Source organism: Castanea sativa, chromosome 2, assembly GCF_040712315.1.
Source record: "Castanea sativa cultivar Marrone di Chiusa Pesio chromosome 2, ASM4071231v1".
In the NCBI taxonomy this organism is placed as follows: domain Eukaryota; kingdom Viridiplantae; phylum Streptophyta; class Magnoliopsida; order Fagales; family Fagaceae; genus Castanea; species Castanea sativa.
This window is the reverse complement of record NC_134014.1, coordinates 29,962,683-30,079,513: the sequence shown is the minus strand read 5'-3', so window position 1 is coordinate 30,079,513 and position 116,831 is coordinate 29,962,683. Positions and strand designations below refer to the sequence as shown.

Genomic DNA, 116,831 nt, shown 5'->3' with positions numbered 1-116,831 from the left:
AATTGTGCGCTTAAAAAAGATCTGGGAGCAGAGAGACACTCTTTGTGACCTGTCTTCAACGTTCAGCGTCGTGTTGTAGGCGAGCTCGTTGGCTTATCAGAACATTCTATTAATTTTATTTTATATTTCATATCCTACAATAAATTAAACTTGGGGTTGATATTTGGTATATAGCATTTGGGTTTTCTTTCATTATTTACTAAAATTATTATAGAAGTGAAGTTTGGATGATAGACTTAATATATTTTTAAGATAAGACATATAAAAATAAAAATCATATCTTCTGCTTCTTATATTAATTACTTTTTTTTTTAATTTTAGAAACACACACACCTATATATATATATATATATATATATATATATATATAGAGAGAGAGAGAGAGAGAGAGAGAGAGAGAGAGAGAGAGAGAGAGAGAGAGAGGAGAAGATGGATGAGATAAGGGAATACACTCACACGCCATCATCAAAATTGCATGCGGCAGTTAGTATCGCGGAGCAAGTGATAAACTCTTTTTCAATATCACACCTTAATTATTTTTTTTTATTTTTTTATATAATGAAAAAAAAATATTTTACATAAAAAGTTGTGATTGTTAGACCATAAAATGAGACGCAAAGTTGAAATGCTAACCCATAGAATGGGACAACATGTGAGTGTGTGGGTTGAGGAGCTACATACATTTCTTTATTTCACATTTTTTAGTAGATGAGAGAAAATTTGAATCGAGATTTTATATATATATATATATATATATATATATATATATTAATCTCACTTGTGTTTCTCATTTCAATAGTAAAACAAAGGTCATAAATAAATGTTTTTACTATTTCATTAACAAAAATCTCAAAATTAATAATACGTGTATGTTATCATAGTTATAAATACAACAATTTTTTTTTTTTTTTGGTATAAAAAAGTCAGCTATAAATCTTCAATATGATTAGTTTTTGCATGTCACATGTATTATTTTCTTCCATTATATTATACCCAAATTCATTGACTTTATTACTTTCTAAATTGACATGCCCTTTTTAATTATTTCTACAAATTTTATTTTTCTTTTTTCTTTTAGCTTCCTTTACCAATTTTTTTTTGGTTCCCTCAACTTGAACCATTTCACTTTCTCTTACTGGTGTATTAATTACTCTCCACTACTTATGATTATACCATTTCAAGTGACTTGCACTCGTCTTTTCAGCAATAGGGGTCACCTTATCTTTACGCGGATTTTCTCATTTTAAATGCCATCTTTCTGTGTATTTCTATTTATCTATCTTAATATTTTCATTTTAACTGCACTATTTTAAAATATATTGCTTCTTAACAACCCAATATTCAATAGCATAGAGCACAACTAGTCTTATAGTAATCTTATAAATTTTTCCTACTTAATAGGTATTTTATAATTACGTGATACTTCTGATGCGCTTCTTCAGTTCATCCACCCTACTCATATCCTATGATTTGCATCATCTTTGATTTCCCCATCTTTATGGATTATGGATCTAAGTTTTTTTTTTTTTAAATTTGAGAAACATAGATTTAAGATATTGAAAACTCTTGCTCTTTTGTATCTATTAACCATCAAGTCTTGCCTTCCCTCCATCTCCATTTATACTTTTACCAAACTTACATTCCATTTACTCTATCTAAGTCCTACTTAATCTAAAGCCTTTGGATTCAAAAACGTCTCGCCAAATTTCTAAAACTATATCATTTTCAAAAGGCATAACCTAATATGTATATAAAACTCTTGCTCTTTTGTATCTATTAACCATCAAATCTTGCCTCCCCTCCATCTCCATTTATACTTTTACCAAACTTACATTCCATTTACTCTATCTAAGTCCTAATTAATCTAAAGCCTTTGGATTCAAAAACGTCTCGCCAAATTTCTAAAACTATATCATTTTCAAAAGGCATAACCTAATATGTATATAAAACAACAATATTTACATCAAGTTATTCTCTATATAACTTAACCTTTTTTTTCATCCCGTTAGTTCTATTAATTCTATTTTAACAAATATTGATCATAATTAATATTCTTTAAAAAATTTAGATCGATATTTTTATCATATAAAAATATAAAATATTAAACATTGTAAAATATTACACATTTATAATATAAAAATATTTCTATAAACATTGTAAAAAAAAGTTCTAAAAGTTTTAAAACATATAATTTAAGCAATTTAAAATAATTTAATGTCATTTTACACAGTACACATACATGTCAATATAATAAAGATATATAAAAACCACCGCTCCCCCTTGGTGCGGTGGTCACTTTACAAGCATAAATGCTTGTGGGGTGTGAGGGGGCCAAGGACCGGAGTTCAAGTCTCTAGGAGGGAGTTTCGCACATATATACACTTAAATTAGGTTAGAGTAGAAATTCTATCTTGTATTTAAAAAAATAAAGATATATAAAAAAAAAAGTTTAAAGGCTCAATATAAAAATAATAAAAGCTAAAGAAAAACATTATTGTTCATATATAGATGACAAATGCAAAATGAATCTTTTACTCTTAAGTCTTAACAAAAAATCCACAATAAAAATTTAATCATAGTGTTCATATAGCTAATTCTCGAAATACAAAATTTTGTTACAAAAGTAAATAAATTTAGTTATCTATTTTTATGAACATATCTTGAATATTCTTTGAATTAATAAGATAGGTATGATATTAGAATAAAAAAATAATACGTAAATTATTTAAATTAATTTATGTATTATTAGGAATATATATATATATATATATATATATATATATATATATATATATATATATTTTGAAGACATTTTGATTTAACGAGATATGAATGGTATACGAGTAATAACGAAATATGAATGAAGGTATTAGAGTAATAGGCAGAAATTTTTTTTTTTGATACATTAATGTACATAAATCACTATTATTAGTGATTTATATTGACGACATAAATGTAGTGCATTCTTGTTTTTGTTTTTAAAATTAATTAATTACCCAAAAAAGAAAAAAACAGAGATAGCTTTTAGTTTGGGTGAATATTTTTTGATGGAGTTGAGGTTATGAATTATGTTCTTGGGAGTCCAAAAAATGTAAGGTCACATTTGATAACTATTTTCGTTTTCTATTTTTAAAAATTTATTTTTAGGAATAATATAAATAAATAAAAAATTTATGTTCTCAAAAACAGAATATTTGTTTGATAATTATGTTTGTATATTCTAAAAAAAAAACTTAACACTGAAGAAGAAGAAGAAGAGAAGATATTTACCGCTATTTGCAAATTCACTTCACAGCCACAACTCCATCAATGGGGAACACGAAAGTCTGACTAAAGTAAAAAAAAAAAAAGCAAACAAATCAACAATGACAGGTTGGCCTCATCGTTGAGAGAGACAGAAAGCTATGGGTCTCACCGTCTCAGAACTCAGAAGAAGAAGAGGCATTGGGTCGGTGAATTTGTCTTTCCCTCATGTGCTAGAGATCAAAAAAACACAAAACAAAAACTGACTGTGCTTTGTTTGAATTGGGTTGAAATTCATGTGTTGGTTAATTAATCGTGGATTTTTTTTTTTACGTTGAACAATAAAATAAAAGACAAAATGAAATTTTATATATATATATGAATTTTGCTAATGTGTGTCTAAGGACATACAATAATTAATTATTTTTAAAAATATTTTATTAAGAATTGAAAAATTATTGATATTTTTTTCAATTTCCGAAAAAATATTTTCAATATATATATATATATATATATATATATATATATATATATATATAGTAATAAACGTTGGTACTTACTTCTTCATCGACTACAGATCTCTTATTCAAGGTGGTGGCCTCAGTGGTAACGGCAGATTGATCATCGCTTCCGCTTGATTCACCAACGTTTCTTTTTCCCAAAGTTGTCGAATGAGACTGCTCTATGGAAATGAAATGCTCCATTCCCCCCACAATATATGACACACTTTTCAACCAGACTATTGTTATGTATGATCACAGTATTGTTCAACTATATATGCTCAACTTTAATCATAGAAACTCAATCTTGAAGATCGTAGATTCTTAATTCAACTTTATTCATATATCAAGATTGGAATCAATCATACGCAGACACTACTTTTGGAAAGTCGAAATTTGTCTTGTGAACTTGATCAGTTTGATAAAGCTGTGTATGGGTACGAACCAATTACTGTTTTTCTTTTCCAATTAATTAATATTGTTGGTTCGTTATACTTATGCCTTTCTTCCTACATTAATTGGTTTTTTTTTTTTTTTACAGACTTGATTCAAATTCCAAAATATAAAGCACCACGTAAAGAATTATACTAATTTTTAAGCAAATTGTGAGAGTAAAAAAAAGTAATGAGAAAATAGTCATAGTCTATCATGTATGGTGAACTTAATCAGTAATGAGAAATTAATTTAGAAAAGTTTTGATACTATTTTTATGGAAAATATAAAAGTTGTTTAAAAAATTAATTATATTTTTATTTCACATAAAAATTTTCTAAAAATATTTGATAAACCAATGTCCTTAGAGTGTTTGTTAATTTTTCCCCTCTCATATATATATATATATATGTGTGTGTGTGTGTGTGTGTGTGTGTGTGTGTTTATGCGGAAGTTCAACATAGAGAAAAGTAAAGGAGTTGGAGAATTAAATATAAGGTAATGATTGCAAACACCCTATTATACACCCATTTTTTGAACTAAAATTGTGAGTTGAAAACATGATTTCAAAACTGAAATTATGTCTTCAACGAATCGACTCACTATTTCAGTTCAAAAAATATGTATTACAATTTTTATCCATTAATTTAATATAATTGGGTTCAAAATCTTAATTGAATTAAGTATTATTCTCATATTTTATATAATATATATATATATATATATGATATTAAATTTTCAATTGGAATCTTCCAAGATGTTATCTCTCCTAACAACTTATAGTTCGATGTCACGAACGAAGGCTTAATTATCTTCAGAATAAACGAGGCCATGGCCTCCTTCCTATTTTATTTTATTTTATTTATTTAAAATTCTATAGATAGATATTTAATGGTTTGAGTTCTCAATATTTATATTTGGCCCCTCCCAAGTTAGGGGGCAAAAAAAATCCTAAGAAATTGAATATCACACTGTGTTACAGAGTTTTTGGATTGGCTTGTTAGAGCTAATCCACAACGGAGCACAGATCTTGAGATCCTCGAGTGGTGGTACCAATTGCAAGGAGAGCAACTCCTGTAAGGATTCTCAGTTCTTGATCCGTTCCTTCCATAGGCCACGACTACACCACCACTACACTCCAATTCCATCTCTCTTTTTCTCTTAAAATTAATTTCTAATTTGATTAATTGTGGTTGCAATTTGTGTTTGGAACCCAAACTCCATGACTATAGGACCAAATTATATCTTCTTGAAATCGTAGATTTTTTTTTTAAATTTATCTATTTGGTAATACTAATTTGTTTTTATTTAAAGCATATTGAAAACTACAGTTGGATTTTTGTGTGGGCATGCAGGCCTTTTGTGAAGAGTTTCGTCAAAGTTTCGTTCTCCCATGTATGCCGTCAAGACAACAAGCTTGCTCATCTTTTAGACTTTTAGCTAAACATGCGGGCATAGTTGATTTTTTTGCTTAATGGAAGAGAACCCTTATTTCTTAGAACCAAAAAAAAAAAAAAAAAAAAACCTCTTTTTTACGATGTAATTTCTTTTGAACGTGCTTCATAAAATTTTTGCATTTCCCATAAAAAAAAAGTGTTTGGATATACCTTTTTCTGAAGTTTATTTGCTTATTTTGTAAATGTAGATTAAAAAATAAGAGTAATACTATATATCTATGTCAAATAAATAAAAAGGCAAGACCCCGAGAGTGTTTTTATTAACAAGGCAAGTTTAGTATAAATTCTTTTGCAATACCACTATGTTTAGGTTCTATATCTTTTATCTCTTAAAAAAAAGGTTCCTTATATTTTGATTCTCAAAAAGAAAAAAAAAAAAAAGTTATTTTTCTTTGCATCAAGACAGGTATCAAGCATAAGTGAAACCCTGTGTCATATTTTTTTTTTTTGTTTTGTACTAATATTTATTACAGTTCTTCTCCAAAAAAGAATAGTCGCACTATTGGGGCTGATTCTAGGACCAGGCAACTTAAGTTATTGCCCAAAACCCCAAACTTGTGAAATAATAATTGATTTTTAAGAAGATATGATTGAGAGCCCGTTGATTAAAAATGGGGAAATAAGCCAAATTAATTAATTAACCAATTATGTGATTGGTTCAAATTCTGCCCATCATTCACAACAACAAATCACACATAAGATTAAGAGTATGTTTGGTTGTAAACGACTATATTAGTAATATAACAAAATAAATTAGTAAAATTGTATTTTTTTTTAATGAATATAGCTATGGTTATACTTTTTCATTTGTCAAATAAATGATAAAATCATATTATATATTAAATAATAAAAGTTAGGTCTTGTAAGTTAGAAGCTGTGGTTATTTTCTCTTTACGGCAAATGCCTACTCTCTCATTAATTATTAAATTTTATTTAAATTAAATTCTATTACCAAAATATCAGGTTACTTATAAATTTTTATGATGGTTTACCCTAGTTAAAAATTTTATCACTAAATTTTCAAATATTTTAAAATTTTACTTCAAATAAAGTTCTTCTAGCAAAAGTTTAGAATAATTTAAAATAACACTTTTTGGAACTCGAGTTTGTTAAACTCAAATTCTAAGTGAAATTTGAGTTTATCAAATTTGAGTTCTAAGAATTATATTTGATTAAATTGCCATAATTCTTGGAAATTTAAGTTTGGTAAACTCAAGTTTCACTTGGAACTCAAGTATGACAAACTCAAGTTCGAAAAAAGTGTTGCATAACTAAATAAGTTTGGTTGGGTGCTTTTTTTCTAAATTTTTCCTAAAATTTTTCTATATAGCAAAAAAAGGCAATTGAATTGATAGAACTGATAGTCCAGTAATAATGATATTATTTGTAGCAATTCATTTAAGTTATTTAAACAACTAGTGAGGAGATGACTTTAGTAAGGGAGGGGGGATTAAAAGATTTAGAAAAAAAATTAATAGAAAAGTATAATCAACATTAACAAAAATAAATAAAGAATTATATAACAATTAATTGTCATACAAAATGTAATATTAAAGTAAAATAGAATTCATATATCACACACTAGATTTATTTACTTATTTGCCCTTGATGATTTTTCATATTATTATAATAAAAACTAAAAATAATCAATTCAAGAGATTAAAATTAGTACATAAAGTTTAATCATGTAATTTGCTTGCTCAAAATAAATTGAGAAAATTGAGAAAAAAAAATTAATATAAAAAAATTAAAAGTATAGCAATATTCTTGGAAAGTTATTTTGCATAACTGTCTGAAGTGCTTTTAAAAATTATGTAGAAATCAGCCCTTTTTTTTTTTTTTTTAATATTTAAGTTTGTAGCAAAAACCAATGGTTTGAATATGATGCTAACACATAATATTTCTTTTCTTCTTTCTTCTTTCTTCTTTCTTCACACAATATTTAGAGCGCATTTTGCAAGCCAACAGGGGTGTCTACTACCCACACTTTTACATTCAAAGCTTTGGAGAGCTTGGATGCCAACTTAAATCCCCGTCACGTGGCTTTAAAACCGAAGGTTTGTTTGGTTTGCGCGTCCGCGTTTTGGACCTCCGCGTTTTAGGCCCTTTTTTTTATAAAAAAAAAAAAACAGCGCCTATTGCACTGTTCATAGGACATGAACAGATGCCTATTATAGGTACGTGAACAGTAATTTTAAAAGTAAACAATAACTGAAAAATGATTTTTTTTATTAATTGTTTTCAGTTTTTAGCAAAATAAGCAGTATCCAAACGCACACCGAAGGTGTTTCCTAGCAATATTAAGATCTTAGAAGCTTTGTGAACTTTTGCACTCTTGCTTCCTATGGTGTTCTAAAGGTTTAAAAGGATGAGGAAGAGTGATATATGAGTTTGATATTAATGAAGGATAATAATATGTTCATTTTAGTGGAAGTATATCATGTCACTCTCCAATGTCTCCATCGACCAACTCCTATGGGTTTTTAAATAATGTGTACAGTGCAAAACTCGAGGTATAAAGGCTTTGACTTTATTTTTATATGGGCTTCACATATGGGCCTGCCCAAATACCAACAAACAACCATCAACATAACAGAGAATTATTTATTTATTATTTTTGTGCTTTCTTGGAATTTTATTAATAATAAAGAGATTAAGATTATGCTTAAATGAAAATGATATGGATACGCGAGTCTAAATTTCAATTTGTTGACAATGCTAAGGCATAGGATTTTTAGTTTTATCTTTAGAGAGGCGGAAGGGGAAATGAGGGAGGAAATATGAGATATGAGATATGAGATAAGAGATAGGAGAGAGATGACAAAATACTGAAATTGATATACGAAGTCTACTAAAAAGGTCATGAGAATCACACACACACGGCTTAAGGACAAAGTTTCTTTTCAAACTAGTTTCAGAGAAAAACCCTTCAATCTCTCACTAAAAAGAATTAATAAGATTATATATTTTGAAAATCTAACGATTGCCAAACTAATAATACGTGTTCTATTTTAGGAAGTGTCACACTGCCACGGTGCCACCTGGTAGTATGGAGGAAAGCTTAGACAAAATTATTAAACCTTCTTAAAATTCGGGGACAGCAGGGACTCCCTACATGCCTTGCCCCAAAACACTAATGATTTCATGCGGAAGGAAGGGATTTTTATTTGGAATCAGGTAATGTCTCTGTCCGAAGGTCAAATTTATAACCTATCCCATATAAATTCAGGCAAAGATCCTGACTGTTCGGCCACCACTCCAATGCTACAAAACAAAAGCATTTTCATTTTTTATCGGGTAAGTTTGAGTTTGATTTGGCTACTACAACATCGAATATGATGACTACTTCACTAGGAATGCAACTGTGTTCAGATTGGTTTGGTTTTAGGAATTTTAAGAATCGAATCACCTAAAGCCTGTATTCTGATGCAAGTCTATTGTCTACTCTTCCAAGAAAAAAAAAAAAGGCATGATAAATTTTGGTTGAAAAAGGAAGCAAGCAACTTGAATCTTTTACTTCATTTTTCTTGACCTTAATTTGTCTGGGATCTAAATCATATACAAAGGAAATCACTTTTGGCAATCTTCTCACTAGTACACCTGTTATCTAGGTCGTCATTTAAAAAAAATAAAAAAGGACAAAAACACTTTTAAGTAGTGGGAGATTACAATAATGGTAATCCTTATCTACTTTATGATAGCACTAGATCCATACTAAGTGGGAATTTTTCTAGAGAGATTTCTCAATAAACTTTAGATTAATTTATAGGCTTTATTTCAAAAGCCTAAACAGTTAGGCATCATGCAGATTGTAAAGTGGAAACAATTGACATATACAAGGGGAAGAAAAAAAGTACATAACACAAAGATTACAAGGGAAAGAGTAAGCAGTATATAGTTAATGCAATCACCACTCAAGAAGATCAATAATTTCCAAAACTACATAACATATATGCTTCAAACCATCCTCTCTACGTGCAAGCTCATAAGCCAATCCCGGATACCTTTTGAAGGCATTGTGGCAAGCATTTGGATAATCTGCAGCTGCAGTTATGTGCATGTAAGCATAGTCATAGGACTCGGCAACCAAATTCTGAACAGAAGCTTGTAGTGCATCACCAGCATAGGTATATTTGTCAGCACACTCCTTGAGGACTTTCTTCATGTTTGTGTCATTAGTTGTGCCAAGCAACTGAGAGGCCAAGTATGAGGAAGTGGCAGTGGCATTAGCCATTCCAATCCCAACCATGATGACTGCCAATCCCTTAGTGTTAGCATTAGGGCTGTTGGGATTAGATTTGAGACATGATAGACAAAGGTCATAGTATTTGGTGCTTTTGCAAGTCTTTTGGATAAGATTATCATCTGCAGTCACAAAAGTATATGGTTGGTGAAAAATGTAAAGGGAGAGAAGAAAGAGCAAGAAAATTGTAGAACCCATTTGGGAGAATGAAGAACTTTGATTCAAGTTTCTTATGGAGAGAGAGAGGGAGTGAAAGAGAAATAGAATGAATTTGTTAAGATGGGAATGTCAAGGAAGCAAAGACTTTGTGATAATAGTCCCTTTCTTTTCCAATATCTCCTATTTATTTTAGATCTAGGTCTTTTGACTTATGTTGTCAAGGTCACTAATTTAATTGTGAAAATGAGTTGTTTTACATTATTGACGTGAAGCGGAAGCCTCGTTTGGCAGGTTGCGTGTAATAGGCCTTGTTTGGCACTTAGCCAGCAGCCAAAACTAGTTCACGGGTCACAACCAGCAATGGTGTGGAGAACTGTAGATCCTCAATCCAATGTATTGTTTTACTTTTACTATAGGAAGGAAGCCATAATAGCTGGACAATGTGGTCAGCATACGTAGTTTCTTGAACCACCAATTATTAGATTCTGTCAAACTTTCTAAACATATAAAATCACTGTGCCAATTTTCTATTGATGTATGGACCGTTTTTGTTTCTACATTTATAATATCTAGTGTGAATTGAAATGATATCAAAGGTTTATATATGTCATCTGTTCATATGAAAACATTAGCAGCCAATATTGAAGTGGGCAACATTTGAATTAGTATGTGGTAGAATGTGACTTGTCGTTGACAAGTACTAATCCTGATGTTCAAAACTGTTCCGTAAAAAATTAATTTCAATTGAAATCCAAACATAAACTATTCCGTATAAAAAGAATATTGCTTAGCGCTGATATAGCATGTTCCATTTCTTGGTTGTAATCGTTCAAAAACGGTGTAGTGAGTTTAATTTATTGGATCTCTTAAAGTTAGCGCTGGAAAAATAACAGAAAAGAAGCGGTGTAGTCACGTGGTGTTGTAAGAAAAGGGAATAAGCACATATGTGCACAAACATTTCACAAGTATTCAAAAGTATTCAAGGCTAGTTTAGTAGTTCCTAAGACCTCACAAGATTCCTAACATTTTATGTTCAAAACTCCTAATCAAGATCTTGAGGTCAGCCCCAAGGGAATCTTCCCTCTAATTACCTAGTGTGCACAGAACACAGAATTACACACGCTCGGAGGAATAGTCAGGCTCTCAAAGAGCTCTAGACCGCCACATTAGCATATAAAAATAAATAAAAAGAAAACATTTTGCAAGTAGATTTTACAAAAAAAAGGAACCTACAGCTACAGGGACTCAAATCTCATTTGACAAGTTATTATTTTCAAACTTGATTTTCTTGGTTCTTTGGAAGCACTAGATAAAAATTAAAATGATGCATGTTCTACTTTCACAGCAATTGATATCACTACGGTTCAAGAGAATATGTGAGAGGTTAAATAGGTAAGTGACAATAAAGCTATAAATTTGCTTGCCTAATGCTTCTATGAGATTTTGTAATGGAAAGAAAAAAGAGAAGTGCATATTCAATTGGTAAACACAACTAGCTGAAGCATATTCACAGCATATTTGCTGAGGTAGCCCCTGTAATTCTAGGAACAAGAGGGTTTGGTATTGCCTGTTCTTTGCAAGCAGGCATAGCACTACTAGCTAGAATTTCTTACTGCACAAGTCTTGTACTCTCCTGCATAGTACACTTTATGAGAATGCCCAAGAATCATCCCAAAGCCAAAAGCATCAAAATTGTAAACTGAAGTATTACATAATCTCATTCTTTCTCATGTTAAAGGCCGGCTCTAAATTTTTTATAATGTACTAGTAAAAATTTGTTAGGTCCCAAATAATATTATCACAAATATTAGCTATTCAAAATAACAATCACACATAAGAACACAAAATTTATGTGAAAAACCCTTTCACAGGACAAACTTTGAATAATTTCACTATTATCAAATCAATCACATACAATAACAATCTCACACAAGAATTCTTGTTTTTCTTTGTTCTCACACGCACACACTAATTATTTTTTTCAAAAGCAGCCACACTTTGCTCTCTCCTTTTTATTTTATTCTCCACGCACAAGTCACTCTTGGCTGTCTTTTTTTTTTATCTAAGCGGCTCCCTCTTGGCTGCTCTCTCTTCTTTTTCTTTCTTATGCGGCTTCCTCTTTCTTTGCTCTTGCACATACTCTCTTTGTGTCTTCTCAAAGGCGGCAGTACCTTACTCTCTCCTTCCTCTTGCGTTCCTCCCAAGCGAAAATCCATTTTCTCTCTCTTGATTTTACGCTCTATTTTCCCTATCTCCATAGGGAGGACCCTTGGGCCAAAGCCATCAAATTCTTTGTAGCATTGTCTATTTATAAGACTCTTTTGCTATTCCCTCTTGGATTTAGAATACATTACCTCTTTAATAAGGAAGCTATTCCCTCTTAGACTAAGAATACATTACATTTTTAACAAGGAATAGACTTCCTTCCACACCAAGGGATAGCCTTTCCTTCTACAACAAGGAAACCCAAATTAATTTTTCCTTCTTCAACTAGGAAACCTAATTGACTTTCCAAGTCACAATTGAAATTTGAGGCAATTTCCCAACAAAATTTGCTTTTGGCAAACCAGTATATAAGAATTCATAAATGAGGGATATGGATCAACCATGTTATTAGCTATGAACTAGTCCTTTAGGATGTAGTCAAAGTTAACCATAACAATGTTTTTTTCTGGGAATGTACATTGTCCGGGTTCTACTGAAGTGTACAAACTAAATTTGTACTTAGGCCAAATACTAATATGATTTTGCAATGTGGATAATTCACAGCAACATGAAAAGGGACAAAAGAAATGAAATCAATAATAGTATGTTTGAAACAGAGAGATGGAAGGAAAGGAGAGGGGAAGGCAACTGTAATATACTAAAATTTAGTACATTCTAGTCATCTTCCATTCTCCTCTCCTTCACTCTCCTCTCATCTCCCTCAATCCAAATATCGGTAAAAATTATAACTAAACACCAAGTATTCTAATTATTAAACAGGATAAGAGGCATTAATTTTTTTATCACTTAGAATGCAAGGAAATTGCATTGTAAAGAAAAAGTACTTTGTTCACCAGTTAAAGTCTAATCATACTCACCACACCTTTTTTTTAAGCTCACATTGAAAGTGGAATCTCATTCTATGCATCCATGCAGATGATACTCGAGAAGCTAGCTCCTTTAAGCATCTATTCAAGAGGCCTATTGATCTTCGAGAATGGGAACCCGTGGGTTATGAACTTCTCCGGCTAAAGCTCCTAAACACCAACAAGAAGGATGACAATTTATATAATAAGTGATCAAAATCAAACAAATGGTTCTAATCGAAATTATATAACACTTTTAAGATCAAAGCGGCATTACTTAAGGTATTAAATTATTCATGATCTGATAAAATATGTTTCTTTTCAACTTTTAGGATTTAAAGTTTTTGTTATTTTGTTCTTGGTGATGATGCAGAGTCGAAGTATTTTATTTAAGGACCGTGATTGTTTTATGCTTTTGGCACACATACTCCATACACATCACGTGTAAAAATGGAAACCAAGTATCCACATTTTTCAAGAATGTCCACATTTTACACATATTCTGTACAAAGTGTGTATACCAAAAGTGTGAAACAATGATTTTCCTTTATTGAAATGGCAGCCCGATAATAGAAGAATTAGGAACCTAGTAGATGCAACTTGAAGGCCAATATACTGGTCACTAATCACTATAATGTGTTCTATATTAAGAATTAAGATTCCTACAAGTGATGTGGGTATAGACCAAATTCACTTTGCCTATATGGCTATAACTAAGTCCTAGACTGAAAGTCATCTGCCAATTGAAGAGTTACCCCATTATGCACATCCTAGATCACAATTATCAAGGATTCAACTTAATTACCCTATCATGTATTTTTTTCATAACAAAGGGAAGATATGAACGTGGTTTATAGTTGCCAAAGAAGGTGCCCTTGAGAGTCCTTTCACTCAAGAAACTCATTGGATGGGTTTTGAAAGTATCACCTTTGTTTGGAACGCCAACATATACAATAACACCCCATCCCCGCACAAAGAACTTCATTTTTTTTAAATGGACTTAATTTAACATCTTAATATAATATTTGAAAACTAGAAATTCATAGAAAGTTACATCATGAATTCAAATGCAGAAAATGTATTGATGATTCTTGTACACTCCACATTTCAATCAATGCCTCTGCCAGTCGTTTCAGCAATAACCTAAAGAGAATAAAGCAAAATTAATACACAGTTGAAGGTTTATAAATGCAAGTTCAGCCACCAAAAGATAATCTTTTATAGAACTTAAAGAAACAAACCTCTTGGAAAGGCTTGACACGATCTTTTGAGTTTACAAACTCTGCAACTCCAAATTTCTTTGCTGTTAACAAAAATTAGAAACTGAACCAACAGAGAGCAATCCAAATATTGGTAGACAAATTTTTTATAGATATAGGGCCTGGAGAGAAAAGGGGGTGGTGGCTAAGATATTGTCCAATATAAAGAACCAAAAAACTGACTTATTTAATTCCTATTTGGCTAATTGTTCTTGTCAAAGAACTTTAAGTCTCATTGAGATAACTACACTTACTTATCGTTCCATCTATGAGGATTACCATTATGTAACAAAGCAAACATGATGAATACAATCCTAATAACAAAGCAAACATAATCACCAGGTTTGAGATCTGTCACTGATGGAGGAAAAATGGTGAAAAGGAAAACAACTAGCTTTAAAAATGAACTGCATCAGTCACACCCTCACCAACTCTCTACACAATCCTAATAACCCACACACACACACTCAAAAAACACAATAATAAAATTTAGTATTAAACTTTATAAATAAGAAAAAGAGAAATTTTCTAAAGCAAGAAGAAAAAAAAATTATTTCAAACCCTCCTGCTTCATGACCACATGTGCTAGGAAACAATGGTGCTTGTCCCCGCAAATTTATCATTCAAACAGGTTTTGGTATATGATATATAAAGTAACAGCACTGATTACTTTGTGAAACCCAAAATGTAGCTGCTACATATATAGAACAATTACATAATCAAATTGTGGTTACCTTGGCTTGTTTATCCCCATAAGTAATTATTAGAGAGACAAAGAGAGGTAAAGAGGATTTTTAATATTGTCAACTTAAGTCCCATACTTACGAAACCATTTCAATTTGAAGCCTTTGTCCAACTCTATTATTTATTTTCATTATTCTAGGCGGTAACAGATCAAATAAAAACACGATACTGTTGACATAACTTTGTATTTCACATAGATTACCAGCTCCGATTTCTGGCATAGAGGATTCATTTTCGCTTTCTCATTCTAAGGGAATATTTCTGTCTCTACAATTTATGTTCAATGGATTCCAAATTGATTTATGAACAAACCTTAGGTGAAAGGCAGAGTTTTATCAATAATTTCTTTGTTTTCTATGCTCTCTTTCTATTTAAGAAAGATAGACTGATAGTTCATATTGAATAGATTTCATAAATTTGGGACTTTAATTGACAAAACTAAAAACCCATGACCTAAAATGAAATTTGCTGTAGACTCTAGGCCTTGTTATTTAATTTCTCCTAAGGATTTTGTTTCCTTCTCAAAGAATGTGTTACATGACATAACCATAGGCTACTATAACTGAATGAATGTAAATAAAAGTGTGTGAATCATTATGAAGAATCTACTTTCTTCCATAAATAAGGTCACACAGGATCTTTTCATCCTGTGGGCCAAAATTGGATACTAATAAATATACATTTGGGTTTGGGAAACCATGTTCTATACTACAGTAATTTTGAGAGGGTCGCCATAAAAATTTCAAAAATTAACCTATTGACAAAGGCCAAATGCCAATTTTTTGCATTTCTTTTGAAGCATGATCTAGTTGTGTCATTGAGTAAATAGACTGAGGAAGCTCTATAAGAGATTGGAGGTTGTGAAGTTGAGACTTAAGGATTGGCATAGGAAAGTGTTTGGGAATCTGTTGCAGTAAGTTGAGAATGCGGGAGAAAAGCTAAGGCTGTTTAAAAAAAGGTCCTGAGTTTCAATTTTTATCTGGCATGACAGCAAATGCTGCTAAGGGTGAAGTTTTCTACTTTGGGGTGGATCAACAAACAAAAAAACAGATTCAAGATCATTTCAAGTTCAAAGAAGGTAGCCAGCTGTCTTATAAAAATCATGAGCCTTTGATTGAGAAAATCCCAACTCATATAAACTCATGGACTACCAAGCATCTCTCTATTGTTGGGAGACTCCGACATATTCAATCTATTCTGTTCAGAGTTCAGTCTATTCTGTTCAGAGTTCAAGTGTATTGGCCTCAGGTTTTGCATTCTCCTTAAGAGAGTATTAAGAGCTTGTAGAGTAAGTTTAACAGTTTCTTAGGAAGGAAAAGGACGAGGCAGCTGCAGGTGCAAAGTTGCTTGGAGTTTGGTCTGCATTCCAAAGAAAGAAGGGGGCTTGAGGTTAAAAAACTTGAGGATTGGAATAAAGTTGTCATAATGAAGCTTATTTGAAATCTTTTTGCCCTTTCCGGATGAATTTGGGTGGCTTGTGTTAATGAAAATCTATTGAAGGATAAAAGCTTTTGGGTTATTGAAACTCAAAGCTCCTGAAAATTGGTCTTGGGGTTGGAGGAAGATTTCAAAGCAAAGGGAAGTGATATAAGGCTGTTCATAAAGCATAAGGTTAGGCATGACTATAGTTTTATTTTTTTGGTTAGATAATTGGCACCTAGACGGTGTTTTGTATTCTAAGTATGATTTATGGGGTAATATATGATTCAGCAAGTACTTCAAATGCAAGGGCAACTTGAATTCTCTCATAATGGTTGGTGCTGTCCTAGATCCAAGGATCTAGTTGGTGTTCAATACAAGTGCTTCCAAGTGGATTGAAGGAAGTAAGCTACTGTGGTGTGATTTTCTTCAAATTCTTGTGTGTTCTCTTGTAAATCTACTTGGGAGGCTATTAGAATGAAATTACCTAAGGTGGACTGGTGGAGATTGGCTTGGAAGCATTCCAAAACACAACTTTATTTGTTGGCTTGCCTAAGGAAATAGACTGCCTACAAGGAATAGGTTGATTCGATGGGGTTATCAAGGGGATACTTTTGAGTGTTTTCTGCAAAAGGAAGCATGAGATCAGGGACTACATTTTCTTTGATTGCCTCATATCTAGAAGGATTTTGCATCAAGTCAAAGTCTAGAGTTTGATGGAGGACTCTGGTTATGACTGGGGTGAGGTACTTTAATGGAGTAACAGCACTTGAAGAATAAAAGCTTTAAAGTGCTCTGTCAGCAGCTGCTGCAGTGTACCACGTCTGGTTACCGAGAAACACCCCACACATTTTTCAGGAGCAACATTAAATCTAGAGTTAGGTTCGGCATGAAAGTGAAGAATTCTATGATCAGCAGGGTGATTTGTTGCAATTGGAGTGTTAGCTTCTCTGTGTTTAATAGAAGATGGAAGCAGGAATGCTGCTTCTAGTTTCTAGTTTCATTGTTGTAGTCTAGCTGTTGTTTAGCATAGGTTTTTTTTTTTTTTTGGCTTGTTAATTAACCTTGGCTTCTTTGTGTAGTATTTGCACTAGGCCTTCTTTTTTTGTGCAGTTCTTTTGGGATGCTGGAGCTGTAGAATTTCTGTACTTTTTTTTTTTTTTTTTCAAAATCTATCTCATTCATCTAAAACTGAGAATTTGAGGTTGCTTGAAAGATTGATGAGAATACCGAATGTGAGAGGGTGATAAGATTTTATTTTTATTTTTATTTTTATTTTTTGTGGACAACTGTTTTAGTGAGTATCCACCATAGGCACTGCACTGCTTTGGGATATATAATCTTCAGCCAGCCAGGAAACTTAAAAATCAACAATTTCAAATATTTTGTAACTATAAATTAACCTATAAAGCCCTAAGTGTATCAATTTATTTGATGAAAAAAAAAGCGCCTAAAAGTTCAATATAAACTCACCAAGTCTTTTGATTTAAACGATCTGGAAAATAGATATTTCAATTCTTTTACAGCACTCTAAAGAGAGACACAAGACTTCGCTCCAAACTATCCTACCAGAAGCTAATTTCTCTTGTGGAAAAAAGTTTATTTTCTTCAATTAAACCCATAAATACTCATCATTTCAATCCTGCTCTATGCATCCATGCGGATGATGCATCGAAGGCCGTCACCTCTAAGCATGTACTCAAAGGCCTTGTTGATTTCCGAGAAAGAGACTTCATGGGTGATGAATTTCTCTAGCTCAAGCTCCTGCCACATTATAGAACAATTAGACTGACACAATTTTTTTTTTTTTAAAAAGGTGAAGACGAATAAATGACTTGGATTTCTAAATAGTAAATACAAGCCAAGTAAGCGTATTTCTTGATAAATAATGAAAGAGAAGACCTTGAAAGCAAGAACCATTAGACAAGAAGGAAGAATTAAAGGGAAAAAAAAGATAGCCTTATTCCCTTTGGAGTTTAAGCATAATTTCTTTGGACTTTTAGATTTATATTTGTAGCTTTTGTTTATTCCTCAACTCTCGTCGGATCTTGAGGCAGGATTAAAGCATTCAAACGAGTACTTAATTAAGGTATTCCATGGAGGCCACTAGAGTCTTCAAGTGGCCATTAGACCATTTTCTTGATTAAAATTGCTGTCAGTCACGTGTACAGAAACTAGCATTCTAAGTAAAAGAAGTAATCCTATATGCAGATTGCAAAGTAATCTAATCTGTACATTCTATTTTTCAATAAGTAATTCAGCTTACCTTATTCATGTACTTTTCAACCACCGAAGGCAAGTCAGACCGTGGTTTGTAGTTGCCAAAGAAGGTACCCTTGATAGTCCTCTCGTTCAAGAAATTCATTGGGTGGGTTTTAAATGCATCATCTTTGTTTGGGACACCAACAAGTACAGCAACACCCCATCCCTGCAAGAAAACATACCATATGACAGATTTTAGAAGAATGGATTCGTGATAAAATCTATGAATTACTTGAACAGGAGCTCATGGGAAATTACATCATGAACACATTCAAATGCAGAAATCATGGCATTGATACTTCCAGTGCACTCGATACTTCGATCAACTCCACCATCGGTCATTTCAGCAAGCACCTAAAGAAGTCAAAGAAAGTTAGAAAAGCAGTGAAAATTGATTGCTCCTTCACCGTGGAAATTTTTTTCTAGCATTTTAAAGTAAGCCAACCTCTTGAACAGGCTTGTCATGGTCTTTTGGGTTCACAAATTCGGTGACACCAAATTTCTTGGCTGTTGACAAGAACAAGGAAAATGAATGAAAACTCATCAACATACTATATCATCAGATTTTGACAGCACCAAGTATCACAATACCTTCGTCAAATCTCTTTGCATTCAGATCAATACCAATAATCCTTGAAGCACCAGAAATTCTAGCCCCTTCAGCAGCCTAATCACATAAAACCATAAAATCATATGTATATCTTCACTAGAAACAGTAACGCTGCAGTAGTATCTGCATTAGAAGATAGGAGAGACTCACAGCTAGTCCAACAGCACCCAGTCCAAAAACAGCTACCGTTGATCCCTTTTTGGGTTTTGCAACGTTCAAGGTAGCACCAAGGCCTACAGAACTCAATTCTCAACAACAAGAGAAACGAACAATTAACTATCATGCAAATAAATTCAAACGATTTTTTTAACCGACCTGTTGAGATTCCACAGCTGAGAACACAAACTTTGTCCAGAGGAGCAGCAGGATTAATTTTGGCAACACAACCAACGTGAACCACAGTGTATTCACTAAAGGTGGAAGTCCCAACAAAATGGTAAATGGGTTGTCCATTGATAGAAAATCTGGACTTGCCATCATTGAGCATGACGCCTCGGTCAGTGTTTATCCTCAAGAGGTCACACATGTTGCTCTCCTCCGACTTGCAGTGCCGACACTCTTTGCACTCCCCGGTGAAGACAGGAAGCACATGGTCACCAGGTTTGAGGTCTGTCACACCCTCACCAACGCTCTCAACAATCCTAAGTACAACACAACTACATAGTCAGATAAATGTATATCGATTAAAACTAATTGATTGTAGCTAATATGTTCTAATTCTTTATTTCTTTTCTTGAAATGTCCATACCCGCCAGCTTCGTGACCAAATATGCGAGGAAACAATGGGGTCTGTCCCTGCATATTCAAAAATCAATCGTTTGTTTAAGATTATCTAGCACATAAAATAAGTAATCACTAGAATAATGCATTTCTATACACACGCATAAATCATATGTATATATATGTGATCAGAATGTGATTACGTACCTTGGCTTCCCAGAAGTAAACATCGGTGTGGCAGAGGGAGGTGAAGAGGATCTTGAGACGAACCTCTAGGGCCTGTGGTGGTGCCACTTCCACTTCTTCCATCACAAGTGGCTTTCCAGCTTCCCATGCCACAGCAGCTGCAATTAATGCACATCCATCCAATACTTATTAATTTTCGAATATATATATATAAATAATATACACACAAATGTGTCATCCTAAAGAAGAACAAAATGAAAAATGGTCAAATACAGTAAATTAGCCCCGTTCCTAATTAAAACACGCAATTTCTATGGGACAATCAAAAGCAAAACATTTCTTTGTATTAATTAACATTATTTTGTTGGTACACAAATAATACTATCCCACTTCCAAAAATTATAGTAGTATTTATCTTGGGGGACGGACAAAAAGCAACAAAGCAGTTGTCCTGTCTCCTAGAAAGTAGAAACCACACATAGCGCATAAATTAGAAACAACTAGGGAACGAGTTGATATAATCAAAACAGCAAAGAAATGGAAAGAAAAGAAACCTATTAAACAACCATATGACTAAAAACTCTTAACCAACAACAAAGAATGTCAGAAAAATGAAAAAGAACATAGATAAAAAAAGTGGTATAATGTATTGTGTACCTTTGCAACGTATGACTTGACCAGCAGTGCTTGATGAAGACATGTTTTTAACTTTTGTTTTTGTTTTGTTCACTCACTGTTTCTTGACTTTGATGTTTGAATTTGTCGTGGAGAGATGGGTATGCTCTGTGACTGTGAGGGTATATATAGTGACAGTGTTTAGAAGACAGAGGGTTGGCTTCCAAATCCGGGAGGCAAAACCGTGATCTGGTATCGCTGGTTTTCAAAAAAAAAAAAAAAAAAAGCTGATACCGACAACACCTCCGTATGTTTTGTAATTCCAAGCATCTGGTTTTCTCAACAACCTTCTTTATATTTCCTTTCCTTTTTATATTTGTTGCTGACTAATAAGTAATTAGTACAACCAAGACAAAATAATACTAATAATAATTAATAACTACCCTCATTATACGTGTTCCGCACTCATGACTAGGAGTTTTTTTTTTTTTTTAATTTAATGTAATTTTTTAATTTAAAATCTAATGTTAGTGAGCTTACAGGAATTTTTAATAAACTAAAATTTAATTTAAATTTAAGATCTAAAATTATTGGGTTTAGTGTGTGCTAGTTTTTTGGAAAAAAAAATATTAAACATTTATAAGATATGTCTATACTATTATTTAAGGAGTTTCTCCTGTTTAAGATCTTCATTTTTTTTATTCAAAACTAAAGGATAATCCAATAAAAATAGAACTCTAAATTCCACTAAAATATTGCCTAAAAAATAAGGTCACTCTCCACTCTCCTGTAAATTTTCAAATTACTTTATCCACTTATAAATTCTAAATGCGTAATATTAATGAGAAAATGTGTAAACTTTAAATTGGAATAAAAAAAAACTTTATCACACGCTTCCATGTTCATGTGCCAATCATCAACACTCCACGCACCAGTCATTAGCACTCCATGCACTAGGCATTAGCACCCCACGCATCAATAGCACCCAATACACTAGAGCAATCCTATCAGTATTATTCTGGAAGGAAAATGAAAACCTTGATAAATGTCTGGTGTGTGAGAAGTCTAGGTATAAGGATACACGAGCCCAAGATAAGAAGATTCCTCATAAGGTATTGCATTACTTCCCGTTGACACCGAGATTGAGGAGATTTTACATGTCAAGCCAAAGAGCTAAGGACATGAGATGGTAAATAGAAAAACATATGGACGATGGGATAATGAGGCATCCAGCTGATAATGAGGAGTGGAAGGAGTTTGATTTGCAACATCTTGATTTCACCCTCGAATCTTGCAACTACTTTTAATGCATTATTTGAAACTAATTGCATTACATTACACTTGAAAATGTATATTTCTTTCTACAACTTATATGTTAGGAGTTGTGATTTTAATTCATTTGTGCGACTACTCTTAATGCATTGCTAGAAATGTTTCTTATAATATAGTTAATGTTTTTACTTTGCGATTTTAATGTAGTATTGTTTTTATATTTGTGTTGATTTCGTATCGATGGCTTTTAGGGCATTTTCTTTTGGCACTACTTGAAGACATTTGAGGATATCTTTTGGCCCTAATTATATTATGCTAAAGTTTTTGAATTGTTATAAAGCATCTTGTGTTATTGTATATGTTGCAAACAATTTGTATGGATGGATTGAATTGAATACTTGTTTTATTTTTACTTTTGGAATGTATGGATCATTTTCTTATAAATGTGTTGTTAAAATAAATGTGTTATTCAAAAGTGAGGTTTTAGTAATATAATGACAGGTTATAAGTTAATATAAAAGATAGAAAACAAATGAAAATAGAAAATTAGTTTTGGCTACGAATTTTTCCGTCATCAAATATAGCAAAAAAAAAAATTTGTTTTGGCGACGAAAATTTTCATCACTAAATGTAGCCAATTTTTTTGAGAAATAGTTTTGGCGACGCAATTTTTCGTTGCAATATGTACCCGAATTTTTTTTAAAAAAAAATTTAGCAATAAAATTTTTTGTCGCTAAAAACGATTTAATAAAATAAAGTCCATCTGATGACTGTACGGTGAGTGGATCCACTAGCTCATTGCCTGATGGCCCACATGCCGTGGATCGCATGAGGGTCGTACCATTGGCCCAATCCAAACTATTCGGCTCAAGATATCCCGTGAACTATTACAACCTCGGGGTCTAGTGTTGCTCGGAGCTTGTCTCTAATGTATCTTGGGAATGCCTTAGGGGAGATCGCCTACCGAGCACTATCCAACGTTAGTCGCAAGTTCCAAAACTGATGTACCCATTTCTATAGTGGGACACCTTTTTATTAGGAATAATCACAAAGGGGACCCACTTGCACAAAAAGGCACTTTACGCAATCATAACAATCCCACTAAGCAAGCCCATAATAGAGGGGAAGAGGAAGGAAAAGGGGTTGGACATTTTGGAAGTCAGATATCAAAAAGAAAGAGAGAGAAAACTAAGAGAAAGAGAGAGCTTACTCAAGAATCATAGGAGAGTTGTTAGCAACGTAAAAGAATTACGTTTGTTGTAGGATATTCATAACCCACACAACAACAAATAGATCGTAAGCACAGCCTGGTCAATAGCCCATTAACCGAGCTATACACGCCACAGCAACAAAATAGTTTCATCACTAAATAGTGTATTTAGTGAGGAAAACATTTTGTGATGAAATATTTTCGTCGCCAAAATTTTTTTCTTTAAACTAATCAGACCTTTGGCAACAAAATTTTTCATTGCCAATACTTTCAGCAACAAGGTATAAGTGACGAAATGAATTTCGTCGCTAAAAAGTAGATTTTGTCACCATAATTGGACTTTTAGTGACGAAAATTTTCGTCGCTGAAAATACTTTTTGTTGTAGTGTAATCTTGTCTTGGGTTGATATAATCTGTTAGTACTTTTGTGGCTTTATTTAATTTTTATGTTATATTAAAATGTTCATTGTTCTGATGTTAGTTTGATTATTCACAGGTGTTTTGTTTTATTTATATTATATTTATTTGATGCATGTTAATCTAACCATGAAATAGTTGATCATATTTATTTTTAGGGTTCTTATGTTTCTTTGGTTTCGTATTTGGTTTATTCAATAAAAATTTAACTTTTTGGATCTATGTTAAAGGATGCTTACACATTGTCAAGTATGCGTGCACATGGTTTTGACCATGCGTACGCATAGTTGAGTATGCGTATGTACCTCGAACACAGATTTTGAAAAATTCTTGTTTTTATTTAATTTACTTATTTTCACATGTCATTTGATTTTCTTTTTTACTCTATTTAGGTCAATTATTCACATTTATTTTCTTTCCATATTTTATTTGGTCAATTTACCATGTTTGGTTTATTTGATATATTTTCCTTGTGTGTTTATTTTATTTGTCCTTACCATGTTTAATATAATTTGTTTAATTGTGTTTTTTTTTCCTTTTATATTGTGATGTGATATTTAACATGAGTGTGTTATTTCATTTAAGTGCATTATGTATGTTTAAGTTAAGAATTAGGGCTCTTTTAATAGTTAATTTATTTAAATATGGCCTAGCAACATATAAGGAGGCCGGCCGCAAATCGGGTGGTCTTGAGTGCCTAACATCCTTCCAAACCGTACCCAAACTCCAGACTTATAATTTGGTATGCAGACCCATGCATGTAAGTGAGTGGTGCAGAATGCTCAATTTGATTCATAGACCTAATCTAGGTGGTGACTCCATTTTTACATTCTGCCTAATCCACTCCAAGGCCAAGGCGTACTTTTCACGAGGACACCCACCGTGGGCGCTTGCGCTCACATAATCAAATAACGATTTCAAAATATGAAAACTTCTAGAAGGAAATTGAACTTCACGTATTTGCTTCTCTTTTTTTGTTGATAACTCGATCTATTTAAATTCTCTTATTATTAATTTTTGTTCAATTTAAATTCTCAATGACTCCCTAAAAAAATTCATGGAAACTGCCACTATTAATTGCTTTGAATAGCGTCTTTTTTTTTTTTGTTCAATAATATAATTCATGTTTGGTCCAATAATATTAATTCATGCTTTCTTCAAAAAAATTGTGCATCTTGTTTTCATTTTTAAATTTATGTATTCATTTTCTAAATATGAATATAAGATAAAGAACCCATTTTAACATTTATCTTTGTTTGTTACATATTTTGAATACATGATTTGTGAACAAAATACACACTTATACACCTTTGGCACTTGTTCCCTATTTTTAAAAGCAATTTTTTCACTTACTTGAGTGACTTGAGTGAAACAAGTCATAGAGGTGGGGCTGAACATTTTCAATTTTATAAAGAAAATGGCATTATATTCATTTTGGCCGAAAATGAAAAAATTAAATGAAAATATGTATTCATTTTCTATTTTCATAACTTTTTTTTTAGTATTAAAAACGAAAATGAAAAATGAAAAAGAAATTAAATTTGTTTTAACTAATGAGTCCCACATAAAATAGGAAATGAAAACAAAATACATCATGAATAAAGCTAAACGCCTAAACCAAACCGCTTACTAATAGCAAGGATACCGCTTACTACTCAAGTTAATGTGGGTGAGAACACCTAGACTGATTACACCTCATGCCTTTACTTTTAAGCAATTCATAATCAACTTCAGTATGAATCTGGCATCATATTAGCCTCATTTTTCTTTTTTAATTTTCAAGGTCAAAAGACAAACAACCCAAGTTAATATAGGAAAGGGAAAAAGTTCAAATACTATGTCTTTTTGAAAACCATTAAAATAAAAATTGTCCTTCTGCAGACCTACCAGCTGGTCTTTTTGCACGCAAAGTCTTACCATTTCAAAGTGGTCCAGATTTTCGTCGCCAACTATATAACATTTTATAGGTGCCGTCGATATATATAAGCAAACTCATACTTTTCTCTTCTTCTTACTCAAATATTTCATCCATCAAATTTTTTTTTCTTTTATTTATCTTCTTGAAACATGAAAATAGAACCGATGGAGCACGGATGCGTTTCCGAATTCGGGTGTGGGTGCAAGACTCAGCAATTTTAAAAAAAGTAAAGTGTGGGTGCGGCGATTAAAAAATTTCTAAAAATATTTATATTTATTTTTAATATATTGCTAAGCATACTTTTTCACATTATATAAACATATACCAAATTTATAATAACTATTAACTTAATAACTATTATATAAACATAATTTTTCACAATATATAATAATTATTAACTAAATAAAAAATCAAACCCAAGTCACAACATTACAGTTTATATAAAAAATTAAAAAAATCAGATTAGAGATTCACAATGAGCAATAGAGCATGTGACTATGTGAGAGTATAATGAGCTTAAGATTGAAAAACTGAGATTGAAATCTTTGATTAGTTTGATACCTGAGTTGAGAGAGTGGGTCGGTGAGGTGAGGTGAGCTTGAGACTTGAGGTGAGCTAGAGACTGAGAGTCATGCAAAGAATAGACGGAGAGTGAGATTGTGTCTTAGGGAGTGATTGAGTGCGTCTGTGAGAGAGGGGAGGCGGAGAGCAAAGAGCCGAGAGGGGGGGGGGGGGGGGGACTAGGGTGACAGAGCAGCTATGAAGCACAAAGAGTGAGAGAGCTAAAGATTGAAGAATAAATTAGAGAGCAAAGCGAATAGGATTTTGTTCTTAAGTTCAAACGGTGTGTATTGCATTTTTTTTTTTTTTTTTAATTTCGGTCTGAATTGGCCGGTTCGGTGCCGGTACGGACTGTTTCGGTGGTTTTAGCCAATTCGGTGCGAATCAGCCTGAGTCGACACCGAATCAGCTGCGCGTATCAGGAAAAAAAAAAAACTGGACCCAGCTCCAACGCGAGGGCAGCAGTGTCGCCTGCCGCACCCTATGTCGGACGCGACGATGCTTTAGAGAATGGAACTCGAGAAGCCCATATTAAGAGAAACTCCTAGTGCTCATCAAAAAAGCAAGCAAAAGAATGGCAAAGCTGGTACTAAGAGCATCAACAACTCCCATGGAACAAGTAGTTCTCAACTTTCTGATGATCTTTGCCATCGTTCTGAATCCTTTAGAAAACTAGAAGTGGGTGTTCCAAGGACCAACTCGACCGAGAAAAAACTATCTTGGCTGCGCTCTTAAATCATTGGCGGTGATGCAGAAATAGATTCTCTCTTTGGAAAAAGAAAACTCACCTATGCTGATCACACAGCCTCTGGTCGGTCTCTTCAATATATCGAAGCTTTCATCATTGACAATGTTCTTCCTTTTTATGGTAAGAATTTCTTCCTTTCTATTTTATATGTATATATATACACACACGTTCTTTAGAATCTTAACTTATTGATGATGAATAAGTAAGCTTTATCGTAAAGAAAATTTCAAAAACATTACACATGGATAGATTCATAGAAGCACCTCTGTTATCGCAAACTATAAAGAGCTAGCCCCTCAAGCCTTAACAATTATTACTATACCGCCGGGAAAAATAATTGAAACTGAATGAGCTACCGACAACATGGCTATGATTACATATTACAATCTAGCCCTTCAATCAAACTATACACCTAAGCAACCACAACAGGCTATGATTGTAAATTACAATCTTACCCTTCAATCAACCAAACAATACACTATGACGCGACCTGTCTTACCACGATTCTCGTCTCATGTATCCGGGTTTTGATTTTCCGCATTATAATATGCTGTACGCTTCCAAACACTTAGGCTGCGTTTGGTTGGGTGTAAAATATTTTTCGAGTATAAAATAATTTTAGGTAAAAATATTTTCAGAAAAGGAAAATATTTTTAGGTGTTTGGTGGCATTTTAAAAAATACTTTGGAAAATATTTTCAGGTGTTTGGCAACATTTTGAAAATGTAAATTTTCTACTGATTTCTCACATTTTCTCAACCATTTCTCACATTCCAAACAAATTTTATAATAGAAAATTATAATCTATCAACTTCTAAACAAACAAAAATCAAAACAACACCATGGGCAAATCATTCCGTCAAACTGAGAGAGGGAGGTGAGACAAGGAGGAGGAAGAAAGAGATCGGTGGGTCACCGATCTCGCCGGCGCAATCACACGCGTTGATCTCGCCCACCAATGTTTGCATTCTTTTTTAAGTTCCAGAGATCATATATTCCCTCAATCTTAACTTATTTTTATTTAACTCAAGAAAGAAATAATACAGTAAGTCTTTTTGCTTCTAATTTTTTTTTTTGAGGTCCATTTGAGTTTTAATGAATCTAAACTCTTACTGATCTTTGACTAGAATTCTCATCGATTTATAGGTGACCAAGACCAAGACAATTGGTGAGTTTTTACTTTGAAGCTTTCAAGAAATAGCAAATTTTTTAAGGGGGTAATCACACAGTTACACTTTCCTTCCTTAAGATTTAATACTTCACTCTAAATTTAAAAGTAAAAAACACTTTTCTCCATTAACATGACCAAAATTTGTTAACTTGATGTTAAAAATGTTGTGCACTAATTTGCCATTTGTACTTAGTGACAGGCTTCTAATATTATTATTCATTTCAAAATTTATTTTTTAAAATTTTTAAATAAAGAGTATTTTAAAATACCTATTCAAAATGACTTTTGCTTTTTTTTTTTCTTTTTTCAATGGGCTGAGAAGAGATTTATTACAAGTTTTTTTAGTGCTTGATAAAGTTTTCATTTTAATTATCAATTTATTAGTTATGTTTTTACTAATCATTATTAAACTTTGTTAAAAAAAATCTTATAAAAATTTAGAATATTCTATTATTAAAATAAGCACAAGAGGGGAATGTTATTTTCTTCAAACCAAGAGAGGTGGGTGATTTTTTTTCTTCAAATATAAGGTGAAGTGTCATTTTTTCAAATTTCAAGTAAGAAAGTGTAATTTTTTTTTTTTTCGTTTGACTTTTGAGTACCCAATTTGCCTGCAGGGAACAAGATTGAAAAATGTGGCAAAGAGCTAGAATGGTGGGACCGAAACTACTTTGGGAATATTAGAAGAGAAATGGAAAAGAAAAAATCGTTGCTTAGCAAAGCTGAGTTTGAGGCACAACAAAGTGGATGCAATCATAAAGTAAGAGAATTACAAGCCGAAATTGGAATCCTAATGGAGAGGGAAGCACGTATGTGGAGGCAAAGGTCACGAGTACTATGGGCTAGCAAAGGTGATTGCAACTCCAAATTTTTTCACAGCCAAGCAACCAAAAGATTTAGAAAAAACACAATAAGGGGAATTAAAGATGAGGCGGACCAGTGGCGTGAGGATCCAAGTGTCATTGCATCAATCTTGAATAAATATTACAAAGACTTGTTTTCAACATCAAGGCCGAACCATGCAGAAGAGGTACTTTCCTACGTATTGCCATGCATCACCGATGACATGAGCCATGAGTTAGTTGCTGATTTTCAAGAATGGGAAGTGGCTGTTGCACTCAATGAAATGTCCCCTCTAAAAGCACCAGGACCTGACGGTATGCCACCATTGTTCTACCAACACTTTTGGAATGTTGTGGATAATGATGTTACACAAGATGTCCTTTTGTGGTTAAATACAGGTATTCTCCCTGAACCTGTTAATCATACTTTCCTTACCCTCATTCCCAAAAAATCAAACCCTGAATATGTCCATGAATTTCGGCCAATAAGTCTATGTAATGTTATATACAAAAAATTTTCTAAAGTTCTAGCCAATAGGTTGAAAAAAGTATTACCAAATATTATTTCTGAACACCAATCAGCTTTTGTTAAGGATCGCTTGATATCAGATAATATTTTGGTTGCTTTTGAAACTTTGCATTGTCTGAAGAATCATAAATCAGGAAAAACAGGATACATGGCGCTCAAATTGGATATGAGCAAGGTATATGACAGGGTGGAGTGGTCCTTTTTGGAAGATCTGATGCGAAAGATGGGGTTTGCAAAAAGGTGGATCAACCTAGTCATGATGTGTGTTACAACGGTCACTTACTCAATATTGGTGAATGGCGAACCAAAGGGGGTGATTCATCCTAGCAGAGGCATCAGACAAGGAGATCCTTTATCCCCCTTCCTTTTCCTTTTATGCATAGAGGGCCTACATGGGCTCATCAGGAGGGATGCAAGGGAAGGGAAATTAAGAGGCTTCTCGTTGTGCAGAAGAGGACCAAAACTAACACACTTATTTTTTGCAGATGATAGTCTCCTGTTTTGTAGAGCAACCCCCAATGAATGCAGTGTGATCTTAGACCTATTGGGATCCTATGAAAGTGTTTCAGGTCAAAAAATAAATAGAAGCAAGACAACACTCTTCTTTAGTAAATCCACTCCAGATGAAACTAAAGAAATTATTAGAGGCTTATTGGGGGTGCAAGAAATTCAGCATTATGAGAAATATTTAGGTCTTCCTTCATTGGTAGGGAAAGGCAAAAAAGCTAACTTCAATTACATTAAGGAAAAGGTGTGGAGGAAATTGCAAGGGTGGGAAGGAAGATTACTATCACAAGCAGGAAGGGAGGTGTTGATAAAATCGGTTATTCAAGCAATCCCTTCATTTGCTATAGGGTGCTTCAAAATATCGATAGGACTATGTAATGATATTGAAGTGATGATTAGAAAATTTTGGTGTGGCGAAAGGGGAAATAGGCAAAAGATTCATTGGCTCAAATGGGATGAAATTGCAAAATCAAAAATGGTGGGTGGAATGGGGTTTTGAGATGGCGGGCGATGTACGATGACTCACTATTGGCAAAACAAGCATGGAGACTTTTGACAGATAAAGACTCTTTGTTCTACAGAATTTTCAAACCAATATTTTTCCCTCATTGTACCATCATGGAAGCGAAGGATTCAAGATCAAGCTCTTATGCTTGGAAGAGTATCCTCCATGGAAGAGATGTAATTCTAAGGGGGGCAAAATGGCGCATTGGGAATGGGAAAACAATCCAAATTTACAAACACAGGTGGCTGCCTCAAAAGAACCATGATATGATCATGTCTCCAACAGTGGAATCAATGGAGGAGGCAACGGTAGATGTCTTAGTGGACCCAGAAACAAGGCAATGGAACAATACCATGGTGGACGGTCTCTTCACCCCTCAGGAAGCTGAAATTATCAAAAACATCCCCCTAGCCCGTAATGAAACAGAAGACAGCCTCTACTAGCCCTTAGCACACGATGGGAAGTACACTTGCAAATCAGGATACCGCTTTCTAAAGGAAGAAGCAGAACCAGTTTAGCAAGGGACACCTTCTGCTCTTGAAACCCAGCTATGGAAAAAACTATGGATGCTGAATGTTCCTAATAAGGTCAAGAACCACATATGGAGAGCTTGTCATGACTCATTGCCCACGAAACAAAATCTAATGAAGCGCACTATCATCTTAATAGCACTATGTGATCGGTGCAAACAACTTCCAGAAACTACACTAAATGCAGTGTGGACGTGCCCCAAATTGGACGAAGTCTGGACAGACTCGGGTCAATGGAGTTTTCGCCGAAACATGAGTTTTATGGATTTCAAAGAGCTGCTCTCGTGGGTGATACAAGAACAGAAGAATGCATAGCTATTTGCAATGATGGTGTGGACGGTCTGGACTCAGAGGAACCAAGCTCACCTTAATAAACCACACTGCACTTTATCTTAAATTGCATCCTCGGCAAAGACAAGACTGGACGAGTATATTGCAGCACAACCAGCGGCAAGCACGCCCCAATGACGCCCACGTGTCTCTTGGCAGCCCCCTCCCTGTGATTTGTTTAAAATCAACTATGACGGCGCCATTTTCGAACATGAGGGAAAGTTTGGTGTAGGTGTTATTATCCGAGACTCATCGGGAGCGGCCATTGCATCTCTGTCACAGCTTCTTCCCTGTGCTTACCAGGTAGCAGACATGGAGGCAATTGCAGCAACCAGGGCGCTGGAATTTGCAAGAGAGATTGGGATTACTGATGCTATCTTGGAAGGAGACTCTTGGCTAGTCCATCATGCATTAACAAGTGGTGAAAAATCTTTGTCTCCGTTAAGTTTGTTGGTGGAGGATGTTAAATTTTGTTCAACTAGATTTCACACATTACTTTACTCTCATGTAAAGAGAGAAGGTAACAAGGTAGCTCATGGATTAGCTAGACACGTTGTTCATGTTTCAGATTGTGTTGTGTGGATGGAGTCTATTCCTCCACGCTCTTATGCTGTATTTCAGGCTGATTTAGCCAATATTATTCAATAAAATGCCTCACAGGCTGGCTTCTCAAAAAAAAAAATTTTTGATAACTTATTTTGGATTTTAAACTTGGAACTTGGAAAACATTTCCATATGTGTTGATAAATATTTTGGTATTTGGTTGCTAATTAAATATTTATTGAATTTTTCAAATACATTAAGTCAAAACTTAAACATATTTGTTTCGTTAGTATAGACATAATGATGTATGACATGCAAATTACATCATATGATGCAAATCTTTTTTTTATGGATAAAATCACAATTTATTGATTATTCAAAATACAAAGTCATTATCAATATGTTTTTTTCTTTAAATATGAAAATCAGTAGGATCTTACAATCCACAATCCAATCCTATAATTCACGATTCCACCTACCTTTCACGATCTTACGTAGGATCCCGATTTTGACAACTTTGAATATAACACTATATTGTACCATTTGATAACTTCAGGTTTTTATAAAAAAAAAATTTATGTTATAGGTTTAATAAAGAGTTATATTCTTCTCAAAAATATAAGGAGTTACATGTTTTTAACTAGAGGTTAATGGAGTTGGTTTCTAATTAACTCTCTAAGTTGGGTGGGTAAGTGGAGGTTAAATAAACAAGGAAATGATCCTTTCTCTTCCCAGTGGCGACTCCAGGAAATTTTTTCAGGGTGTTCCTCAACAAGCATAAATTACACAATCTAATAAAAAGAAAATTTTATATATTGACAACAACAACGATAAAAAAACACGCAAATACATAAAATTTACAATTGCCTTCTACGAGTTTTCATATTTTGAAATTGTTGCATGATAGTCTCATTATCAATGCTACAAGCTACATCTTTTTCAATATACACAACCAAGCAATCATTCATCCATTGATCTCCCATTCGATTGCGCGGTTCATTCTTTATATATTTCATTACTGAAAAACTTATTTCTATTGTTGCAGTAGCAACTGGAAGGGTCAAAGCTAACTTCACAAGCAAATAGACTAACGGATATATCTTATGTTTCCTTGTGCTCACTAACTTTTCAGCAAGTTCCCTAACTCCTTGAAGCTCTAAAAAGAAGTCATTGCTACGCATATCAAAAATGTAATTCTGAAGTTGAGAGTCAAGTGCCAAAATATATGTCCCAAGAAAATCAGAGGGATAGAACTTAGCTAGACGTATCAACTTTTCCTTATCGAAAGCTACAAATGAATTACTTGGATTCAAGCAAGCCATACAAAGTAGCAAATCGGTATTCACCTCAGAAAGACAGTTATTAAGCTCTTGAAGTTGCATATCTAAGACTGTGTAGAATAGCTTAATACGATAATGATATAAATTTGTATTTTGTTGAGTGTTGCGTCGCAGCCTCCCACTAACTACAAATATTTCATCCATGTTCAAGATAGAAAGATCATGTGTGGTACAAAATGAAGACACTTCAGTCAATAAAGATTTCTATTCATCATCTCTCATCACTTGCAATCGTTGCTTAGACACTGTAACAAGATCCATAACATTTACTACATCCTGATTTTTTTTTGCAATGCTATTGACAACTCATTTGTGATCCCTAAAATGTTTTTCATCAAGTGTAAAGCAAAGACAAATTCAAAAGATAGAATTGACCTCATAATAGATCGAGCTTCAACTTTTTGGACGGAGAGACCATTTTCTTCAATAATCTCAAGTACATCAACAACAACAGTGAACATCAAAATCAAGTTGAGAATAGTCTCATAATATGATCCCAACGTGTATCACCAAGGTGTTTAAGATTTGTCTCTTGATTCAAACCTTGCCTACTTCTGCGTACACCATTCTCTAAATCTTCTTTAATTTTGGCAAATTGTGCATCTCGAAGAACATCTCGTCTCTTACAAGAGCCCCAACAACAGTTACTAAATTACTAACCACATAAAAAAATTTAGCAATGTTAATGTGATTTTTAGCAACGGCAACAAGTGTCAATTGAAGTTGATGAGCAAAACAATGGACATAAAATGCTGACTTATTCTCTTTCAAAATTAAAGTTTTGAAACCATTGATATCACCTTGCATATTACTAGCCCCGTCATAACCTTGCCCACGTAGGTTTGATAAACTCAAATTATGTTCACAAAGTAAACATTCAATACATATTTGAGTGACAAAGCGGCGGTACTTGCTACATGTACAACACCAAGGAACCGCTCTATAATAATTCCTTTTTTATTGACATAACGAAGAACAAGGGTCATTTGTTCTTTCACTGAGATATCACGTGACTCATCAACTAATATTGAAAAGAACTCATTGTTAAGATCCTTGATGATGACTTTGGATGTTTCACGTGCAATTGCATTCACAATATCTTTTTGAATATCAGAGTGGGTAAGCTTGCAATTTTTCGGAGCTTTTTGCAACACTTCATTGATAGATTCATTGTGATCTCCCAAAAATTGTAGAAGCTCAATGAAATTTCCTTTATCACTGGAACCTTGAGATTCATCGTGACCACGAAAAGCTAATCCCCAACATAAAAGGAATCTTATGCAATCAATTATTGCATTTAATTGAACTTGATATTCAAATCTATCTTGATTTGATTGCTTAACCAAAACACTTTGAATGTGTTGCTTTTCCTTTAGTAGATCTTCACTCTTCTTGACAGCTTGGTTATGAGCACTATTAACTCCTCCAACATGGGAATCTAACTTCACAAACTAATTCCAAAGTTTGAATCCCTTTGTTACAAAAGTCTCACCTCCTCCTTGCTTACCAACATCTTGCCCAAATAGGTAGCAATAAAAACAAAATGCCACATCCTTGTCTATAGACTCTATACTATATTCCAACCATTTTCTATTTACATACCATTCGGATCTAAATCAACGGGGCTTTCCAGAAAAATTTGATATAGGGAAATCGTGAACAGGTTGACAAGGGCCTTTTGTTAAACAATGTCTTCTTATTTCATCATGATTATTAGGATGATAAGATGATATCTTTTGTCGTAGCCCAGGATCTAAAGGAAGATTTTCTAAGTTAAAGTCAACACGAATTCGCTTAGAAGATGAAGATGAATCTTGCACAGGAGATGAATCTTGGATACATGGTTTTCTTATCAAATATTTGTTCATAATTCTAGCAAAAGAATAAACAATAAACTATAAGTTCATTTGAAATATTAATAAATTTATTAATTATTGTTGTTTAGTTGTTTCATTAATTTGTTTGTCTTTTATAAACTATAATTTGTTATATTGTTGTTTCATTAATTATAAAATTATTAATTATTGTTTAGCTTAACATAATTTAATTTGTTTGTATTTTATAATGTATTGGTTAATTATACTATTTTAATTATTGTTGTTTAGCCTAACAATAAACTATATTGCTTTAGTTTATTTGTCATTAATTATATTGCTTTAATTTGTTATATTGTTTACACTAAAAGAGCCACTAATGTGCACATTACACATCCCATGTGCATCACAATAATTAAAGCACTAAAGCAATGTAATGTGCAGCCCGGCCCCCCCATTTGCCCATCTACCCCCAACCCACTCAACACACAAGCACGCCTCATGCCTGATGCCCCCTGCCAATCAGAAAAATTAAAAAAATTATGATCAATAAGTCACATATTTGTGCTTTGGATTTACTGTCATCCCCCATCAAAAATTTTAGGGAAAAAAAAAAACCATTAGGAATATATTGATGAAAAAAGGAAACAAACATGCATATTCAAAAGCAAGGAATTATCTTAAAATATAAATAAATAAAAAACATTGTTTGACAATTTTTAGGGTATGTTTATTAACTGTTTCTTTCAAATGTTTTCTATTCTTAAGGATAGTTTCCTATTTTCTAACCCAAAAAACTTGTTTCTTATATCTTGGTTTTCCCTTAATTTTTCTTGATTAGGAAATCATATTTTGCTTACTACACAATTATTAAGCTACATGAGTGATGAGATACACAGAAAACATAGAAAATAGCATCATTTTTATATTAAAAAAAGTTATAAACTTTGTTCTGGGGAGGAGGGTTACATGTCACCCAATACTTATATCGGTAGGGAGGGGTCATGACCCACTTGCCCTGCTAAAATAGCTCTATCCCTATACTTATGGTTCGTTTGGATACAGCTGAAAACTAAAACTAAAAAATATTGTAGCAAAATAATTTTTTAATGTGTGAAAAATACTGTTCACACCTAAAATCACTATTTATTGGCCTAAATTCACTGTTCATGTCCAATGAACAGTGAACGGTGCACGTCCCAACAAAAAAAAAAGGGGCTGAAATGCAAACGTGCGCGTTTTAGCCCAATCCAAACCCTCTCTTAATTAAGTATGCTTTCCTCTCTCTCCCTTTTTTTTTTTTTTTTATAGATATGATATAATTCTAATATATAACATTCGTTGTATGATAATTATTCTTTATCATCAAGCCAAGACACCAATATTTTATTTGAGAATAAACAAATTTATTAGTTGAGCTAATTGAAACCTACTCGCTCCTACTCCCTTTGTAAAATTATATTAGCACACTTGTGTGACTAACTTTGTTTAACTTTGCTTCTTTTTATTAAGGAAAATGTCTATTTTACAAGTGTATTCAAAAGCGGCTTGTGTGTAAGTAGACAATCAATCATAAATATATCATCTCACACCATTATTTTATTATTATTTTAATCTTATAAGTCAAGGTCAATACACATACAATGTCCTCCTGGCTAGTTAAAAACAAAAACGCGGCGGGTGTTAGAGATTAGAGAGTTGAGAGTTGAGAGTTGAGAGAGGAGGGATATTGCTGGTTGGTTTTGAATACAATGTCTTGGCTCCGTGCCAACTGTCTCCTCACTCGATCTGGTCCTTTTTCACTACTCTAATTAAGTCTTTAATTACCACTATATATATATATATATATGCAGTGCATAGAAAAGGTGGTGCCACCTGAATTGAATATACAATGTATTATGGTGCAGTTGATTTCGTGCTTCCTCTTACTTTCTAACCCATTGGAAATCAGTTTCTTTTCTTGTTAAATACCATGCTTATTCTTTCCTCTAAGTCATATTCTTCTTCTTCTTCTTCTTCTTCTTCTTCAGTCTCTCCTCCTCCAATTATTTTATCCTCCTCTACATTTTTTGATTCAGTTCTTCTTTTATATCTTCTTAAAAAATGGAATTGGAGCAACCCATGTTGAGACAAGCTCATGGTGCTCAAAATGTGAAGCACAAAAATAGCAGAACAAGTAGTTCAAGGCGTCGCTTTGAATCCTTTTGGACACTTCAAATGGGTGTGCCAAGGAAGAACTCAACGGAGAAAAAACTATCTTGGCTGCGTTCTCAAATCATTGGTGTTGATGCTGAAGTTGATTCTCTCTTTGGAAAAAGAAGACTCACCTATGCTGATCACACTGCGTCTGGCCGGTCTCTTCAATGCATCGAAAATTTCATCAACAAAAATATTCTTCCTTTTTACGGTAAATTAAAAAAAAAAAAAAAAAATTCCCCTTTTCGCTCTTTCTAAGTCTTTAGAATAGTAACTTATTGATCAAATTATTCATTTATTGAGAAAAATGCTAAGCTTAGGCTTTTATTATAAAATACTTACAAATTGAACACGTCTTTTTAAGAGACAGATTATATCTCTTAGCTTAAGCTAACATGTTTAATGTGGTGTAATCATGTATTTATGTTCTAAGTGAAACTCATCTTTCTTAAATTTGAGTTTCTTAAACATGACTACAATTTTGCTAATTCAATATAATACATGTGGAACTTGTCTCTTCCAGGAGAGATGAGTTCACGAAAAGCCAATTTTGCAAAATAATTTTATAATATTAATTGTTATTTGAAAAAATAATTTTTTAAAAATGTATCATTTGTCTGTAATATTTATGTAATAAAATTTGTAGTGTCTCCTAAAATCACTATGCCCACATTATATATGTTTAAGACAATGGCTGCATCTGAATTTTCAAGTATATATTTGCTCTTCTTTTTCATACATTTGATAAAACGTTTTTGACCTTTTGAATACGCGTGAAGGGAACACTCACACTAGTGACAGCTACGTGGGGCACCGGACAACAAAAATGGTGCACGAAGCAACCAGTTACATCAAGAAAAGCTTAGGCGGTGGACAAGAAGATGCACTCTTGTTCTGTGGCTCGGGCACAACTGCTGCTATCAAAAGGCTTCAAGAAGTAATGGGAATTGCAGTGCCATCCATTTTGAGAGATAGGGTACTTAAATGCCTTCGTAGTGAAGAAAGGTGGGTGGTTTTTGTTGGTCCTTATGAGCACCACTCCAACCTTCTCTCATGGCGGCAAAGCTTGGCTGAAGTAGTAGAGATTGGTTTAGATGACAGTGGTTTAATAGACATGGAAGCTCTAAAACTACAACTCGAGATTTATAAACATGCCAACCGTCCAATTTTGGGTTCTTTTTCAGCTTGTAGTAACGTGACTGGAATTTATTCGGAAACTCGTGCAATTGCTAAACTTCTTCATCAATATGGTGGTTTTGTGTGCTTTGATTTTGCAGCAAGGTACGTACATTTTTAATTTGTGCATATATAGTTCATGCTTTAGCTTCTTTTTTTCTTTTTGGGTTTTTGGCATCAAAAACTAATAATTTTGTACGTGCTCAGTGGCCCTTATGTGGAGATTGACATGAGATCTGGGGAGATTGATGGCTATGATGCCATCTTCCTTAGTCCACATAAGTTCCTTGGTGGGCCCGGATCCCCTGGCATACTTTTGATGAGAAAGGTCCTCTATCAACTGGAATCTTCTCCACCATCAACTTGTGGAGGTGGAACTGTTAATTATGTCAATGGCTTCAATGAAAAGGTACTTGAACCTCTTTTCTAAAATTCAACATACAATATGTAAAAAAATTCAACATACAATATGTAAAAATGGCAGTTGAGAGAATCTTTCATTAAAAAAAGAGAAATGTTATATTCATAACATTTTCACAATAAATTTTAAATGACAGGTTGCTATTTATTATTACAGATCCATAAAAAAGTAATTTAAGTTTTGAATTAAAATTAGAACCAATAATAACTTTTTATTTGTTGTGAAAATGTTGTGAACGTAATACATCTCTTAAAAAAATTCTAAAAATCCCATATTATGTCAAATAACATAACTTGTAGGGAAAATTTAATTAGATTTCAAATCGGAGTATAATTTTATATCATGTATCTCGTATAATTTTCTTAATTTTAGTACATATCATCATAATCATTATTATTATTATTATTATACAAATAGAGATTGGACAAACTAAAATTTAGAATTTCACATATAGTTATGCTAATTTGTAAATGTATCATATACATATATATGGGGTCACAAGCTAGTATCAATTATTACAAAGATTTCCACAAAAAAAAACTTTTATTACAAAGTCCCACTACATCATTTATAGTTTCTTAAATACCCCCCTCCCCCACCAATAAAAAATTTTTTTTTTTTAAAAGATAACTTTACAATCAAATAGATTTTATTATGGCTATTGGAATAATCAATTGCTTGATCAAATAAACCTAATGTAAAAATGAAATAGCCCTAAATTCCTAACAAAGGACTGACAATTCTAATACCAATTCCTATCCAAAAAAAAATCTAATACCAATTATTAATACCGCAGAAAGTTTTGATGCTAATTTTCTGAGTGTAATTAAACTTTAAAGTCCTACTGAAAGACTCTATACTCTAACCATATCACTTGTTAATCAACTATCATCAATTGCAGGACACAATATACTTGGATGACATAGAAGAAAGGGAAAATGGTGGGACTCCTCAAATAATCCAGATAGTCAGAGCAGCATTAGCTTTCTGGGTAAAGGATTACATTGGTTGCCATGAGATAGAAAAACAGGAGCACACCTACATAGAGAAAGCGCTTCAAAGGCTTCTCTTGAATCAAAATATATGCATTTTAGGAAATACAAGTGCTAAGCGCCAAGCTATATTGTCTTTCATCATTTATAGTACTAGCATTTCTCCTTTGGCTAGCCTCAAAAATGGGGGTAATACAGACATGTGGAGAGAGACAGGGAACAAGAGAGATAAGCCTCTTCATGGACCATTTGTAGCAAAACTCCTCAATGACCTGTTTGGCATCCAGGCTCGAGGTGGGTGTGCTTGTGCTGGACCCTATGGTCACTCTCTGCTTAACTTGGATGCAACTCATTCACTTGCCATCAGAGCTGCCATTCAAAAGGTAAATATTATACTCCCTAAATCTAAAATCTATGAGGTAGAGAGGCATTATTTTGAGCTAAAATTATCTTGTATTTTTATAGGGCTATGTTGGAGTAAAACCAGGATGGACTAGGATCAGCTTCCCCTACTACATGTCCCATGAGGAATTTGAGTTTGCTTTAGCTGCAATGGAATTTTTAGCTATTTATGGGCAACGGTTCCTTCCTCTATATCACTTCAATTTTAGAACCGGTAGCTGGTCTTTTAGGAAGAAGGTAGCAGAGGAGTTACTCAGCAAGGAAAACAACAGCACTGTTCAAATCTTGCCAGTGACCAGTGCTATGCATGCAGTGAAAAAGGGACATTACAATTCAAAAGCATATGACAATGTGCGAGCTAAACAAATTGAGACCATAAACAAGTTTACAGCATATTTGGAAGCGGCTAAGTATATTGCTAGTCTCCTCCCCAAGTTCCCTTCTCAGCGTAGGCTTCCAGAGGACATAGATATCAACCTCCACTTCAGGGTCTAGTTAGGCAGCTGGAGCCTCTTCAGAGAAACATAAAATTGGAACAAAAGGAGAATTAGGCAAAAGGCAACTGATATTGTTTTTTGTGTAGGAAACCAATAAAACTAATTCTATTTTTGCATAAGAGAACCTTGGTATAAAATTTGTAATTCTTTCACCAACCTATCACAAGAGTATGTATTTTTAGCCATATACATGAATCCAACGAATTAATTTACAAATTGCTGAAACAGATATTTCCCTCGAAATCATCAATAATGCATTCACTTCAAACTCATCAGCAACAAAATGAAAACAATGTTCTTCCTTTCAAAACTCTCTCTTCACACAAAGGACCTCAGTGACATAATCTCAGTATGCAACAGTGACCCTCTCATGAAATTCAACCACTACCTCTAGCTTGTATCTTTGAGTATAAATTAAGATTGAAGGCCTTCTCAGGTCTGTCAACTTTGTGTTGCTCTTATTCAGCAACAAAGACTCCAGCCAAGCAACACATCCATCAACAATGGAGACATGTCAGTTTTTCATCTGATGAAAAATAGTCCGACTCCACATGAAGCTGAGAGCTCCAATTTTATACACAAAACTTCTCATCTTTATCCTATACAAGATATACAAAAGGGGTAATTAATAAAGAAAAATCAAATGAAAAGGGAGGACAAGGAAACGCAGGCCCAACTACCTCAAATCATATCATACTCTCCCAGTTGGATTGATGTAGGCTGAACACCTCCTGAGCACAGTATAGGCATGCAACCTATGCTAAAGAGCTTTCTACATCCCCAATTGACCGTTTGACCTCATCTAAGGTAAATATTCAAGTAAATCAAGGGCTTATGGTCCAACATAGTTGAAAATCTTAAAGCATTCTACGACTGCTTTCTATTTGATAGTGTTAACCACAATGCTTAAGTTTAAAAAGTTAATTGACCCTAATTCACATTTCCTTCTATTCTTAGGTTAAATGAGAAGGAAATGTCATTTAGGCTAAAGCTCGTTGTCTTCCTTTGACTAGAGAGAGTCCATGATAAAAATGAGGGATTGCACAAAACAGAATTGTTAAATTACCAATTGTCCCAAAAACTTAAGTTATTGGGATATGGTAAATTTAATCATTTAACCACATACTTTTAACACTCCCTCACGTGTAGGCCGAAACTAACTTTTAATAAGTGAGGCCCAACATGCGGGAATTTAAATGGGAGGTAGAGTGGAAGAGACAGAGATCAAACCCAAGACCTCCTGCTCTAATACCATGTTAAATTACCAATTGTCCCAAAAGCTTAAGCTATTAGGATATGTTAAATTTAATTATTTAACCACATAATTCTAACAAGAATGATAATAAAAATAAGTAAATAAAACTAGCATTTTCAAGAAGAAACTGCTACACACCAGGAAGAAAAGCATGATCTGCTTTCAAAGGAAATGGCTGGCCATCAAAAGTTGCGGTTTTTCTTTGTCTTCTTCAACTTCCATGGAAGCTTCAGCTCTTATTTCCTCAACCCTTTTATCCCAGATTCCATCTATTAGCTTCCAAGTTTCATCACTTATGATTTGAGTCTGCAAAAAAATTACTTGGGCTTATGATAAGGTAAGATTCTATGAATGCATAGCAGTAATCAAAAGAATACATTTTCACATACCTCCATTGGGCGGGGTGCACCAAAGGTTGAAAATCCAGCATTTCCAGGAGCAAATGTAACCCTCCCAGGAAGTGTGATCCCATGGATTCCCCATCGTCCAGCATAAATTAGGGCTCCATATTCATCAACTGGATTCACAGCTGGCTGAACAAGGAGCAATGGCGTTAATACCTCAGACATTCACATCATTTTAACCAAAAAGTTCTCACAGTATCAAAGGCAGCAAAAAATCTATAATTGTCCAGATATTGTAATGGCAGAATGTAAGCAACAAAACATTATACTCTCAGTACTCAGTGGCAGAATGTGAAATTTTCACGAAACAGATCCAATATTTTCTTTATTAAAAAAATACACATAATTCTAATAATCTAGAAATGAATTATTGCTAAAGCATGTATTTTTGCTTCCACAGATGTCTCAGAGAATTAATATGCAAAGTTGCAGTACAAATATTTGGGTTCATATAGTGAGCATGTGAAAAGTTTAATCTATGTGATTATTCACTTTGTCATTTCATTATTGAGAAAATGACTACAAAGATCCTTGGCTCAAATGGCAATTCCTCATTTGACTCATGTGGGAGGAGGGTGAGGTTGTAGATTCAAAACCCATTTGGTGCGTGTGTAATTGACCAACAAAAAAAAGTGCAAATAGGCTTTCTTTTTGTAATGTACAGCATAGCTAAATTTCATCAAACGTTCTTTCTAATTTTGCTCTGTATTGTTTGAGGTGCTCCTCTCTTGTAAACTTTACGTGCACTTGGATTGCATCCCTTTGGCATCATTTTAATTTTTTTTCCCAAAAAGTAAAAGGTTTTCACTGAAAAATAATCAAGAAAGGAAGAACTTTAGTACACAGATGTGTGTAGTAAAGTAAAATTCAATTAATTGCCTTTGGTAGAGATAATAAGCAGAAGTGCTACTGTAGGAAAATCCACCATGACTTGTTCTTATAGTTTACACATCCTGAGCCTTTTATTTCACCTCTCCTCTCCAATCCTCAATCAAACTTGCATTCCAATTTATTTATTTTAAAAAAATGTGTGACTGAGAACTTAACATGTCAGGTCAAACCATAATGCAGACCAGTAGAACTTCCAAATAATCAGTCGAACATGAACAGAAAATTGTTACAGAGGGTGTACAGTTAAGAGTGATTGCCAAGCCTTATATATGTGCCCTGAACAACCTTTTTTGGGGGGGGAGGGGGGAACAAGAGGAGAAAGATTGGTTTTTCATTAAGTGAGATACTCTCTCTCTCTCTCTCTCTCTCTCTCTCTCTCTCTCAGAGTTTATAAGAAAAAATAACAGCCTAGACAGTTTCAAAAATAAAGCAATAGCTGAAAAGCAACATACATTACATACAGGGATTAACATTAAAGAGTATCTCAAAGTAGTTTGAGTAGATATGACAGCAAGGAGCATTAAAAAAATAATAACAATAAATAAACACAAATAATCTCACTAGTTATACCATAGAGTAACATTGTATTCTCCTCCTGTCAGAAAAAACCTCCCCGACAAGAACTGAATGTATACCAAATGTAATTAAACAGAATCCCTAAATTCAAGTACCTGAGGTATTTGTGGTGCCCTGCTATATATATCCCAAATTTCCTCAGCCTTAATTTCTCCCTTCTCGAGTAAAATATCTGCACAACATTAAAACTTGCAGCCCATCAATACCAACTATATGCAGACTGCGACTCTTTTATAACATGAAATTATAACATTAAACCATTTCACTAAAATTTTTAAGGTTACCAACTCAGAAGACCACTATTGACTGACAACCACATGCAATGGATTGTTCAATTTAGTAAATATGTGAATAAAAAAATTAACATGACCTGTGATTGTCTCTACAGCTGAATGGTATTCTCTCAACACTGATGAGCATTTTTCCACAGCATAACGCATGTATTCATCTCTAAGTGCTTGTAGCTTGGCTGCAAGCTGTAAAAATATTAAAAGTTACTAATAAATAGATATGTACTTCAGAAAAGCTCTTCTTCTAACAACAGCACACACACACACACACACACACACACACACACACACACACACACATATATATATATATATATATTATAGTTTTGTTAGCCAGATCCCTCAAACGTACATTTGGCACAAGATCACGTTGATTCCTGTAGTATGCTTTCCCAAATGCAGTCATTCCTGTCTGCAGAATCAAGAATTCTGCACGCTTCGAAGCTTCTAATGTGGCCTTTGCAGAGATCCAACACACGTTGTCAACCCCAAACGTCTCCTCCTCAATTACTCTTGCTACAAATTGGTGATATCAGTAATATATAATCACATTGGCCAAAAAGCAAAAATAAAAAATAAACATGCAAATAAAATATTCAGTGAAGCACCAATCCTTGCTAATCAGGTTACTTTTTTTAGCACATGAAACACTATCTAGACATGCTATGCCCATTTGTATATTAATAACTATACAATCAAGAAGCAAAAACTTCTTCTAGTCTCAACCCAAAAGTGTTTTCCAGGTGGTACTAATCAGGGGAGTTTGTAAGCTTGCAGTGAAGTAAAAGAACCTCTCTCAAATGGCTCACAAAGTCAGGCCTAGTCAACTTGGAGTATGGGCTGCAAAGTTCAGAGTTGCAACAAATAATTTTTAACACAGACATCGTCATGCTATGATGAATACAATGAAATAAATTACCATGACTATAATCAAAACACTAAACCATATAGACCATGCAAATTCAAAACTGGAAAAATTAGTAACTTGCAAGTTTCGAATTGATTAACAAAATAAGGCTCAGGATATTGTGCTACTTCAATCCTCAATGAACAAAACAGAACCATTGTCATCCATTTACAACCACCATATTTCATGTATATTAAATGGAATGAAACCTAAAAGAATGCATAATGAATTTTTACATGCAAGAATTTGACAATCAACAAATAGTCCAAAGTTTAAAGGAATGTAATTATCTACCCAATACAAGTTCAAACTTCTTGGAACTCAAGTGAAGCCATACTCAAGGAACTACATCTATGCGTTCCATCAGAAAGCCAAAAAGAAATAGTTTTTTTAATTTACGCAAGCACCCAATTGGTTTTGAACCCACGATCTCACCCTCTCCCGAGAGAGAGAGAGAGAGAGAGAGAGAGAGAAATTAATAAATAAAGATGGAAAGAATATTTTATACCATAACTCAGATCAAATTATTTAAAATAAATAAATAAAAACCCAATTATAAATAAAATAAAAGCTACAGGGAGCTATCAAAGACAATTTTGCAAAACAAGGTAAATGTTTTCATAACTTACGAGCACATGCACGCACAATTGAGTTCACATAATCTGATTTTCTTGAGAAAACTCTTCCCGAAACTTCGGTATACTGCATATTTGGCTGGCTACGAATGGATTTTATATCTGTCTGCAAAAGCTATGTACAAACATGAGTTTAACATGTTTCTAGGTAGGGAGCAAACTTTTGACTGAATGAGACAACATTACAATCGACCTCAGTGAAGGGTCGGTAGGGATCTGGGAAGTAGCATGCAAGAACAGCAACAGCTGCTTCTCTGTATGCCAATCTCAGCTTTAATTCCTCTGGAATTTCTTTACTATCTTCTTGGCCTGTTTCAAATGTGCCTTTTTGCTGCTCATTAAATGTAAAGAGTGAAAATGAGAATGCATTATTTGAAATTAATCATTAGTTACACATGATGTAAGGGAAGGGCTTAATCTTCCCCAGTAAGAGAGAGAGAACAGGAAAGGCATAACTGACCCTTTTCAAAGCCTCTAGCAACTCTTCTCGTCCAATGTAGTCCAAATCTTTCCGGGCAGTCAAAATTCCAGCTTCATTCCTGTCATTCAATTCAAGAAAGCATCAGGCTCAAGCTTCTGATGTTGACTTGAGAAAGGATAAATGGACAAAGAATAGATTACAGTATATTCTGCAACTCTGCCCCAGTAAAATCTTCTGTAAGCTCTGCAATTTCCTGAAGGAGAACTTCCTTTTCCTCCTCAGAACGAAAATACTTATTTCTGGCATGCACCTGTTTCGCAGAAAATAAATATTAAAAAAAGTAACAAACAATTTCCACAAACGATTTTCTATTGGGGGTTTCGGTGGCTTGGATGATGGTTGTGGCGGCTCAATGGTGGTCAAAGATATGAGGGTTAGGGAGAGGGGCAAAAGGAGGGAAAGCAGGGTTTCAATAGCAAATCTGAATGTGTGTGTGTGTGTGTGTGTCGAGGGTGGTTGGTGTAGTTATGTCAGTTTTGAAATATCCCTACTGACGACCTCACCAATCCCATTGGACAAAAAAAAAAAAAAAAGTGCCACCAGCCACTGCCACCGAGCATGTCAACGACTGCCATAAGCAATCAGTGTAGCTTGACAACATCAATTCAGCTCAGTGACATCTGTAATTTGTACACCCCCATATGAAACATGTTGTCAATACCAAGACAGCATTTCAATTTGTCTATGTACAATGCACCAGACCCTTCTAGTTTGATGGCATAAAATATTTGTGTTTTTTTTAAACATGTATTTACATACAAAAAGTAAATCAAAGACACAAGAAGACTTTTATTTTAATTTAGTATTATTTACGTTTGCAAGTCAATTGTATTTTTATATTTTCAGTCCTAGTAGTTTATTACACTATTAGTATTTTAATATTTGGAAGCAAGGTCATTCCCTTTATTTTTCCTGTCTATCAATTTTATTGTTCAATTTTTCTGGCTGTCCTGCATCAAAATGTCATGACCCAAGGAAAAGGTTAACTACATCTACACTATACTCCAAAAGGACTAACCATATTACAATTAGGGTTCATCATAATTGCTTATATAACAATTAGGGTACACACCCGATGTGAAACTCAACACACAATGCTCTAATCCAATCCAATCCAATCTCAAATCCATTTCAAGTATCACAATTTCCTTTAAATTCCTAATTTCCTCATCAGGGCCCACATGGCTAGAGTGCCCCTGAGCCACATGGTGCTATTAGGTTGGCTCTGATACTATTCTTTGAACCATTGAGCTAAGGATGGCAACACATGCTACTAACCAAGGCAACCCAAATGAATTGGATATTGGACTAGATTACATGAGTGTGTTCGTCTGTTGTACAGGCATCTGTTGAGTCCCATATCGGACTTGCTCTATGTCAATCAAAGCTATATAAGCAATTACAAGCCCTGATTATAACTTGACTATTAGAGGTAAAATGCCGATTTGGCTAGCACTTTCCTCAGGGTGTGACAATAACATTACACACATACAAGATAACTCAACCTAACATATAAAACTAGGAAAAATATTAATATAAGTCATTGATTGTAGGAATTTTATATACTATTCAATTAAAGCTCAACTTATTTATCTTTTGTAGTTAAAAGAAAAAATATATATATGTCAAAAAAATTTTAAAATTTTAAAGACTATAAGATAGCAAGACATTAGGATAGTAATGAGTGGTACAAGCAGACACAATTCGTTATGGCTGGTATAGGCCAGTATAAACAATATGCAAGACAGTGTGGAACAGATAAACTATCCCAGATTTTTTAAGAATAATGTGTACTGGCCAGTACAAACCAAGGCCCAACAGGATTGGCAACACTGCTAGAGATATCAAGTGAAAAAAGCTAGAATTTTTGTAATGAAAAGATATTAAGGGAAATACCTTTAATATGGCCAATCTACCATCTTTCGATGGCAAACCAACTCTTATGATCTTATCAAAACGGCCCTTCCTCAAGAGAGCAGGATCAAGAATATCTAGTCTATTTGTTGCACCTATGACTAGCACCTGACAAGACCAAGTATGCCAGTTAAACCAGACAGTCTTTCTTCTCCAGGAAGAGATATAAAAGCGTACCTGTGATGTAGAAACTTTAAATCCATCCATTTCAGTCAGTATCTGAAGAAGGCCTTGTTCCCTTTCTGCACCACCCTATACATAAAGCAATGAAATGGTCAAGGCTGTAAAGGCAGTCTGGAGCTTTGTACTGTTATAAATATTCCGCTGGTGTGATTAAGGATTATGACTATGAAAAACATAAGGGCACATGTAAAGCCATATCTATTCAGCAAAAAAATATATGTAAAACTATGTCTAGATTCTAAAATTAACATGGTATAGTGTTCACAACAATCTCATTTAGATTTCCAGTTAACATAGCTTCATATGGTATGACATACATTAAGAATGTGTTTGGATAGAAGGGGAAACACATCAGAAAAGTTATAAACTTAGGGTGAGATTTTCAGTGTGTCGAAGAAAATTTTTGAAAATAAATTGCCACTTCCAGATAGATAGCAAAGCTGCTGTTTAGAATATGTTGGATGCTATTTAGTTTGCTCTAATGTCAAGCCACTTGATAGGCCATATGCTATACAAAAACATTAAAAATCGACCATATAAATAATGTCATTTTTCACTGTTTCTCTTAACTTATCATCCCTATAATTTTTTTTCCTATATAGGTAAATACACAACTTCTGCACCCACAAGAGATTGAACTCGTGACTTAACCCTCTACCCTTTACCTATTTTTTTTTTGGATAAGTATTAGAAATTCATTAAAACTCTGAAAGTGCATACAGGATGTATACAAAAACACATAATATAAATAAAAAGGAAAACAACTAAGAAATAGAGAAGAAAAAGAGAAATATTTTGCTGCATACTAGCATGCAGCAATTGCTGCATAATGGGTTATGTGGCAGCAAAAAGAAAGCAACACGTGTCCAAGGGTCATGTGCAGGTGGACCCTTGGACACATGTTGCTTTCTTTTTGCTGCCACATAACCCATATGCAGCAATTGCCGCATGCTATCATGCAGCAAAACTTTCCCGAAGAAAAATATACAAGACTAGAATTTATCGGCTAGCAAGTAAAATATCTATTATCTAACAACTCCAACAAAGAATTCACAGACAAAGAATAGGAGTTGAAAGACCACTCATAAAGGATTAACAGAACTTAAACTGTTTTTTTCATAGGTAACAAAACTAAACTGCTATAACTAATGGTTGATACAAATACAAATTTGGAAGCTATAAAGTCAGCAATTGTAGCCTCCATGGTATTTCTTATAATTTAGAGATGCTATTATAAGAGCTTTGATGTAAATTATACATTGAACTTCCATTAATCCCCTAAACATTTTTTTTTTGTTAAGTAACAAAAATTTTAGGGTTAATTGCACTTTGCCTCCCTAAACTATGGGGTCAATCTCAATTTCCCTCTTAAACTTTAAAAAGCAATGTCCCCCTGATTGATTGGTAATAAGCAAATTGCCCTCCACTATAAACAATTTCCACTAAATTGTTTTTGAAACAAAATATTCTCTCCCTTTTTTAAACTTGTGCCCAATCTAAAATGTAATGAACATGTCGAAAAAAAAAAAAAAAAAACAACAACAACATCATTATTGCCAGACTTGAGCCATAATCACAAATGAATCAACATTTGCAATCTTAGAAGATTGTGTATATAGCATTTAATAACAAAGCCAAGTCTACATGTAGTTTATAGTCAAAATAGCATTTGTAGAAAACATGGTAGAAAATGAAACCACAAAGAAGTGATATTCATTAACCAAGAAGTCAAGTAAGCAATATTTCTAAATTATATCTTACCCCACCAATATCAGGTCCACCACGCTTGCTACCAATAGCATCTATCTCATCAATAAATATAATGGAAGGTGCAAACGATCTGGCACTAGCAAAAAGATCCTTAACACGAGATGCTGCAACACCTACAAACATCTGGAAAAAGCTATTCTGTCAGCCAAGTATAATTTAATTTCCAAGAATCCATATTACTTGAACCAAAACAAAGATGATAACCACCATCAGGAAGCAAGTAGTAAATGCTGGAATAGAATTATACAGAACATTTCAATGACCATCCAACAAAATAAATGGAGAATGAGGCAATTGTAATGTGGCTGGCCAAATAGTTCAAGTTAGGGCACTAAGGATCTAAGAAATGAAGGCAGATTATGCTTTCTTTGAGAAGAATGTCAACCAATTAAAGCAAACATAATTTTTTTTTAAGTAATAAACAATTTCATTAATGGTAAAGGAAATAAAAAAACCAGTAGGCTTCACCCCAATACACAGGATGTATACAAGAGCAAAACCACTAAACCCAGATACAAGTATGAAAATTCAACATATCTAAAAACTCAATAAAACTTGATGAGGTAGCTGGAAGCATAGCTCTGATCCATTCATGAAGTGTCATTTAAAAAAAACATTCTTCAATCTATCTATCAATTGTCTCCTTTCCTTCAAACATTCATGCATTCTGGTCTTTCCAAATACACATCAAACATATAGGAGGGCCTTCCAAGCATTATTCCTTCATGCTTACCAATCCTCCCTTCCTAACATTCTAGAAGCTTGCCAACAGTACACAACATCACAAAGTTAATTCCAAGCAGAACGCCATATTCCACAATTCAGGAGCAACATTACAATTGAGAAATACATGATCCATTAATTGGATCTGCCATGCACATACAGCACTAGTCCATGATCAAAATACCCCTTCTATGCAAGTTATCTTTTACCCAACACCACCATCCAGAACAAGAAAGCCACTCTAAGTGGCACCTTAACCTTCCAAATGATTTTCTGAGGAAAAATTTAAATTAATTTTTAACTTAAAAACCCTTACTTCTCGATGGGAGCCAAGTTAAACTATCCTCACCCCTTACATTGACACACAACATTTAAGTCCTCTTAAAAATTAGTCATAGGATTAGGATCTAATTCCCAGTCTTGTAAAGGAAAGATCAAAGTGGGGCTCCAAGTCCATGGAATACCTCAATTTGTCCATTCTAAGTATTTTGCGACCATTGCACTTCTATCCCTTGCAACGTAGTAAAACTAAGGATAAGCATCCTTGAGCAATCTGTCCCCACAGCAACGATCATGTCAAAAACTTTCTCAAGCCATCTCTGACATCAAACTGAATAAATCTCAAGAATTAATCCCATCAATTTCATATATGCTTCCACAGGCTAACTCCATGAGGCCCCCTAGAATTTTCCTCCTTCCCTCCCCCAACACCCCCCCACCCCTTCCTTTACCCAAAAAAAAAAGTCTATATTGGTAAAAACCAATGATCCACTTTTTTGTAAATATTAAAAACCTTTCTCTAAAGTTTAATTTATTTCAGCTTCAGATGTCCTCAATAAGAAAAATATATGCTTACAGAAACACATTGGGGTATATTTTTCTTCCAAATTTTTTTGATGAGTTAGATTTGACCCCAACGGAATGGGGAAGGAAAGATTCAAACTAGTGACCTCCGTTTCATATGACATGATTCCCAGCTGATTGTGCTACCCTTAGGTTATATGTGTATTTATTATAATCTTACAACCAATATTATAACTTTTTATTACCTGTTCAGACGGAGACACATGCGAAACCACATGTCAACCATGTTCTTGGCTATAAAATAAAGTTTTACTATGAAGAGTTGTTTTATAAGTATCGCTTTAACACCCTTTTTTTTTATAAGAAAAAAGTTCGAACACTTCTCGATTTATGCATGTCATCCTTGCACAAGGGCCACACTAATCTTCTCTATATCATTCCAATTTTATCACTATACCACCATATTTCAATCTTTTGTGCTGTTGTATTTTGTCCAAGCCTCATACATATTCAGGATCATTTGTAGTGATGATTCCAAATTCTTCAATCATTCCATTCTGTTGAAGAGTTGTACCTAGTGACCTCAGAATCTATGGTAAACAAATAAAATGATTTTATTTCTATAAGATTTCTAAATGGGGTCTTTATTATTCCAGGCTATGATAGTTATGCAGGGATAGATTTGATCAAAAGAAGGTTTAAGAAGAAATTACAGCAACAAACAAGATTAAAGTAAGAAAAAGATAATAAGATTGAAGTTGGAACAATCAAGGTAGAATATTGGTTAACTGATTAAATTCATCATTTTGGTTAAAATGATTACATTCATCATTTCCTAATAGCTGAAACTTTAGGAACAATCAGTACTTTATCATGGTATCAGAGTAAATGGTTAAGTTCAAACCCCATCTCTACCTCCTATTTAAAGATTTCCAAATGGGGTCTTTATTATTCAAGGCTATGATAGTTATGTTGGGACAGATTTGATCTAAAGAAGGTTTAAGAAGAAATTACAGCAACAAACAAGATTAAAATAATAAAAAGATAACAAGATTGAAGTTGGAACAATCAAGTTAGAATATTGGTTAACTGATTAAATTCATCATTTTGGTTAAAATGATTAAATTCATCATTTCCTAATAACTAAAACTTTTGGGACAATCAATAATTTATCATGGTATCTGAGCAGATGATTAAGTTCAAACCCCATCTCTACCTCCCATTTAAAAATTTAAAAATCTCATGTGTTGGGCCCCACTTATTAAGGCTGAGTCCAAGCCTAAATGTGAGGGTGACCGTGAGTGTAAGAATATTGGTTAAATGATTAAATTCACATTTTCCTAACATTTTAAGCTTTTAGGACAATCGGTTATTTATCAAATCAAATATCAATTTCTAGTCTCAAAGAGCTCAAGAAATGTTCAAATCTGAAATTTCATGAAATAGATAACAAAAGGGTGCCTACAATAACTCAAAAGAGGCTATATATATAACAACCTTTGGTAACCCTAGAATCCTAAACATTCATCTTAACCAATATTCTACCTTGATTGTTCCAACTTCAATCTTAACCCTCAAAAAATAAAAGACAATGTACCAATGGGCCTTTTATTCCCTTTGGGCTTAAATTATCCTACAACATTTTTCTACACCAACTACCATCCTTCCAGTTTATATAACCTTTGACATTAAGAAACATCAGGCCTCACCTCAACAAAATCAGTGCCATTTGCTGCAAAGAAAGGAAGTCCGGCTTCACCAGCTATAGCTTTAGCCAACAGTGTTTTACCAGTTCCAGGAGGTCCATGGAGAAGCACACCTTTTGGGCTGTAGATGCCTTTGTCTTGGAAGTCTTCATCATTTTTTAAAATCCTTACAATCTCCTGTAGTTCTCTCTTTATATATTCCTGGCCAGCAAAATCATCAAATGTAACGCCCGTAGATTCTTCAGCGGATATAAATTTGGCCCTGGTGGAAAGGTAGCTAAAAGTTAGATCCATGGTGTTCGGTTGCAAGAATCATTCCCCAGCTATGTTCACATTAGAAATATGTCTGTTTGCCACTTATAAACAAAAGTAATACTAATAAAATCTGTTATGTAAAGTTTTAATGATCTAATTGCAAAAACTCCTATGTCTCAAAACACCAAGGCAATGGCTTATCAGAGAAGAACCCTTAGTCATAATTCTGTAGTATGAAAAGTTTGAAGAAATTAATACCAGAAAAATGATAAAGATACAATTAGCATACACAAATACTATTACAAGAGCAACTCTACTAGGACTGGCAATAATGATGATATAAGAGAAATCAGATTTCCCTACTTTTAAACATATAGCAACAAAAGGCAAAATGACTAATATCAACCAGCTATCCATAGCATGAAATGAAACAAAATTTAATACCCAAAACCAAGTTAGCAAGAAATCACTCCCTACATACCGACTCTTGCCTAAGGATCCAAGCGCACGGCGCTTCAGTGGCTGCCTGGTTGTTTTGCTAGGACTTCCCAAGTCACAAGGTATTAACTTTGCATAAATTGGTCTCATCATGCTATCAATCCAGAGATATAACGCAACAGATAGGGCAAGCCGCATGGACCATATGACAGCAGTTGCAACAGTTGAGTACACTTCTGCAGGTACTGTGTCCACATTAAAAACATCAACATTTACCATTTGCTGATGCAACTTGTGCCAAACATCATTCCAGCAATCAATCGGCATACGGTCCACAACATGACGCCGAAAAACAATATCTTTCTTTGAATTCCCTTTGGTTCCTTCCATTTTTCCATCTCTATAGTATGGTAGGATTACTGTGGAAACAGGACAAAAAATCATTAGCAGAGTATTTCAAGGAAATAAAGATGACACATGAATGGTGACAAAGTTCTAGGCAGTCTTTTGGCATTAAAAGTTGCCATTAGAGACACAAGAACAACATATTTATTTCTAGAGGCTAAGCTAGCTAAAACACTACAATGACAAGTGAACTGCTCAGAGAACAATTTTGAACCACAGTGCTCAAGCACCACAAGAGGTGCTGGAACCACTGGGGTATCCCTTGAACCCAAAAACTGCTCAGATGTACCTCTTGGATAACCCAATTGAACTTTTAAGTGTAAAGTTGACTTGATGCCAGAACTTGAAGGCACAGTAGTAAATATGTGCATGCACATCAAGTTACCAAAAGGAAAAGGGAAAGTGAAAGGCCAGATGCAATATGGAATTTAGGGAAAAGGCTATGATATGGAATTCTAAGTTTCACTAGACTAAACAATGTTTGACATAGTCTTAAGTATACCCATATGATTTGATCTTCTGCATAACTTTAACCTGTGAATTCCAATTCTAGCATGTCCAACAAATTCTACAAGGCCAACAAAGAGGCAATGCAAATAATCTGTAACCACACAGGTTCTGACTTCACCTACAGTTCATTTATATTTATGTTACTACATCTGCCTCTTTCAGTCTTTGTTGCATATTTCTCTATGAACTACAAGTTGATGTACAGAGTTATGTGCTTCAATTGACCGTTGGATAGTACTTTAGCTAAAAGCATAACAAATATGTAGACAAACTGCTGAACCAATTCTGTAATGTAAATTTATCTGGTTAAACTCCACCTAGCACCTAGGTAAATTCATTTGTACAGAAATCAGCTGGTTGAAGCAACTCAGGAAGAATTCATGCCCAAACCACAGATTCAATTTAATATTTGCATCACTAGAGGCATTCTAGGAGCATTTTTGCTAAATCATTATATAAATATTCTAGAAAGAATTTATATCAATCTTGAACATCAGACTCAAAAATAAAAAGTTCACCACCAAGCAGGGCCACTGTGTCAATTTCTTCTTATTAATAAATTGGTTTTCACTTAGCCCCAATTAATTGGAATTAAGGCTTAATTGAGTTGAATTGAGCTAGGAAGCTCATTATCCTCACACCTACAACAACCAAAATGTTCCCATGTAAATTATTCACATAGATAGGTAGAGTTGAAACATGATTACATGTACAAAATACTCCAGTGCATTTCTCCCTTTGAGTCAGAATAAATATGTTTTCGAATCCTCTCTTTAAAGTTAAAGGTATATGTTCCCGCATGAATCCCAGCAATAACTTTTTCTGATTGTCTGTATACAGACTATAGTTCATGACATTTTGCCAATTTAACCACCTAAACAATTGACAAGTTAAACAACACTAAGAAAAAAATCTCATGAGGAGAAGTATTACAAACAAAAATGACCACCAAAAGAGTTTAAGATTTACGTAACGAATAACACCAGTTAAAAAAAAAAAAAAAACTTCCAACCTGATATTGTTTGACCATAATTTGAGTACTCCATGAACTGGACATTGTTTGAGTTAAGAAGTTTCCAGAAATCGCTAAAGTCGATCCTGTGCGAGTTCTCAGGATCCCATTGTGTTCCTTTCAATTTTCCACGCATAGCCAACAAGGCCCTGCTCCAATCTGAAGCCATGACAAGCTGCCTCTCTAACTGCATATTGGCCTTGTTCTCAAGTTCCTCCATCTTATTTATTCGTTGTCTCTCTGTATCCTTCAATTTCTGAAACATTGCCAAAACTGGAAATTTTTAGAAATTGAGAAATCCAAATGATTTATACATTCTGCCAAATAAGTACGTCAAACATTTTTCCCAAAACATAAACTGGTAAACAGCAGGGATGTCAGATTTTGCAATTACTATGGTCCCTAAATTTAGCAAGCTACAAATAACAAAAAAATGAAATGTGAATATAATTTACACATGTTTTTCAGCATCCTTTTTTAATTGATAGACACATAAACTGATAGGAATGTCTCAGTTGCCTCCTATTTGGGTGGAGAATGTAACTGGAATCTAGGATTCACAGACATGGACATGGAAATGGAGAGGAACACAGACACGGTATGGGTACAATACAGCAACACAAGCAATTTTTGAAAAATTATAATATGATACAGTAAATAGGACACCATTACTGAATCATGGAAATTCTAAAGCTTGGAAAACGGCTCCATTGTGCTTCTTGTGGAACTTCTAATGCTATGCAACGGCCAAACCATAAGATCAAACAATCTCCATTTTTCAATCCAAATAACACTCTTTTACTAATTACCAAAAGCAAGAGTGCCCTCTCATAATTACACAAACACAGTGAAAGTAAATTTCATACACCTAATCAGCTCAACTAAGCCTAATCCTACTTAGCTTAGTTGAATTCACTCAAACCCCCCCCCCCCCCCCAAAAAAAAAAAAAGGAAAAAGAGTACAAATTTAAGAACATAGTTCACTTACTGAAAATAAAAAACAAAACACACCGAATGTCATAAACCCAATTCAGCTTAACCAATCCTAATCCTACTTAACTTAGTTAAATCAGTTTTGCCATTACTCAAAAAACCCAAAAAATAAATTTTTTTTTTTTTTTTAAAGAAGAAGAGAAAAAACCTCAAATATCTGAGCAGACTCAGCATCTTCCTCCGCATCTGTGGATACTACAAGTGAGTCAGAAGGCGAAGCATTGCAAGCACTAATTCTAAGCTTGCTGTGGTTATTTAAAAGCACTGAGAGACTATTGGAGCTGGAACGTAATTTGGGTCTAAAACTAAAAGCATTGGTTTTTCTAGAAGAATAGGATAAGAAATGTGATGGGCAGTGGCAGTGGCAGTGGGTGAGAAGGGTTTTAGTGGGTGGTTTCGGGATTGGGAGTTGAGATATCATATTGAAATCTATTCTACCATCAAAAAAAAATGGCTTTGCTTCTTCTGTTCCTCTATTTTCAATTTCAAAATATATGTAGGATTCGACTTTTTTTTCTCTGCTACTCTTCTACTTCTACAAGCGCCTTCAGATTTTGTTTGGCTTTCGGGAGAAAGACAAAAGTTTCGGCACGTTTTGCTCTCTATGAAACGGCCGCGTTTATGTACAATTGGAGGTTGCCTGGCTCCAGAAAATGAGACTCAATTTAAATATGGCAGGTTTCAAGGGACCATTGGATAAGGATATGGTCTGATGCTCGAATAAGGGGTCCGTTTGGATAGAACTTATTGCTGAAAACTGAAAACTGAAAACTGAAAACACTGTAGTAAAATAATTTTAAAATGTGTGAATAGTACCGCGGGACCTATTTTTAATGAAAAAGTTGTTGAAAAGTGAAATTTGTGGGTCCGTAAACAGTGCACGAATACACTGTTCACAGAGGATTGAGTCAACACTTGCGGCTGGAGAAAAAAAAAAAAAAAAAAAAAAAGAGGCAAAACTTGGACGCAAAACGTGGACGCTGCATCCAAACCGCACCAAGATGTCTGAGTTCAATTTCTGCTTATGCTAAAAGTTGAATGGTATCTTGGTCTAATGATAAATAGCTATTATCAAGAATGAATGTCATAAATTGAAACTCTGTCAAAAAAAATTAACCAAATTATTTATGAACAATTTATAGCTCAGTTCTAAAAACAAAAATTATAATTGTTTATTTAACGAGCGAGCCAATTTTAGGACTAGGTCTAGGCTCCATTATTAAAAAAACCTAATTCAAATATATGAATGTGTTTGTGAACAAATTTGTAAATATAAGACTCAATTTATGTATACATATAATTATGTATTTATGTCTAAAGATACACTCAAGTAGACTTTAGATCGGATCATGTAAGTTTGTAAATAAGTTCATTAGGTATAAAATTATTATTTTTTTAATTTATATTGATGTAACTAGTCCATTTTTATAGGGAGAGTTATATAATTTTTTTAACAATACAAGGTTGGTGAGTCTAATTTTTGTAAGTTCATATATGAAAATATTTTATTTAATTAACTCAAATAATATAATTTCAATTATAATTTAGGTATTAAGTATTAGCTTAGAATTGAAAGGGATAACCTAGTTTAGTTGTTGTGTTACTATGTATGATAAAAGAATAAATTAATCAAGTAACTTATAAACAAGTCCAACATTATTTGGCAATAAAATGAACAAAGTTTGAACCTATACACTAATTTGGTGACAAACTCGAACTTGACTCATATTCGAGAAAAAATTAATTAATTAAATGAACAAACATAAGATTTTGGTCCTATTCTATTGGCCTTTAGGATCAAAGTAATGATTAATTGTCTTTTTTTTTGTGAAAAATTAATTGTCTTATATGCATAAAAGTAGATATTTCATATAAGAGAGTATGAGGTTCTGCAATGTGGTGCATTACTTGAAATTCTCTTTATTTATGCTTCCACGTTATCAAAGTTTACATTTATATAAAAGTATTAGTTTATTAAATCAACCAATGAAGTAAGTGCACATATTAATTATTTATATTAATAAATCTATATGATTATTTTTATAAATTTTATATAAAAAGCTATTTTTATTTGAAATAATAATAATAAATTTATAATATGATATTCATCCTTGTGTTTAGTTGGTTTGACAACAATTGACATAAAAGCCATCAAAACTAAATATTTATGAAATTCACTAAAATTAATCTTATGATTTTGTGGGGGAGAAAAATCCTTCAACTAATCCTATACCATTTAATTGGATGTGAATATTGAAAATCTCATCATCGATTTACATTTCTTTTATATTTTTAACACACATGTCAAATTTTGGTTAAATTGGATATTATTTACTATACAATCAATAAAATTATTTTTTATGTATAAATTTATACTACAAAAACTTGAAATTTAAACATTTTGATTGATGAAATATCTATTGATCTTTGATCTTTGATCTTCTTGAAATTTTACAAGCATAGAGGATATAATAAAAACAAGCAATCCAATTGGATTTTCAAAATTCACATCCAATAAAAACATATTAGAGACTTTTGAAGGGTTTTTCTCCAAACTAATTTAGAGATAAACATTTTTCCTATATGGGGAACCAACATTTTAGTATTTATTCTATATAATTAAAAAATGATAATAAATAACTATATTTATTTGTTATATTACTTATTTTAAGTGGTGTATCAATTATTTATGTATAATGAAAATTTGATATTATTTTTAGAATATTTATGTGTGAAAATTTTGATTTGAAATATGATATTCTTGCTCAAATTTTGTTGCTTTTGCAGCAATTGAAACAAAGTCTAACAAAATTATAAAAATAAATAAATTTAATAACACACAATCAATAATGTACAAAATAATTGAAGGATATTTGCATTTTTATTTGATCAAAACGAAACTTACATTACTGAGTAGACATGAAACATGTGTATCTATATCGGTCAATATATCATGTAATTTTTAAGTTTGAAAACACACATAGTATGATCAAATCACTACACCAACCTTGTTGTCTTTCTATTTTGCCAAATACTAAAAATTATAAGCAAAATTATCCAAAATCAGGATTTTCAAAAATGCTCATTCTCTTACGTGGCGTTTGGTATGGGGTAATGTTTTAGGATTTCTAGGAATATTTAAAGATTCTCATATTTGGTTGCAAATCACGCTAGGGAATCAGATGCTAGGGGAATCTGAATTCCCCCCTTAAACCCCTCTCAGTAGGAATGTGGATTCCTTTTAAAACAAGTGGGAATTTAGATTTCCAAGCTTAAAGGAAATGGTATTTTTTATAAATTGAAAATTTTAACCATTTTTCCTTATCATTTAAGAAATTAAGATAAAATATAAAACAAATCATTGATATCTTTTCCCTTGTCTTTATCTTTTCCCACCAAAATAATATAAACAAGTTAGACAACTCTGTTGATATATCCTTTAACAAAGTTTTATTTAGGTTTCACATGTGGAAAAAAAAAAAGTTATCAGGTTGTTTTGTTATGGATTAAACTCTTTTAAAAATTATTATTAAGAATAAAAACATTTAAGAATTTAAATAGTTATTTTTGTATTGTATTTGTCATTTTGAAATATTAGACTAGAATTTTAATGAATTTGTCATAATTAATAGTTTATATTTGGTTTTTCATTATTTATTTAGAGGAATATTTTTTTTAAAGGACATGGGAGTTCACATTCAAATTCAAGGATAAAATGAGAAAAATAAATAATTCATTTAGGATTCCTGAAAATAAACCAAACATTATCATCTCACATTCCTAGGAATCTTAAGAAATTCTCAATGAAACCAAACATAGGAATAGCCACATTCCTAAGAATCTGGATGCTAGGAATAATGTGAATTCTCCCGTACCAAACATCATATTAAATATTTTTAAAATAGCGTCAATTGAGAACAAGTTTTAAAATCTCATTTAGCCAAACCAGCTTATATCCTCCGCAGTCCGCACTATTCAGTATTCACCTTGAAATGCAGTTAATTACTAATGTTTTAGTGATTTTTTTTTTTGATCGAATATAAGTGATTCTATTGTTGGATTTCTTTGTTTTAGATAAGATTCCTATTTGAATGCCGAGAAGATTGTTATATAAAAATAAAAAACCTAGTAGTTTACTTAATTTTAGGAATTTAGGAGGTTATTGTTTAATGTCATTTTCCTTTTTTCTTATATAACATGATTTTCAATTAATGAAGTCTACTAATATATGAGTATAAATGAGATTAAGTAGGTGGACCATTTTTATATTTGAGGTTTTTTTTAATCTGTTTATTTCTAAAGAAAATTATGATTTTTGTAAAAATGATAAAGTAACACCAAGTCGCCAAAGGAGGGAAAAAAAAAAGTGAGAGAGAGGTAGACAAGGGGAAATCCGAAATCAAAATAAGAAAATTATTGTGTACTCCCGGAGTACTATAAATGCGTACTCTCTTCTCTCACATGAATGGTGAGTCCCACTAATTAAATTCATGGTGAGACTCACCATTCATGTGAGAGGGGGAATACGCATTTATCTTGATGTGGACAAAAGTCAAAAGACATAATATTAATGCATTAAAACTAAGTAATTTTCAATTGAAATAGCACTTAACGATCACTTCATTAAATGAAAGTATGATTTTTTTTTTCAAAATTTGGTAACGATAGGTATATATCTACCTATTGAAATTTAGAGTCTCTAAATCAAAATTATTTTTTACTTTAAATGTGTAAATTGCAATTTAATAAAAAAAATTATTTAAAAATCATGTTATGTGATTTGGCTTGCATAAAAATCATTAATATTTTATATAATCTTTTATAGTAGTTGTTGCAATGAAGATTGTGTAACAATGGTGACGGTGATGGTGAAAATCAATGATTGTGGGTTGTTAGAAATGCTATAAGCATATGGATAATAATTGTTATTGTAAGCGCACAATTTGTACCCGGACCCTAACGCTTGATGGGCTCAAGCCCAAATGGCTTTATACAATCAAATTTGTAGAATGTGAACTTGAAATCTAGGTCTTATGGATATTTGACTATAGATGGAAGGCTAGATTATCGCTTCACACACAATCAAAGGATGAAAATAGTGAGAAATCCTCCTCGGACGTAAGCCGAGGAAGTCTATATTGCTATTCTTTCTTTGAATAATAGACTAAAATTGAAGATGAAGTATACAGTACTCTCTTTCTCTCTTTTCTTTTTTGTTCTCCCGTCCCCCTCATTCCGATGCCCTTTCTTTCCCTTTTATATCATTCTTCTTCTTCCCTTCATCCTCCACATGTATCACAAATTACCCTATTAGATACTTGTCACATCTATCACCTTCTTGGTATCTTCAAACAATAGCTGGAAGGCTGAACATTACTGTTCAGATGTCATTTTCTCATTAATGCGGCCAGGGAGGTAGGTGCAGGGTCTTTAATGCGGTGGTAGCAGCATTTTCCCTAAATATTTCTCATACGTTATTCCTTTCTATAATTATGTGAAACACATCTTTACCCACCAGGCCTTCCAGAATTCTCTATCCATACATCACGACACGTCACACGGTCTTTACCTGACCTGACCAAGGAGATGCCTCTCCTCGGACAACCTCACCAATCTTTCTAGCATGAGTTGACTTGTGGGTCTCGAAGGTTCTGCTCAGATAGGCTTGCACTATCAAATTAGGCCCAAATACATATTTTGACCATTTTACCCCCACAGTTGTATTGAGATTTAGTTAGTTAGTTACAATTCCAAGCATATTAATCACATTTAGCACATGTTGAAATTATTAATGCACATGGGGAATATTAGAACCAATAGGATGAGGCCATGTGGGCTAATAAGATTAGAGCTAGTCTCCTATAAATACATAATTGTAATCCAACATTAAATATCAAATGAAGAATAAACTAATTTCTAAGTGCATTAGTGCATCTCCCTCTCTCTCTCTCTCTCTCTCTCTCTCTCTCTCTCTCTCTCTCTTTTAATCTCTCTATTTCTCTGTGGAGGGTGACTACCTCGAATTAAGTCAATTTCCCTACAATTCTCATCAACCCCCCTATAATTCATACTCATCCCAATTAGGAACCTTTAGATTCCTAACATTTGGTATTAGAGCCGTCAATCATGATACGGGTGAATATGACCAGCAAGAAATCTTAAAAATGGTGAATGAAGTTTCAAAGAATTTCAAGGTTTAGTATGAATCTCACAATGCCATTTTAGAGAAGTTCAAGGCCTTGGATGAATCTAACATGGACATGAAGGAAGAGCTCTCAAGATCACATGAGGGTCTCGAAAATATGACGGAAGAGGAGTTACAATCTCTTGATTCAATGAAACTCGAAAAACAAATCAAGTTCCAAGAATCTACTACTATTGTTGCAAGCCAGGATGTTGATTTTTGTATCAAAGTGGATGATGATATGCATGTACATGCTGCCCTTGAAGTTCAGTCGAAAGAACCAACAAAGAAAGTGATGATGATCTTCCAAGAACCAATTCTTGATGCACCAATGGAGGCTTTCATTCAAGAGTCTATGATTCAAGAATTGACAATCTAAGTGTCGGTGATCCAAGAATCCAAGATTCAAATGCCAAGAATTTTAATGGTTTTAGAATCAAATGAGGTCTTGAGGATACAAGAATATTTCAAGGTTCAAAGAATCAATGAGACCTTAAAGATTGAAGAACCATTGAAGGCTCAAGAATTTGAGCAAAGTTTGAAGATCTATGAAGAAGAAACCTTCATGTGCATAGGACCGCTTGTCAAAGAGAAATGCATAAATATGGTGATCAAAATGTCACTACGGTATTGGTCCATTGGAAGATCTCCTTTGATGAAGATGACAACAACACCTTGTGGTCAAGGTGTTTTCAAGGGGAAGGAAATGTTAGGAATGCTATAAGCATATGTATAGTTATTGTTTTATTAAGATTTAGTTAGTTAGTTAGTTACAATTCCAAGCATGTTAATCACATTTAGCACATGTTGAAATTATTAATGCACATGAGAAATAATAGAACTAATAAGATGAGGCCATGTGGGCCAATGAGATTAGAACTAGGCTCCTATGAATATATGATTGTAATTCAATATGAGATATCAATTGAAGAGTAAATCAACTTCTTAGTGCATTAGTGCATCTCTCTCTCTCTCTCTCTCTCTTAATCTCTTTCATTCTCTATGGAGGGTGACTACCTCGAATTAAGCCAATTTCCCTATAATTTTCATCAATTCCCTTACAATTCATACCTATCCCCATTAGGGACTGATATGAACTCCACCAACGATTGTGATGAAACCCGATAACAATGATGGTTTGGAACCCCAAGATCGTTAGACAAGATTTGTTGAGCCTTGACCCATCATCTAATCAGATGAAACACCAAGACTACGTTGGATTGAAAACGCCACACCAAGAATTCCTAAGAAACTCTCAAGAATCAAGGTGATAAGTTTGGTTGTTTGAACGCCACAAGATTAACTTGATAAGTTCAAGAGTTCTTTTAAGAACCAAGAGGAACACAAGACCTCACAAGGGGAATAGTTTTTCTGAAAACCAAAATTGATTTTTAAAATTCGTACTACCCATCTATATACCTGGAACAACCCTCCAAGAATAGGCAAGTCATAATTACAGCTTTGAAAACAGCACAAAAATTAAGCAAAACAAGTTCCCACATTTTTTTTTGGATTCTTGGACTTTTAAAGGCAGTCAAACAAGCTAAATGACTAGATTAATTTGCCTCTTCAAGTGCTTTGATGACATGGACTAAGCTTTGATTATTATCTGAGCCCACCTTGGTCTTTTCAGAATCAGCCCAATTCTCTTGGACTAGCCCATTTAGTGCTTCCTTGAAACGTTTAGCTCTAAGTCTTGTAATTGGGCCACTAGGAAGTGACAAAGGGTCATGTGCAAATTCAACTTCATTTCCACATGTATGATCAGCATGACCAGCTCCTTGATTTGCATCACGGACCTCTAGGTTTCTAACATGGGTGACACTGGTGATGGCAAGGTACTCAACAACATAAAAGAATAAAATAAGTTAAGGCATAAGGTTTTTCATTTCTCAAAATTTAAAAATAAACCCCTTTGACTTGTTTTCAATTGAACATTTATCATTGAACGTTACTTTTTGTCATACCAAACATAAAAAAATAAAAAAATTGCATTTTTTTTTTGGTTGAGAAAAATGGGTAAGAGAGCAATCTAAGTTAACGTCTTTCATCTGAGTGTGATCATAGTGATACCTACCCCTACCCACTGGGCCTATCTGAATGAACTATTGTTGTGCACCCAACCCTATTGAGGATGCTAGTTAGCATGAGTCAAGAGGTATGGAGTTATAACCTAGGCGCTTTCCATTGTGAAATTCGAACCTGAAATCTCCACCTCCCAAACCCTTAAGAGTGAGCCTATGACTACTAGACCAACCACCCCCCCAAAGGTAAATTGCATAAAATTAAACATTTACTAAATGTAAGTATTATTTCTCTAATCATTTTTTTTAGCAGGCATGAAATATTTTGCTCTTGGAAGTAATCATGTTGATTTAAGAACACAAAACCAAGGATGGACCTAGAATTTCAAATTAGAAAGAGCCGGAGTATAAGAAAAAGAAAAAAAAAAAACTCCAAATAGGCATCCATATAGTATTAACAAATTATAAATACGCAAAATTGTTGTTTCTTAATACATTGAGATGCAATTATCTACCAACAAAAACAAAAATATATAATATTTTTTTTTAATCCTAGGCTGGCTAGGAATTTTTTTTTTTAAGTTAGAACATTTACAATAGTGATACTAAAAAAGTTAGCTATTAATACCTCAAAAAGCTATTTTATCTATTTTACCACATTACTTTTTAATACACTTAACATTAAATGTTCTATTTTTTTACCACTTCATTTAAAATAATATGAACAACTTATTAAAATAATAAGCGAAGAGAGAAAATTTGAGTTTTTTTAATTAAAAGTAAATAGATAATCTTAATAAAATATTGTATTTTATTTTTAACAACTTGTTACAATCAATTGGTATTTATATCGGTTTACTGTAGTTACAAAAAATTTAGCTTTAACTTCTCCAATAACATATAGTATTTTTTGGCTCTTTGGTAGTAATATAGTTTTATTGCAAAAATACAATCACCATTGTGAATGCTTTTATTGTTTTGTTAAGTTTTTGAGTTGGATAGTTGTTAGTTAGAGGGAGATCTAAAAGGTTTCGAAAAGGCGGCTAGCTATAAAAATAATATATATATGAGTTGGGTTCAAATTACACCCGATGTAACTCTAAGCAATGTTACACTACCCAATAACTTGTTATTGAATTAATATTTTAAAAATCTAATCGTTGAATTACATGTTCTATATGTTCTTAACATGCATACTAATTTTCATATCAATTGGATACTATTTACCATTTGATCTATAAACTCATCTTTTATGCATTATTTTAAACTACAAAAATTTGAATTTTAACAATTGATTGATAATATGACTATTAATATTTGATCACCTCGAAATTTTGCAAGCATGAAGAATATACGAAAATAATGTAATCTAACGGTGGATTTGTCAATATTCGCATCCAATTAAAAAATATTGAGTGGTGTAACAGTACTTAGTGTAACTTGAACTCTACCCATATATATATATATATATATATATATATATATATATATAATAGGTAATAAATAAATAAATAAAAAAGGGCCGGGGCTCCGGCCCCACCTGAGTCCGTCCATGTACAAAACTAAAACAAAAAAAAGAAGGCATTTACCAAAACTTTTTCTTGATATGAATGACTATAATCAAAGGGTATGTGGAACCAAAAAGAATCCACACTAGACTAGACTAAATCTAATGGTACAGTCGTGGCTTTATTTATGTCATTCAGACCGTCCTTTTGAAGTACATATACATTCAGGGTACGGATTTTCATAAAAGGATTCTTCCGTCCTGAAACGCGCTCGGCCTTTAATTCCCTGCATTGGACCTTTTCTTTTCCTTGGAGCTCCTTGCCTGCAAATTTGGTCAAAGTTAGACGACAAGTTCTTGGTTGCTGCACAAGCACAAATCTTGTTCCATATTAGAGCGTTTTACTAAATAAGTAACTCAGGAATTAAAAAAAAGGAACAGCAAATAACTTCTTTACATAACTGCCCTGTGTTCGTTCGTTCAGCCGTAATGAAAAACACATTGGTGCTATTCAATTATGTCAAGTGTTATTGGATGTGGTATACGGTGCATTTGGCTCACAATGTGTGGTCATATTAAATAAATAAATAAATATTGTTTACCTGTTCTCATGCATTTGGCGCACAAGAGATGAAAATGAGGATCCTTCTTTAAGCTGTCCGGTTTCCAGCTTATCAAAAATTTTGACAAGACCTTTCCTGAAAATAAAGTACATGATGAGACTCGGGGAAATCTTCATATTCAAAAAATTGTCAAGCCTAAGGGAGAAACATTCCCAATGAAATAGGCTTTAGGTGCCACCATCAAACTCAATAAATGCAACAAGCAGAATCCAGAAAAACAACTCAATAAATGCAAGTTAAAGATTGTAAGTTGTCTGCATACTATCAATATAAATGGCTGAAAAGAAAAACAGGCTAATTAAATACCATTTCTTTTTCCATAGTATATACGGGTTAGGGAATTCCTCAAGAGGCTTAATGGCATATAGCAACATACACGTTAAACCTGAACGTAGAAAACAAGATCACTTGGAGCTTGTTTACATAAAATCTCATGTCAATAAATGGCCTAGGGTTCACATCCTAATAAAAGCAAGTGATAAGGCTTTGGTGCAAGTCTATCTTTTGCTGGCCCGATATATCAGTTCCAAAAGATCAATGAGACTATTCCCTAAATAATTTCTTTTGATTGATTACTACCTGTCAGGATTAATGGTTTTCCGGTGACCTAAGTATCTGCGGTGCCCTTCGACTGTTCTTGTCATATTACCAGAATATGAAGGGACGAACACATCACTCTCTATAGAGATAATGTAATCAAGTGCTGCAGATTGAGACGCATGACCAGTGAATGCTTCCAATTCTTCCTTGGTTGCAATTTCTTCCTGTCATCAAGCCAACAAACACTTAGTCATTGCACCTTATTGGAAGAAACGGAGGCACTAAAATAATTTTCCTTGCTAATCATATAGTACAGAAATGTTCACAAACCTTGAAAATTATGTTTGGGAAGTAGGACATGAGCTCCGAAAGGCGAGTGTTACCACCATAAATTTCTCCAGCTGCAATATAAATTAAGGTTGATGGAGGATAACCAAGAGCTCGAAGAAATATCCCAACCTCCTTGGGAGTTAGTGGGCAAAAGCCCCCTATTCTCTGCTCTCTTGAGTTTATCTCTTTGACCTTCCAATGGTTCGTTGTCTCCCTAGGAAAAGAATCATATGACAAAAATAAGCTACAAAACAGAACGAAATGCCACCAATATAAAATCAACCACCCTTTTTTTTAATAAGTACGAAAAATATTAATAAAAAAAGACTACTTCATGCAATAAAGAACATGAAACAGCCAAAAAGTACAAATAAAAGTAGAAAACTCAAAACTATGTACAAGAAGGAAGAGAATCTATAAACATCGGAAGGGAATCATTAGATGTGAGTCCCCAAGCTTGAGACCAATCAAACAAAGTGTACACAAAAGAAGCAAGGAGCTGATCCCCTGAGCTCTCCACATCTTTGAATTTCTGATTGTTACGATCCCTCCAAATAAACCAAATTAAACACAAAGGTGTTAAATTCCAAATGCCAGATGAGTGCTTCCTCAACTGGTTCCTCCACCCAAGCAAAAGAAAACTGGAAGTTAAAATCTCACACAAAAGGGCATAGAGAAGATGCAGAGGTGAAATTTGTTGATCTCATTTTCCTTTTACACTTTGTTTGTTTCAGCGATAATATTTTCTAGAAAATGAGTCATTTGTCAAAAAGTATTTTCTATAAAACTATCTCATTTTCCTATGTTTGCTAGCAACCTTAAATGATTTGAAAAAAAATCTCCTAACTTCCCTTATTTAGCTTACTGTGAGATAGAGTTGTTTTCCAAAAAAATTTAGTGCAAAATAATATTTAAAAATAAGTCATACTTTTTATGTTAACCAAATAGTTTTCCTTTGACTATTTTTTTTATGCTACCGAACACTAGAAAACACAGGAAACTATCTTTACACAAGGTTTTCCATTTATAGAACTTATCCCAAAAAAAAAGAGGCTAGAAGGTTGGAATCTTCTCATCTCTTAACCTGACATGTATTTTATAAGTGCATATGCGTTCATCCCTATATTTTATTTGTGTGTATGCATGCACATTAACAAATTTTCTCACCTCATAATTCTCAGCTCTTCAGATTCTGCATCAGTCAGTCCATAAGTACAACCCGTGAAAGCCAGCATGTCTTTCTCGTATCTCAGATGAAGAGCGATATATCTTCCCCCTCGTGTTCTCAGCCGCTCAACCAGCTTCTGTTGTGTCACCAGCATGCATGCTCAGAACCTATTTTAACAGGAATCCCCATAGGAGACCTCTTAAATGAATCAATATTGAATTGAAAAAATAAACTGGGGCCATGTTCACTGTGAACATATGTATTTGTTGTAAGGTTTTGAACTGTTACACAATTTTAAAAGAATGACAAACATTTCAAAGTTTGAGCCATCCAATCTAAAACCTCAAAATTTGGTAGCAACAGTTTCATTGTCACTGGATCAGGACTTGATGCCAAAATCAAAACTTGAAACCTGGATTACAATCGCAGAAAAATATGAAAGGCTCAGCAATTCAAACCTTTCCAAGGCTCTCAATTGGGGGAGAGAAGCGAAGTGCATGATACAGAGCACGACATCTCAACCTCTGTATATCAAGAGGCAGATTATTGTTCACAAGACGAGAATCCGATTTTGCAACATGAATTACCTGCACAGATGGACTCATTAAGCATCCTTGAGTTTGGCAACTCATCAAAAAAGCCCCAGGAAGTGGTATTTGACAATCAAAACTCTTGCAAGTATAATGTTTTTCTATATTAAATTCAACAACCCAAGTACTCCAGAATCAAATTTAATGAAAAATGCTGTTACAAAATTGCCACTTGAATATTTACTAGATCTAGGCAGCTCCAGCCACGAAGAAAATGATAAATAAATTCAACTTCACAATGGAGTCATGGAAGATTAATATGCTATTACTTTGCAAATTTGCCTATCCAAGAATTATTTTATTGGGTCCTCATGTGAAGTCCAATTGAAGTGAAAGGCGTGTCCTTTTAATGGTCTAAGTATGAGTCTTTTAGGGTTAAAAAAGATTTTAATTTGGGTTTTCATTTTATTAGTTATGGTCAGTTTTATATTGAGGGGCAAATCTGTAATTTCTGCAATTCCTGCGAATTAAGGGATTTTGGTAATTTAGTTGAGTCTAGAATCTTCTAAGGTATTCCAAGTATCTTAGGTTTATTTACTTTGGGTCCAAGTTAGTATTTATTAGTTTTTATTAGTATTCCTAATACTAGTAGGAATCCTACACTTCTAGTGCAAGTAAGAGTCTTGCGTATATTGTGCTCAATGTATTCAAAGAAAATAGAATGAGTTGATTAATAAATTGAGTGTTTTGAGCAATAGGCACGTTGGCCTTTGTTCTTTCTTTCTCCTTCTCTCTTCTCTCTCTTTCTCTTCTTTTTTTCTAAGTTCACGTGTATTGTTCAAACAGACCCTAAACAGCCCTAATTTCTCTCTAATTCTTCTTCTATCCTAACCCTAAACCCACCACAACTAAATGTAGGCAAATCCCTAATTTTTCCTACATCACTTCATCTTATAAGCCATTTAGAATATATGTGCTTTGGTTTCTCATGGTATCTAGAGTGTGTTAATCTGTTAAAAGCATAGGCTAATCCTGGAATTTATAAAAAAGGCAGCTTCAGAATTTACTCCATCTATATCTCAGATGGTAATGAATCCACTTTACAAGATGATAGTTTTCATTTCTGTGCATGTCAAAGTGCCCATGCTATTATAAAATTAATAAACGGTAAAAGAAAATGGTATTTTCACAGCCGTTTTGCCCCAGGTTCTGGAGATATGTGAACTAGCTTTAATACCATGCTCAGTGGCAGGAACCTTGACAGACAGGGCAAGTTCCTCAATCCAAAACCAGAGTTTGACTACAAAACTTGGAATCCTCATTACAATATGTTTCACATACCTGATATTCCTTCCATAACTGTTTCATCTCTTCATAGTAACCAACACCAGACCAGGAAGTGAAGTGCTTCCTGGCCCGAGGAACAGCTTCCAAATTCTTTGGGAGCTCCTTCACAATCCTGACATCTCTTTTTAAGCTTTCAATGAAATGAAGTTCATCAAATATATCTGAAAATGTGCTGTGGAAAGGAATACATGACAAAAGAATGTGTAAGAAAAGAAGAGAGAAAGAGACAGGAACTACAGAACTCCAAAATGCTGGAAAAGGAAAAATAATACTTGTAAATACCTAGAATCTTTCCAGAATGAACGCTTATCTAGTTGAGGAACAACTAGGGTTGCATTCATTATACGTGCAACAGCCACCATGTCAGATATCTTCAGGAAAAAAGAATGGTTAGTGAATTTGATTAACAAACTATGAAACAAAAGTTTGGTTAAGCTAAGGCAAACTCTCACATAACTGAGAGCAATAATGTGCTAAAAACCCACATAGATCAAACAAATGTTTATTCTAGATATTCAGACTTCAAAGGGTAGATCATCTCCTCCTTCACTATCCTACATCATATGAGATGTGCAGTATGGTCTTTTGTTTGTTTGGTATTTGTTGGGTGATGCCGCAAAGGGTAGTGGATTTGTTGGATTTTTGGGCTTGCAATTTCAGGTGTCATCATAATATGGTGATATGGAGGATGGTGCCGCACTGTTTGATGTGGTGTATCTGGCGAGAACGAAATTCTAGAAGCTTTGAGGGTCGCAAACGGTCCATTCATGAGTTTAAGTCTTTTTTCTTTTTTACATTCCTCGAATGGTGTTTAGTTTTACCATCTTTTTATTGTCTTTCCTTTCCTGTTTTGCTTGATCAATGTAATTTGGTTTCTTGATGTTTTTGCCTCTCTAGTACATTTCCTATGTACAGGGCTGTGTTCTTCTCTAATACATATTTTCCGTTACTCATCAAAAAAAAAAAATTGTTAGTATCATTTTTTTTTAATATAATTTGTTAATATCAATAGTGACTAGTGACTATCTAAGATATTTCAGAATTGATATTTGATATATTTAAGAGAAATAATATTGCATATACAATATTATTATAACAAACTTTACAATCGTTGATATGGTTTTTATTATAAAGAAAAGAAATATGGTTGGAAAGTAAGATGCTTTGGGTAGTATGTTGGGTTATTGTATTTATCTTCATAAACTAAATGATAAATGTTTTCGTATTCTTGTTGCGAAATTTTAAAATATAAACGTTTTATACAATTATACTCATAATATACATGTACTGTAATTTTTCCATTTCCGTAATTTTAAACTGAATATTTGAAATGTACTTTTCTTAAAGATGCCAAATTATATCCGTCCGTATCCTTACCATATTGTACAAGTACCGTATTTTACTAACTATGGTAAAGGCCGCCATTAAGACAGTGGGAACCAGCAACAATGGTAAAAAAGATCATTTTCAGAACTTCAGATGGAACAATAATGCAGATCTTTAATACCATTTATGATTAAGGCGATGCTTATAAATCCTATTCAGGATGATGGGTCTGCAAAAATTTAGAAGCAAACACATGAATCCTAAAGGCAGTTTCGAATAACAGTACAGAAGCATGTCGTGTTTGACTGGGACATATTAGAGGATATTTTTCCTATATGCAAGGTTTGAATTTAATGTTAGAATGAGCTTTGACAAGACACGGGATCTTGAAGTATATCCAAGTCCCTATATCCTTGTGGTTAGTGGAAAACAGCCATTGGACCGGATTTGTCCTAAAATTGAGGTTATTTCATTTCCTTCCTCATCAGAGAGGGGACCAGTAGGTAGCAGAGCTTTTTTATTGAAAAAGGGGGGAGTGGGACTTAGAGCCATGAGAGTTCTACTTCTATATGCTTACAATTGATTGAAATAGTTTTCTCTCATCTCACTATTCCAAAGAAATAGAATAAGGATTTTACCTCTCTATCTATCTTATAGATGTAATAGGACTTATACTTCTTCCTCTTAGAGCTATCCCTCATATTATAGTACTAGAGGCAAGGAGGAAGATTGAAAGGAAGGAATGAAAATAAAATTTGAGGAAGGAAGAGAGGCAGGAACTTTTATTGAGGGATCCTAGAAGAGATAGAGTAAGGAATTACCAATTGGAAGCATTAGAAGAAAGGGTGCCTCCCTCATAGCACAGTCCTATGGCTTCTTAGAGAAGGGGGAACTGGCAAGTAGGGGAGAGGTTACATCTTCCATATCCAATTAGCAGCCGATTCAATGATCAGAGGATTAGTTGCTCGTTACCTTGCCCTCCTCTTTTCCCCTCAGGGGGTAATCGGAGAGGTAGGCCCTTATCCCATTCCTAAAGTCAGGAATGGCGAGCTGTTATTCTGAGTGGCTTGAAAAGCGGAAATGTGCTTCAAGGAGTCTATCTTTCCTCCTTTATTATGACTTCTAACAAAGGGCTTTTTTTTCTTCCATTTTTCAAGAAGGATTAAATTTTTCCTGTTTACTTTACCTATATAAAAATAATGTACTAAATATGTCAAATAAAATTCTCATTGATGCATTGTTTCATCAACATCAAATCCAAATAATGATCCCATTTTCTTGTTCCTGAATGGGCTTCTTCAACTTTTTTACGTTTTATGCTCTACTCTAAGTAAAAATAGGCCCAATTTTTATTTGCTTGTATAGGGAAAATTTCCCAATAATATTATTCTTCGAGAATACCTTTAGTTTCTTAATATTATTCTCCAAATCATTGTAAAAAGGGAAGAACACTTTTCCTGAGAAGAGTTCAAAATTTTTCATGCTTACTCTATGCATAATATTGGCACTTACTTGACCACACATCACTCAAGCACTTTATTTATTTATTTCTTTATTTTGATAGGTCCAATAGGACCATTACTCAAGCACTTTATTTATTGGGTTAATTGCAATTTGCCCGCCCCTAAACTATGGGGTCAAATTTAATCCCCTACTAAACTATGAAATCAAACAACGTTCCCCCTAATTGATTGGTAATAGGAAAAATACCCCTTACTGTTAGCTATTTACATCAATTTCAAAATTTTGATGAAAATTCTAAAATCAAGCAGTGTCCACAGAGTGAATCTCTCCCAGTCCAAGTTTGTGATTTTTCAGTTAAAATTTTGAAATTGTTAACGGCAAGGAGCATCATGCATATTATCAATCAATCAATCAAGGGGTAATTGCTCAATTTTATATTTTAGTGGGGGCATGGAATTTGACCCTAGACTTTAGGGACCAAAATGCAATTAACCCTAAAGCACTTTATGGAACAACAGAAGTTTGTTATTAATGACCTCTGCCATCAATGCACCGTGAACCAAATTCTTATGTTGATTTATAAGAAGGTGGGGATATATACGAAAATGCTTATGAGCTATCATGAGTTCCAATTTGTTTTCTTATCCTACATAGCAGCTGACACAAATGCATACTTTTATAGAGAAATGATAAATAAATAAATAAATAACGTAGTTTACAGTACAATGCAGGATATATAACAGTCAGTAACTTACACCAGTGCGCATTTGATTTAATCCCCCATTACTTCGCACGGTTATATAGCGGTCTGATCCATGGGCAGCTGACATAGGGGGGAAAATACAGAGGGGGGAGAGAGAAAGAGAGTCATTCAGAGTGATTGAAGAACCTAAAGTATGGAAACAAGGATATTCTCTATATGTAAGGCAAGAATCTACCACACACTTGACACTATGGAATAAAAGTTTTTAAGATTTTTATTTTATTTTATAAATAACAATATTTCATAAAAGTTCAAGAATTATGGGAAAGAGAGTAAGCTTAAGAGCGGAAAACACATATTTCCATGCAAAAAAGATAAAATATATGAATATATCATGCATGTAACTGTAACCTTTATATTTAGCAGTAGGCTTGATACATGACTGTAACCCATAGCTGAAAGGAGCATCCCAAAGTTGTTCTTCAGGAATCTGCAATATTGGAAATACAGGATAGCCTTGCTGTTTATAGATAATAGATGAAAAGGAAAATATTATATGAACACTTTTCATATAGTAATGAACAAAGAGTCCGGTGTCCTCTGGGGTAGTGCCCCTCAATTGTTAATCAATTGAGATTGCCAACAATATCCTAATGACCCGAAGTACCCACTAACCATAAAAGTATTTATTTTGATAATTCGATTGTAGGGAAGGGGGGATTTGAACCTTGGAATCCTTCATTGGAAACATCAAGAAGTGCCAGTTGAGCTAGAAGGCCCTTGGCAACCACGATGCAAAGACTATTCCTTTGTAAAATTGTCATATCTTTCTTCCCCACCTAAAACGGATAACTTAAGTTATAGATTATGCAACAACTAACACAGGCACTCCTGCTTTTATAGTTTAGCAAACTTAATGCCCTCTCACACACTAATACGCTTATCAGTGTTCATTACACTTTTTTTTCTTAATAAGTTATCAGTGTTCATTACACTATCAAACAAAAGTAATCTTGAATTTACATTATCAAATAGAAAAAATCGTGCTTAAATGTTCTTCTCATAAATGTTACAGTTAGTTCCTTCAACTAAGTTAAATTCAAAGATCCACTGGCATTTCAGAATAACAATTCTCAATAAATATAATAATCCCTCCAATCTCCTATTTTTGGTCCCTCAAAGAAACAAATCCAAGTCTCAAATACATGTAAGTACAACTACCCACTTCACAAAAACTCCCAAAATCGCAGGACCCCCACATGATTATAAACAAAGGCACAAACCCCGCCATGAGAACGCTCACAAAGTCTTCAATTTTCGCGAAAATCTAAATGACCCATCAAAAATTACACCACCATAAGCAAAACCCAACTCTCAAAACCAACAAAAACAGAAATTTTGACAACACCACCATACCTGCGTAGACTGAAACTCTCCAGAGAAATTTGGTTTTTGTTCATCTTCCTCCAAAATATTCCTTGTATTGAACAGAAATATGAAGACGGAGAAAGCAAAGAGAGAGATAATGTAAAGTGTGATTGCATAAGGGGAAGCTTTTCTTGGAAGAAATCTGGAAGTTAAAGAAGCCCTGTAATGGGAAGAGCCTCTATTCACCATTTCAGCTTCTGCTACAGAAAACAGATCCCTTGCATCGTTTGTTTCTTGACCTCTTCCCTCAACCAAACAGGTTGCACGTTGCAGAAAACACATAGTGGCGTCATTGTGCGAGTGAGTCTTACTGACCGTAGATTTGAAATGGGTCATCTGAACGCTATGTTAAGGCCGTTTGATTATCTCTGCTTATGACTCAAGTTTCTTCTTTTCCCTCTTTGTTTTTTTATTTTTTTATTTTTTTCCAAGACCAAAAAACCTATTTTGGTCTCACAATATTTCCCCCCTAATTTGGACGGACGTATTGGTAGAATTAATTTTAATTTATATTTTTTCAACTTGCAGTCTATTTAGTTCATGTATTTTGGCACTATTTAGATTGGTCATTATAATTTTCATCTTACCAACAATTTAATCATTGTTATTTTCAATTTGAATTTATTTTGGTCTAAATATTTTTTTGAAATTTTTTCCCATTTTTAAGTGTTTGTTTGCAAGAAAATAAAATTAAACTTGTTAAATATTTTCTATTGATCATAAAATCTTTTATAAAAAGTTGTTAAATTTTTTACCTTTGAAATTTGAATAAAACATTTTTCCCAAAACACAAAATGGCTTCCTCTCCCTCATATGATCGGTAGGTCATCAATCTAGTGTTATCAGTTTAATGGTGGAAGACTCTACTCTGATGCTAGCGGTTTAGTGCAAGAGATGCCTCAACGATGATCAGTGCCAATAGTTTGATGGTAGGAAACCCTGCACCGACACCAATGTGGGCGATCCAGTCATTAGAGATACTGTTCTAACAGTGGTCATCAGTAGTCCGATTGCCAAAGCCACCACTTTGATTGTCGATTCCAGCTGGACACCAATGGCTTCTATGTTGAATCATTGGTTTTGGTGGGTTACTTGAAATTTTTACTTGTTATATCTATAGGGCCCTTTTTTGGACAATTCCCCTGGCCCAAACCCAATATGATGTCTTGGGTTATTGAAAAATGGATTGGAGTGAAATAAGTGTTGAGTGGGTGAACTGGGCTCAATTCACCACGACTTTATTGGGTTGTTATACCGAATTAAATTGCGCACAAGTCACTAAAAACTCCACAAGAAAAATATAATAACGAATACACAATATTTTGTGAGAATAAAGAGAGAATATGAGTATAAGCAAGCATAAAATACTTCATGGAACTTTATTTAATCAAGTCAAGTATTTGAATACATTAAGTCCTTTTTTGAAGGATACTCCACAAAGCTCATAAATCTCAAAGGTCACAAACTTGGTTAGTCCCTTTTGGGTCCACAAGACTTGTGAGATTTGAGCACTTGGATCAATGTGGTTCCTTGGTTATCACTAAAAGACATTTTACAATGTTTCTTTCTCTCAATGAACTTGACCTAAGTTCTAAAACTCCCTTGTATTTTCTGAGTTTTTCAATACCGTGTATTTTCTCTCATCTTTTCCTATTTCTTAACTTGTTGCACTCACGGCCGCCTTCTTCCCCTTTTATATTGGTCTTGGAAAGTTTGAAATTATAATCTTCTCCCCTTTTCTTGGTGTTGGAGTTGCTTTCTTTTGTTCTGAAACCTTGGTGATTGCTCTTTCCCTATTCCCTTTTACTTAGTTCATTTGGGAACCCGTGTCTGAAAGGGTCATGGTTGTCTTTCCTTCATTGAAGTCATCTTCTTGGGTAAGCCAGATCCCTTTTTGAGGTCAACAAGGCAAAACTTATTTTCAAGACTTTAAAAGGGACATTTTGAAGGTTATGCGGTCTTGATAGTGATTTTTCCTCATTCGACCTTTTCCTAAAAGTAGTATAGATTCCTCCTCAAGATGGATGAACTCGAAATGTTTTCAAGTACCTTTCCTTTTATCTCATGCTTTCTTTGGCCGAGGTTCCTCAAACTCTTCACATTGAATTTTGAACTTCAAAACATGTCGAGAGACTTGAGACATTATTTGTCCCTTTCATCTTTTCCTCTTCTCCAAGGAACTCGACTCTGATGGGCTTACTAGGGTTCCCACCCTTTCCCTTGATGACTTTCCCCAAGGATCAATTTCAAGGATCCCCCCTCTTGGGTCACTTGTTCTTATATAAAGCTTCTTCATTATTTGCTTGTTCTTTTTGGTGATGAACGCCCTTTTTCCCTTGCAAGGACCCTCGTTAGGACGTGGGTCATTGGTTCCTTTGAGGCCCACAATTCCAATTCCTTGTACCAAGCTTTCCCTATTGTAATTTTTTGGACTTCAACAATATTAAACACCTGAAAATACTTTGCTGAAAATGTATATATGTAAATTATTTTATGTTTGAAAATATTTTACTTCAAAACAAACAGAGCGTTATTTGCTAAGTTGATATGTGTCAGGGACAAATTTTTCATCACCAATATGATATTTGAGAAGTCAAGACTAAGACTTGACTTTGGGCTTGGAATATGGCTCAAAGGCTATCGATGAAGTGTGAAAGACCCTTTTTTGCTCAAGGTCTGAATTGCATCGAACAAAGATTACAATAAGACCCTAAAAAAACCTCCAACAAAGATAAGCTAGCACATAGGATGACCTGCCACATTAAGTGCTTAAATAATAGTCCAGCAGTAAAAAGAGAAACATCCAACAGTAGATGCTTGACAAATTACTTAGTGTATTCACACAGTAAAAATTATGCATTTTCTCTGTAGTCGGTAAATATAAAAGCAGGTCCATTATAACAAGTACACAAGAGGAAAATAATTTAACTATGAATATGACAGACCTCCAGCAATAACGTTTGATAAGTTAATAAATGTGTTTACATGATAAAATTATATATTTTCCTCATTATTATTAAGCCAACATGAGGGAAAACTTTTATAGTATCCAAGACATGACTTTCATTATAATAGCAATAAATAAGGATTAAATGCTTCATAATTACAATTAAAAGAGGAAAAATTAGGATGAAATGAAGGGAGAGAAAGACCCCTAGCTTAGTGCAGCAAATATTAACCAAAGTTCTTATGCCCCATGATGGAATATGTGGAAGGATATATGGTAAATAATGGAAACTACTCTTATATGAGTGGATGAGCAAGCATATGGTAATGTAAAGGAACTTGGCTATTTTTTCCCATGGTGGAGAGAGACTGATTATAGCTAATCACGAGACCTTTATGGTGCTGGGTTTTGTTAGAAAAGGGAAGGAATATTTGTGAGTTGATGGGTATGGGCATTTATGAACTAAAAATGAACTTATTTATGAATTAAGGGTTAAAAATAGCAAGATTGATGGTGACTTTGAGAGGATTTTGCCCCCCTAATGAGTAGATGGTTCTTTCCTTTTATAGTGAAGTTTATGGAGCAATTAGCAAAAGCCAAAAATGTTGGGTCTGATCAGCAAGAGAATTTTCAGAATATCCATCATGAGATTTGGCCAAAAATGGTGTGAACTCCTTTTTGAATGTTTGTCTCCTTTGGGCAATGTCAGATGGAGCTGAAATTCAGAGCATCTAACATTGGCCAAAAGTGTTGTGATTTGCTTTTGTGTATTTTATCTTTTTCTGGTAATGTCATTAAGTGTTAAGATTTGGAGATTGATCTCAGCCAATAAGATTAGGACATACATGGGGCTAGAACTTGGTTGTTGCAACTAAGATTTGAGCTCTAAAGAGTAGGAGCTATCACCCCAAGCCAGGTGTCAAGCTTTTAGCCTACTTCAGAATGTTTCGATGGAGATCTTTTTATGCATTTCAAACCACATTTCCCTAAATCTCCCCTTCAGGAATTCACGAGTTTGGTTCATGAATCAATTTTTAGACATTTTTAGTACTTCAAAAGCAGCTGAAATTTGGATGATTTGGTCACGGCTTCCTCCAACAGTAATTGAAACTTAGGGGATGAAGAATGACATTTATTGCATTTCAGTCTTTTGGTGTCAGCCTAGCCCCTTAGTACTGTTCACGTTAGAAATAATAGTGTCAAAGAGGCTGATGGGATAGGTGGCCAGCTCCTAATTTGGTTTGGGAGCTTGGTAGCTTCTTGAGGTACTCTCCAACGGAAGGCAGAACTGAAGAGAGTTCTCTAGCTGGGTCAGTTTGCACACAAGTTGTTTTGACTGAATTTCATTGTGGGCTTAAGCCATGAGGGTTAAGTATTTCGATGGGCCTCTGACTTGGTAATTCTTTCCACTTGGGTCTATCCTTTTGTCTTCTTATTGTGAGCCCTACAAAATGGACAAAGTTACCATATATTACCATGGATTTTTATTCCACATGGGACTTAGTTGTTAGCAAAAAATGAAATGTATGCATAAGCTTTAATAAATATTTATGATAGGTTTTGGGTATTAATTTCCATGGGTTTTAAATAACAATATGTATAGTTTCTCATAATTTTTGCCATGGATTATTTTGTAAATAATATTTTCTTTGGAGTTTTTAAATAGTAACCTTTAATGTTTCTTGTGAATAATATTTTCCTTAGGTTTTAATAGAGGCAATAGCCATGTGTTTCAATTAAAATATTGTAACAACCATCATAATGGAATAATGTGATATTTTTATGGGTTTTTCTATAGATAATCATAATGGGCTTGTAAGGGAATAATTACCATGAATTTTGAAAATATATATTATGAATGTTGTGATATAAATAGTGACCATGAGTTTTTTTTATTTTTTTATTTTATGAATCTTTTTTTTTAATGAATAGCAACAATGGGTTCTTATTATGTAAATTCCATGAGTTTATAATATAGTATGAAATAAATAAATGTCATAGCTCTAAAATAAATAATCATAACTTTCTATGAACTTTTATATTAGTAACACAAATTCATAATTCTCAAAGAGTTTGATATATGTTTGCCATGGGTTTTGAAAAAATGAATAGTATTACCTAACATAAATAGTTACCATGGGTTTAATATAAATAATCATAATTTTCCATAGGCTTTTATATTAGTACTACAAATTCATAATTCTTCATGGGCTTGATATATGTTTGCCATGGGTTTTGGAAAAATGAATAGTGTTACGTAACATAAATAGTCACCATGGGTTTTATAAGATATATTCCATGAGTTTGTAATATTATAATAATGAGTTTAAGAACTTAAAGCATTATTCATTATTGGACTTTAAATGAAATACTTGTGAAATAGTATTTTTCCAAATATTAAAAACCTTGGGCTTTATACTAAATAGTGCCAAGTAGCTAGTTTGGGCTTTTAATAGTGCCAATGTAAATTGAGCTTAGTTAAATAATAATAATAATAATAATAAAATTGGATAAGATATGAGTTTTTGGGTTTTTGTGATGGTTTATTCATGAAGACCCAAAATAATTTATGGGTGATATTTTGAGATTTTTTTGTGAATAAATAAATATGATTAAATAGGAATAGAGCACGTGGTATGAGTAAAAAAAATGTACCTCAACAATACATGAGTCTACTGGAGTTGAATATTGGTAAATTTGATATGTGTTTTTGTGTCTGGTTGCCAAAAAAATGCAAAAAAGCTATGATTTGATAATAGAGATCAAATTGATTGTGACTTGAAAATTAAAAAGATTAAAATGAATGCTAAAAAAAAAAAAAAGAAGTGTAGGGGCCTAATTGATAATAACCCAAAATGTAAGAGCTAAAATTGTATTTTTGCATTTTTTTTTTATTTGATAATTACAAATAGGGAGGGAGATTTCAACATCTCCGTTGAAAATAAAATTAGGAGTGCTAATTGACTTACAAGCCTTTCTATACAATCAATTTACAAAGATCCAAATTTTATCCTTAAAACTTGGGTGAATTGTCATTTTTATTTTGAAAATATATCTTTCTTTTTATTTATTTATTTATTTTTTTCATTTTAGTACTTAAAGTTTCACATTACTATCTAATTAATTCCTCAGTCCAATTTTATTTATAGAGTTTCCCTTAATCTAGTAAAATGGCATCGTTCGCATGTTCTGATCCTTAGGCTAATTTGTGCAACCTAAAGGTTGCACAAGCTGTTTTCAGCTTGCCTAGTGCCCAAGCTACCATATTTCTCCCCTTTTGGCTGGCCAATTTCATGGGGTAAAGTTAGTCCTTTATAATCTCCATTTTGAATGATTTTAGCATCATTGAAAAGCTTGTGAAGTCTACTTTTCAATTTTACCAAGTTGTGCAATTTGACTTAACGAGTAGATAGTTACGACCGTAAAAACTTGAGTGGCTCAGAACTAGGGGCAGTTGCACATAGTAGCAGCCAAGTAATCACAAGACCATACTGACTTGCAAAAACACTGAACAGTCAACAAAAAATTCTGTAGAAAAATCCTGATTTTCGACTTTCGATCGATCGAAAATTCCTTTCGATTGATCTAGTGCTCTTTTCAATCGGTCGAACAGGAATCGAGCACCGATTGAGTCATCCAGAAACTCCAAGATTTTTTCTTTACCATTTTGATCGATCGAGCCAAAGCTTCAACCGATCGAAAATGCTTAAACCTGAATTTTCACTTAGAAAATTCTAGAACTTGAATTTTCACTTTAACAACTTTATGAAACAATATTTTCTAAACTCAAACATCATCATTATTACAACTTATCCTTGTATATACCTATATATACAACAGAGAATTTACACAGTTTAAGAAAATAATAGTTTTCCGGATCATCTAGTGTGTAGTTTTTGGAGCAATTTTGTATGCAAAGGTTGTACTCGATGATCCTTTATGCCTAGAGTCCAAGTTAACCGATGAATCGTTTATCAAAAAAGTTTTGTGGGTTCCAGTTAGCTCAACTGATAAAATCTCTGAAGGTTAAATAAGAGATCTGAAATTCAATTTCCACCTACACCAAAAATTGATTGGTGTCTTAGTTTGATGATAAAAAACAATCATCATGAGCGAACGCTATATGTTGAAACTCTTAAAAAAAAGAAGTTTACCAATGAATCCCACTTTCGCGTTTTTAGTTGATGGCCTTCCCAACATTGGTTTGGTTTTAAATAAGTTACCATTAGAAAGTTTGCAACTCCAATTTTTTGTTTATTTGTAAAAGGGTGAAACAACATGTGATTCAAGCAAAATAAGCTAGTAGATAATATAGAATGTTAAATGAAAATGAAATTCTAGCATTTTCTATATAAGAAATATGAGACAAAGTCTCGCAAGGATAATTTCATAATTCTTTTTTTTTTTTTTGAGAAACCAGACTATCAGTAGCCTGGGCTTTTATTCAAAGGCAAAACAAAACTTCAATGAATGTCAAATTCTACAAGGGGGACAATGTCCTCAGGGAGGGAATCAATCCACACCCGAGTCTCCCTAAAATTCTTGGCTTTCTTAGCTAGAGCATTTGCTACAACATTGTAGTGTCTAGTATTAAAAATAAAGTTGGAAGAAGAAAGAGCAGCAACTTGGTTTCGGATGTCTTCAATAATGTGGCCATAAGTTAAGTGGTCCGAATGTTCTTGTGAAATGGCTTGGACTACCTGGAGAAAATCGCCTTCGAAGACAACGTCTTGTAGTCCTAGCTCCATTGCAAACTACACTACACGACAACAAGCAATGGCTTCTAACTCCACAACGGATTGGGCTGCGAGAACTAGCATGGATAATGCACCAATGGCCTCACCACGGCAGTCTTGAATGATCGCACCTATCCTTGCTTGGTTGCAAGACTTGAAAACCGCAGCGTCAAAATTTGCTTTGAACTTACTTTCATCAGGTGGATGCCATTGCTGAGGCAGAGGAGTGGCCGCGGCAGCTGGTGTCTGATCTAGAGTGTCCAAATATTCTTGTAGATAGCTTCCAGCCAAAGCATTAATTCGGTTGAGAGGTTGGATTGGAAAATTGCGTCTCAGAGCATTATGGCGATTCCACAGCATCCATGCAATGGTGACGAAGATCTTGGCTCTGTAATCATCCTTGAACTGCATCTGTTTGTCAAGAAGACCATGGAACCTTGTCATGTGGGCATTGGCAGAAAACTAGGACCAAGAAAGTGAACTCCAGACCGGTTCTAGTGTTGTGCAAGACCAAAGAGCGTGGAGAATGTCCTCGGGTTGGGCTTGACAGGCGCTACATGTTTTTGAGGTGGCAATGTGTCTCCAAACCAGGTTGGACGTAGTGGGTAGGGCCTCGTTGCATGCACGCCAGGCAAAGTGCTTGAGTTTGTTTGGCACTCTCAGCCGCCACAAACTTCTCCAGAACAACCTTTGATTCTTAGGCGAAGATGTACCTACAAGGTTAATGGAATTACGAGACACAAGGAGCTTATATGCACTTTTAGTTGTGAACTTACCCGAGGGAGTGAGACCCCATATAATTCGGTCAGGGGGAAGCCTTGTGCTGATGGGCATGCCACAAATGACAGTAGCTTCATGGGGTAGGAAAAGCTGGTTCACCAGGTCTGAATTCCACTCTCTCAAGTTAGGATTAATTAGAGAGCTCACCTTGGTGCCTGGTGCAACTGTGGGGAGAGGAGAGGTGATTGTCCTATGGTATTGATTGACAACCACTTGTCCTCCCTTATTCTTACAGAGTGCCCATTCCCAATCCTCCAAACCATCCCTTCCCGAATCACATCCCTAGCACCTATAATGCTTTTCCATGCATAGGACCCCAAGGTAGAATCCTTAGCTTCAAGGATTGAGTAATCTGGAAAAAAATGAGCTTTGAAAACTCTATCGCATAGGGAATCCGGATTATTAATCATGTGCCACACCTGCTTTGCCAATAAAGAATCATTAGATTTTTCAATGTCTTTAAATCCCATCCCCCCATTCTCCTTGGTTTCACACATTCTCTCCCACTTAACCCAATGTACTTTATTGCTTTCCCCACTGTACCCCCACCAGAATTTACGAATGAGAGTTTCTAATTCCTTTATCAAGCCTTTAGGGAGCTTGAAACGGCTCATGGTGTAGGTAGGGATTGCTTGGATGACAGCTTTGATTAACACATTTCTACCAGCTTGTGAAAGGAACTTCTCCTTCCAACCTTGTAATTTTCACCACACTCTTTCCTTAATGTAGGCAAAGCTTTGTTTTTTGGCACGCCCCACCAATGCTGGTAAGCCCAGATATTTTTCACACTGGCGAATAGCTGGCACACCTAAGAGTTGTTGAATCAGAGTTTGCATATCTTGATGGGTGTTGACACTGAAAAAGATGTTTGTTTTCTCTCTATTAATTTTCTGACCGGAGCCTTTTTCATAGATTGATAGTAAATCAAGGACCCTATGACATTCCTCCACTCTAGCTCGACAAAAAAGAATACTGTCATCTGCAAAAACGTAATGCAAACTAATGAATAAAGTCATATACTTTTCTACAAAATTAAATTATTGATAAAATTTTTCAAAGACCATTTTATGAGGCAATGAACACTCAAATTGTCATTGAAAGAATAATATTATAAACACAACATTTTCACAATAAATTTTGAAAAGTTTATGAGTTGATAGGTTTATTGCTTCTTGTAAAGGCTCACTATTATATCACAATTTTATCATTCACCAATAATGACTTCACAGTTGTGAAATTTATTAGGAAACATGTTACGACTCTAGTCTTATTTTCATAGAAGGCATCTTCTTTACTCCTTGAGAGTTGAGACTGCCAATTTGTCGTGGCCACGTCCTAGTTTTAGACATTCAGACAATCTTCCTAGCATAATCTCAATCTTGGTCATAGAATTGTGGACGGCTAGAAAAGATGATGTTAATTTCTAGGAAATATTGAAGCGTTAGCAAAAACATTGTTGGTGTCAAAAACAGGCTAATAAGTTAGCGTTGACAATTGACATATTATTCATAAACAACACTAAGAGGGCGTTTGGATAGCACAGTTGCGTCCACGTCTGGCTGTTTTTTTTTTTTTTTCCATGCGCATGTGTCACTGTTCATTGGCCATGAACAGTGATTTTAGGCCAATGAACAGTACTTTTTGGGATGAACAGTAATTTTTACACATTAAAAAATTATTTTTGTACAGTGTTTTCAGTTTTCAGCAATAAGTTCTATCCAAACGGACTCTAAGTAAATTGACTTATTCTAACCTACATAAGTTGTCTACACGTGAAAGATACATAGTCTTTCCAGTTTCTAAAATCAGACTTAGGCCGCCTTACTAGCAAGTAGAGAAACTATATAATTTAGAATTGATTTCTTGGTCCTCACTACTTATCAAAAAAATCAAAAAAGAATTTCTTGGTCTTCACAATTCAATTCCACAAACAACACAAGGATGATCAGGCTTCGTCTCTTTCTCCTCCAAGTTGCTGTAATCACATTGAGCCTGCTACAAATTTGCGGTAAGTAGATAAGGATACACAAAAACTTTTTCATAGAATAAGGCTTCTAAAACTAACTAAAGGATTTTCCAGATATGACCATTGGAAAATAATCCTTTACAACGAGGTTCATTGAAAACCATGCTATTGCTTGCTTTTTAAAATCCAAATTGTAAGAGTTACCAGTTTCAAAAACTATCTTAAACTCAGATGATATTGTTTCGTTTTCAAAGGAGTTCATTTTCTGCACTTAAATCAATAAGAAGTTGATACCAACAAGAAGTAACAACCTTTGTTTCATGAGGTGTAATATTGAATCCATTGTACTATTACGCAAGAGTTTATACTTAATATTGTCAGAATTGTACTAAATTTTACTTATTCTCCTTACATATTCTAAGTCATTTTCTATGATTTAGATGGGAAGGTGATGATGGAGTACATAGGAGCCACAGGTACTCCAATTACGTTTGATGCTGTTCCAATTGAAGATGGCATTGACTTCCATTTTATACTTGGCTTTGCAATCGATGCAGACCCATCAGGCCAGACTCAAAATGGCACATTCTCACCATATTGGGTAGACACATTAACCCCAGCCTCGGTTGCAGCCATCAAGGCCAAACATTCCAACGTAAAAGCCTTAGCTAGCCTCTCAGGCTGGAGCCTTGGCCAAAAAGTCATTCGCTGGTATGATCCAGTAGAACCCCAAATTTGGATATCAAATGCTTTCTCATCCCTCCGATCCATAGTAATCAAATACCATCTTGATGGCATTGACATTGACTATGAAAACCTCCCAAAACACAACTCAACTTTTGCATACTGCATAGGGGAGCTCATTACCATGTTTAAGCACCAAAGTGCTATTTCCATAGCTACCATTGCACCCTTTTACACCACTGCTATACCCTATATCGAGCTCTTCAAGAATTATGGAAGTGTCATCGACCATGTTAACCACCAATTCTATACTGATAAGGTTAGCACCCCAAAAGGGTACTTGGAAGCCTTTAGGCTTCGAGCTGAGCAATTTGATAAGAATAAGTTGTTGCCTAGCTATGAAGTTAATGGAAGAGGAATTCAAGGGGATGCATTTTTTGAAGCCTTGGATCTTTTGAAGGAAAATGGATTTGAAGTCCATGGGTTGATGATCTTCTCAGCTGATGCTTCTTCCACCAATAACTACTACTATGAGAGGAAATCACAAGCTTTCTTGCTCAGCTCTACTTGTGTGTGATCCATTCCTAGTTAGAGCATCCACATCAGTGGATGTAAAAGTTTCTAAAATAAACATAATTACCAATTTTACACATTTTGAGCAAAAAAACACCCACATCAGTGGGTTTAAAAATGTCTAAAATTTTGTAAACCCATCCCTGAGCTACAGTAACGTGTAAATTTACACGGTTACTGTAGCTCGTTTATACCATTATTTTATCATTTCCATTCGCTCCTTTTTTTTCTCTCTCCTTTCCGTTCTCAACCAACCCAACTAAAACTCAACACAGACACTTGCTCAAAAAAAAAAAAAAACATAGATACACAAATACAGATCGGCGCTTGATCGGAGCGGTCGGAGCTTGGATCGGAGTGGATCGGAACTCGGATCGGTGCTCGGAGCGACTGGATCAGAGTGGATCAGAGATCGGATCGTGCTCGGAGCAACTGGATCGGATCTCGGATCGTGCTCGAAGCGACTGGATCGTGCTCGGAGCACTGGATCGGAGCTCGGATCGTGCTCGGAGCACTGGATCGGAGCTCGGATCATGCTCAGAGCACTGGATCGGAGCTCGGATCATGCTCGGAGCGCTGATCTGGGTAGAGAGAGAGTGAGAGAGAGAGAGAAATGAAGAGAAGAAATGAAGCTCGGAGCGTTGATCTGGGTAGAGAGAGAGTGAGAGAGAGAGAGAAATGAAGAGAAGAAATGAAGAGAGAGAGAGAGAGAGAGAGAGAAATTAATCAGAACTGAAGAAGAGAAGAAATGAAGAGGCGCGTAGGTAGTTGAGGGAATTAATAAAAAAAGTGAGGAAATTATTATTTAATTAATAGAGGGAGTAGGATAGATGAACTGACGTGGGTAATTTGTAAAAATGAATGTGTAAAATTTTAAAAGGAGGTTTTTTGTGTAAAATAGAGGAAATTTTTACATGAGCTGATGTGTTTGCTCTTATGACTTTAAAGTTTGAAGATTATTGCTTGTTCAAGAGGTCTAGCAACATAACAGGATTTTCTACAGAGTAACAAGGACAGAAGGACTTAGACTTGAATCCCATCTGTTCTCTCAAAATAAGAAAGAAAAAAAGAAAAAAAAACAAATTCCACTAATTCTTTCTGCAAGAGAAATAATTGGACGCTACAAAAATTCCACTAATTGGACGCTATAACAATATTTTTTTTCTTTACATAGAAGTTTTAGCAAATAAAGAATTTAATTGTGTTATTGCTTATTGTAATAATTGAAAAAAAAATTTTTTCTTGTATTTTATCGTTTTATTGGAGGGTGTAAAAGAGGAGACGATATCTTGTGCACCTGTCTTATGAAGCGCGCCTCTCACAAGCATGTTGAGAGGTGCACTCCTATAAGACAAATATTTAAGATAATTTTTGGAAAAAGAGGGTTTTATAAAACTTCCTTATTATATTTAAATTCAAAATAAATAAAATATATAAATAAGTTTTTTTTTTTTTTTTAAGTTAGGGGATTGAGTTTTAAGGTCAAAGTACTCCGAAATTTAGAAACCCTTCATTGATTACCTTTTTCTTTTATTACTATATATGATTTTAGCTAAATTTATCGAGAAAGGTCAAAAGGAGAGGCACACATCCCATCAATTATTGGGCTCTTTGTTATACTTCAACTGAGAGTACTATTGCAATTTTGGCATTGTCTTGTTAGATTACCATCATAATTATTAGAATCGTTGAGAGGGTGGGATCAAATAGAAAAATCTAAGATATTATTTTTGGTAAGAGATAAAAAATAATTATTGAAAGAAAATTAAATTTGACACAAGTTATTTATAAAAGATAGTAAATTAAATTTAACACAAGTTATTTATGAAAGATAGTAAATTAAATTTGACACAACTTACCAATAAACTTCTACCCCCCACCCCTCCAAAAAAAAAAAAAAACCTTACCAAAACATAAACAAAAAATACTTAAAATTTTTGTAACCCGTCATCCAGGGGAAAGAGAAAGACAAGTTCAAGAATTATTAAAGAGAAAAGGGGAAAGAAGAATAACTAAAAACTAAAAAGGTTTGGCAAATAAATTCGTAAACCAAAACAGCATTAACTTATGTATACTCTACTCTCTCTAAGTTCTAAGTTATCTAAGCTAAATTTGATCAAGTTTTCATTTGTACTCGTGGCAAAGACAAACCCCTAATAACAAAATAGCTTGGAAAACAACTAAAGCGTGTCTGCTTGATTGATTTTTTCTTTTTTATAATATAATCTGTATACCTGTTAACAATAGATATTTGAAAACATTGCCCCTGGGCATTTAAAACGAACGGTAAATTGGCATCAAACAAAGCTCATTTTGATCTATATTTTCACCATTAATATATATATATATATATATATATATATATATATATATATATATATATATATTTAAAAAAAAGCTATATAATACTTAGATGATAGCACGGTAACGGATTAACAGTGTTGTTGTAGCAACAATTCTTGACGAATGAGGATTTTTAGAGCTCCAGCTTTACACCTTTAGCAAAAATAGCCATTGGGAATGGAAGGAAATGGGGTTTACTTAAAAGCTTCACATCCTTTAGCAAATCCTTTTCATTTTGCATGAGTTCACAATAAAGGACTAATAACAAGAAAAGGCCCAATTATTGTATCTGTAATTGAATCGTGTAAGTTAGGCGTAGGATCGCAATTTTGTATGATCCTATGATAGTATGATCCAGCTCAAGCTCCTAACAACCATGATTACCATTGTTAGCCAACCTTTGAATGGAACACTTTTAGGTAGAAGGATGGGAATCAGGGAGTGAACACTTAAGAGAATTGAGGAGAGTTTTCTTCTTCTTTTTTTTTTTGTGGACATAGACATATCTATAAAAAAATGGTTTTTTGAGAAACATTAGATGAAAAATCATAACCAATGGAGCAGTCACAAACTGAGAGCTTTCCTTTCTGAATATGGAATTTTCATATTCAATCTTTCAATAAATATTTTATTGATCAATGACCAATTGGATAATTGAAAATTGCAGGCCTCATTGAGTGGTCAAAATAACCCAAGAACATGAGACCTGCAATGCTATTTTTTTTTAAAACTGCAATGCTATTTTCTGTACTTAGATTTTCAAAATCACAAGAGTAAAGATGGTATTGAAAATATTACAACAACAACAACAACAACAACCACCATGCCTTAGTCCCAAAAGATATATTGTTAAAAGATTGGGAAAATAAAAAATAAAATAAAAAAGAAGGAAGAAGAAGAAAGAAGGAAAAATACATTGTAAAAATGATTCTATTGACTGTATCAGTATGTATCTAAATGGTGATCTACCATTATAAGAAACAACTTGTTACCAATTGTTATTGGGAAGGGATGGGGAACACTCAAATTTAAAACAAATGATGAAAAAATAAATAAATTGAACTTCCAATTTTGTCGACTTTGAGCAAGCATCACACCATAGAAAGTGCGAGCATCATGTCTTTACAAGAATATAATCCAGTTACACATTTCATTTTTTAAATGAACAGCTCTCTTTTTTTACACAAAAGCATAAAATCATGATATGAAGCATTACATCTAGACCCAAAAAAGGAGAGAAAACCAGACATTGCATCACAACTCATTTTTTCATATCTTAAACTGCACGATTCATTTCTGTAAATATTCACATTGCCGAGTAAAGTTAGCAGATAGAGAAATAACAATCCAATACCTGCATAAAAGATTCCTTTTTTTTTTTTTTTTTTAATTTGCCATATCACTGATCGGTCGTATCCTGCCAGGTGCTACCCAGTCTAGCACCATGCTTCTTAATTATCTGGACAGACTGCAGAAGAAGATCCTGTTCCGTAGAGTGCAATTCATCTTTGCTCTATACACAAACATTTTTTATTAGTAAGTAAGCAAAATTCATAAATAAACAAATACCAAAACACAGTAAAATTCTTAGGAAGGGAGATGATCCAAACATTAGGTACAGTAATCAAATATTCAAGGCCAGATGATTATACAACAAACATAAGGAAAATTGCACCAACCTCCAGGAGGTGTAAGGAAACGATAGTGACCCTCAAAGTTTTACAGAATTCTTGATTAGTATAACAAACATGATTAAATACTTACTTTGACCTTAAATTGCCTGATTAAGCAATTGTTTTTTTTTTTTGAGTAACCCAATTAAGCAGCTCAGTTGACCTAGTTTTTGGAAAAATAGATAACTAAAAGGCAAACTAATATTTCTTTGATAGAACCCATAAGGTTAAAAATTGAGTAAGCCCAGAAATAATTAAAGTTTGGGTAAATCATATTTTAATTCCTATAGTTTAGGGAACCCAATAGTTTTTAAGAGTGACAAATTAAACTGTACATTTTCAAAAGTAACAAATTAAACCCTGAGCTTCCAAAAATTAAAAATTAAACCCAAAATTTTCAATAGTAACAAATTAAACCCTCAATCCATATTCAATTCCAAACACAATGAGATTTCGCTTAAATGGGTAAGTTTTAATTTGTTAACTTTTAAAACTTTTTTTTTTTTTGATGACGTGGAACCTTACTAAGGCAAAGCTCTTTGGTCCCATCCTTGGGGAGTAAACCACGAATACATGACCCTACTTGCCAAAACCATGCACCAGGTAATCTAGGAAAGTCCTAGTAGGGATCAAACCCATAATGTTTGGGTCTACAATTCATTCTAAGCCTTTAACCACTAGGCTGCACCCTGGCGGGTTTTTTTAAACTTTGGGTTTAATTTGTTACTTTGTGAAACATAAGGGTTTAATTTGTTACTTTTGAAATTATAAGGTTTAATTTGTTACAAGCCCTAGACTGTATAGTTTAAAATGTAATTTTCCAGTAAAGTTTTCTGTAAAAGATAGTCTATCACTAGTATGGTCTATCTTCCTCATATTTTCAATATTATCATTAATATTTATACGGGATTACAAAGATTGACCAATCGAGAACACACTATTAACAGAAAATAGTTTCCAGACTGCACACGAAGTAGTCTAAGACACTCCAAGACACAACTTAATAAATAATATGTATACTAGACACATTCTCACATACTTCACTAACTAGATAGTCAAACACAATTTTCAAATCAAAACTTAAAATAGCAACACTAATACCACAGAGGCCAACTTATCATTGATTTCTAGGTATCAAAATCCTCAATGTATTCATTCTCAAAGAAAAAAAAAAAAACAAACAAAAATTCCCCAATGTATTCAAGGAACGCAATTGCCAGTTTACCCTTTTAGCTCTAGAGATTCTTGAACAATTGAAACGTTTTTATAGACTATAAAAGATTGAGACATAAGATCATCTAGAATCTCCTTGTCATAGATAGGAGGTGAATCCCAATCAATCTCTAAGTCAAGAGATGGAAAAAAAAAAATTTGAAAATACCTTTTTGTCAGAAACTTGAACAATAGGATTTTAATTCTTTTCACTTCTTACTCTTCTTAGAAAGCCCTAGAAATAAAGAGATTCTTTTTAGAAACTCCCATACAAACATCTACTTCATCAAGTCTTAGAGATATAAACTTAAAGTTGAAGTTTAATATCTTTCAACCTAAATCTATGGATCGATTAATGCTCTACTACCTACTCATTCAGTCCTAATAAGGCTGCAACGTTGATAGTTTTTCTGTAAAACAGACGATAAACCCTAAAAAGGCAGAACAAGGGAATAATCCTAGGAATAGTCAAAGTTTTTTTTTGTAAGAGATAGTCTACCTTACTCATATTTTCATTGATATTTTATAAGAAAATACCTTTTGATAAGTGATATGTATAAAAAGAATACAAAGATTGAAAGTCAAAGACACATTATAAATACTAGATAGTTTCCAAGACAACTTACCATGTAGTCTAAGACAATCCAAGACACAATTTACTAAACAATATTAATACTAGATGCAAATCTGCAGATTATATACGGTCTAAGTTATTGTGCTACCAGTTTCTTTTGTTTTCTTTTTCTTGTGTGTCCTTAGTAAACTCCCTGTGTACTTAGTGCTTGGCCTTTCTAACTTCTTGTTCTGTTAATAAAGCTCTTAACTTACTGATAAAATTAAAAAAAATACAAGATGCATTCCACATACTCCAAAGTCAAATAAAAATTTTCAAGCAAAATTTAGATTGAAATATAAATACCACAAAGGCCAACTTATTATTAACTTCTAGGCATCAAAATCATCAATGAATTCAAGGAACTTAGTTGCCAATTTCACCATTTTTGCTCTGGCATCAAAATTCATCATATCTATTACGTTTATCACAAAAGTTAGCGAGGGAACAGTCACTTTATTCAAAAGTTTGGAGTTCATTGTCATTTCCTTATTTCCCAAATACATTATTTAAAATTTGTGCCTAGCCAAAAAGGCCCCCTAAAAAATTGAACAAAATTTGCAGTTTTTCAATAAATGAATATCTGAAAGATTAAGAGTAAAATATACAGTTCATTTAATTCAAAGAACCAAAGTGCCAAATAATCCAAGATGAAACATTTCTATTTCCATATTCATCAGACAAAATAAACCAAAGGCTGAATTGATATATATGTTGCATGATTTGGAATTTGACAACAGCTATCTGAACATAAATCAAGCTTAGTTACTCATGCTAACACAACAACTTCAAATGCGACAATTAGTTAGAAACAACCTGATTTAGCCATGCATTCTAATGTGTAACATAAATGTGGTATGAAAAACTCCTAGCCAGATACTGAAGCAGAACAAAATTAATAGAGTGAGAACATTATGGTTTTATCTGAAAAGCCTACGTCATATCTAATCTGAAAGAAAGATTCAAACTGTTTTCCTTTTTCTTTTGCTTGTATGTTGTTTGATTTCTAATTCATCAAGTTATGTGGAACTTGAGACATGCGTTAAAAGTAATTTTCATCATTAAAAGGGACAAACAAAGGCTTTCTAGTACCATAATTCATTTGCCAACAAAGTGAAATGGTGAGGGTGTAAAAATTTACCATATGTTTGAGATTGCATCCAAGGGTTAATTCAGCGAAAGAACTTTCAATTCGAGAGAGGAAACAATAAGGGGCTTCCATCCCCAGGAAAACTTTCGAGTTCGATCTTAGCATACTCTTTACATCATTTGTTATAAGGGGAATCTTGTCCAAATCATCAACTTTCAAGGGGATCTTGGTGACCATGGCACGCCATTGGGCACGTGACTTGTTCACAATCACCTACAAATTTTACAAGACAGATACTAACATTCTCACAGCCAAAAGTTATGGTCAAAGATGATATACTGGAGCAGATCAATAAGAACAGTCTAAACAATATAATAAATAACAGCTAACAGCCATTTGATAGGCATGTATGAGCATCCGTGCAAGGGCTTGTCTTTATGTGTTGTGTTTGTTTGTGTGCGTGTGTGTGTGCATGTGTGTGTGTGTGTGAGAGAGAGAGAGAGAGAGAGAGAGAGAGAGAGAGAGAGGGTACATCACCTTTTTTTTCACGTAACGAGTATATCACTATTATGTACAAAACATCTAAGATTGAGTGCATGCACATGATTCAGGAACAAATGCAATTTAGATTGAAAATGAACCATCAAATATTTATAGACAAGATACCCAAATAATTGTACGCATATCATAATGATCATCGGGAGAATTTAGCCATAATGAAGTATTGCAAAAAGAATGTTCGCAAAAGAGCGCTATCCAGATAATTAATAAACATAGGACAACAATTTATTGGCATATCTGTGGCAGAACCCATGAGTGGCAAAGAATCTGGCCAAGCAAGTAACATAACCACATGATGCTATATAAGATATTACCAAATCAATAGATCTCCTTTTTTATACTCTTGCAATCACCAACTGTATCAGCGTTGATAACTTCTTTTAAATGTTAATACTTTGCAGGGGTTGTTTTATAAATTTTTTAACAATAGGTGATTCCCTATCTAAGGAACCTTCTTTAAGAACAGCAGTCATCATAACGATATAGTGACTTAGGAAAGTCATTTCCAGAAAATAATACTGATAGAATTCATGATCTTTTAACTCAGGAAAAAAAAAAGCACCAGAGGAACTACTTCCAACAGTAATGGCAAAGTAATTTGCAAATTGGTCAATTGATCGCAAGCTAGATTGTGTATCAAATTCTAGCAGGCATTCAAGGTCCATCTTCCCGGAGAATACCCACCAGTTGAAAGGATAAATGCTCAAAAGAATAGTGTACCATGCATCAAAAATACAAGTAGAAATGGACTAAACTTGGTTAATATGAGGGAACTTGAAGTCTCTCAATTTAAGTGTCAGGTCCAAATCATGGATCCATTAGCACTAGAAGGCATTGATCAGTATATGGACCAATTATATGATTCAACAATGCCTAAGATCATCACGATTTATAGCTTTCAGTATGATGTCTGTCCATGCATAAGTGTGGTGTAATGATAATGCACTTGACAAGTTGCAGAGAAAGAAGAAAGAAGGAAAACAAGAAAAAGCACCCACCTGACTGGAAAAAAGAGAATTTGGAACTATGACTGGAAACTTTTCAGCATTTAATAGTGATGTGGTAGTGAGTCCCATGTCCACCACTTGACCTTCTACATTACCAGCCTGCAAAAAGTAAATTTGTCAACAACTCCAAATGAGAAGGAAAATGTATGTATCAAATAAGTGAAAAGATAAAATTAGATTTATCACTCAAATATATACAGACTTGCCCAAGGTTGTTATAACAAATGTTCCAAAAATATAGATTCTCTTCCACTCCGCAGACAAATGACCAAAAAAAATTATACAGATTGCTGAAATATTACACATTTGCATTCTGTGAAAGATGTGATGACCAAATGAATAATTAAAATCATGGGTTGAACTGTGACCAGGCAAAAACTATATATCCTCATTTATCTTGTGATGAGCCATTTAGTAATAATTTTCAAACTATTCTCTCTTATACTCTGATGCATCAAAAACAGAGTTGGAAAGCATTCACCAAACAAAAATCTCTAAATAAATTCAGGTATCAAGTTTTGAAATTTTGAATCAGGACATCCAGGAAACTTATGTTTTTAAGCAGAGACAGAGCATTTAAATGGATAACTAGATTTAAATCTATGTTTGAGTCGGTTCTGCAAATTAAGAAAGTTCAATTGGAGTCAGTGCATGTTTTCTTAATAAAATGATAGAAAGGGTATGCTTGAGAAAACAGTTTTGCCTTCTGAAAGAAATTGAATGAGATCAATGAATTCTATGTGCACTAAAGAAGAATTCAAGAGAATACTTTTATTTTATCTCCAAGTGAAAATGGCTTTGAAAACTGCAAAGCTAACCCACTGAGTACATTCCCAAGGATATCTCTGGCAGCAAAAGCAGTAGCAACTCCTGCATAATTGCATAAGGTATTAAATATTTAAAGCAACACTTGCAAAGACTCAAGAACAAGAACTACTACCATTCCAAAAAATGGTTTTCTTTTCCAAATTTAATGAATCGTCAATTATTAACTGCCAAATTTCGCAACAGAGAGACACATAAGAGAAGAGGCACATCCAACAGGTAAGCAAGCCAATTACAATGCAGTAATTCCTGTGACACATCAGAGACATAGAAAGAAATAGAGTTGCCAAATGCCAATGAGTTCCAGCTCAAATGGCACCTCCTCCCTTAAAGAATAGGGCGGAGGTTTTAAGGTCAAGGGTTCCAAACCCTCTGGACACGTGTCACTTCAAAATATTGTCTGAAAACCAGAAGATTATAATGTGCATATTCGCAAGCTGTAGCAATTCCAAAACAACAGTTGATCAAGTATAAGAGACATAAAGGTTATAGACTATAGTACTTATAACTAAATAGAGAGAGAGAGAGAGAGAGAGAGAGAGAGAGAGAGGTTATAGTAACCAAAACTTAAGTTTATTTTATGCTGATTTACTATATTTACTATAAGATCCTCCAAATTATATGAATTGGAAACAAAGAACATAGCATATAGACAGCTAACACTCACCTCCTATGCCACCAACAGTCAGAACAGATTGCACAGCAACCCCACAAGCCTCAGCTAAAGCCATTATACCAATGACAAATAGACCAACAGATGAAAGGTTGTCAAAAGCCAGCAACTTGTCCCTATCAATACCCACTGCACTCTGAGCTGCCAACATACGAGTAAACACATTCGACTTCCATCGATGCAAAAACCATATGAATGAAAGAATAACTGCACCCCTCCATGCCTGTCCAAGGTACTGTGATGCCATAGTGGTTGGTGCGACCATTACAACCCTGAAAATCATAGTCATCATGATTGTGCTACAAAATAAAAAAACATGATACAAAATGCAAATGAAAATACGATTAAAAGACACATCTTGAACCTGGAACCACTAACATTTGTGAAAATGCCATGAAGGTAATTAGATATCGCACTGGATCCTCCAAAGCACCCCAAATAGTTCTTTCATATGGAACTTGCTCCCAAGAGACGCTTCCAGATGGTGAAGCAGCAGGACTTTGCGTAGCATACTTGTGAAATCTCCTGAAAAGCCTAGGCATAACTGACCAAGCCAATATAGTACCAGCAAAAGTACCACCAAATGGTATAATTACATCTTTCAGATAGGGATGTGAATCAAGTAACTGATGAGTATAGGGGATCAGTTCATCAGAAGCTTCTTTAGCCTTTTGTGCAGTATAAGTTCCCGCATCAACTACAGTCTGCCAAGCATCTTTAACCTTATCAACAAAATCACTTCCAAAAACATCATTATCACTACCATCCACTCCACTTGCACCAGAAGCAGTGGGAACTCCAGAGTTATCAGCTTTGCCACCAGAAGACCATGAATATGACCGATAATTTGAAAAGGGGCTGATCAAAATAAGAGGGCTATTATGTAGGAGGTGCAAATTCGACAAGGTAGGTGAAAGTGCAGTAATGGGTTTGGTCTTGTAACATTGGGTATAAAGAAGAGACTGAGAAGCCAGTGTTTTAAAATGGGTATTTGTCAAAGTTTCAGGGGACTGTGATTCTTTCACAAAAGCTTGCAATGATGAAGAAATTCTCATGTCGGAGTAGTTGTATGATCGAAAAGATTGCATTTTTGAAAAGGGATTGGCCGAATTATGCAGCAATCTCAAAAGGGTAACCCTTACTCCAGCCATTGTTACTACTTGAGAGGAGTTTACAAAGACATTGACATTGTGCGGAAAACGAAATATACGGAAGTTCTAACAAGAGGAATCTCAAACCTGTGGTGAGCGAATAATACAGTGTGCAAAACGAAATTCAGCAAAACTATTTTCAGCTATCAGAAATTCAAAGAACCAATTACAACAATAAAATCGCATCTAAGCTAGATAAACCCTAAACCCTAGTTTGGGTGATGGGAAAATGAATGAAAAAGATTCAAAAGTCTCTCTAATACGGCAATACACATTTACATATATATTGACTCACCTTGATTAAACCCGTAGCCGAAACCCAGACCGAGAGATACAGAGTGGTAGGAGTAGTAGGACTATCACTATTACTGTCACTATCCATATCAAGGATAGGAATGTACAAGTCACATAGAGAGACTATTTCGGTTTCAGACATTCCATGAAGCTCTTTTCTCTTCTTTTTTCCTTTAGTAACAAACAAGCCAAGATTATTATTATTATTATTATTTTTTTTTTCCTTTCTATAAGAGTTTTTAAATATTTTCACTTTTTTCTTTAATAAGAGTTTTTACAATATTTTCCCACAAAATTTTAGGTTCAGCACCAACAATACAGCACTCGTATTAACGCTTGTATAATAGAAAAGGTAACAAAATGTAGCCAATCAAGCTTAAAAATCATAGTTTCTCAAAACAAAACAAAAAATCATGAGTTCCAGTTAGTTCAGAAGCTAACGTTATAAGTTAAAACTTTCTCCAAAAACTAAAAATTCACCCACATTAATTAATGTAAAGTTGTGCAAAACTACTTACAAAAATCATGTAAATTTATAATGTCACTATTCATTTTACATTTAATATTTTTACTATTTTTTATGTATTCCGATGATGAAGAAATAGAGTAGATAATGGTTGTTATGTGTGAAAAAAGAGAAACAATTAAAAAAATAAAGAAAAATTAATTTTTAATGAAATATAATGAGTAAAATAAATAATTTGATGTGCATGTTTTGAAAAGTAAAAGTATGTAAAATAAGAAGAAAAAAAATTATGCTAAAATAAACAAAAAAATTGCACAAGCTAATATAAATACTCAAACTCTTTTTTTTTTTTTTTTATATATATATATATATATATATAAGATCTAACTCTTTTATTCATTAATAACAATTTACCATCTAAAATTTATTGTAAAAATAATTAAAAAAATGTTATATACATAGCATTACAATAATAGCTTTAGAGCTCAATCATCACTTCATGCGAGTATTTTTATTAGTAAGATACTGCTACTACTAGGATGTGTATGACAACCTTTCGAGCCTCCTAGCAGCGCACTCAAATGCTATGCAACCTTATTAGTCTTTCTAGACTAGGGGATATTTTCAGGGTAGCAGTGTGAGGGCAAAATATATGATAAGTTAACATACGTCGGGAAGGAAACTGGAAACTAGCATTTTGAGTTTTCTTGAGTTTTTAAAACTCGAGATCGATGATGAAAATCGAGGCTTTCAAACTCGAGTTCTACTGCTGCCGTGGAGGAATTTAGCCACATAGATCTCGAGTCTATAAGACTCGAGTTCTAAAAAGCAAAACCGAGTCTTTGAAACTCGATTTTTGTCGGACTTGAAGAAGAATAAACCTGAAGACACACCGCCGAAGAAGACGATCTGGTGCTGGGTGGGCAATCTGGTTGAAGAAGAACGTTGGTGGACGATCTGATTTTTAGCGACTGGGTGGACGAACAGACGTGACTGGGTGAACGATGCGACGATGAAGAAGGAACAGACGTGAAGAAGAAGAAGAAGGGAAAATAAAATGGTGGAACTCGAGTTTTAAAAACTCGAGTTCCACGTGGATATTTTTTCCACGTCACCCACCACAGCTTACAAATCGAGACTTATAAACTCGAGTTTTATCTTGGAAATCGAGTTTTAGACACTCGAGATGCTAGTTTTTCAGATTGTTTTAAAACATGACAGCTAACAAAATTATTTAATATTTAAAGTTAATTGAAAAAAAATTCTTCTGGACTACTTACAGTTACACCAGGTTGAGCCCACATGAACCGAGTGGAAGCCCTTCAACGATTGAGGGTCCCAATTAAACTAGACTCAGCTAGGCTTATGCAACAATTCATTTACTACGACAAAACTCGTAGCTAGACCGTACTTGTTTCAAGGGGCTATGTGACTGAAATATTCAGAGGCATTTTTGTAGTCCAAAGATGTGGAACTGTGTAGTAGAGCCTTTCTTAGTTGTTATTCTAAAGTTGACTATAATATTTTCTTGTTTGACACTTACCCCGTTCGTAAGCACCCTTGTTTCTAATGCATATGTTTGGCACACAAAAATCAAACCGTTAGCGAGTATCTTCAACATAAATTTTCATATTTAGATTCTCAAAAAAAAAAAAAAATTCATATTTATGCTATGTTTAGAAGTTTAGAGGGAGAGAAGAGTAATGGGGATGAGAGTAGAGAAGAATGGTTATCTTCTATTTTGTTTTTATGTTTTTAAAATTAGGGGGAGGGGAATAATTAGTTTTTTCATAGTTTGTAATTTCGTTAATATGATAAAGGTTAATTTGGTAATTCACTTGGTCAAACATTTCTATGCTCTACTTTCCCTCCAAATCTCTCCAATTTGAGAGAATTAAAAACGAGGAATTAGAAGTAGCTAGAATACCAACTCATCCAAATCCCTCCCTCTCTCTCCTTAAAAAATATTCAAATAAGGTAATTTAACGTACTTTCCCTCCTCCTACTCTACTTTCCCTTTATCCAAACAAGCTATTAGAGTATAAATAGAAATCTTTTCTCAAATTAAAAGCTTGTTGGGATGGATGGGGAGTAGAGGGGAGTAAAGTAGAGGGAGGGGAGTAAGTTTTTTTTTTTAGATACAAGATAGAATTTCTACTCTAGCCTAATTTAAGTGTATATGTGTGTAAAACTCCCTCCTGGAGACTTGAACCCTGGCTCTTGCTCTCCACTCTTCGCAAGTATTTATATTTGTAGAGTGACCACCGCATCAAGGGTGCATGGTGGTAGAGGAAGAGTAAGTTAAATTACCTTATTTAGATTTTTTTTAAAGGGAGAAAGGGGAGGGGGGATTTGGAGGGGTTTTAACTATTTCCAACCCTTTATTTTTAATTCCCCCCAAATTGGAGAGATTTGGAAGGAGAGTAGAGCATAAAAATACTTGACCAAATGAATTACCAAATTAATACCACTAATGACAATTAGCAAAATGACTAATATAATTTATTTTTTAAACTTGAGAGACCAATTGTACTCAGTTGAAACTTGAGGGACCAATTGCGCACACATAGTATACTTCAGAGACTAATAATGTAGTTTCGCCTTAACAAAATTATAAACTATGAAAATGTTAATTATTCTCCTTTCCCTAACTTAATTTTAAAAACATCCAAGTAAGGTGAATGATAATCATTCCTCACTACTCTTCTCCCCTCTATTTTACTCTATATTAATGGATGTTTACAAGATGCCGAACCCATATTTACGAGACAAGGTAATCAATTTTGGCTCTTTCTTTACTTAGAAAAATTATCTACAGGTGGCTCCCTCAGTTTTGGCTCTTTCCTCAACATAAATATCATTTCATCATAATCCTTAACTAATATATAGACAATGTAACTTACAATATGTTTTTTGTATTCCGAGCAGCCTCCAAGAAGAAATTATTGTAGTATCTTGCTAGCTAATAAGAAAGGCACCATGAAAATTGATGTTGGATTGGAGAATGGAGATTACAAAGAATATGAAATTATTGCATTGTAGTGACAAAAATTGTATAGAGTTTTCCCTATTTTTCTTGTTAATACCGTCACTCAAATACTTTTTTTTTCTCCTTTACTTTATTCCATCTGAAGTCACACCAACTATATATCCATAGAAATGCAAATTGAATTGAGAATTTTCTTAATTGTTGTGAACAATGAAAAATATACATTGTCTATTTATTAGTGCATGAACGTAAGAAAGTTATCAAAATGTTCAGCACCTTCATATCTTTTATATATATACTCTCTTAATAATTACCAAAACGAATAGACAACTCTTGTTTTTTATGAGCATATAGAAGGAATAAGAATTTACATTTGATACGGATAACTTAGTTCCGAAGAAGATTTAAGACTATTTTTTGCTTCCATAGTTTTGTCTCTTAAAATTTAAGGTTAAGGCCTCTTTTGGGAAGAGGGAATGAAATGGAATGGAATGAAAAGAATAATTTTAGAATATTCTTCTTTTTTCTTGTTTGGGAGTTTTAATTGAGGTAATGGAAAGCTCATTCCTTTGTTTGTGAGTTTAAGGGTCCGTTTGGGAGTTTATAAAGGAATGAAGTATAATGGATTTAGTATAAAAATGAATGGAATGGAATGGAATGAAATTTAAAAATTTTGTTTGGATATTATAAAATAAAGGAATGGAAAGGAATAGAAAGGAATTGAATGAAATGGAAAGTAAATAACACTGTTTGGAAGTGACATTGGAAGGAATGGAATGAAATCATTTTATAATAACATTACTATTATACCCCTCATTTTAAAAAACATAAAAAATAATCAATGAGAAATTATAATTGCTTTGAAATGTTTAGTATTTAGTAGATGATGTGAAACTAGTTAGCCACAATTGGGTCTGTGTTAAATTATTGAATTACAATATAGTTTTGTCAAGGTGAATAAATTGCATCACGTTAATCAATAATTTAACAGATGAAGATAATGGCATGAAAAATTGACAATAGTACAATTTCTTTATTTCAATTTGCAAAAATTTTTTTAGGGCTGCTAGTTTTAGATTGGATCTTTTTTAGCTGGTGTTAATACATCTCCATCTCCCAATTTCTTTAAGGAAAAAAGAAAATTTTATTGTAGCTAAAAAACAAGTTATGTATATTTTTATGTTGTAAAGCAATTCACGCATCATATATTTATTCTCAACAAAATAAATATTGTTTAAAAATGCAAACAAATATCTTTAAAAAAAAAAAAATCTGGTAATGAGTCTTGCCAAATCAAAACAAAATAACATAATCCATTCCAAAACTAAGGTTGGCCAAAAAATCCCACACTTTTTTAATTTTTAGGCCTAGACATCAGTGTCAATAAGACACATTTGCGCTCATGATCTGGGCAACCAAAGAACATCTCCTTATATGTTGGATTTTCCATAAAAAATATGTAGGCCTCAGTCTTTGATATTGGATCTAAGTCCAATACACCCAAAGTTACGTGAACTTCTGCTCCATATGACTTTGAAAAGCACTTTGTCATACCTCAGTTGCCTTATCGATTGCCTTTGATACATTATCAAATGACTGGGAAATTACATTCCTGAGTTCATCATCTTCTGTCAATCGTATTTTCTTGCATTTAGAAGACATTCACTACAAAAAACGCGCTTTTAAGCCGCGTTTTTGTAAAACGCAGCTACAGGGTCAGCTTTGAACCACGTTTCTGCAAAACGCAACTCCACCCTGGACGTATAGCTGCATTTTAAAAACGCGGCTATAGACCTCCCCTGAAGCTGCGTTTTTAAGTGTTGAAGCTGCGTTTAAGTGGGTAGGACTGAAGCTGCGTTTTTAAAAACGTGGCTCTCCACCCCATTTTTCTAGAACTTTTTTTTTTATTCAATTTCTTTGGAGCTGCGTTTAAGAAACGCAACTTAAGAGATGCTTAGAGCTGCGTTTAATTAAACGCAGCTCTAAGCATCTGTGGAACTGCATTTAATAAATGCAGCTTAGGTTTAGTATACAATTAAAAAAAAAAAAAACCCGAAACTACTCTCTGATCTCTAACCTGATCTTTCACCTTCTTAAGCCAACCTCCCTCCATCTCTCTCGGCACTCACTTTGTCTCGGTCTCTCTCACTACTTCCTCTCTCTTAGATTGGCATGGAGATGATGCTTGGAGTTTGGCCCGTGGTGAAGGAGATCGGCATGTGGTAGAGGTGTGGAGATCGGCTTGTGGTGGGTTTTTGGTTCAGTGTTGGGTGTGTGGTGGCTAATGTGGGTTGAGATCGATGAATTGATTGGTGGGTTGGCTTGGTGGCAGGAGGTTTGCGGTGGAGATTGTGGTGGAGGTCAGAGATTGGTGGTGGAGATTTCAATGGGTTTGATCCTTTGTAAATTTTTTTTTCCTATGGGTTTGATTCTTGGATGGTTTTGGTATGGGTTTGATGGCAATGGGTTTTGGTCCCAGTGTGGTAGGTGTTTGGCTTGGTGGCAATGGGTTGTGTTGTGTTTGGATTGGTGGTGGTCGTAGTGGGTTGATTTGGGTGATTTTGATATGGGTTTGTAGTGATTTGTTGGGTTGATTTGGGTGGTTCAACAGTGGTGGGGTGGTGGGTTTGGGTGGTGGTGCTATTGTTGATGATGGTGGTGGCAGGTGGTGGTGGTGTTGTTGATGGATTCTTTCCCAAATTAATTAGTGAGGACTAATGCTTAGTTGAGTTAAGCTGAGTTGCAATGCTTTGAAGAAATAATATGTTGTCAAATAGTTAGTACCGACTCTGTTTACCTTTTGCGTACTTCGCTTATCACTGAGCTTATGACTTTTTCATTAGAAAGTATTAACTTTCATTACTGTGTTGGTTAGTGAGTTTTAATAGTTTAATTTTTTTGCAGGTCCATGGACGACAAGATACTGGCGAGGTTGATGCCCTCAGTAAAGGTACCAAATTTTGGAAAATTAAACATTTAGTTCGGAATTAATTGAGTTACTTATGTAATCCCCACTCCCCAGGTTCCTTAAATGAAAGTTATTTCTGGAGGTGGTTTGGTATCATTATACATGGGCAGGGGTTAGCATCATAGTACATGTTCTTGCTTTCCCCTTACTATATCTGCTGTAGTTTAAATGTTAATTGATGATATTAATGCTGTATTTTTTGTTTTTGTTTTGGAAGGGTCATCTTGTTAATCTAATGTTCTCCCTTTCTATATATTGTTTTCTATCCCTAGAGATAATAATTATGTGGATGACAGACTTCTGTATGCTCTTGGTCAGCTTTGCTTCAACGGCACCACATAATGGGCAGAGCCATAGGGTAAAAACTCTAGCAAATAGCCTTCCTATTTGATTTTATAATTTTATTTGTAAATTTTTTGGTTTTACTTGCGCCATGTTGGCATGGAGTCATCATCATTTTGTGCAGCCTCATTGACAACAAAGTATGCATATGCATTTTATTTGGCATGATGTACACAGAGACACATGCAAACACACACACACACACACACACACACACACACACACACACACACACACTTGAGTGGTAAATTTCAAGCGCAGTTTCATATCCCATGGTTCTGGAGTCGTCACTTAGATTAATTGATTGTTTGTTTGTTTTGCTTTGCTACATATTGTCATCTATATTAGTTAAGGCATGATCCCTTCCTTTGAAATAGATAATAGAAAATAGATTTGATACCAAATCTGATGGTAAATATATGAGATATCATTGTTTGATTAACCATAACTGATCATATCAGTGCAATTGAAAGGAATTTATTAAAGGCCAAAGTGCTAAAAGACCCCCTTAGATTTGGGTCAATTTCAAACTGACCAAAGAGAGAGGGGGGGGGGGGGGGGAATTGAGGTGGCAATATTTGCTTTTGTAATCAACATTTTTATCATGATTCAATGGTACATCTTAGCAAAAAAGGTTGTAATTTGATTCAAAATTATATTCCTTTAATTTTCTTTTGTTTCTTATTAACCAAGCTTATATTTTATTTTAAAATTTATATTTATTAAATTATAATTCTCTTGAGTATTTCATTACATTTTTGTTTTAAAATGATATTAAAATTGAGTTTTTTAATTAAGTTCTACCAAAAAAAAAAATTATAACAAAGTGTCACATGCAGTGCACATGGTTGAATTAGATGAAGGGGTCAATTTTGTCATCATGGGTCAATAGCGCAAAATTGAAAAAGAAAAAAAAAGGCACAAAATTGAAATTTGAGGGGGTCTGTTTGAAATTGACCCAAACCATAAGGGGTCTTTTTGCAATTTTTTTTTTGTTAAGTCTTTTTGTAATTTGGCCTTAGTTAAATGCTATGAGCAACACTTAAGGAGTTTTGTGTAATATTGGTTGGGAGCCCAATGGACCATATTGTAAACCTTCTGGTGATATTTCTATCATCACCAACTATTTTGCAATGTCGGCTTAGTACAGTACCTTATTGGTTAGTGATGAGTAGGATTTGTGAAGATGATGTGCAAGATCCCGATAAGACTTGAAACCAAATTTAGAGTATGGCAAGCACAAAGAGGTCACCACCAGTTTTCTTCATCCATGTTCTTATTTTTCTGATAAACATAGCATGCACAAAGGGTCACTTCTTGAATTTTAAAATAAATATTCATATTGCTTACATTTCTGTCACTGGCAGGTTCCTATCTTATGTTGGTGTAGATAATTGATGGTTTTAGAATAGGTTTTGTTGTGTACTCTCAAAGTCTTAACTTTTCACATTTTGTGTAGAATGTTGTTTCAGAACTGTACTTCTTTGGCCAACCCCCCCATTTGTACTTTTTTTTAATGAACTCCCATATATTTTTCTAAGAGAGGTGCTACGTTCACAACATTTTTACAATATTTTTACAACAAATCATAGGTGGTTACTTGTTATTGGTTCAAATTTGAACCTAACACTAAGATTACTTTTTTGCCCCAACAATAACAACCAGTAACATCCTGCCACTTAGGATTTGTTGTAAAAATGTTGTGAAAATGTTGTAGACATATCATTTCTCTTTTTCTAATACCTTTTTGTCTTCCATGTCTGCTATCGAATTTGGAATTGCTGCGTGTTAGATTCTTTAATAAGTTATGTTGCTTGATAATGGACTCAGGTTTGGTTTGAATCAAAGCCCACCTAAATAGGTGAGATGTGTCTCTCAAAATTTTATGGCTGGAATATATATCATTTTATTGATATGAATCAAAATTTACATTTGATAGAAAAATAACATCAAAAGTTTTGGTCATAGATACTATCCAAGAATTATAGCACTTTGGTCCTAGTTTTATTCTAAAAAAGTAAAATTACAAGATAAAGCTTAGTTTAAGAACCAATGATTCAAGATTGAAGGTTAAGTTTTGAAATAGGAAGATGTTAAGTATCTACCTTAGCCGGTGAATTGATTCTCTACAAAATGGAGGCCATGCTCATGTGATGTAGTAATTATCCAAATATGTCACAAATAAGAAAACATCATGTTACTATTGAAAAAAATGGAGAGTTTTGAACATACAAACTTTTTATTTGCCCTAATTTAAGCTAGCATATTCATTGTGTTCATCCCACATCATCGAATATAAACATTTTGGCATACCTTAATCAACCAAAATTTAGATCTGGCCAAGTTCGGTTCAAGGTTTATCATGCCTAATTTCACATTCAAAAATATACATTTCAGCTCTTCAGACTACATTTAAATTAATTTTCCCCAAATATTTCATTAGAACCCCTTATCTTATGAATTACATCTTATGTTATCTCCCTTTTCTGCCTAACTAAGTTAGTGTTGAAGACTCAAGAGTTGAACACAATAACTTCATGTTGCTTCAATAAAATTCCAGGTAAATCTGACAGGAAATTGGGTGGCTAGACAAGTTAATCACGCAAAAAGTTGGACGGATCCGAACAGCAAATTTCTGATCATTTTGATGTTCAAATGCCAAAGTTGTTAGGCTTATTTGCTGCCGTGGGCTGCTTTTGCTGTAAAAAGTCCCTAATTTCTGCAACTTATTAATTGTCAAAATTGTTCTCTCTAATTTGCTTTTTGGTAGGAGATGACTGGATGAGAGGGGTGAAGCCTTGAGAGATTGGTCCAACATCTAGTTTCCAATTCCAAAAGAAAGGCCCATTATAGTGAAGATGATGATTGATGAGTGTTATCATCGAAGCCTGAAGTCGATTGCCATTACCTTTTTTTTTTGCTAAAATCATAAGCATTCAAGCTATTATTTATTTATTGAAAGGTAATCAAGATAAAAAATTTGACAAATTGTTCATTAAAAGTAAGTTTTTGTGTTAGGAACTTGTTTATGGAACTTGTGTTGGGAAGTTGTGATAACAGGGAAAAGAAAGAAAAAAAAGGAGGCAAAAAAAAAAACACGAAACTATAGCTGCGTTTTTAAAACGCGGCTATAGTTTCTAGGCTTTGGTTGACGAAAGTAGCTGAAAAAGGGCCTATAGCCGCAGTTATAAACGCGGCTCAAATGGGTCTGTAGCTGCGTTTTTCAAAAACGCGGCTATAGACCCGAAGCCTATAGCTGTGGTTAAAAAACGCGGCTTTAGGTTTGATCTTTAGCCGCGGTTATAAAAACGCGGCTACAGACCTGCAGGGCTGTTGCTGCGCAACTTAGGCCTGGGTTGTAAACGCGGCTCTAGAAAACACAGTTATATGCTATAGCTGCGTTTTTGGGGTCTATAGCCGCGTTTTTGAAACGCAGCTATAGACCCCGTTTTTTGTAGTGATTGCATCTTGTGATAACACTCGAGAACGTGCAACATTAATTTCTGGTGACCTCTGATCATCTTTCACTTCAAAGTTCTCCAAAGAAACTCCATTTTGAGATATCAAATTATCAATCTCATCAATAAGGCTCTGTGGTATTTGCTATGATAGGAAATCTCTTTTTAAGTACACCAAATGCTCTTTCAATAGTAGTGCGCAATGACGCATATCGCAAATTAAACAAATTTTTAGTATTTTTAGGGTACGAACAGAGTACTCTTTTAAATGATAACGTACTCCCTTATAAGGTGCAATCAGACGACTTCTATTCATGTATCTCGCATCAATAAGATAATATTTACCTAATAAACAATAACAACCATTAATTATATACTACAAATTTTTTAATTATAAAGAATACACCCTAATACGTATTTGGATTAAATTTACCATGTGGGATTTTCAAGTTATCGTTTCTAGTTAAAGCGCTTTATATTATTCTTGAATCTGAAGCAGTTCCTTTCTCACCTGGTAATATGTATGTGAATTTTAAATCAAATGAGCATGCCGCCAACACATTTTGTGTTGTGTAACCCTTCCTACCCCGATATCTTGGTGCATCCTCATTAGACACTTTGGCACGAACATGTGTTCCATCAAGTGCCCCAATACAATCCTGAGATTAACATTATCTCTCAAAAACATTTACCTTAAAATATATTTGTACTAAACTACTATCAAATATAAATTATATGCATGATATATTTACCTTAAAATATGGGTTGAATCTACTACTATTTAGTATTTCAAGTGGCACTTGGGTTCCATTAGATTGTCGAAGGAATTGATCCTCTAACATAATTATTGATCTTAACACGTTATGAAAATGACGACTAATGGTCTCACCGGAACGATAAAAAAAGGACATTGTACGAGTCGTCTGATTATGTGCTAGCATGTGAAGAAACTTGCCAACTTGCTCTTCAACCGTGGCACGCTGTGTGTCTTGAAGATCACCATCTCTTCGCAAAATGTCACACAAACCTTGAAAAGCTTGTGGACCCATGCGTATTACATCATAGCATTTTTCACTATTCCTAAGTCGAGACATTAGTTCATCACGAACTTTTTGTCTTTTTATGGTTGATTGTGTAGGAATGTGGGGAACACGTTTTCTTTTTAGTCGTTGCTTTTGATGGATAATGTAACACAAATAATGGCATGCAGCATGAACCAAGGTTAGTTTTCGCATAAAGTCTGAAAAATTATGGTCTTCAGTACCTCAGCATTCAAATCCATCTAAGTAAAAAAAATAGTTATGTTATTAGTCCAACTTAAAAAATGATGGGCACATGTTCTAAAAAAATAGTTACGTTATTGGCCTAACTAATTATGAATGTGTGACAACTAATCTAAAACTAAAACTAAAACTGTTAAATTATAAACATTAATTTTGTTTATGATTCAAAGTGTTAAATTATAATATTATCTCTCAAAGTACACGTACATTTTGTTTGGGATTCACTGTTGTCTTGCAGACATTGGCGGAGCCAGAGGGGGGGGGGGCACCTACCCCCCCTGACTCCTAAATTTTGTTGTTTTTTGTAATAGTAGTTTTAAGTAGTTACTGACATGGAGGGAAAAAAGAAAAGAAAAAAAGGACTTCTACTTGTTGAAAGTGACCAAACCATTGCTTTTGTCTTGTCCTACATGCAACTTGCACCTATTTCACCACTTTTTACTTTTTATTTTATATCATTATTTACACCATTTTTACTATTTATGATATTTTTCACGGCATTTTATCTTTGAATGATGCTAGAGATATTGCAAATTTTACTACTTATGTCTTACAAATTACCATGTCACCTATCACAAAAAATAATTTCAAACATTTATTCATTATATCTTTTAGTCTAAAGTAGTTACTGGCATGGCGGAAAAAAGAAAAAAAGAAAAAAAATGACTTCTACTTGTTGAAAGTGACCAAACCATTGCTTTTGTCTTGTCCTATGTGCAACTTGCACCTATTTCACTATTTTTTATTTTATATCATTATTTACACCATTTTTACTATTTATGATACTTTTCACAACATTTTATCTTTGAATGATGCTAGAGATACTGCACATTTTACTACTTATGTCTTATAAATTGGCATGTCACCAATCACAAAAAATAATTTCAAACATTTATTTCTTATATTTTTTAAGTAACACTAATCACATTTTTACTCCATCAGTTTGTAAATTTTTTAGTAGCTATGAATTGATTGTTTTTGTTTATTTATTTTAATAATATGAAAAATATTCATATTTGCTTACAATTGTTTATTTATTTTGTTATTATTGTTGATTAATGTTTTTTGGATAAATTTCACTTTTAATATCGTCTTTTAATTTTGTCCCCTTTAGACTAAAATTCTGGCTCCGCCACTATTTGCAGCCATGACAACAAAGAGAAAGAGAAAGAGAGGTTTTGTACTTTTTCTGAGGACTAATATATTAAATATTTTAACAGTAGTAGACAAAATGGTATAAAGTGTGTATCACAAAGTGGCATAAAAAAATTTATATTAAAAATAATCTACTCCAACTCATTAAAGCTCTAAACTACTATTATTTTAATTAAAATACTTTTCATTTTACTTTCTTCTCATTTTAAATTTTTTTTACTCTTGTTTTTTTCTTAACCACACACTTGTCTTTTGTCTAAACTTGTACACTAGCTTTTGTAGACATTTCCTCTTAACCATGCACGTGGTGAAACCTTGGAGATATTAACTAATTGGATGGTTGAATTAAAATTGCAAGTGTAAAACGCCACTTGCTTCGTAAATAACAGAAGAAGTAAGAGGAAACAGAGTGAAAAGCAAATCAGTTGAGTTCTCCAGCAGTTCTCACTTTCAAATTTACAGCAATTCTACAGCAGTTTCCCAGTAGTTCTCACTTTCAAATTTCTAAATACAATTTTTTTTTTAGCTGTACAGGTAACTTTCTTCGTTTCTTTTCTTTTCATTTTTAGGTGTACAGAATGCTAGTTTTTTTTTAGTTTTTAGGTGTACAAAAACACCATATATCACTTTCATGAATGACTAGCAAACAATTCATAAGAAGAAAAAGAAAAAAAAAACTAGCAAACAACCAAAAAGAAAAAAGAAAAAGATAGACATACTTGGTTTGAGCAATAACCGAAAATTGCAGCAGACAAAAGAAAAAGAAAGACCAGTGGCAGCAGCTTCACTTTGCAGAGGACGGGCAATATTGTGCAAGAATGATAGCTATATTTTTTTACGGCTGAATGAGAAAAAAAATGGTTGATATTAAAGGGGTATTTTAGGAATTTTAACAAAAAATTCATTAAACTTAAATCCATTCCCTTTCATTCCTCCCAATTTTGAGGGGAACAAAAATTTGAGATTTGAAGGAAAATGGAGGAATGAGCATTCCCTCCTAACTATTTCATTCCCTCCTACTTAAACTCCCAAACAAGGGGAGGGAAGAATATTCTAAAAATATTCATTTTATTCCATTCCATTCCATTCACTCCTCCCAAACGGAGCCTAAGTGGGAAGGAACGGAATGGGTAGGAGGGAACACTCATTCATCTTTATTCCCTTAAAATCTCAAATTTCCATTCCCCTCGAAATTGAAAGGAATGAGAGGAAATGAAATTAGATTTAACATTGTCATAAAATGATTTCATTCCATTTCCTCAATTTTGCTCTCAAATAAGATTACTTACATTACATCCAATTAAGGTTACTTAATTCCATTCAATTCCATTTCATTCCCTTATGAACTCCCAAATGGAGCCTAAAGATGGGGAATTTGAAAATAAGGATCTTGAGTAAAATCTCTCTCTTACACCCTTCAATAAAAGAATGATACTTCTATTGTTCTATTTGAAAGGATCTGATGTGTCATTAGATTATTGGAAGATATTAAAAAAAAAAATTACACATCATCCTAATTACTGAAATTTAAACTTTAAATATATTACTAAAACAACTATCCATGACATAACATGTTTTAATCCATCAGTGTTATTGGTAGGAACAGTGGCAGAACCAAGAAATTTTTTTAAGGGGACTAAACTAAATATATATAATTTTTTTTATTACAAAACGATAGTAGACTTTATTTATAGAATATCACATTGTACAATGAAGAAGAGAAAATAGAGGCATTCCTCTAACAAAACAATGACCTCCTCTTTTTCTTTTGCAGCATTAGCCAGAGTTAGAACAGAACAATTACATCGTAAATGAATACTAACAAAAAGAAATATAATTAAAACTATCTCTAATCAAAGTAACATCTTCAAGGATTCAAACAACCTCAAGTGAGCAAATTCTATTATAGTTCAGAAGATCAACAAGTTCAGTTGAGTTGCAATCCACTTCCATTTTTTAAAAACTAGTATTTTCACAAAATTGCAAAGCTATCCTCATCACGGAAGCTGTTGTACGAAGGGGATTCAAATTCTTCTCTACCTAAACACATGATGCAACTAACACTTCACCTCTGTTGTTGGGTATAAGAAAACCAAATCCCGCCAATGTAGTCTAGCAAAACCATCCACATCCAGTTGAGTTTCAAACCAAAAAAAAAAAAACTTTGGGACCATCTTTGCTCGCCAAATAGTAGAGCTCTTGTTTTGTCTCTAGGATCCCAAGCCTTTAGCAATTAAGACTTAAAATTTTCATGTGGGAGAAGGGGGTGGAAGAGTACCACCACCAAAGGGTTGAAAAAGACACAGGCTATCACTATCAATAGCTTGTTTTTTGTGAGCAGGAGACTCTAACGAAGAAGGAACTGTGGATGGGTGTTTGGTTGGATGAGCATAGTTATTTTGTACATCAGGAGATGCTTGATTATGCTTGATTGTTGGAATTACGTATGATACGTTTCCATGATTAAAGAGATGATTTGTTGTAGCCTGAAAAATCCTCTGAAATATTTGGGGTTAACTCCATCTCAACGTCCACATTTGAATATCCCCCATTTAAATTTTTATCATCCAAATCTGAGATCTTTTCCAAGTTTCCTTTGATAGACAACTTCTTATCCTTCTTGCCTACCAATTGTTGCCTAGAGCACGCATCCTTCTTGTTATTTGTTGAAGTATTTGTATTTGAAATACTTTCCTCCAAAATAGTGGTAGACTTATCCAAAGGAAGTACCTCATTGGTTTTAGATACCTCCAAATTAATTTGTTGTGGATTACTTAGTGATATGGAGTTCGGATTTGAATAGGGGATAGGGCTTTTAGAAATTATGGGGTTAGGTAGAATACTATCCCACTCAAAATTTGAAATTTGATTGAATCTAGAGATTTTGAATTTTCCAGCACATTTGAGTTTCTGATGGAGTCATGCAGCTGTTGTCCAACTATTCCCATTGAAGATTTTCCAGCTGGCGGACGATTAATTAGTTGATGATGGGTCCAAGACGGCTCATCATCACCTTTTTCCTCCTTGGAGACTCGTGTTTCCTCTACACCTTTTTCACTTGATTTGGCTTGACTGAATCTGTTTTTCCCTCGGCTCACTCTTGGAGCCATAGCACGACGCCATGGGCCAAATTGGAATTATCCTCCTCCGAAGAAAGACACCCATTTTTAAATTTTCAACATTCCCAATCCTGATGCCACAATGGCAGAAAAAAAAAAGGGTAGTCTCTCGTATTATAAATAAGGCAAAATTTGGGAAACAGTACCGGATGAGAAAAATTTTAGGACGAAAGCATGCGTTCAAACTTAATTAGTAAGTTGGACTCTTTTTGGAAGTCGAGTTTAGTATACTCGACTTCCGGGTAACTTCAGTCCACACCACCGCATATTTCTCTGTCTGACGTGGATTAAAAAAAGGGAAAAAAACCCCGTAGAAGTCGAGTTCACAAAACTCGACTTTCATAAGTCGATTATCCTAAACTCGACTTCAAGGTCGCCACAGTGTCTAAAAACTCCCGTAGAAGTCGAGTTCACTAAACTCGACTTTTAGAAGTCAACAGTGAACTCCAATATAAGAAGGTGTATGAACTCACACAAAATCGAGTTTACTGTACTCGACTTTCAGTTAAAGTCGAGTACAGCATACTCGACTTCTGGGTATTCACCCCTTTACGGTAAAAAAATTTTAAATGGAAATCGAGTTTACTGTACTTGATTTCCAATTAATTCTGCAACCACCTCAACTGCCTCAGATTATTACTCTGATGACTCTTAATCCCTTACTCTCACAACTCTCACTTCTCCCAGCTCTCTCCCACGTCCAAAATTCTCCCTTTCACCACACATCACTTTCTACAAATTAAAAAGGTTGTTTCTTCTTCTTCAATAAGGGAGGTAAATTATTCAAACATTTTAAACTTTTCTTCTTCAATACCTGGTTATTCAACGTTCTTCAAATTTTTTTTTTTATTATAATGGTAGTTTATGTGATGTATATATATACATATGTGTGTTGTTTGTAATGGTAGTTTATTATCATTATTATGATGGGCTGTTATATTATTATGATATGCTGTTTTTTTTTTTGATCTCAGCAAAGAAAAGTTTCAGCTCTCTTAATAAAACATTGTAAATTATAGTGATTCAAGAAACATGAACTTGATGGGCTGTTATATTATTATGATGTGCTGTTTTTTTGTTTTTTTTTTTGATCCCAGCAAAGAAAAGTTTCAGCTCTCTTAATAAAACATTGTAAATTATAGTGATTCAAGAAACATGAACTTGATGGGCTGTTATATTATTATGATGTGCTGTTTTTTTTTTTTTTTGATCCCAGCAAAGAAAAGTTTCAGCTCTCTTAATAAACATTGTAAATTATAGTGGCAGGATTCAAGAGAAACTTAGACTTGATGGGCTGTTATATTATTATGATGTGCTGTTTTTTTTTTTTTTTTTTGATCCCAGCAAAGAAAAGTTTCAGCTCTCTTAATAAACATTGTAAATTATAGTGGCAGGATTCAATAAACATGAACTTCTCTTGTTAGTTGTAAGGTGTAACGTATTAATTTTTTAAGGTTAGCGACCATGTAGAAATTTGTTTGAGTTTAAAAATTTGTTTATAGTTGTTTAAAATTTTTTTTAAGGTTAGCGACCATGTTATCTTTATATTTTCCTTGAGGCAATATTTGTAGTTCATATCCAATAAATGTGTTATATTTGTCACTAACTTTCAGTAAACTTATTTGACTTGTAGGCTTGTAATGAGTTCGATTGATTTATATCTATATTATGGTGGGGAGCTCTGCAATGATGTTACTTATGGAGTGGCATATGAAGGGCCTGGTACAAAGTTAGAAATTATTCAGCTAAAAAAACGG

At 33.8% G+C, this 116,831-nt stretch overlaps 9 protein-coding genes and 1 non-coding gene across 12 annotated transcripts in view; 3 read left to right on the top strand and 7 right to left on the bottom strand.

Annotated features, from left to right (window-relative positions):
- Positions 1-9,357: 9,357 nt before the first annotated feature.
- Positions 9,358-10,191, bottom strand: LOC142624440 (cell wall / vacuolar inhibitor of fructosidase 2). The gene has a single exon (XM_075798006.1). The coding sequence runs from the start codon at positions 10,071-10,073 to the stop codon at positions 9,540-9,542; it is 534 nt and encodes a 177-aa protein (XP_075654121.1). The 5' UTR covers positions 10,074-10,191; the 3' UTR covers positions 9,358-9,539.
- Positions 10,192-17,984: 7,793 nt separating this feature from the next.
- LOC142624439 (alcohol dehydrogenase) lies at positions 17,985-21,243 on the bottom strand. Its single transcript, XM_075798004.1, has 10 exons — positions 20,963-21,243; positions 20,327-20,463; positions 20,148-20,194; positions 19,715-20,040; positions 19,550-19,632; positions 19,381-19,456; positions 19,235-19,296; positions 19,048-19,143; positions 18,794-18,955; positions 17,985-18,291 (listed from the first exon to the last, which is right to left on the bottom strand). Exons 1-10 carry the CDS (start codon positions 21,003-21,005, stop codon positions 18,175-18,177), a joined length of 1,149 nt encoding a protein of 382 aa, XP_075654119.1. The 5' UTR covers positions 21,006-21,243; the 3' UTR covers positions 17,985-18,174.
- A 15,913-nt stretch (positions 21,244-37,156) lies between these two features.
- On the top strand, positions 37,157-41,056 carry LOC142624524 (uncharacterized). The gene is made up of 5 exons (XM_075798118.1): positions 37,157-37,563; positions 38,132-38,633; positions 38,736-38,937; positions 39,851-40,324; positions 40,407-41,056. Exons 1-5 carry the CDS (start codon positions 37,260-37,262, stop codon positions 40,836-40,838), a joined length of 1,914 nt encoding a protein of 637 aa, XP_075654233.1. The 5' UTR covers positions 37,157-37,259; the 3' UTR covers positions 40,839-41,056.
- On the bottom strand, positions 39,877-57,602 carry LOC142624523 (putative inactive ATP-dependent zinc metalloprotease FTSHI 4, chloroplastic). Of its 3 annotated transcripts, XR_012842347.1 has the most exons (18): positions 57,141-57,602; positions 56,000-56,255; positions 54,116-54,491; positions 53,383-53,641; positions 50,138-50,269; positions 48,371-48,445; positions 48,176-48,301; positions 46,420-46,529; positions 46,259-46,337; positions 45,992-46,129; positions 45,793-45,904; positions 44,609-44,772; positions 44,337-44,442; positions 44,062-44,138; positions 42,485-42,628; positions 42,234-42,401; positions 41,521-41,642; positions 40,652-41,439 (listed from the first exon to the last, which is right to left on the bottom strand). XR_012842347.1 is itself a non-coding variant. In XM_075798115.1 (17 exons), the coding sequence occupies exons 1-16, from the start codon at positions 57,411-57,413 to the stop codon at positions 42,258-42,260; spliced, it is 2,571 nt and encodes an 856-aa protein (XP_075654230.1). In that variant the 5' UTR covers positions 57,414-57,602; the 3' UTR covers positions 39,877-40,855; positions 42,234-42,257. The 3 variants fall into 3 exon arrangements, 2 of the variants coding, with proteins under 2 accessions (XP_075654230.1, XP_075654231.1); XM_075798115.1 differs by lacking the exon at positions 41,521-41,642 and having other exon boundaries at positions 39,877-40,855; XM_075798116.1 differs by lacking the exon at positions 41,521-41,642 and having other exon boundaries at positions 40,891-41,439.
- Positions 52,039-52,142, bottom strand: LOC142626595 (U6 spliceosomal RNA). The gene has a single exon (XR_012842581.1). It is a non-coding gene; the product is annotated as a U6 spliceosomal RNA (small nuclear RNA).
- A 9,182-nt stretch (positions 57,603-66,784) lies between the features above and the next one.
- LOC142623375 (O-fucosyltransferase 38) lies at positions 66,785-76,518 on the bottom strand. The gene is made up of 11 exons (XM_075796778.1): positions 76,155-76,518; positions 75,150-75,228; positions 74,791-74,858; positions 71,528-71,616; positions 71,240-71,417; positions 69,827-69,955; positions 69,368-69,504; positions 68,201-68,414; positions 67,910-68,094; positions 67,310-67,405; positions 66,785-67,031 (listed from the first exon to the last, which is right to left on the bottom strand). Exons 1-11 carry the CDS (start codon positions 76,500-76,502, stop codon positions 66,899-66,901), a joined length of 1,656 nt encoding a protein of 551 aa, XP_075652893.1. The 5' UTR covers positions 76,503-76,518; the 3' UTR covers positions 66,785-66,898.
- A 10,528-nt stretch (positions 76,519-87,046) lies between these two features.
- On the top strand, positions 87,047-87,856 carry LOC142625186 (chitinase 1-like). The gene has a single exon (XM_075798880.1). It carries the CDS (start codon positions 87,047-87,049, stop codon positions 87,854-87,856), a length of 810 nt encoding a protein of 269 aa, XP_075654995.1.
- A 3,366-nt stretch (positions 87,857-91,222) lies between these two features.
- Positions 91,223-99,462, bottom strand: LOC142625886 (mechanosensitive ion channel protein 1, mitochondrial). The gene is made up of 7 exons (XM_075799630.1): positions 99,296-99,462; positions 98,228-99,087; positions 97,844-98,121; positions 97,121-97,221; positions 96,343-96,450; positions 94,835-95,056; positions 91,223-91,708 (listed from the first exon to the last, which is right to left on the bottom strand). The coding sequence occupies exons 2-7, from the start codon at positions 98,998-99,000 to the stop codon at positions 91,595-91,597; spliced, it is 1,596 nt and encodes a 531-aa protein (XP_075655745.1). The 5' UTR covers positions 99,001-99,087; positions 99,296-99,462; the 3' UTR covers positions 91,223-91,594.
- A 10,528-nt stretch (positions 99,463-109,990) lies between these two features.
- On the bottom strand, positions 109,991-110,566 carry LOC142625185 (uncharacterized). The gene is made up of 2 exons (XM_075798879.1): positions 110,270-110,566; positions 109,991-110,176 (listed from the first exon to the last, which is right to left on the bottom strand). The coding sequence occupies exons 1-2, from the start codon at positions 110,564-110,566 to the stop codon at positions 109,991-109,993; spliced, it is 483 nt and encodes a 160-aa protein (XP_075654994.1).
- Positions 110,567-116,714: 6,148 nt separating this feature from the next.
- Positions 116,715-116,831, top strand: part of LOC142625183 (uncharacterized) — a 1,887-nt gene continuing 1,770 nt past the window's right edge. The window contains exon 1 of the mRNA XM_075798878.1: positions 116,715-116,831. This exon is cut by the window's right edge and continues 1,770 nt beyond it. Within this exon, the coding sequence (XP_075654993.1) occupies positions 116,715-116,831 (117 nt within the window).

What these genes read in the sequence shown, in the direction of transcription:
- LOC142624440 (XM_075798006.1), bottom strand. Translation starts at nt 10,073, where the DNA reads ATGGGTTCTACAATTTTCTTGCTCTTTCTTCTCTCCCTTTACATTTTT.
- LOC142624439 (XM_075798004.1), bottom strand. Translation starts at nt 21,005, where the DNA reads ATGTCTTCATCAAGCACTGCTGGTCAAGTCATACGTTGCAAAG. An exon ending in CATTTGAATGTGTTCATGAT is followed by an intron (nt 18,956 to 19,047) that starts GTAATTTCCCAT and finishes GTTTTCTTGCAG; the next exon opens with GGATGGGGTGTTGCTGTACT. An exon ending in TTGAAAAGTACATGAATAAG is followed by an intron (nt 18,292 to 18,793) that starts GTAAGCTGAATT and finishes ATAATGTGGCAG; the next exon opens with GAGCTTGAGCTAGAGAAATT.
- LOC142624524 (XM_075798118.1), top strand. Translation starts at nt 37,260, where the DNA reads ATGGAATTGGAGCAACCCATGTTGAGACAAGCTCATGGTGCTCAAAAT. An exon ending in TCAATGGCTTCAATGAAAAG is followed by an intron (nt 38,938 to 39,850) that starts GTACTTGAACCT and finishes CATCAATTGCAG; the next exon opens with GACACAATATACTTGGATGA. An exon ending in TCAGAGCTGCCATTCAAAAG is followed by an intron (nt 40,325 to 40,406) that starts GTAAATATTATA and finishes GTATTTTTATAG; the next exon opens with GGCTATGTTGGAGTAAAACC.
- LOC142624523 (XM_075798115.1), bottom strand. Translation starts at nt 57,413, where the DNA reads ATGATATCTCAACTCCCAATCCCGAAACCACCCACTAAAACCCTTCTC. An exon ending in ATGGCACTGATTTTGTTGAG is followed by an intron (nt 50,270 to 53,382) that starts GTGAGGCCTGAT and finishes AGCTTTTTCCAG; the next exon opens with ATGTTTGTAGGTGTTGCAGC. An exon ending in TTAAAGTTTCTACATCACAG is followed by an intron (nt 48,302 to 48,370) that starts GTACGCTTTTAT and finishes TGGTCTTGTCAG; the next exon opens with GTGCTAGTCATAGGTGCAAC.
- LOC142623375 (XM_075796778.1), bottom strand. Translation starts at nt 76,502, where the DNA reads ATGACCCATTTCAAATCTACGGTCAGTAAGACTCACTCGCACAATGAC. An exon ending in TAAATCAAATGCGCACTGGT is followed by an intron (nt 71,617 to 74,790) that starts GTAAGTTACTGA and finishes TTTTTCCTGAAG; the next exon opens with ATATCTGACATGGTGGCTGT. An exon ending in CAATTGAGAGCCTTGGAAAG is followed by an intron (nt 69,505 to 69,826) that starts GTTTGAATTGCT and finishes GTGACACAACAG; the next exon opens with AAGCTGGTTGAGCGGCTGAG.
- LOC142625186 (XM_075798880.1), top strand. Translation starts at nt 87,047, where the DNA reads ATGATGGAGTACATAGGAGCCACAGGTACTCCAATTACGTTTGATGCT.
- LOC142625886 (XM_075799630.1), bottom strand. Translation starts at nt 99,000, where the DNA reads ATGGCTGGAGTAAGGGTTACCCTTTTGAGATTGCTGCATAATTCGGCC. An exon ending in CACTTGGAGATAAAATAAAA is followed by an intron (nt 96,451 to 97,120) that starts GTATTCTCTTGA and finishes TACTTTTTGCAG; the next exon opens with GCTGGTAATGTAGAAGGTCA. An exon ending in GATGCAATCTCAAACATATG is followed by an intron (nt 91,709 to 94,834) that starts GTAAATTTTTAC and finishes GTTTGTGTATAG; the next exon opens with AGCAAAGATGAATTGCACTC.
- LOC142625185 (XM_075798879.1), bottom strand. Translation starts at nt 110,566, where the DNA reads ATGGGTCCACAAGCTTTTCAAGGTTTGTGTGACATTTTGCGAAGAGAT. An exon ending in GATTCAACCCATATTTTAAG is followed by an intron (nt 110,177 to 110,269) that starts GTAAATATATCA and finishes TGTTAATCTCAG; the next exon opens with GATTGTATTGGGGCACTTGA.